This window comes from Anoplopoma fimbria, chromosome 21, assembly GCF_027596085.1.
Source record: "Anoplopoma fimbria isolate UVic2021 breed Golden Eagle Sablefish chromosome 21, Afim_UVic_2022, whole genome shotgun sequence".
Lineage (NCBI taxonomy): Eukaryota > Metazoa > Chordata > Actinopteri > Perciformes > Anoplopomatidae > Anoplopoma > Anoplopoma fimbria.
This window is the reverse complement of record NC_072469.1, coordinates 3,502,426-3,646,604: the sequence shown is the minus strand read 5'-3', so window position 1 is coordinate 3,646,604 and position 144,179 is coordinate 3,502,426. Positions and strand designations below refer to the sequence as shown.

Here is a 144,179-nt window from a genome sequence, read left to right as displayed (position 1 = left end):
TCCTGAGTTCAAAAAGTACAAAGTCCATCCATACAGTATGTGAGCGACTGTCAGAGGCACACACAGAGTGGTGTTTTGTTGTAATCATTTGTCATCCAAGATTGATGAAGAGGAACAGGTTAAGATGCAGGTGCAGCTCTACCAGGAGGGAGGTTTGGCTCCCAGTGGTGCTCAGGCAGCAGTCTCAGGATGACATATGATAGAGTGATAGGGATTAGCTATAGATGGGTTTTTTATTTCATAAAAGGCCCATATGGGATACAGTGTAAATCGTAACAGTCGAAACATTACAGAGTCTTTGCACTGAGTACTGTCAAGAAATGATTTATGTGTATCTCCCTGCAGGACATAATCTCAAATTAGACTCTAGGTATCCAAGATTCTTTGCCAATAGTACAGGACTTTGTCACCATGCTTGCCCTGCAATGCAGTCGGACTGACAAACTTATACTCCTATTAACCTGAACCATAATATCTTCCTAAACCTAATCAGTTGTTGCCTCAACCTAACCAAGTAGCTGAAATGCACCTAATGTAACCCAAACCAAGACCTTTCCCTAAACGTTACCAATTAGTTGTGTTGCCTCAACAACAGATAACAAAGATATCATACGCACTGTTGTATGATGATACATTTAAATGTTTCAGAATATAACACAATGAAGTCCCTACAAGTATATGTATATGCCTTATGTGTTTTAATAAGGTTTTCAAAAAGCTGCTAAAAATGTTGTTGATAGTTATGGTTTTATTGTTGTTCTATATGTATAATTTTAGAGTAACATAATCCTGTAAATCAAATTACAATGGCAGGATAATGCAAATCTAATTTAGAAGCGAAACTGTATATTGGGTTCTCACCCTCAGAGTTGCCTCAAAGTAATAAAATATACAATCCATTAGTGAAAAATGTAAGCTTGGATAAAAGCAGACTATTAACACACGACTCCTACGACAGCTCTGAACCACTTTTAAATTACGTTTGTAACTCAGAAAATGCTGAAAGCATCCATTTCTCTTAAATCACTCGTGCATGCCACGTAAGAATGATCCTGTTCGTACGGGGTTTTTCTTTTTGTGTGACGCTCAAGTTTCTTGGGGAAACATCCTCAGGCTTTGTTTATTTATTATATATTTGGCCAATAGGAATTCACATTTGATTCTGAAAAATACTGCCATATACATGTTTTTTTACTGTAGGATGTTAACTCCCCAGCAGGTTTGCTAAAAGACCAAGACCACAGACATGACTCCAGAGTTCTCAATGGAAGCTGTGGCACTACATGTTTGAGAAAATAACACTTGTTCTTACTTAAGGGTTATATTTGTATTAACTGGTGTCCCTGTATGGATTGTACATAACAAAACCCACTCAGTGAACATAACACTTTCTCATAACAACAACAGGCCCCATATTTATTCAGCAGGGTTATCGGATACAGCTGGAAGTCACACACGCATCTCTTGGCTCCTCGGTTTAAATCCACATTCTGCTTGGATGACATTCCCTGGGATGCGTCTTCAGATTGCTGTGTGACTAGGATGTCCTCTGAAGCAGCCCAATCACACTGCAAATCCATGGCTGTCCACGGAATAGGATAACACCCCAAAGTGAATAATACACCTCTACTAAGCAGCACCTAGTCTATATTTGTTCACCACTGCTATCTGACGCAGTTCAGAGTTCCTGAGGCAGGGTTTCTTGTTCGGTACTGATGAGAAATTCTAAACCTTTCTCGCTGGAAATCCCAGGTATCTATAAGGGTATATGGTATACAGCGGAATTGTGATGAGCTGTGTTTCTACGGTAAGCCTCTCCCAGGAGGGGTCAAAGGTCAGCCTTAGTAAGGGCTCTGCTTGCCATGGGTGTTACTACCCCACTGCCCTTTTGCGTTCCCCCTCAATGACCTTGCCCTCTCATTTAATAACTGACCTCACGGAACCACAGGAGCATCTTTCTGTTTGTATTCTGAGGCCGAATACAGTTGCACAGAAAACATACTGCCACATACAAATTCACTTTCTTTTTTTTCATCCAGAATGATGTGCTTTTTCTTTTGGCACTTGGTCCTGCATCACTTAAATCTTTTTTAAGTGATGCAAAGTTTTCCATGCAAAAAAAAAAAAAAAAAAACCTTATAATCTTTTCATGAAAAGACTCCTCTTTATCATCTGCCATTCAAACCCACGCATTAGTATCGATGAATCTTCTTTTGCATAAATGAATAAGCAAAGAAAATTACAAAAAATAGCCTGAGGATATTCATCAAGGTTGTGCTGAAACAGTGCCAGAGACTGAGGGGGGAGAATTCCCTGACTTAATTGGAGAAAGCAAAGAGAAACAAAGGCTGAGCCTCCAGAGATGACATGTGACATGTGTCATTTGTATTTATTTGAGAGGCTTTTTTTTTTTTTTTTTTGCTAACCAGCTGCAATAAATTAAATATCTTAAAATGCTCCCTGTGTTCATTTTGCAGGTTAATTGAGAGGCAGTCACTCAGAAGATGCTCTATTTGTCCAAACCGCATCTCTCCACTTAAGCAGCTAAACTCACCTCAATGAAACAAGTCCTTTTTATAATTCACCCCTCTATACTGAGTGTGGACTGAACAGACAAGATGTCACGATTCTGATATACACTCACAATATCTATATTTTGCTTTTTTTCTGAAGAGAAAGTAATATGGACTTCTTACTGTCTTGACAATACTAGAATCTGCAACGAGACAAGCACACGATGTCGTTCTGACAGTCACTGTGAAATTAGATCAGGCTCGTGTGAAGGACCATTCCTCTGTTGCCACTTTCCCTTCAGTGAAACAGATGGAATGTACCATGACAAGGATTTGAGGTTTTACACTCTTTAGTCACCCTATGGAACAGCTAGTTCTTTTATTTCATTGTTACCTTCATATTCTGGCAGTACAGTTTGTTACCACAACCACAGTGTCTCTGGAGGGTTTAGTCCCTTTTCATATAGCAGACGGTTGTATGACACAGGTCTGTTGAACATGAACCCGCTGTACACTCATTCATCAACACTACTCCTAAAAATGATGTTTATATAGTACTATATAGTTTTTACAACTGTGTTGTAGTGGAATACACACTGGATGGATTGTGTTCAGAAAAATCATAGATCTCAGAAAGCAGTAAAAATGAACGTGTTCAGTTGTATTTGTTTTATACTATGATTGATCATTTTCTATTTAATTATTTGACAGCAATTAAATTAATAGCAGGTGTTTGGCGACCTTTTTTAATTTCCATCTTTTTAAATATTGTTATCCCATATCAATAATTATGATAATCCCATATGAGAGCACTCGTATATAAGACTGAGTTGAAATCATGAACCCTACCAACCTTTCTACCAATCTTGTTCATCAGCAATAAACTTAAGAAGAAACCAGTAATCAATAACCAATCAGTAGCCAATCAGAAGCAGATTAGGCTGGGTCTTTTGCTGTCCGTGCATCTGCCATTGGCTGTAAAATAAGACATTTTGCATGCAGATGAGTGGTCACCTCAATATTTCCTAAAAAACTGTCTTGCACTGTTATTGCTGGTGCGCTTATCGGTAAAGTATCACTTGACAATGGTGGCACACATGCCTATTGTTGCCGACCCTGATCCATAGATGAAAAATGTTGCATACACGGGAGACAATTGTGAACATTAACTTACAGACATATTTGGGTTGACAAATAATTATGTCATGCGTTTTTTCTGTAAACAACTTACTTAAAATAATTAAAATGATATTAGACTGCAGAGACAGTATAAATGTTTTATCTCTTTTGGGAAAACAATAATGAATGCACATATTTGTCCAAATTAGAAGACATGACTATGAGGGATATTCATTGCCTCTGGAATGGTATCATGTAAATACAAGTGAACAGGGCAATTGTTCACACGTTGAAATACAACTGATGGATCCGTTCTAAATGGAAAGAAATATGCTTTTCTGGTCAGTGCTATGAAGCTATTCTGCACCATAATGCCGCTGGCTAATTAAAACTCCCGCATGACTGTACAAAAGCGTAGCTGCGTTTGTTATTTTCCTCTTTTTGTTTAGCAGGAACACGAAACCAGACCGCAGCCTGCTTTGATTTAACAAACTGAGGTGCATAGAAAGTTCCTTTTTTGAAGGAGAGTAATTTGTTTTGTTTAGACGCCACGCTGCTGCAGGAAAAATGAATCATATGAAAAATGTATGGACCTTGGGTCTCTTAGAATTACCTGCCAAAATGCTTCATGACTCATGATATGCAAACAGCTGAAGGGTATTAGGCTGCTTCTTTGCATATTGTAGCTCAAATAATGCAAGCAAACAAATATATTGTGTTTTGTTAATATCAGTCAGTCAATGAATCACCTAAGTGATGTTCTAGGGAGGTCTTTTCTCTTGAAGTCCTTAACATCCTTAACATCTCCCATCTGTGACTCATCCGCACACTCTGGTGCTCCTCCTGTAGTGCCATCCCATTGGGGGGCTTAGGAACTTCAGCATGAGTGCCTGTGCCCATATGCAACTTCATACAAGGACTGTCCATGAGGCTCCCAGGCCACGTGACTCACCATATTCTGTGGTTATTACTACTTTTCTCCAGAGCAAGCCCTTCTCTACCAGGCAGAAAAAATGAGATTTAAAAAGCAGAGAGCTTCAGGGTCACGGTGCAGTGCTTAAACTCCTCCATCAGAGACTGTCAAAGGGAAAGTAACTGCAGAACCAAAAGAAAAGGAAACTATTTTCAAAATGGAAGAAAAAGAGGAGGGAAAGGAAATATGTTTCTACTTAAATTAAATGAAACCACGTACAGTCACTAAAAGCTTATGGCGCATGAAGAAATCTAAGATTAAAAAAAAAATGTATTGTTCGTTATTAGTGCACATTTCCACGCCATAAGCTCTGCAATCATTTCAGATTCTTCAATTCATGGTGGGCACGGGGGAAAAGGAAATAGCTGTATGAAGTATAAATACCTTATCATCCAGAGATAGATCGCTTCATAGTCATTTGGAAGACAAATCAATATCTAATCTCATGGAGAGTGATCAGGTTTAATTTCACTGTGTGCATTCTGTTTCTTTTTTTTTGCAGTAGTTGAGCAAGCTCTCTCCAACTTTCTATGCAACAGGAGGGGGAACATCATGTGGCCTTTCAGGTAAAAGTAGAAAAACATCTGAGGGGGACATTCTACTTTGATCTGAAGTTGCCTGCTCTGACATTCTTTTTCTTCAAGCTGATTCTTGGGGTGATGCAGCTTGAGACCGATCTGATCTGCTCCCGGAGATCTATCTTATTTCTCCCTCAACTACGGCATGTCAACCTGGCTGATGTTTTTTTTTTTTTTTTTTTTTGATATCTCATTGCAACACCTTGATGTTGCTGAACTTCCATCGCCTTCCCTGCAGATTTTTTGCCGCATCCTTTGGCAGGTCGATAAGAACGGCGAGGCGCGAACAAAACCTTGTTCCGGCTCATTTTTAGGGATGACAGTGATTAGAGTGTGCAGGTTCTGGGCTCCAGTGAATTCCAATTGCAAAGGGGCATTTAGTCCAAGCCACTCTGCAATTTAGGAATAAGCACGGGGAGATTTTGAAACACAAATTCAAAGCAGTGCTTTTTCTAAGCAAGTGAATGATAATCCCTTACATTAATGAAGCGGCTGAATACATATACAGGCCCTCCCCAATTAAAGGGAGACTTGGCCGGGCATCTTTAGCTAGGGGCAAGCTCGGGGAGACTTTCATTAGCCTGTGCCTCGGCGTTAAGGTGCTGCTAAACAAGAATAATAACAGACACAGAGAGCAGATCGAAAAACAATTACCAAGCACGCCTCGCTATAAATGCGAAGCAAGCACACTGTACCTCTCTATTTGCCACCTCCAGCTCAAGTTGAGGATTTTGATTGTTTTTATTGTGGCATTTTCTCGTTTCAAATAACAACCAGTCATTTCTAGCAGGAAGCTTAAGAGTCTGCTTCAAGAATTAAGTCTGACTATCTGAGCAGCAATCTCACATTTGACCCATCGAGCACAAAATGTATGATTTCCACTGTCACCTTTACTTTCTCAAGGGAAGCACAGTGTGCATATGCCCCTTAGCTGTTCTCTGGGAGATTACAAAAGTAAACTGCAGCTTTAAAGGGACAGGAGAGGTCACCCCAGCAGCCCTCTCTCCCTCTCTCCCTATCTCCCTCTCCCCTACATCCTCTCTTGTACCTCCACGTTTCCTTCAGACTTCTCCTTCCCTCGCGCTTCACCACACTATTGCACAAATGCACCCTGCCACTGATGGTCCCACCTGGGACTCGTAGGTGACCTCCCCCTCCTTGTCTCAGTGTCCAAGGACAGAGCCGATACAGTACCCACAACACAACATCTGTCCTACATCAAGAAGACTCAGGAAACACGTCCCTACATATAGTCCTCCTGTTCGATGGGTGTAGATTTCAGTGATCGCACTGAACTGCATGTAGAGTAGTAGTAGAAGTAGTAGAAGTAGCAATTTCATAATTCATCAATAATCCTATTAATTCAAATTCATTCTAATCAGACGAAAACACAATCATTTCTATTTTCAAGAGTTGATTAATACTGATTAATATTGCATTCTATTTCTGCCAATATCCATCAAAATGCAACACACTGTCCCTGTTGTAATTAAAAATAAATCCAAATAGATTAAGGACTCAGCATGCAGCATTGCATTCCTAAAAGTTGTATTGCTTAAAAAATTCAGTTAACTCCAGTCTAACATAATACATATAGATAGAGAATTCACAGTATTGTATAGTGTTTTACTGCTGGTGTCTCTGAAGCAATGTTTAAAGGTTATGAATTACTGGACAGTCTTTTAAGATGATAAAGACGGTCAAGGTTCCCAAGACCACAAACAAGAAATGTATAATATGTATAGTTTGGGGTCCAGGAGGAAGACATTTAATTAACATATCAGTAAGCCTTTTGGTGTTATTGACACCATTAACTGCCTGCATGTGAGGCCCCTTTTTCAATGTTTGGTAACTTCAATATTTCTAACAAGAACAAGTTGGTGAATCATAAAAACCAGCCATCCCTGTCACCCCTATTCAATAAAACACCTAACATATTAATAATAAGAACACCATCAGCGACCTCTGTTCACTGAATTCAATTGATTCTTCTGCAAAACAAATTTGCTCAAGGGGATAGAAATAACCTTTTTAACTACAATATATATTGGGCCTCGTCATAAAAGTGACATTTGCAAAGTAATAACAAAGATGCATTGCTGAATGATCGTCGATAAACCTTATTTCAAAAGAGCTGCTCTGCTTCATCTGAATTCGTGCTGCCTCTACTTGAGATTAAGAATGTTTTGTCATGCTGGGATTTGAATCAGAGTGGGAAATAATGAAATAACGTGAACAGAATGTGTTTGGGGAAACACTCCCACATGTACAAATAAAAAATCAGCAGTGTTTCCTTGAAGCTCTGAGGGATATAAACATCTCCAGGCAAACGGGGATGCTCACAGATGATGTCACACCAAGGTAAAAGTTCAGCCTCAGGCCACTGTCTTCCCTCTTCTATTCTTCATTCTGAAGATGTAATCTTAATGAGCATCGACGGAGCCTTGACTTTAAATGTCTTATGAATGCTTCTGGTGAAGTATGCTCCTTCTGGGCTTCAAATGACGTGGCTACACATTTTCATAATCCTTATATTTAAATGAAATTGGCTTAGAGTCCACAGGAAAGAGAAACCTGGTTCACCTGAGTGATTGACTAATCAGTTATTGAACCTGTTAAGATAATATGAAAGGCTCAGGCTATTGTCTTTGAAGATAAAAACATATTATCAAAATATGCAGCATTTCATATTTGGCCAATTCCCCCTCCCATCTTTCTACTAGGAAAGTTTTCAAGCCTACATTTTAATCTCAATCTTGCTTCTGTGGTAGTTCCAGGTACAGTAGGTTTCTCCAGGACCACATCTTGCCATAATGACACACACACACACACACACACACACACACACACACACACACACACACACACACACACACACACACACACACACACACACACACACACACACACACAAACATTATCTGCCACATGCTGTCGCAGCTGGTAACAAGTTCATTTGTGTGGCCATGGGAAATCTGAGCGTTGTGACCCAGAGGAAAAGGTGCGAGTACAGCGGCTTGTTATATGTAAGATCTGTCAGTAGGGGCGGATGGTTAGGCCTCGAAAGCCTCTGACTTTAACACAGGAGATTAATATCTGCACCTTGTTTCCTACCAATGTGCCATATCGTTTGTTTTAACCGTGACTACAATCTTTTTCAAACTTCAATCAAGGAGGTTTTGCATGGTAGATTTTGTATTGCAGATAACTTCAAACATAGCAGTGGCAGATCAGACAATGGTTGTGTGAATCATTTTTGTAGCAATCAGGGGATCTTTGGAAAGCACTGACAAAGAATGTCATCCCGACCTGACAAAAGGGGTGCGAGTAGAAAGAAAACACAACACACAACAACCTTATTGTCGTATAGTTTTAAAAGGATTTTAGCATCAGAAATTGTAGGAATATATCAAGGCAGACTGGATATTCACAGTCTTTTGCTTAAGTTGTGAGAGCATGCTGTGGAAGGGTGAATGTCTAATAAAAGCTCACTTTAAGGAACAGTGTGTAACATTTAGGGGGATGGTTTCTTTAGTGTTTAATCTTTAGTGTTTTTAACCTGAAAAAAGAGACTCATTGTGATTTTATTCATTGTGCAATCTAAAGCCTCACCAGATGATGTTTCGCCCAAAAACAAAACACTGGCACACTAGATTTATAACAAAAACTTGATCTCTAATCATCTTTTGTTTCCACACAGTAATCATCTCTTAGGCTTCAAGTCAATCTTAAAAAAAAAAATGTATATATATCCTCTTTTTTACTCTCTTTTGATGTTCCTTAACTAACTCCTAACTATGCTTCTTCTACATCACATCTGACATTGCCATCCAAAACAAGCTGATTCTCTGCCAAGGTGTAATGTTGAAAGCATTGAGGGATGGGAGGTTATGAGAGAGGCCGTGGCTATGAGTTAAAGATCCATTAAAACTGAAGCATTTCCCTTGCTACTTTCCAGGGACGGCGCAGTTCGTTAGGCAGACAGCTTGGAGCGGGTCGGCTCATGACTGACTGCGGTACGTGTGCTGTGCATTACCCTGCTTGGTGATCAGAACAGTGCTTTAGCTCCATTGAGCAGTTTGCTAAATAATTAAAAGTGCATTTCATTTCTCAGCCTACCATTTCTATTTCATTAAGCACTTAGGGATTCTTGATTAGCCTATGCAGTTTAAGAAGACGTGATTGTGTAGCTGTTGAAAGGGATTTGAGTAAAATTGTGGATAAAAAAAAAAAAAAAAGCAATGAATATACCAAAGTGTATTTTGCATTTATTCCATTGAACTTTGTAAAAAGAAAACAGTTTGAAAAGCAGTTTAACTTACTCTCTTGGGGGAAGCACAAGCATTTGTCCCCTTCAAAAAGTGCACTTTTTGAATCAGTTCAATCAGAAGCTCAGCCATCTATCACACCGGCAGTAAACTGACATCGCCACAACACCGGCTCATTCCAAGAGGTCTGGAGAAAATCCAGTTAGAGGCCGCTGAATAGGTGGGCTGTGTGGAGCACAAGGTTAGCAATTGGATTGGCTGAGAGTTTGAGGAAAAGTTTATTTTTTTCACACACACCCACGGAAGAGGCTCCATTGGTTTGTTTATTGGACTGGACGGGGTAAGTTCTCAATTATTACAATGCAATCTAGAGCAATGCAGACAGTCTGCCAATGTGACTGAAAAGGTGAACATTTTCATCAAGTTCTGTATTGCCCGTGTGCTTGTTATGGCAGAGCACTACATATCACCCTCACACTGAAACAGGAGGGCAAAAGTCTGGCGTAACAAGCTGACAGTCTTCAGTGTTTTACATTATATGGTAGAGAGGAATGAATAACAATAAATTCATTGCATAGAATCATGCAAAATAAGTCTTTATGAGCCAATTAGCAGGCCCCGTGGGAGTGTGAAAGCGTAAAAATACAAGTTATATAGTACATGAGCTTTCCAAAGAGGAGTTCATTTCACACTCGGCTATTCTGAGAAACTTGCTGCATTCATAGGTATCATATAGAAAAAAATGTATACACTCTTTAGTGCAATCCTCTTCATAATCATCTGAAGATACGTCTGCATGTCATGGACGTATCAGATATTAGCCTCTGTACAATTATAATATAAGAACAGAAATAGGACAAAGGAGACTTGATGAAGGAGCTGAGGAGTCACGTGCAGCACACACGGGTTGCATAATGCACTTGGGTAATCTTGTTTAGACAAAGTGTGAGAACTGACGCGACGAGAGCAACAAGAATGATGTCGCTTTCATCAAAGCGGTCGCTGAATTATTCAATCAAATTAATGAAAGTTCATAAAAAATGTAGGTCTTTGACACAGTGCCGCCTTACTGACAGACGTATCTCAGAGAAATTAACCGTGACGTGCTTCTTTGAAATAGTGAGAGGTCCTTCATAATTAAAGATCTCTAGGCTGTGTCTTTGAAATGAAGAATTACCAAGTCTAAGTGGGGGGACTCATGAAGTCATGTTCTGGACTGGTCCAACAAAAATCTAATTTGTCGTAGGATAGTTTATTGTGATATTTGAAAACAAGCTTCACCAAGAAACTTGAGAAATGCCGCAACACATTTCTGTCTACATGATGCGTTTGAAGTATCATTCAAACTTGTCCTCAAATAATCTTTTTTTATTACAAAGTAAGTTCTATGCGAGTTTGGAGCATCCAAATCAAAAACTTATTCTTACCCCTCCAATCCGTTTTTTCCTGTAAGATGCTCAGGCTGTCAACGCTTCTGACAAATCTTTTTCTTCCCTTTCACCCCCGAAACCTTTAATCATTCAAGTGATTGAGCAAAATGCCTTTACCGAGATACGACTGCTTATGTGATGCCATTAGCCCTCGTGTCAGATCAAAGTAGTCGACAGAATGATAATGTGTGCGAAGACACTTAACAGACAAATGAGGATTTTTTTCTGACTTTTTTGAATATGTTTTCTAACATTTAATGGCCAAGCTAGATTTATTTTTAAGAAACATTGATTACAGTTAATCCTAAGCACAAGGATGCCATTGTTGACATTCTCAGCCTTAGTTTCCCAAATACCTTGTCCTTATTAATAGTTATTTGACAAAATCTTAATTTGACCAAATGTTTAAACTTACTTTTGGGTTTATTTTGACAGTCATGTGGTATTGTTTCCAAGCACAAGATTCCCTTCAGAAAACCTCTCATTTTACTACAGCGGGTCCTGACAGTCCGCTCCGTGCTGTCCGGGTTCTGGTTCTCTAGTGCCTCCTTTTCCTCTAGAGGGCCCAGCATTACAGCCTGGGTCCCAGCAGCGTGGTGACCAGCGGAGCAGTAAGCGGAGGTCTGCTGGTGCCGCTGCTGCCATGGTGATAAGCTCTCCACCTCCAGCGGTAGCGCCAACTTCAGGTGGAAGGCGGCAGCAAAGCCGGATCTGGGTGTTTTGCGGCAGATTGGTCACTGCTAGAGGCCCCATTGGAGTCTGAGGTAAAGGGGTTTCTGATGACCCAGCTTGATTTTGTCGAAATCAGGCTCTGTGGCACTGATGACAAGCACTGAGGGTAACTAGAGAAACAGCCAATCTCCTCGCTGATGGTCTTGTTTCGTAGGTAGAGGCACAGATATTACATTAACCCCTTGTAGACTATTGTCGCGAATTCACTTCAAACCGCTTCCGAATTTGTTTAATTACTATTATACCCAATTATGCCTAATGTCATACCAAAATGTATATATATTGCATGTGCTATATTGAAATTAACAATCTCCACTTAATTTAGCATCTGCATGACAGAAAAAAACAAAAATAAATAAATTCAGGCAGTAAGGGGTATTACCGGTTAAAAACTCCTTATAGTAATTTTTTATTAAAGAATTTATCAAATAAAGGAAGGAGAAACTCACATGCTTCCTTACAGCTGTTTTCCATGATACCATTAGGCATTAACTACTGTATCATGCTCTATTGCATGAATAAAAATGCTGAGTAGACCATCTTCATCCGTAATCAAAGGTACTTTGAAAGAGGGTTCATTTTTAGGGCACTGAAGGCTGGAGCCTCAGTCAAGGACTGCTCAACTTGGTAATGTTTCAATCAGGAATTTCACTCAAGAGACATCTGTATTCATACCATGGGTCAGACTTCAGTTTATTAAGCGATGTGATGGGCGCTCACTGCCATATTGTATGGCTGTAAATACAATGGTGTGGCTAATTAAATATATTGATCTATTTGAGTTTTCCAGTAATCACAAATACTCATATTATGACCCACATCAGTTTAACAAAACTCTGACTTAACTTTAAACTAACTGCCCGCAGGCATGAGGGCTGTTAAATTGGGGAATGAAAAATGATCTGTTGGGGTTGTGTGTTATGAGCTTATGCTTTAAAGATTTATTAAATAAATCTGGTGGGAAAAAAATACATTCCATGATGTTAAATAGTTGAATTTAATGAATCACCTATGCAGGTGAGATATATAAACATATGGTACGGTATATACCAAAGTATATAAAATGATATATACAGTACAGAGATCTGTTTTAATCTCACTTGCTTTGCGGGATGACCTTCCTAGGTAATGAGCATTTTTAAAATTAATTCTGAGAGAAAAAAGATTTATGGACTTAATTTGAATCTGCTTCTGAACCTCCTGGATCCTTCCTGCAACATGCTGCAGCTCCAATTAAAAAAATGTAATTATGATGACCAACATATGGGTTCAACAGTGTGCATATTCACATGTGGTGTGTACAAGTGTGTATGTGTGTACACGCATAATTCGGGGACTCGCAGAGAGTCTCATGGAGCTGCAGACCCTAAGGCAATGCAGGTAGGATCTCATTAGTTGTGTGCACACCACCCCAGACACTAATTCCTTGGTGAGGATATCCACTGCAACTGAAAACACATCAACCAATGTTGTTAAATTACTGCTTAGAAATGTAAATTTCATGCAAGCTTTTATTTTATAGTTTACCATGTTCTCTTTCATAACAGTTAGATCAATAAAAGTTTTGTTTTGATTTTTTTATTCCTTCATTCCAAGATAGAATGTGCATTTCACCGATGCTTTTATTCTGACTTTCACAGCACGTATTTATAAGGATTATGTTGACGGTATGTTGTCAGTTGCCTGAAACCTGGAGTCTGAGCCTTGAACCTTTGACTGTCTTTTTACAGCTAAGTCTCTCCAACAACTGAAATGAGCAGATAATGAGCTAAAAATGTGGTTTGAAAAATATGTGATGTTCACTTCATTTTATCTTGTGTGTCCGGATGTATAAGATGAGTGCACATCGTGTATATGTTCGGTCAAGCGGATGCACAAACTTCAGGCACCGTCTTTAAACAAAAGCTGTCAGTTTTAGTTTTGCTCACATTTCACAAGTTCCTCTGAGATTTACTGTTTGCTAGGCTCATGAAGTGGCCATGTGTTGGCACCTTCTGCACACCTTCCTTCTGGATCCATATGCTCTAGTACAAGCTATTATGTGTGAATGACAATTAAGCCTGGTGACATGTAGATGAAGAGGTCTTTGGAACTCACTCTCTGCTGTGACTCAAGCAGCTGTATGTGTATTGTTTTAGTCTTGGACCAGGCTCCAATGCTCAAGTCACAGGAATTAACTAACCAAGTCCCGATATGTATTATGGATCTCAACCGTTCTCCCTGAGGAGTTCAGTGGGAGGTATGCAGGACTCAGGATCAGCAGCCATGTCCACCTACAGAGCATAGACAAAAACAAGAACATAATGCAATCAAGTAGAGCCACATGTACATGCTATCATGTCCACCCCCCTGCACGTTGGTTTAATGTGCTTAAATGTATTGAAACAAGGCTTTCAGATTGAGAGCACTGAATGTAAAGTCTGTTTTCTTGCTTACAGTAAGATTCCCTTTTGCATATAACTCACAAATGTTCTCGGGAACGGATGTTTCATGTGAATCGACTTGAATTCACAGCGAATGTGCAGGGGCTGGCATTCGGAGAAAACCGCTCAGTGAATAATTATTGTCCTCAGTGAGGAGAATTTTAATTTTGTTCCTTTCGCAGAACAGCCCTATAGGGAGTTTCACTGTTCAATTAGACATTTCACACATCCGAGGGTTCAGGAAACGAGAGACCTAAATTGTAAAAGAAACATTCAAGAATTATGGTGTAATTTCTGAGCTGTAGAAGATATAGTAGGACGTTTCCTTGCCAGAAGCAGAAGAAGAGACCGACTTTATAGAACGTGAGGTTTTTGAACACAGTGATAAGCACCTCATCCTTTTTTCTGACCTAATTCTACATCAATTGTTGTATTACTGCATAGTCATGATGGATTTGACAGCTAGCATCTGTCAGGTATTCAATGTGTTTTTATCCAGTCATGTGATGCACTTCTATGTTATGCTCCGAAACAGCCAAGTAAAAACTGCTATTATGAAAATGTATGTAAACTGTTATTATGACTTATTAGACATTGAATACAGGAAAAGGAAAATGATTTAAATGAAACAAATTAACTTTTAATAAGCATCTATAAATGAATATCCCATGGAGTGTGAAGAGTATCCGTTTTCATTTTGAATATATTCTAAAAGTATGCCAAAGAAGATTTAACAAATAAACAACGACGGATGCAATCTACAGACGCATATATTCCTGTGTGGCATCTGCACAATGTGAGAGTTATATCTGACATACTCTCAATTATTAGAAGAGTTGAGACACCACTTTGTGCTTATATAAATCCAATAACGCTCCTGTTTTATTGACAGTCAGACACAAAAATAGCAATATCTGTCTGTGCAGGACACAAAACGGCTGACAAGTATACTGTACCTTAGCACCCTGCAAAACAGAGGAGCAGAAATCATGAAGGTGCTGCATTTCCTTTGAAGAAACCATAGCTCATCAGGCTATAATGCTCACGGCGAACCAATATCCTGGCTACACCGAAACTGTTGAAGACCCAGCTATTACAGCACCTCCGGGAGAATTTTGGCCCTCTACCAAAATCTCATTAGCTACACCATTGCACGTTGGCAACGCGATGAAATGATGCATAATTTTAATCTTTTATTGTTTGCAATAAAGTTCTCTAGTAAGTCCAGTGAGGTAGACGATAGAGCTTAAATGAGCTTTTCTTTTCTCGCGTCTTGCCAGAATGGGGATTGAAGGGAAAGAACTTTATAGAGCTTAAGTGGTTGCTATTGCCATTTCCTTTAAAGAAAAGATCTGGGTGCAGTGAGGTTGCATGCTGATATAATAGATGGTTTCCCACAGGACTTTCATGAAATTTTAAGTACAGATATTTATGGTCCCCATTGTCTCCCCATGACGCTTCCTTTAGTGCCACAATGAGGTTGAAATTTGAGGTTTAGAGTGACATATCTGAGCAACAATTGAATAGATTGCCATGACATTTCATCCAGTCCTATAATCAGGTAAAAAAATTTATTTTGTCCTGTGACATGCAACACAGATCTCCAGCTGCCATCATCTTGTCTTTATAAAGTGTAATGCTAATTCATATCCATATGAAACCTCACCCTCATTCAATCAATTTCCATTTAAACACAAGAGGTCTCCTTAAACAAAAGTGTCTGTTTAATACACATTTAACTGAAATTAATGCTTTTTTTACACACATAGATCCCTTTCTTTATTACATTTGAAATGAAAAGATGTGATGCTGGAATGCAAATGTAGCCTTGACTGACATACTGTGCACGCTTATACTTTTGATAATTAAATCCCTCTGCCAGTGATAGCCGGTGAATCATCTCCCTTTTACATATCGTTCACGTACCTGCATGCTCTCTCTTGCATCTCTTTAAGGCCTTGCATTTTAAAGGAAATAACACAAAGAGCAACATGGGCAATGTTGGCTGTATTTCAAAGTATCTGAAGGTAAATAACCTGTGATGCCTTGTGATATTCTAAAAAAAATAAACTAAAGAAAAACTCTAAGGATTTTTCTATCTATAATTGTAATGTTTGTATTTAATAAAACAGTGAAAAAACACTGGTGTTAGTTTGATGAGCATCTCATTGGCATATTAAAAGTGTGAAGTCTCAGCAGCTATAGAAAACTGTTGATTAACCGAGTCAACAGACTTATCAACACACTTACAACAAATATTGTACACTGTAACATGATTATTTCCTCCGACGAGACAGCAAATGTTGAACTTTAAATTTAACAGGCTGACATTTAATCACACACATGAAGCAGTTCATGAGGAGAGCCTCTAAAAGGTGTTTCTCATCGGTGAGATTCAGACATGCAGTGAAGGAGTATGGAAAAACTGCATGCGTTGACATGTTCCATTTCCATCAGAAAAACAAATGAATATCTAATATAACAGCTGCATTAACATCTCCATCGTGTCACAGCTGCTGGGTCATCTCAAGCCATTCAATGTCCTTTATTTGGTCGTTAGGGTAGTCTTCACAGTGTTTGTTGTACAATATTGTATTCAAGAAGTACTACCCTGAGCCTTCCACTCAGCACTTATTGTATTCGTATTAGTTTGTTGCACTTATTGTATTCGTATTAGTTTGTTTCTGTACTTTTGCTCTGGTTTATGCTCTTAGATGCTTGTTTAAGAAAGGAGATGCACTTATGACTTCTGGTGACTAGTAGTTCTCTTGAATACCTATGTTGAATACACTTATTGTAAGTCGCTTTGGATAGTAGCGTCTGCTAAATGACTGTAATGTAATGTAATGTAATACTGAGTGTTGAGAAACCACATTGATAAGATGTTCCTTCATTTTGGCCGCAAGCTACCTCGAGCTATACCTTGAGGTATGATATCACTTGAATCCGAGAATTTCATGGGTTAAATAACTATTTAAACAAAATGAAATCATGTGCCTCATATTAAAGTTTAAATTATTGATTTTTTGTGAACAGAAAACTAGTTATCCCTCGATATTGACTACATTTGTCATCTTTCTAAAATAAAGAATATTTCGATATTCATAATGGCTTGGATTGTATCAATCTTCCCCAACCGTCAGCAAGAGAGAAAATAAGTATATATCCAAAAATGTCAAACTATTCCTTAAAAACACCAGTGTGATTATTTTGACTTTAATGATAGAAATAGAAAAGTGAACATATGACATATTTCTGGCACCATAAACGATTTAACAATGTTACAATGACCAGCTCCTGTGGAACATTTCAAATCGCAGAAACACTTTTGTTCAGACTGCCAACAATTTGCTGGATAACTATTAACCAAGATTTATGAAAGATTTATCCCTCATAAAGAAACTAAAATAAGTAGCAGAATCCTTTATTTCAGACTTTCCTACTGTATTGATTGTGTCCCAATATACCACATAACTGCTTTTAGTTTGTGACCTGAAAGGACATGGATTACATTGGAATTACAGTCACAGACAGCTAAAACTAAAATTACAGTGAAACAATGATGAACACCATGCTGTATTGAAGAAGACTTTAAATTAGCGGTTGAGACCATACACACGTGTCCAATGTTTACCGAGGTAATAAATCAATTGTGAAGTAGGGTCATTTTCTCATAGACTTCTATACAATTGGACTTATTTTTGAAACCAGAGGAGTCGCCACCTGCTGGCCATTAGAAATAATGCAAGTTTAAGGCCCTTCCACATTGGCTTCGCTTTTCAGACCGAGAGGTTTCCGCTTGTGTGGAAATGAATATTACTCAAAGGGATTACTAATGTTGCCCTCATGTCTGATAGCTTTGTAATAAGTCAATTCTTTGCTAATACATTCCCAAAATAAACTTTACAGTATAGGGTGATATGTCAGTGTTCTTTAAAAAAGAAACACATAGCAAGTGTAACTAATACATATATGAACATTTGATTTCAAGCAAAGATATATTAGTTTGAGTTCACAGTTCGGGGTTTAATTACTGTACTTCACTTGAAAGACATTGAAAAGCTTAGCCTCTTCAAAATAAAAGAAAATGCTGTCTAAAGGGGTTCTGGCTCTTTCGCTTAATTATGAAACCACTCGAGCACATTGCCTCCATTTTTTATACAATGCATGTGTTGCATAAGAGAGAGAAAGTGAGGTCACAATGCTGTATTGCCCGAGCAGACTTCACAGAGACAGCCTGCTGCCCTTGGCTCACACCTCCGTCGATAATTACTTGGCTCTAAAACTTCCTTTATTTGGAACACGAAGTGACTGGACTGTTGTTAATTTTATCCTGCATGGGGATATTGTCAGCGGGTGGCCTGTGGTGAGTTTCACTGTAATAAGGTGATTTTCAGACAAGACTAATATGGGGTTGAGCAGGGTGAAGGTTTAGGAGAGGACAGTGATGGCACATCAAAAAATGGCTTTGCAGTAGGCTAAGTCTGCTTTGTTTGCTTTCAAATAGCTTCCAAAGTTTCTTTCTCTGTGTATCCCTCACCATGTGGGGCTGTTTGGCAGTCGGACTGAATGATATCGCAGTTTAAGCAGCCACCAATGGAGAGGGATAAGAACCTCACTTTCAAAGATTCTCTTTTGAGTGAGGGGATTCCTACGTCGAAACTTTATTGAAGCTCGGCTTTGTAGCACTGTGAGCGAATCCACTCCCTCACACTCACACCCCACAAAAAAGAGTATTGAGAGTATTGAGAGTGTCTCCACAGCGGATCCTTGTTTTTGAGTAGCTCCCATGGCTGTCTTGTCACTGAAATAGGGCAGAGTCAGTCTGAGTTGCCTTGAACACTCTGACATGATTTCAGGAGGCATCTTAAGGGAACAGAAATAAAAGAAATGATCTCTCAAAGGTGTCGGAACAAAAGCAAAATAAAAAGTGGAGGACTGCTGAAAGTTTATTGCTCCGGAGCCAAAGCATAACTATTTTCAGCTGAACAGCAGTTGACTGTTGTCAATAGTTAACTGAGATACACAGACCTGCCCACAAGCACAAACATGACGTGACGGATGTTTGCAGCATCGGGGAATTTTCCTTTGGTTCTTGTGATTCTATGTTCAGAAGGGTTGGTGTGGACTTTGGGGTTAACAAAACTAGAGTGTGAAACATTGATGTTCTTAATGCCGTATGTGTGGCACACCTACTGAAAGTCACTGTGATTTATTTTAATACAAACCACTAGTTTTCCCGACTGCTATCCATGTGGTTTTGTTGCGTAAGTAAATCTAAAACATCAGAGTTTGAAGCGTCGGGCTGCTGACCAAGCTGCATATCCAATAAATTGGGAATGAGAACGTGTTAAAAATGTGTTGAACAGAATTATTTTGTCAGTTGTTTGATAATAAAACCAGGGAAGCAAAATGCACCATGTATTCATTGTTCCTTTTTTTTTTTTACCTGTTCCATAAAGGTCACATTTATGTTGCTGTGTCATCCCTGGAATCTGGAAGATATGTATATTTGTTATAAAATCTTAACGGTTTTTTTCCACTCTATTCTCATCAATACATTCGTTTTACATTGTACAGTTCTTTAAGTAATTATTATACAGTATGTTTTTCATCCTTACTATTTATGAAAAAGATGCATGCATACAAACTTCGGAGTATCTCTTGTGCACCTATGAGACCTGCACTTGACATAATCTATTAGCCAGAGAATGCATGGAAATATATATCTGTTCCGTTTGAAATGTACAAGTCAGTTGTCAGTGTTGTACTAGAATGGCAATATTGATTTATGCATGTTTCGATGTGCCGGATACAATAGCTTGATCTATATCTATGTAAGAAATATATTGGCTGCAGGGACTTGGAGCGTTGGCCATTAATGATTTTCCAGACATTTCTGATTCACAAAACTCAAACATGACTTAATAATTCTGTTGCAGACAGGTGCTTATTGGTGAAGAGCTACATTCTCATTGGGATTCAAACCATGGTTATAATCCATATTTAATCTTTCCCTTTATTAGGCAAATAACCATGTGTGTATGAATAAAATTACGGTCAGTAATGTTGGAGATAAAGTTTGTGAATGTGTGAATGCTTAGTGTGGGATGCTGTGAAGCCATATCTTGAATTAAGCAGTTCAACCGGAATCGAGAAAAGGTAAGGTGGTGTGTATAGTAAGAGACTTGCAGTCATGGATGACCACGCTGATCTCCATATCTTCCTAACACAGCCTTGTTCTCTGGGGTCACCTTGTCTGACTGCTTTGCTGCAAGGGACTTCATGCATAATCCACCATTTACTTCCATGCTCGAAAAGCACTGGCTTACAGGCACACAAAGCTCGAGTAACGCCAGCAAGTGTTGTTTTCCTGTGCTGATCAACACCTAAAACACCCGGGTGGCAAGCTGAACAAGTGTGTGTGTGGGGGGGACACAGATAAAGCTGGAATTGCTTGAAATGATTTGCATGAAGCATTTGAGAATAGAGAAACTAACAATATGGATTATAATTGTGTTATGTTTTTATTTATTGGTTTACAATGGGGTTTAGCAGGAACTAACACAAATCCTGTGGGTATGAGCTTTGCTGATGCTACTTCTTTACAGGTAAACATGTAACAGAAGCTTAAAACGCTAGTTAGTATGTTTGAGCATGACTAGCAGTACTCAGGAAAAGATTAGGTCGGAAATTACAAATTCTAACTCCGGCACACAAGCAATTTCATTTCAATCAAAACAATTTTAAATGAGAATTATTTATGAGTATGAAGGGCTTTCTTTTTTCTTTTTTTTTTTTTTAACAAAAAAAGATAACAAATAAGTTAATCATCATACATATTTGGTCAAATTAAACAACAAAGATTTTTTTTAGGAATGTTGATCCAGCATAAAAACATTTATCCTTGACAAAGACAGAAAGAAAAACAAAATGAATAAATAACTGAAATAAAGCAGATAACATATTACATATTGGGAAGAAACTTACAATTACAGATGGGAAGGGCTTTTCTTAACCATCTGCACAAAGCATATAGCAATTTGCTTTGTTGTAGCTCTGTTTATGTTGAACAAAGAGTCAAAAACATTGAAATCTATGATTAAAACACAATATTTTTTTACTATTTATAGAGAGGGCATTAGGATTGCCAAGGGAGGTTCTGACGATTAGTAATTATTCTCTTAGGAACAACAGAAACAAACACAAGGATTCTCTCAAGGTTCTCTAAAACAATTACAGCTGTAAGTTCAAACACTATTGTTAGTAATCAAGTTTTGATTTATCCCTTGTTACTGATTGTCCATCCATTGTTATTATCGCTGAAAAGCATGTCTTGTGTTTGTTGCCTATTTTACCGTATCATCTTAATGGGTGTTCAATATGTTTTAGCTCCTGGTGGCAGGGCAGAGCATTAAATAAAATGTGTGAAATCCCATCAAACACGGTGGAAAATTGTTGATCAAGACAATTTAGGCTGTCCACATACCTGTGTGCTAGACTTGAGAATAGTCATCCGTCTGCCACTGTTTGTTTGGTCAAAGTGATCTCAAAGTAAATATGTGAAATGACCACGGCCTCAGGCAGGCTTGGTTTATGAAAGGTAGAATTTAAAGTAAACCTGGCAGAAGAAACAATGGTGAACTCATGAGATAAAGAATGAATAGCTCTCACACACAATACACACTGTATGGTCTCTTGCACAATCAAATCACAGCAGACATTCTTATCCTCTGTCAGTGTTGGAAGACTCAACATTGGCCAAGAAAAACTCCAATGATATCACACAGTGTCCTCAGTGTGGTATCAATCTATTCCTATTTTCCAACTATTATATAAAATTCTCGTGGTTTTAATTAATTAAAGATTCATTTTTCACTTCTGACATTCAGCTATTTCTGTTCATGTCCCGTCTTATACTAACAGTCAACATTAGGTTTTTTTTCCAACCATGAGAGCAATCTTTCACAACCAGGACGACAATCCTTTAAAAAACTAAACAAACAAAAAACACAGGATTAAAGTCAATGCAGCAGAACCAGAGCTATCATATTTTTGATTCCACACATCCTTCTTCTGTCAAAGCCTTACCCACGATGCAACGTGACTGCCAACAATTCAGTGAGATATTTGTGTTATGCTACTAGTGGCTAATGTTACCTCAAGCTGCTATAGCATCAAGCAGAGACGTGTAGGTCTGGAAGGCTCCATTCTTTCTATCTCTGCACCCTTTGTTTTCATTTTAAAGATGTAATCCCCAGGCAAATCTGAGATTGACTCAACTGACATCACTTGAGGACATTTATAAGACACACAACGCTTTATACAACTAGGATGCAGATGTTCTCCCCAAGTAAACAAACTTTGATGAATATGATCTGTGGAGTTCTCCTTTAATAAAAGTATGCACAGCTGCTTAAACATCTTGAGCAAAGGAGTGGGATGAAATGCTCACAATGAGTTGTTTCTGGAACAGTCGTAACCTATTTTGTCTTTTAGTTATGAATGAAAAAAAGGGACTTTTTAAGACACATTTCCCACAGACGTTGCAATGCCTTTGGGAATAGAGCCTTGGGGCCCTCAGGAAGGAGACAATGCAACCTGTCTCTTTTCAAACTCTGTACAATCACTTTTGTTGGCCTCAATATCAAAAACCATGTCAAATATCAAGTTAGAGGAAGATTCAAAACTTATACCTTTTATTTCTGTCTTTTTCAGTTCTTTCACTAGAGCTTGCCCAGCATCCAAGGACAGAGAATCATCTGTGTGTATATGCTGTATTTTCTGAGATATGTGTGTCTTTTTTTTTGGCATTGTTTTTTTTTTTATTGTTTTTTACTGAGCATGTCACTCCGATGACATTCTGTCAATCTTTTTTTCCCCCCCTGCACTGATAAAATCAACTTTCGTTCAGCCCTTTTTCATAGCTGCTTTGTGTAGTTCCTCCAGGGGGTAAAGCACTTCCTGTTTTGCATTTGTTCTTTCATGGCATAATGATGCTCAGAAAATATCACTCTTGCGTATATATATGTGTTTAAGTAGAGTAAACTTCAGAGTTTAATTGGTTCGAGGCACGCATCGCTCATCTCAGCTCGCAGCTCCTGCGTCATACATTTATACTTGCACTAATGACTATCATAATACAGTGTTCAATAAAGCTTTAAAGCTTTTAACACAAGGATCTTCATCTCAGTACAGCTGATTGATTTATCACAGGTTCAGAAGTTTTGACCTTGCTTGTTACCACCGTTAGCCACAGATTATGCATCAGCGATTCAGGGAATGACTTTATTTATGTTGCTTAGAAACAGGGATCGGCTGATCCAACCCACAAACTAAACTCACCCGTGTCTCCCCAAACATAAAAAGGACAATTTTAGTTTTAAGTTGAAGGTACGAACCACTGCCCGCAACAATTTATGCATAGTTCAAACCCATTTTAGCTTTTGAGGCTCCCTGTAGTTCATCTCCTCATTAGACAGGTATTCAGTGCTTGTTGCCTCCAGTCAGAGTTGCCCGAGTCCCTTCATTATCTGGAAAGGTTGAGTAGATCGGTTCCACTTGTTTACTGATATTATGCTGTAGAAACAGTACTCTTTAAATTTAAAAACTCTTGTGCTCATTACAGACTGGATTGCGCTCCCATCTTCACAATCAAACTTCAATAAAACTCCTGCGCTCATTTGCATGATTGTTCTCAACAGAATCATGTCAGAATAATGACTACTGAGAAACAGCTTCTGCCTGCGTTTAGACGTTTAGTTTTGTTCTTTTGGGATATAAATGTTTGCGAGAAATTTGTTTTGATGTTCACACTGCAAACATGTGAGTGTGTTACCACTATTTAAATGTAAATTGTTCTTTTCTACGGCAAGATCCATAAAGGAAGCTCAAATATGAAGGTAACAATACTCCATACATGAAAACATTAAGTTAAACATACATAAATATCGGCATGATCTAGATTTCACACATGAATGTAAAACCTATATTGCATTCCATGTTTAAAAATGTTAATTTAACCAAGATCAAAAAAAAGATTTTACTTGAAAGAATAAATATGCTATATGTATAAAAGAACAGAATGTGACATGGACACAAACAGACCTTGAGAAAGCAAGGAGCGTTAAGTGACGAGCCCAACCTACAACCAAACTGTTACCTTATCATCAGGTGACTCAAAACAAACACACAGTGGCTTATAACGAGCTCATACACTGAAGTCCCTTGAGAAGGACTGTAAAGCCAGATACTGTGATCATTTGAATGAGCTGGGAACAAAATTAAGAACAAAATTGTTTTCATAATTTCTTTCAGGGAAGCATGCAAAGTAATAACAACTGTGCTGAGTATGTCACCTGCATAATGGAAAACTGAAGAATTCATCTTAAACTGCCAAATAAATGAGCACTGTGAGAACAGACAATGAGCAGTCTTCACTCTTAAATTGGGTATTTTTTTCATTTCTGCCATTTTGGATTTAAACCAATAAATGCATTATCAAAAGGTTCACAGAGTCTGAAAAGCAAAGCAAATGCTGAAGTGCCTTACACTTGCGTTTATTCTAATGACCAGCAGGGGGCGACTCCTCTGGTTGTATAGAAGTCTATGAGAAAATGACTCTACTTCTCTCTTGATTTATTCCCTCAGTAAACATTGTAAACATGAGTTTATGGTCTCAATCTCTAGTTTCAAGTCTTCTTCAATACAGCATGATGTTCATTTAGTAAATGATGCTCCATTTAGAGTCAAACAGACCATAAAGCAGGGTATGCTTTAGGGCGGGACTACCTTTTGATTGACAGCTACCTATCACAGCGTTGTCTGGCTTGGAGTTGTCCGTGTTTTTCTTCTTACAGTTTCAACCCTTTCACAATGTGTTTTCAGTTGGTGAAAGTTCATTGTAACCATTGTTGGTGCATAGAAATAGGAATAGAAATGTCTTGTCAATGTTTGGTTGTACTTGGCTCCGCCCTCTAGTGTCACTTCTGGTTGCAAAAACCAAGATGGCGGCGGACAAAAAACGAAATGATGTTGAAGTACTCCTGGACTTGACAGACTTAAAAACAGCTCTGCAATGAGTCCACAGTTACTGCATAAACATTTGCTTTTTCAGTCTAGTGTCTTGAGTCAGGTTGTTTGCAGAGGAAACAATGTTTGCTGGCTTTGATTAGCATCTTAGTTAGGCATCAAGAATAGGTTCCTACCCTTTTCGCTGAAGTGACAATGAGAGTTTTACCATGCAGGACAGAATTACACTGTAAACGTCTGCACTTACACCTGACTGCAGTGGGCAATTTCTGTGTTACTATATTCTTTCTTCTATTCCCTCTTCCCCTCTGGCAGTTGTTGAGTTAGAATAGTACGCTTCTCATCAGTGAATAAAACTGACATGGGTAATGAGTTTCCTCATTTTCTCTTGCTGAGTTTCTATTTCAGCGATGTAGGTGCTTTTGGCAAAGTCATTAGAGTTGAACTTGTGCCATTGTCTGCCGGTGTTTTCTGCACCAGTTTTCAGTAAAGTCTCAAGTAAAAGAGCAATTCACTATTTTTTCGAATATCCCAAGTTAAATGCAAAAACAACATACTCATTAAACTCATTTCTGATTAAACATGATTTATAGACAAATATTTTGCCAAGAAATGTTTCACCTTTCATTTTGAACTTGTGTATCAGCCTTCCTCTGGGAAAAAAACAGATTTAAAGAGATTTAAAACACTCAAGGTATGTGGAAAAAGCTAATGACAGTGCTGCCAGTGACACAGGAAAGCGTTTATCTCTCCTGGCACAGGTGGTGAACTTCCTTTTCATTGAATAGGTGGAAGCTAGGATTGCCACTGGAGGAGTCTCAAGTGTTACAAAGGTGTCAGAAATGTGATGATGCCCAAGAGCCTATTTATGGTAGACAAAGATAATAAGAAGTGTTGAACTGAGAATAAGGTGAGGTGATGAACAAAACATCAAAACACCTAAATCGTGATATTAGACAAAAGACGATTACCAACATGTACAAGGAAAAACAAAAGATGCCTCAAACTACAAGAGAGATTAAATAAATGAATATGCTCGGCTGCAGTAGCCTCCCTCCAAGATATTCCCCATTTGGTGCACTGGATTAGGAGAACTGTGTGGTTGGATTTTGTTATAGTGAACACAGACCGAGGCAACAAGGATCTTAATGCACAAATCTTGAATCTTGTCGGTGGTGTCCATCTTTGACTATGAAGGTCAAATAGTTTTTACATCTGCACAGTATTAAGATGCAGCACTCTCACCCCTAGACTAGCTCATCCCCGGAGTACCGGACAAATCTAAATAAATGTTTAAGTTACCTTTCAGATCTATACACAGGGATTCTAGTATTTCACATCAATACTACATAACTCCTTCGAAACACGGTAGAGGATTCGAGGTGATGAAATCTAGAGTGTGTGATGATTATGGATACTGAAATTGGGCAGAATTACAAAAATCCACAATCCACTTCAAACCACTTCAGAAGTTCCTAAATCAAAAAGAACCAAAGGGAGGGGAAAAAAAATGAAAAGAAATGTGACAGCATCTGTCTGCTAATATCAATACATATTTAATATAGTACATCAAATGATAATACAATACATTTTCTAAGTGTGGAGAAAAAAAATGTAATCTATTCATCAGAACCAGTTTGAATGATGAAGTAATAATGGCTTTCATCAAAGTGTCTAAACAACACAATATTCTCCACCGGCAAGTAAAGCAGCCGTTACATAAAAGCAAACCTGACACGTCTTTGTGTGGATAGAGGGAAAGGCAGCCATTATCGACATAATGTACTGTAACAGGGTGAATTGGCATCTCTTAGTTTCTTTTCATTATATATCTTGATGTTGCTTGAAAAATAAATATAGAGGCACTGATGATGCAGTCAACATGTTATATAGCAAGGGACACAGAGAGATAAAGAAGTGTTAGTCTCACTGTCGCACTAATTATCATGTTGTATGTATATATAGTTAAATGAATGCATAAATATATTTAAGTTGTACACATGCTAAATTATGTGTATTTTACTGAATTGTATTGATCCCTTTAAGAACAGAGGTTTAAAAGAAAAATCCATTATTCGGACCAGCAGATCCTTTTACTTCAACAAAAGGTAGAATACAACAAATTAGAAGTACTCAGTTAACTAAGAAGTACAAAAAAAGTATCATCAAAATGTATAAAAAGTAAAAATATTTGAAGTATTGCCCGTTATCGTTATACACTGCATACTATATATTGGGGTTATGAGCATTACGCTGTGGATTTAATCATTTGTAAGCACCATCTTCATGTAGCTGGTTGATTTTGAGATAAGTTGAACAATTTCATATACAGTTGGTACATCTAAAAACATTACATTTTTTATTACCTGATCATAATTTTTGTAAGCAAAATCTGAATCTTCAAATTATCTAGTAACTAAAGCCTTCAAATAAATGTGAGTAAAAATGATCACATGAATCTCTTAGTGGAGAAGAAAGTAGCAAATATGTAAAATACAAGTTCCACAAAATTTACAAAAGTACCGTACTAGAATGAATAAACTTTTTTTAAGCTCAGATGATGAAAGATTAAAATAAAAGCAAGTATAATGTTTATTTCCTCCTGTTATGTCTTCCCTGCATGCCCCAAAAGAGGCCCATGAGTCATCATGTCATCTGCATCCATCCCAGCTCGTTTGTCATCCCTTGCTGGGTTTGTAAGAATGCATTAGCTCGGAGCTTTAGACTGAATGCCTGTGTTTCACTGCAGAGTTGAATAGAGGTGGCCAAGGTGCCGTTTCACAGAGCACAGGGATCATCACAGGCGTCGTTACACTGTATTATATGGTTGAGATCATATTTGTTGTGTTTTTTTCAATAGAATGTAAAGCTTGAAATGTTATTATCGTGAGAATTTCTTTCTCTTCCCGAAGGTTATCACTATGATAATGATGACAAGTGTTATTTCACTTCGCTGCAACAAATGTCTTTTTATTAGTCTCAGTCTTTCTCTGTCATGTTTTATTCAGCAGCCACACCTACATGTCAGCACCATGTTAAACCTAATTAAGCAGTTATCACTTTAAATCTTTTTATTTTCAATCAGCCAGGGGTGCCGTTTACGCGTTCTCCCATACTTGGTCAAGGTTACGGAATAATCACTTCCATGGTCAAAATAAAGCAGCTGTAGAAAGGAAACAGGAAGTGACAGTGTGGCATCACATGTCCCAGACAGTCTGTCCTCTGTGAGTGTGACAGAGGATTGTGCTGCGTCGGCGATGTAGATGCTGTCTGAGAGCTTTCTTCTGGTGTTAATCAGTAATTTGTTCAATTTCACAGATCTGTGGTCAAATCATTTACTGTACCAGTAGTGCATGTAGAAGAAAGCTTCAGGCACGGATGCTCCGCTATTACTCCTGAATCTCTCACTCTTAGCAGACCCAGATCCAAAGTGGCATGGTACAGTGACAAGGTATATTCAGACACAAGAACCAGACAGTGATAATAAAGCAAACTGGTGTTTACCACAGTTAAAGCTGTTTGTATTCCAAGCATGAGTAAGTGCTGCCTACTGGATATTATCATCCACCTTTGTAATGGCTATAAAACCTTGCTTTTGGGTTTGCTTGCTGTTTTGTCTTCGGATGACTTGTACTAAAATACCACAAGCACCACTGCAGTTGAAGGGAAACTGAGAACTGCAGTTTTAAATCATCTTGGTGTGGTTCTGTTTTCCCCCAAGAGTTACAAATTACAGATTAGTCTAAAACAAACAAACAAAGGACTTTCACCCAGGAGGCCGTTATTCATGTCCTGTGAGAAACCAAAAGCTCTCTCAGGGCGGTTGTTCCTTTATGGTACTAAAGTTATTAGGCTCCGTTACGTTATTACGTAACCCAAACCATGATCTTTTTTAGTAAGTAGTTTTGTTGCCTAAACCCTAACCAATCGTTTCACACTGTTTACCAAGCATCATTGTACAGAGCTGATGTTAAAAGTATTTATAAAACGTTCTTTTGGTTAAGAAACGTCATCATTCAACGTATCCTGTGGTTTGCAGAAACATCCAATGGGAACATTTCTCCTGGCGACTTGGTTGAATAAACTGTTTTAAGCATTAAATGTGTGCATCTTTATTTTGTGGTATTACAGATACAACCAGCTGTGGACCATCCATAAAAAAATTACTGAAAGAAGAAAAAGTCTAGGAGGGAGATGCCAGCGGCCCTGGCAAATAATCATTAAGATAAAACCCATCATTCGTTTGTTCTTTAGTAGCAGGCTTTGTAATAAAATGCACTGTTGTATCTCCCCAGACAGCTCGACCTGTTGCTTTAAAGAAAGCGCACATCCCCTTTGAGGCAGTTAAGTGCGTAGGAAATGGTCTGTGTCGGTTAGTGTTAGTAAAGCACACAAGCAGCCGATTGGATGGGGCGGAATGAGTTTATACGTGGTAAGACTGAACAGAGCACAGAGCATATGGCCCCTTAACTCAGCCAGCGGTGAACAGAGAAGCTGTTTCTCCTTAGTTAATGAACTGGTAAAGACAATGGTTTCTAAAAGATGACTATTTTTGGATTCCTGGTGTTACGATTGTATTTCCTGAATAACAACATGAGGAACATGATAACGTTTCTGGCACTTTTTTCTGTCCATATAAAAATATTGTTTGTTATATATTTTTCTGTATTATTAAAGAACAACTGCAGCAACAGTGTATTTTACATTTTTAGCTATATGACAAGGACTTCTTCGTTCCAGTAGAAATAGAATGAATGACTTTCAAATTCGCATCAATTTCCCTTAATTTGTAAGGATGACTGTATCCGTATGCATATTCAGTGGCACCCTGTGAAACACTTAACTATTATTTGCCATGTCATTATTACTTTTGAGATTTTAAGAGGGCTTAAGTAAAGCTTTTCTGCTATTTGATTCTTAGTTTACCATGCTGATACCCTACATCTTATATTTGTATTTTACTTAGTCAAGCATGAGTAAAGAGGTGGGCGAATTGCTTGTAAGGTGAGTCAAGAGGCATATTTTTAGACTGTGTTGCACAGCATGTTAACCTGCAGTAGAGAAGATGCGATCCTTTTTTTTCTGTTTATATTGTGTGTCATTGCCAAATTAAAGCAGGAGAGAAAGAGTGTGGGCTGGAGTACAGACTGCATGCTGGGTTATTGTAGTATTTAATGTTTAATGCATCTGTTTCCATTCTTGCCATTTATTGCCCCGGGCAGTAATATCCGGGACATTCTGAACTACAGAAGTGTCAGTGAGGATTGAGGTGAAGATCAATATTCAACGTAGAACCTTCTCTACCTCTACATGTTGCTTGGCGAATAAAAAAAAAAAAATGTCACTAAAGCAAAGTTTTGATGTATTGCATTTAGTTTTTATATGGAAGATGTGAGAGTTCTATTTTATTCAATTCTGTCAGAATGTTTTATGGATTTATTTTTCCTTATCTAAAGCACTATTTCTTGCCTCTTGAAAGGTCCTATACAAATTAATTTACCTTGCTCTCTTTATTGAACTGTAGGGCCCCTCTTTGTCTCAGTAAATATTCCTTTTTCTTTTTGCAAAATAAGGACAATCGGCCATGCAATATACAATGCGCTTCCCCAGCTCAGCAAAAAGTGTTATAAGGAAGTGTTGAGGTAGACAACTACAACTACGCTAGGGGATTTCAAAATTAAACTATATATTCTCCTTTTTGTGTCATGACAGTGTTGAGTTTCTCAGTGTTCATCTGAAGTTTGAATGTCAGTGTTGATGTTTTTTCCCCAGCAGTTCTGCCATTCCTGCCGAGTAGGAAAAAAAGATATGCAATACATTGATTCTTTATTTTTTATTTGTCAAGAATCACAGCGTAACAGGAGAACAGTGAACAAGTTGGAAAATAAAGTTGCTACATGAAAGAAGAATTTAGAATTTCACACATCCTTCAGAAGTGTGTGGATGGATTTAAAACCTTCCTTTGCAGCTTAATATTTTCTGTAATACCTTTAGAGGAAAAATACTTTATTCACTGGCTGACTCTTTCACCCTGTTCTTTTCAACCCTGTCTCTAGTGTAATGCCAGAGAAAGGGCTGTGTTTGGTAGCTGAGACTTCTTAAGTGATTAAGTGAATGAGCTGCACATGTACATTACAGTGGCATTGGCGGTGCACCATCAGTTATCACCCCTCCTCATTCAAATGGGGTTTGACACCGATATGTATGTTCCCTTTGTCCTGTGTTCCCACAACACCTATGCTTTTTTTCCCCATACAAAATAGGCCTTATGTCCCCTTAGCACTATGTTACTTCAGCCCTATGTTCCCCTACATACCTATGATTATTTTCCATCCCTTTTTATGTCCTGTGTTCCCTCAGGCCCATGTTCCCTCAGCATTATCCCATGTTCAAATCTGTCCATAACTTCTTGAGATATCACGATAACAAAATCCGACGACAGTCTGCATAGTTCTCGTTGCCTTTGTTGGTTACGTTGGTTAAGATTAGGCATGAGGAGAGAGATTTGTTGGGGTTAGGGCCAGAGTATCAGGGTAAGCCAATCAGATGCAGAGAGAGTCGGGTGATTCGGGTTAACGGACTGCCTGACAAATGGGATTTGGTCCAATGGGACATTGTTGGGGCTATTGGGGTTGGCGGAGGTGCTGATCAGAGGGAAAATGGGGAACAAAGACCCACACCCCCATCAATCAACACTTCTCTGACACACTGTCCACAACAAGTCAGCATTTTAAGCTTTATAAAGACATAATACCTTGTGGGAATTTCCCATTGAATTGCATCAGAATTACTCAAACAAGGTTAACCGAATAAACTGGTAACTTTTGTAAATTGCCCATGCGAGCAACTGGTTTTGTTTCCCCATCAGTTAATGTCCTAATTATTGCTTAACACTCAGCAAACATGTTTCCTAAAGTGTGACTTATGTGTTTACTTACATGCCACTGTCTCAAGGTTAGTCACCGCTGCTGCTGCATAATTAAAAGGGTTAACAAAGGTTAGTGGCGACAAATATATGCACACCAAGATCAGCGCATTTCTGTAAAGCAAACCTGTCAGCTTAGAGTGCACTCAACAGCAGTGGTGACAGCTTTATTTCCATATGCATAAGCACTCTCAGAAAAAACCCCTCAGATGCAGAATAATACAAAGTGACTGGTATTAATTAAAGCACCCATATGCATCAGCACTACAATCCCCAACCGCAGAAGTGTGCAATACAGGGGTTCATTATAAACTGAAGCATATTTCCACAGCAGCCTGAGAAGCAATAACAGACAATGGTCTCGGTGATGTTGTGTATTAATTTCTTCCAGTCTAAGCAAATTGTTCAGTGACTGCAACAATAGAAGAGTTTATTCAAAAGTCGCTGTGACAACGCGTCTTTGTTGAACCCTGACAGCTATGCTCGTACAGACTTGCATGACTCAGATATTAAAATGCTGTAAACACCTTGGTTCCCACTGAACAATGCTCCCATAATTTGAAAGCCCTTTAGACTGCGATGTTTCCCTAAGTCGCAAAGTCAAATGTTTTCCTCAACTGTGGCAGAAAAAGTTTACTGTTGTGATGAAATTGTTAAGAAGAGGATTTGGATAGGATATTTAGATTTTATGGAGCCACTCTACTTATGGTGGAGTGTTGGCGGTTGGGTGGAAACTGAACAATGAGACTGGACAGTGCTGATCACTGGGGCACAGAGGGTTGAACCCGATCCAACACAAACAGTATCAATGCCATCACTTATTTTTGCCTTGGCTCGTGGTAATAGTAGCTCTCCCCTGAGCTATTGTGTGGATGGTGCCAGTTCTCTCATGTTTATGCATAGGATGGCAGCCCCCTCACTCCCACCTCCCCTCCCTCTTATTGCTGATGTCTCTGTTTGGTCTGTCTACACCGCCGAGTACTACTAGACATGGTGAGTCATAGTGTGGAAATGTTGTGTTTTGGGAATGCAAAACAGCAGCGGGATATTGGCCTAGTCTTCAAGGCTCACAACTGCCTGCTGTATCAATTTAAAGTATGTGTTCACCAAACCCTCCACTCACATAGGGGCTGCAACAAGCTATTGTTGTCTTCATTTATACATCCAGCTGTTATTTTTTAATTAAAACATTTTGTTCAAGTTCAACTATTGTCATGTGTTTTGGAAATACAATGGATTGTTGTGCTCTGGCTCTCTCTGCCTTAACACAAGGGACATAAAGAGTCATACACAATGTACGGTACATGATAACACAGCAGTACAGTACACAATAACACAAAATAGAGATGCATATTATTGTGTCAGCTGTTGGGCAACATGACTACATGTGTAAAGAAACTGTTACTGAGATTTTTTTCATGGAATGACCAAGGAGAGAACGTGAGCGGGTTGGCTAGTGTCCATAGTTAAGTTTTTGGCTTTGCTTTTGCAGCAAGTGGTGTTCATGTTTGGAAGTTGGTGGCAGTTCTGTGCCAATGATACTGGCTGCTGTCTTTACAGTCCTTGGAAGCGGTCTATAGTCCCGAGCTGTCAGGTTGCAGAACCGCACTTGTAATGCAGCCTGTCAGGATACTCTCTATGGTACTGGATGATACAAGGGTTTTGGTGCTCATACTGGAACTCTTGAGAAATCTTAGAACATACAGTCTCAGTCATCAATACTGTTAAAAAAAACATACAAAACTCAAGTGCCACAAGTCCAGAGACCAAGGTGCTGCCTTGCAATTGCTACCTTACTATGAGTCCCTGCAAGCAGCCCTGTGAGGCTGTACACATTGGTTCTTTGAGCTGAGTGTTAACATTGGTATGCTAATATGCTCACAGTGAAGCACAAGCCATGTTCATGTTCATAGTTTAGCATGGTAGAATGCCAACATTTCTAATTAGCACTTGATACCAATAACAGCTGAGAAAGATGGGAATGTAATTACTTTGAGAGATATTTGGTCATTCAATTTTGGAAAGGTTTGGACCTGATTAGGGGCGATTGAGGAAATCTAAAGGGATTACAATCTTTCCTGAGGAGGACATGGCATCCCAAATTGTATGGCAATCCATCTGATATGTATCAAGACATTCCACTCAAACCACTAATGTCAACCTCATGAAAACTCTAGAGGAATAGTCAGGAGATCTCTGAAGTCATTTGGATAGATTGCCTGAAATCCATTAATGCCTGTACCAAATTTGGAGCCAATTAATCATGTAGATGTTGAGATGTTGTATCATGATATCAGCTGGTCTCCTCAATCCAATAGCACAATTAAAATCGTTAACTAACCTATCATCTTGCTGCTGTCTCTTTTAAATATGACTGTCTCTCTACCTTCAGTACGTTCATGCTGCTGCTGGGCGCCCCTCCGCCTCCCCATCTGCGCCTCCACCTTCATCAACTCATCATTCTATCAGCCTCATCAGCCACCACCACCACCACCAGTGTCTGGACTCCACGGGGGGGTGGGGTTTATCTTGCTGATGCTCAGGGCAGACACCCCTCGATAAGAAATCTCCCCGTAGAGTCCAAGCGCCAAAGACTCTGTCAAGACTTTATCGTCACATATCATCTGTTAATAATAAACAGTTTTATTGAGCTAAATTCTTTGTTATGAAGCCACAAAAAGTCAAATACAGAGCAGCACTGTCATATCTCTGTGGTGAGGGTTAGGGAAAGATTGTAGTCAGGGCTAAAAGAAACCCTCCTCAACCATCCCCACCAAAAGGAGGTTTTATGGTGCTACAGCCTCACACTGCTTCCACCTTTGCATGACCACAAGGGGAAAACATACATATTGGTATTTTAAGTTAGCTCTGGTCAATGCTTTTTTTTGATATGGGCAGTTTCCATCATCTCTGTAGTTTGTTTTATGTTGATATATCTGTTGGATTTCTGCTTTAATTAGCTCTAAATCACTAATTTCTCCTTTGAAAATGAGTCTACATTGTTGGTGTCAGTTTCAGACCACCATAACTCAAAAGGATGGTATGGGTGTAGAAGGTCAGTTATGTCACTGTTGTTGTAATTCCTGCTGTCTTCAAGGGTCATAGATTGCTTAATGTCAATTCAAACACTTCATTGCACATTTGCTGAAGCTCGGCCTTGAGGGATACCTATTGGATGTGATAGAGAGAGACAGAAAGGGGAATCACCTCGCATCCATTGGTAGATGCTATGCATTATATGTCACTGACTGCTTTGGCTTTCATCCAGACCTTCCATTACGTCGTCACCAGACCATGGAAGGAAAGGTCTGAGCTACTCCATTCAATGACTGGGGAAATTGGCCCATTTTAAAACTTACCGAAGCTTCGGTGTGACTTGTAATTCTTGCAACTTGATTGCCTTTCCTTGGCATGGGGACTTTTAGCCAAATCCGGAAACACTCACTTTGAAAGCATGTGTTTGTCGATTTGTCTGGAGAAAACCAGTCAACTGTAAAGTAATTTATCTCTTCCAGGAAGGTTGGGCTGTCTTGATGGTGGGATTTGGTACAGAAGTTCACATGCAATGCAGACGGTGCAATTTAAACATATATATATAAAATCAAAGGAATATAAAAGGTAGGGATTGAAGAGATCATTTCTGCAGCCAGGTTAGTGGCTCTGTTATGCTGTACTTTGAGCTACTATGAGTTAAAATAGCTACTATGAGCTAAATGCTAGCAACGATATATTAACAATCACAATGACTTTGTTAAAATGCTGATATGCAGGACATGTTAACCTTGGTCATCATTGTAGCTGAGCATTTATGATTGATACACATGTGAGCAAAATAAGTAAACACAGAAAGGGATTTTGTCCAAGTGCAATTTATTTAAGAAAACTGTGTTTATTACATGACTGAACTGCAGTATTTAGCCCTAATCTTTTTTTTTTACAACTCTAGTACAAGTCTATTCACAGGACCCACCTTACAGAAACATACATTTTCATGTGGGCCTTTTTAATTACAAAATTCCTCGAGTGTCTCCAAAAATAAAAAAATTACAGAGTGATGACTGAGAGATAAATAGATAAATACACAAAATCTAATCAAACTCAATCAGCCAATAAATAAATAGAACAATAAATAACATTCAAAACATCTTTGGCCAAACTCGGGCCACTTCATTGTCCCCACAGAGTTGACAGTGGTCATGGTAGATGCTTCAGACAGAGCACAGAGAGCTGACTGAATCAGCTTAACCTATGGGGTTTGAAAGAACAACACTGGATATGTGGCATGAAATAGCAAGTGAAAGAACAATAATATTGAGGCACTTTTAAGGATGTTCTAGGAAATGACAACATTTCCGTATGTATGCGTATTCCCCAACAGGTATCAAAATATAAGACAAGAACATTCAATTGTAAGGTAATTGATTGGCTGCTTGGCTCATCTAATCATGTTACCATATATTCCCTCTTTTTCTTTTTTTTTTTTTTTTTTTTACAATTTTGGGACTGAGCATGGTAAAGTACCAAATAAAATAGAAAACGGTGAGCTGGAAAAGATGAAAACTGACAACGTGGGAGGAAAACAATGGGAAAATGTGTGTGTGTGTGTGTGTGTGTGTGTGTGTGTGTGTGTGTGTGTGTGACATCAACTTAAAGAACATTGTTACATATTTGCTTTTCAAGTCTGTGAATAACATCAATGTGTATTTTCCGTGGTGGTTGAGTCCGACTGAGTTTCTGACTGATCCCCAAATATCCCTGCCAGCGTCTTAAAGCGGGGCCCCCAGTCATTGAGGTAATCATAGTCCACCTCGAGGTCTACGGCAAGAGAGTCGATGGAGCTGAGCGACTCTGCCACAGAGCCGTCGCCCTCGTAAGCGTACGTGGCCAGGGAGTCGTAGGGCGGTGCTGCGTTGTCCACGTCGTGCTCTTTCAGACGCTGGTTGATGAAATCTCGCATGTCGGCGCTGTCCTGAGACACCGGCGCCCTGGGACCTCTCTTCATCTCAGGTTTGACGTCCCTGCGGAACAGATTCTCTTTGACAACCTTGGGGTTGCGAAGTGTCCCCATGTCAAACGCGTGCGTGTCCTCCTCACCGCCTCCTTCATCGTCATAGTGGATCACATTATCCCGGATGTCCTCTTTGGATGACATGAGGGTTTCCTTTTTCTTCTGTCGCCTCAAGCCCACATAGAGGACTACGATTACTGAGGGAACAAATCGAGAAAATTACATGTTAGTCCACTGTTATTACACACCCACATAACTGAGCCTTAAACATATTTGCTGTCAGAAAAAAGCGATTGTGCGGTACAAATTATGCTCTTTAGTTTAAAACTGGGCTAAATTCGGTTGATGTTTTTTATTTGTTAAGCCATCACTTCTGGATGGCCGGGTCTTTCGCTTCACCGCTTTGGTCCAGACTCAAATATTTAAACAGCTTTTGGATGGAATGCCATGGATTTGTGTGCAGACGTTGCAGGTCCCCAGAGGATGGACCCTAATGGCTTTGGTGAATTGTCACATGGCACCATCGTGTGCTGAGCTTTTTTATTTTTTAGGTAAAAAGTCCAGACAACTTTTGGATGGATTGCCATAAAATCTGTCACATACTCATAACCCTACTCAGCATACATTGTTATGACTTCTGTAATCCCCTGACATTGTAGCTAGTGCCACCAGGCCTAAACGTTATTTTCATTGTTGTTTATGGCCCCATACATGCATGTGAAAAACTAGTGACCTTCTCATCAGCAGCCTCAGCTTTACTTTGTCTATCTTTTGCATGCTTACAAACTAAGATAAGAATATAAAGAGCAGCATGCGAGCATTGTCATCGTTAGCATGTTAGCATTCAGGTGTTGACAGTAAGCTCAAAGCACCACTGTGCCCAAGTACAGCCTCACAGGGACGCTACCACGGCGGTGGAGCATTTTAGATGTCTGGTTGACATGTTACCTATGCTTCAGCTGGATTATTATTATTATTTAGTCAAACCCTGCAACACACTGAGATACAGTAAATGCAATCCCACTGAAACTATGGTTGTAAGTAACCTAGACATCTAAAACCGTGTTTTCATCCCAGTTTGACCTGCAATTCAATGCCTTCAGGGAGTTCTGCTTTTGTGGCTGAAGGCAAATGAAGCGTGCTGGCAGCATTATATGCTTTTAATAGATAGCACGGGAACTGTAAGCACTGTTGGGTGATATTGTACCTCTGAGAATATACCCAAAGCACACAGTTTACTCTTTTTTCACACAACACTTCAGAGGTTGCCAGAGGTTCTGCATATTGTAGACACTGTAGTGCCACAGTGGGATTTTTCAACACATAATGTTACATTGCATTTCCTTCTCTTCCTTTCTCCTGTCAGGGCAATCTGTCTCCCCCTGTGTCCCTCTCTCTGTCTGCTGGGTGGAATACGCAGTAAAATATATAGTTTTCCTTTGGGTTTTTAATATACTGTCGCATCTAGGCACAAGAGCAATGGCCGGGATGAAACCGAAATCTTTCACGTGAATGAGTCCAATAAATACATTCACACTGGAAAAAAAGGGTTTAAGTAGGTCTCTTCCTTTCATCCTCGCTGAATCTCACTTCCTCTCTGCCTCCCTGTACTGCCATCTGATTTTATCTACCTATGTATAGTGTGCCAGCTCCCCCCAGTGGCACCAACGTAGACTTCAACAACAGCCAGTTATTGGAGGACACACTGGTTGAACACAGCTTGTCACCATGTGCAGCCAATCCACATGGGTTTGGGTAGAAACAGCAATGCAGATGAAAGTCCCATGCGCTGATCTGTTTCATTTACCTCATCGTTTCCCCTCACAGGACAACTGGGTCAACCTGACAAATCCTGCACAGGAACTAAGTGGCTCTGTGGAAATGTTCTCAGCGTGAGTTCGGATTTTCCCCGCCACTATCCTTCACAGGGACAGCGTGACAGTTTGGAGCGAGTTGACTTGAAGCTTTGAAGACATTCCTCTGAGATGAAGCGAACACACCGTCACAGCTCTACAGCACACCACAACAATCAGCCCTCCGCTTTTATGTTCGCTCGCATATAAAACAATGCAATTTAAGCAGTTATTTCACATGAATACATGCATAAAGATAACGAAAGTGGATTTATGATGAGACGTAGCTGGAATCAAACAGTGGATACTTTGCTGGAGTAAATTTTAGAGAGAAATAGGGAAAAGTAAATACAGCTTAATTCAGAGGTCATGGCTACCCTTGACTAACACTGTAAAACAGGAGCTTCCGTAACAACCTACCATCTCATATTCATATTTCAGAAAATGATCCCATAAAGCTACATTTACGTCCTTTCGGCTATGTAAATGAGTTTGGACATTAATAGTGGAGAATGAAGGAGGAGTTTTACAACCATGACCTTGATAAATGTAAAAGCTGTAGCCTGGGAAGCAGCCACAGAGCAGCAAGATTGGATTTAGTTTATAGAGCCAAGCGTCCCTCCCTCCAATCTTGAATGTCTCATTGAATGACTAAATTCATATGGGTTCTATAATTAACTGCGGACACTCCTGGAGAGACGCCAGACCAAGACGGTCAGCTCAGCATGTTTGGATTGGTGTAAAATCATTTTATAGATCTGGCTGTTTGATATTGTATTTCAGGTGTCAAGTTCAGTGTCTTACATTGAAGTGAAACTTTTACATCACAAGCCAATCAAAAATCTAAAAACTACTCCAGGGCAGAGTTTAAAGGTACAAATTCCCCTTACATGTCAATTGAAATTATGATATGTATTTGCTGAGACACCACATATTTGCTTGTTTGGAAAAAGTATTTGTATGGACCCTTTCTGAAGGTAATTGCAGTTAATATAGTGTCTAAATATTCTTTTTTTCATAAATGAAACTCCAAAGAAAAAACAAATCACTGGCAAAGGTTAAAACAATTGTTATATTCTCCACCAATACCACCAACACAGAATAATGCATTAAGGTCAGAAGAGAACACAGCTTACTGAGACAAATGATAACAATAATCATTTCTGAAAAAAGGTTAGTGTTAAAGATCAGGGCTGTAGCACTGAGGTAATACACATAACAACTCCATGTTACCTTTATGATCACAAATGACCCTGTGCTTCAACGAACAATGTTTACAAGCCAGAAAGTCTCACCTAACAGGATGATGATACACAGAAGGATGGCGACCAGAGCTCCCGTGCTGAGACCCACGGGGAGAAAGATGGCCTCGGCGCTGCAGGTGAGCAGGGAGCCATTTGATTCGCAGCCACATACTCGGATGGTCAGGGTGCCGGTGCTGCTCTTAGGAGGGTAGCCATTATCGTCAATCACCACGGGAAGGAAGTAGATCTCCTGAAGACGCCGTCTGAAGCCATTCCGCTTTGTCACAATTCCAGCTGTGTTGTCTAGATGATGGGGGGTGGGGTGGGGGAATCAAAAAGAAATCTTAAAAGCAGGCGTTTTTTTATCTTTTTTTTCAAAGGGCATGTGGTCTTAGATTAAAGGAATCTTCCAAATTTGCATGGGGAGGCCTGAAGTGGTGCAGCAAGAGCTTAGTCCTTGATCTACACAGGTTAGAGAGTTTTCTGACCAAAGCAGAAGAAAATACCCCCCCCCCCGAGTATAACCTCACATCAATCGGAACAATCCTCCTGAGCTCCATTACAAGTCTGGAGGTCCAAGTATGAGGGAGATAAAACTTTTCAATGTCTGATAACTCTTTATGTTTGATATCAAATCCTCTTCCAAATGTGCCTCCCTGAATGTGATGAGAAACGTATCAAAGAGAGGTCTCATCAAAGCTCTCCCCGTTTTACGCCGCTTTCTTTAAAAGCCCGTACAGCCTAACCACACCCAGTGCATCATTCCCCCCCGAAACACTGCAAAGCGTTTTGCTTCCACGTTGCCGCGTCGGGGTCGAACTGTTGGGATCGGTTGTTATTTTGTTATCTCTGAGCGCAGGCAGCATCACTCCAGAGAAACAGCAGATTAGCAATGAGAGATGATAGATAGAGCAAATAAATAAAAACACACAAAAGGGGAAGACAGCCGGAGGTGTGAGGGTGGGCGAGCTGAACAGAGGTCGACAGTGCGTATGAAGGAGAGGGAACGTGTCAGGTCGGACCTGCCCGGGTCTGTCTGCTACAGCTAGAGCGTCTGACCCCTGTCAGGCCGGGTTTCTGTTCCACCGACGGAGCCTGGGACTTTTTCCTGACAGGTCAGGCCTTTTAGCACACCTTGCATGTTGTGCTCTCTCTCTCTCTCTCCCTCTCTTGTCCTGCGGTGCCTGTGGTGTTTGTGCTTCCTGTCCCTGCCCATCAGATCTCCCTCTGTATCTGGAGAGTGTGCTCGCAGACGCCTCTGGCAGTTCAGGAAACTGCAAGACGGTGTGTCCAAAAGGTAAAACTGGATCAGAGGTTCGGACCTGGTGTTGTCGAGGATGGTGAATGCATTCGTTTTCCCTGGCCTCATCCTGCCATGTCCCATTTTTTCATTACCCGTCTTCCTGGTTAGACTTCAAAGGGCTCGGCCAGAGCGCACTGCAGAGTGTCATATATGCCCTTATCATAAGACAACGTCTGACTGCATATGTTTGACTTATTTTTAGCAGTGGGAGGTGTCACTCCATGAGCTATGAGCAACAGCCTTTTCAAATAGCAAATGGTTGAGCTAATTCCACACTAACTAGCTTGATGAGGAGATACAGATGTCATTAATAATGGTTCTATTTGTTGGATTATTTGCCCCCGAATTAAGCTGCTGTTAACAATAAACAATAAGTAGGTTATTCTATCACAATCAAGGACACTTTCCATATCATTCCCATATATTTTAAAGCTGTGTTGTAGTAAGCTGTGTCTTTTATAAAAAAAATGTTTCTTTTTACCATTTGATTTCTTTCTGAGAAACCAGAATTGACTGCAGGCACAGTTTCTTTATCATTCATACTGCTAAATTGGAATTTCTCAAGAGTCACGCTGTGAGTGATGTGGTCTCCATACTTAAGAAAATGAAGATGCATAAAGTGTTAAAATAAGTGTTACGTAATTTGCTGTTTGCTTTTAAGGTTATCTATGTGATATTCAGAGCTTTGATACATTACATTACATTACAGTCATTTAGCAGACGCTTTTATCCAAAGCGACTTACAGGAAGTGTATTCAACATAGGTATTCAAGAGAACTACTAGTCACCAGAAGTCATAAGTGCATCTCCTTTCTTAAACAAGCATCTTAAAGCATAAACCAGAGCAAAAGTATAGTGCAGAGGCAAATTACTACGAAAACAATAATTGCAACAGACTAATACGAATACAGTAAGTGCTACAAACTACTACGAATAGGATAAGTGCAGTAAACAAATACGAATTCAATAAGTGCAGCGAACTGATACGAATACAGTAAGTGCAACAACTAGTATGAATGCAATAAGTGCTACGAGGAAGGCTCAGGGTAGTACTTCTTGAAGAGGTGAGGTTAAAGATGGGCAGCGACTCTGCTGTCCTGACGTCAGTGGGGAGTTCATTCCACCACTGAGGGGCCAGGACAGAAAGAAGCTGTGACCGGGTGGATCGGCCGCATGATACAGAGGCAAACAGCTATTTCCTTTATGTGGAAATAGCTCTTGTTTCTTCTAAATGAGATTCCTTTTTTTTTTTTTTACTTGTTTGTATTGAAACTGTATATGCTTCTGTTTTGGACAGAACCCCCTTGAAATAGAGATTTGAAATCTCAATGGGAATATCCTGGTCAAATAACCCCTACATGAATAGAAATAAAAATAGATTATATATTCATAAATCAATCTGCTGTTTCCCACTGTACTGTGCTGATGTGCCATGTCACCAAAATACAGGAGCACTTACTTCCAAAGTCCCGGATGGTGAAATTCTTGTTTTTCATGTCCTCCTTTGGTGACTTGAAGGAGAACTGTTGTCCAGCAGTCGATAGATCCTGGTCTTTTGCACTGAAAGTCTGAATGACCTGTTAAAAATAAAAATAAAAAGCATGTTCTTTGATCATAAAAAGGAAGGCGTTCTTCTCTCACTTGCCTCTCACCGGTAGACGGAAAACTAGGCTGTCTAGATTTGTACAGTTGGAAGGTTTGTTTTTAACCAGTGTAAAATGTTTCTCTTTAATGGGAAATGAAACTCCTACAGGTCAAAATGTTCTGGCAGAAAATGTGAAATTATTCAACATTGAACAGAAGCGTCAACGAGTCCTGAACTGACTGCATGTCAGACCTGTCAGCGCTGAAACAAGGCAGTGAATGTCTCTCGGATACAGTTGCTGAGCAATTTCTAGATCACCTCGGCACATAGTGTGATGGATACAGTTAATTCAAAACTGCTGGAGCTTGTTCATGGGTCATGAACAGAAACCAGGTATTGTATCTATTGTACTACAGAACATCCTCTCAGAGCACAGGGCCAACTCCAGCTGACATCCCAAAATAACCCACAGAAAAGAGACACAATTGGATAAATCCAACAGCTACAGCACGTCAACAAACAGGATGACTTGTATTTGAAAATGCGTGAGTGCATTTAGTGAACCAACATCAGATTCTTCCACTCTGCCAGACACACGCTGCTGATTCAGCCGCCTCTGTACCAGACTGCTGACGTCTCACAGCTTCACATGCAACCGGCTGTGCTACCAGTCCGCTCCCCCCGCTCATCGGGCTTGACCTGCTGCAGACCTGATGCCTCGGCCCTGGTGCAGCAGCCACCAATCAGCCCTCCTGCTTTGTTACATCACCCCCGACTGTGTCGCTCTCCGCTCTCAGCGTTTGAATACAATTCCCTCCAGAGGAGTTAACGTGACACCAGGTGTGATGAGCGCTCTGTTGTTTTCCCCACAGCAGATGCACACTTTGCACTATTGATTTTCTAGCCACCAAATTAGCTTGGTGATGAATAAACTACAAATAGCAATTACTTTCACTTGCATTTAATCCATCAGTCTTTTGTCTAATGTCCATCAAAATTGACCACAAAGTGATGTTTTGAAATTGCATGTTGTGAGGGGAGTCAAGAGGACAAGCAGTTGCATCCCATAAAGCTGATGTGTACTTGATTTGATTCTAACTGATCAGGGACCTGTGATGTATGTAACACACATGTCTCTCTCCCATCCTTTCCTGTCCAACTATACTATTGTCTGTCCAAAGAAAAAACCCAAATGTATTTAATTCACATAACAGGAAAAAGACAAAAGCAGCATATCATTGACAATTTAGAAGATTGCATTTACAAATAACAACCGACTAATCAAAATATGATAATAATGTCAATAATGAATTATCTTTCAACTGCCCAACTGATTCATCAACTATAAACCTTACACACTACCACAATTATTTCAATATTGTTTTCATTTTTAGAATTGTTTTGTGATGTTTCTATTTAACATTATCATTATTTGTTGAAGGATCCCTTAAAGTCATATTTTGCAAATATTTTGAAATATATGAAAAAACAAATGTTTTTGTATCTTTATATCAAAATCCAATCATTTCTTCTTCCTGTAAAACGAAATATGAAGTGTTTACATAGAATTATAAAGAAAATGTTAAACAATAATCCAGCAATCAATCTGCAAGTTAGCGACAAGGGAGATTTGTGTGGAGCCACAGTCCTCTGCAGCTCCGTATCACACTACATTTTAGGCCCAACCACTTTTATAACAAAATCAAATACAAATGATTTGACTAAAATCCTTCTTTCATCTGTGCACTGCTCAAAGATTCAGGTTCACTGGGGAAAATGTCACAGTACAGAACCCAAAGATGCTCTAACTTCCCCCTTGTGTAAACACTGTTAGCTCTATCAGCACTGTTAGATCCGTGATCAATGTTAGCCCCTAGCTGCCGGCTTAGCTGTCGCCATGGTGAGAGCCATGTGGAGGCAATAGATATCCTCTGAATTTCATATTAGGCACCTTTTTAAATGCTAAGTATATGGAAATATGTGTAGAGAATGACACGGTCTATCAGCTTCAGTGCTAAAAAAAGAAGAAAGCAGGCATACTTTATTAATCCCTCTGAGGGGAATTCATCATCAGCATTTGGCATTAGCCTTTGAAAGCCATAAGGTGTGTTTGATTTTCTAATTACACTATTATTTATTATCTATAGTAAGGAAAATGCTCCTTTTCTTGGACTAAAGTGCTTCCCACCTCTTCTCGATCATAAGTGGAACGGTGGACGCTGTAACTGCTGGGTTCTATTGTATACGTTTAATAGCTGTGAGTGTATTTTGCTTTTGCACTAGATTAGGAGTGCCAGCTAAATGCTGTAAATGTAAATGTAATTATGCCAGCATAAAAGACTGATTCGGTGGGTTAGCATTTCAATGTGGCATTATAAAACGCCTGTGAAATGAAATACATTACAGAGCGAGGAACACATAATAGCACTGTCTGTCCTTAGTATATCTAATACGAAGAACCTAACAGCAGTAAATATTCTTGTTTTACTGTTTCCATTGTGGTTGCCTTTTCTCATTTCACACTTGACCAGTTGACCAGTCATGACTCTGAGTGCAATAAATAAGGAAATAAGGAAACATTCTGCTGTATTACTTTTCCACAGCCATTTGAATAAGCAAATCTCAGTTTTAAGGTCTCAGGCCACTCTCCCTTCTGATTGTCCCACACATTTACATGAAAATAGTCAGTTGCTTCTCTTGATTGGCTGTGTCCTGGTTACAGATTTATTTTCAATGGGAGGTTGTGGCACAGTGGGAGACTCTCCAAATCAAGCGGTTTGTATGTTTCTCAGCAGCGTGAGTGCAGATTATCATCTAGAGACACGTGTGATGGATTTTACAAGAGATGTTCTGCAATTCTTTATCACCCAGCAGATGTGCGCAGCATCTGGTGGAATAACGCTGTGGAAGCCCTGGAAGAAAGTGTATGTTCTGAACTGGAAGGCAAGGGAGGAGGAGGAGAGAGGTGATGTCTTTGGAATACAGAGAACATATTGCACGATGATTGCAGCTGATCTGTAAACAAGTTTGCCGTTGTGTACTCTTGCATTTGTTTTCTGCCTTTTTATGACTTGTACTCGTCTTTTTGTATACTTTGTTGTACTTCTGCAACACGTTAAGGTTACTTTGTCAGCATCCCATCGTAGCGAGCAGCTGATTGAAGGTAAAAGTTTTCGGATAGGTAACTTATTTTTGCATTTGGAATTTGATTTGTTTAGAATCCAGCATCAAATTAGCCTCAAACCACATTTCCAAGTGTCCTAAATCAATCTTAAAGACTGAAAACATGACAAAAAATCACAGCCAACTTCATGTTAGGAAGACAGTGATGCCCTAGCATGCAGGGCACAGCCGCTGTTTTGATTGCGACAGGCCCGAGGACCAACACAAACATCCTCCATGTGATGAGGAGTCTACAGCAATTTGATAGACTGCCAAGGAAGGAACGCTAACTGCATATAGATGCTGGTTAATGGGCTAATTTACAGGCACAGGTGGTTTACAATGCGCACTGGCAAATTCTCCACTGCATCTCAAATATATCATCTGAAATGTACTCTGGGATGCTGATATGCAAAGTACTGCTGTGCTTTATGATTGCTTCTTCTGCTGAATCGAACTCTACGCCACAATCCGCTCAAGATTTTGATTCATAGTCTGCGCTGAAGGGTTCTCTGTGAACTCCCTTGAAATAAAAGGTTTTATTATAAGTGACCTTGAGTAGAAAACTGGAAATCCACCTTCTGCTAGGTGTCAAAGTGAGAGCTGAATATGTGTATACATTACAGCAATGTGGTGCTATAAACAAGCTGAAAAAAATATCTCCACACACCTCAAGATCAGATTTATTTCTGCCTAAGTATAAATATAGACTCTTTGCAAGCATTTATTTATAAATCCACACCTTTCGAACACTTTTTAATAACGGCCTGGAAGCCGCATCACCTTTAACGGAAGGAAAAACAACACTCCAATCAACAGTTGTCAACTCACTGCTTAATCAACACTTATTAACACGAAAAAAAGTGCTGCGGCAAATGCCACGATCGCATGACATGTGCACAGAATGAGGCAGAGAAGGGAGTTAATATGAAAGTACCTGTCCCACTTTGGCATTTTCACAAACAAAGGTCTCATGAGGACTGGCGAGTTCAGGCGGGAACTCGTTGATGTCCAACACGTTGACGGTGACGGCCACCCGACTGGTCAGAACTGGACTATCTGGAGAAGAAAACACAACAGAAAGGTGTTTAAATAAAGTGTGCACACTGTTACATGAATGCAGAAAACATATATTTTTTTCACAGCACTGACATCATGTGGATACAGAAAGTACTACCATCACAAGATGAGCCTGAGCATGAAAGGTTTATCACTGTTGAAGAACGATGGCCAAGTGGTTAAGGAGGCTGTCATGCCCTAGTGTCCAGTCGGAGTGTCCTTGAGAGGGTGCTAAACCGCCAAACTGCTCTCCCACTGTAGCTCGCTCTGCTTAGATGTGTCTGCTAGGAAACCTTTGATGTGTCTGGAACATGATGGTGCATGAATTGCACCCAGACGCCGCTGTTTTATGGAGCTTTTGATTGACGGTGTGAAGGAGAATTAAATAAAAACACACACTAAATGCATCCCGTGCGCTGACTTCTAATAAAGCATGCCTCTCATTATTGAATTTGGCTCTTTAGAGAAAATATTTTCTTTACAAGCTTTTTTTCCTCAGGATGTGTTAGGGGTTTTAGCCATGAGATGTGCAGCCCATATTAATTATAGTGTGAAAGCCCCCTTGAGAGGGACCCACTTGAATCCAGGGTTGTTTGTTACGATGTTTCCTCACTGCAGGGCCACAACGGGGAAATGTTCTTTTTGTGTGCGAAAGCCCAAGTAAGGTAAACTTTATGGATTTGGTGTGGGAATAGGCTTTGCACTGCAGTGAGGGGGCTTAGTGTGCACTTGTTTGTGTGAGTGCCAGTGCATGGGCGCGTAGGTTAGGTGGGTGGTTTAGAAGAATGCAGGAGGGGGGGGGGATCTGTGGAGTCGCCTCAAAGGGATTGGAGACGCAGCCACAGCTCAGTTAGTAACCTGTGTCCGACCTTGATGGAAAAAGACACTGAGCATGGGATTTGCTGCTTTGCACTGATTGAACTACTAACATTGATGCTCAGCCAGCAAAAAATACTGTCGAGGTCCTGAGTTCTTTGGCCTCTACAAAGTTTGAACGGCTTCAAATCTCGATCAATGAATTCTTAAAAAAATAAAAAAAGAAAGTCTTTAAAATCCTGGGCTTCTGGATACAAGATTGTATGATTTCCCCCTCATCTCATCTCAAAAACTCATCTCCATAACTGTTGACTGCCTCTCAGTGTCATCTGTGATACATCTATCAGCCCACTAGATGGAGCAACGGTATAGCCATTATATTCAAATCTGACTGGAGTCAGCATTTCAGCTCCATAGCAAATGCTCTATTTATTTTTAATTTGACTGAATTCTGTCTTGCTACAGAATGCTTTATAAGTCAGCCGTGAGGTTGCCTGCTTTTTACTGCTTCTACTGGATATTAATTCCTTTGATTAAGCTCATTTTAATACGAACCTAATCAAGCGAGCAAGCAATCAACCACAAATCTATAAAATGTGCTGCAAAACACAGATAAAAACATTCCGTATGCTCAGCAATCTGTTGAAAGTGCAACGTTGGGTAGAATAAGTAAGCAAACTCACAACACAAACTCCATCTTCGGTGTGAAACTCGACTCAATTGCTGTAGATAGATAGAGAGCGTGCTTCCTCATTGCCTCCTGCCAAGGTTATTATTGCATTTAATAGCCCTTCCCCTCTGTTTGACTCCTAAAAATTGCCACTGGGCTAAAATGCCAAAACGGTTAATTTAACCCCGGCTCTTATTTAGCGCGGCTTCTGCTGTGCACTGTGTCTCGGGAGAGCAGCAGAGACTGCTCTCATTTTGCTGCATGACTGCAGTGTCTAGCAATGACCGGACTAATCTCTGAGGCTTTTTTGAAGTGAAGAGTCTCCGACTCAGGTGTCGTACTAATCATAACAGTGTACACACGCCTTTTATTCGAGGCAAATGTCATCCAACAACTCATATTGTTGAATATATATGTTCCTGAGTCACTGTAATGGGCAATAAAAGGTGTGGGTGTTTGAAAAGCATTAGCAGCAAGGACACACAGTCGGCGCAGAAACGGGTCAAATGTGGAGCTCTGCATGAATTTACTATTTATTGAAAACCAACTGAGGGTGCTCGAGAGAGAGAGAGTAAAAATGTCAGTTTTTTTTTTTTTTGGTCAGTGCATGACCTCTCCTCATACAATGCATTATTGCATTATATTACTGTGGGTTTTCAAGGTGTCGTCCTTCAGCATTTATTGCTGTTCTTCATGGTTTTAAATCTGAATAACAGGCAGGCAACATCCTAAAGATGATAATAGAATGCACCTCAGAGGAGCAGTGAGAGCTCTCCAACACTCAGAGCACAAAGTTCTGCCAAATCTCACGCAAGGTCAAAAACAGATATGAACTCAAAAGTTGGGATTCAAATTCAAGGTTGCTGGGTTTTATCTCCATCCCTATTTCACCAGTTCAACCATTATTTTCTTTAACACTGGCTTTGGATGTGAATCCTGTTCATTTCTCTCACGGTGAAATTAGTCTCTAGAGGTGAACCAGAGAGGGCAGAGTTCTGGATCAGAGGCTGACTTGGGGGAGGTGATAAGAAGTTGGGCGAAGGGCAAGATGTGCAGAAATACAAATACAAAATTCCTGCATCAAGTATGATAAACCAGCTCGGCCTCACCAAATGTCGATAAGTTGAACAAACATTCTTCAGTCATTTGGCGTGCAATAACAGCGCCTTTCTTTCTATCTGTGTGGCATTTAAAGCCATCTAGTCTGCACTGACTGCCATGCAAACACAGACATACAAAATACAGAATATGCTACGCTCAGAGCAAGTGACGTTGTATAAAAAGTGAGAAAAACAACTTTCTGGTGGGAACAAACACAGGACTTTCAAAAAGGAGACCGCTGTTTAGGTTGCTGTGTTATGTTAGTGATGTTTGTGACGTGTTTTCCGTACTAATGTTGTGCTTTTTAAGTTTAACTTAGTATTTAATTATTTTAAGCACAACCAAAGTCTAACTTAGTTGTTTTTGCTGCCTAAACCTTAACTGCTACTGTTTCACGGTAACAACATGCCGTAAAATAACATGCTATGAACCTAAAAAGATTCATCATGACACGTGGAATGCCATTAAAATGTCTTGCTATTTATACACCAATCTCGGAGCCAATCACCTGTCGGTCAGATGAAAGATAACCCTCTGAGAGCGATGGGCTATGTTTCTGGACTTCCGTTTTAGCCACTAGATATCCGGACCAAGACTTCCTTTTTGGTAGTTTAGCCAATAAAACAATTAGGAACTTGAGATGTGAGACTTGAGTTGGAGTTGAGAGATGACGTGTTTGACCGGATTGCCTCACAAGTAGCCAGTTTACTAGCTAATTCATCCTCAGACGATAGCCAGTGGGTTTTCCCAGATTGCATTTTTTATCCAATGAGTTCCGCCTCTTCTTTTTCTCTAAATGGACTTTTTAAACTGCATTCAACCAGAGCCGGCTCAAATGTGTTTGGTTAATACAAAACAGAAACCAGACCAACGCTTCCAATATCAAAATCTTCTTCCCATATGCTACAGGTTGTCAATATGAATGTAGTATCTGTTTATGGGTGAGATTAAGTTTGATAAACTAAACATGTAACTCATTTGTATTGAAAAACCTCCGACTCCCTCCATCCATAACCCCACATCCTTTCAGTCTACCTCATCCTCCAGTTCCTGACATTTATGCACAAAGGCCAAACAAAGCTATACATACACACATCACACACACACACACACACACACACACACACACACACACACACACAGAATTAGCATGTCACTACCATGACCTTGAAGGGAAGTGAGTAATATCAGTTTCCAAGGCAACAATGACTCTAGTTTTAACGGCTCATATTTCACAGTCTGTCCTAATGAATATACAGCGCGTGTAATTTTGATTGAGCACCAGCCAGCCTCTGGGATAATGACTTTGACGGTTCTTAGCAGATTTGATGACTTGATGACGATGGATTTGCTTATTTATCCGGAAATTTGCTCCACTTCCTTCATAAAAACATAATTAGCTTGATGACACGTCTTAAAAACCGCAGCTCCGCGTCTGCTCCTTCTTTCACAACATGCTGTGACGCCACCGCATCTGCTCGCTGTAAAGCTCTAGAAGGTTCACATTTTACTGCGGTGTAAGTAAAAGTTGACTCTGGCAAGACAAGCTTCCTTCCAATGCCAATGTCATCAAATGTGTTAAAAATAAAGATGGTAAAAAAAAAATGATAACAGAGTTGAAGAGAGTATACTAGAGGAGACAATGTCCTGGAGATACATCCCTCCGGGAGAGCCATCATGGTTTATAGTCACCTATAAAACTTTCCAGCAAAATGGGATTGACTATTGACTTGAGTAAAAGTGTGTTAAATCCTTCACACAGATTATGGCAGGGGAAGGACGACGACACCTGCATGAATCACAATCGATCTTGATGTCATACTCACTAAGTTTGGTCGCCACGATGGAGATATTGTGCCGGGCGATGCTCTCCCTGTCAAGGAGTTCGTTGGTAGAAATGGTTCCCTCCACTGGATCAATGTCAAAGTAGCTGTCCAAGTCACTCTTCCAGTCAATGGAATACCTGAAAGAAAATGTTTGTTTAATGGCGTCCATTTCCAGCATAAACCAGAGAATTAAACCCCAGTGATTTCCCCTCAGGGCTCATGTATATGAGTTAGGTGTAATGTAATGTTGGCGGAGCCTTCATTACTCATTCTGAATGGTCATTTCCAGAAAATGTGCTGAGGAACGCATATGCATTCCAATCTTATAATGGGGCGCATGTACTTTGGCCATGCTGAGCAAACGGATTTCTCGGGGAACGTAAATTAATTTTAGAAACCGTCGGAATCGTATCAATCTCGCACACGCCACGTACGACACAGGCATGAAATGTTGGTTTGGTGTCTGAGAACAGAGGGTGCAATGTCCTCTCTCAGAAATGCATCTTTGGTCTCGCCCAGTCGCTCTGAATGCGAACCATGACATACAAAAGAGATCTGAAACCAAACAGCATGCCACTGACAGCGCCATTCATCATGCCATGCTATTTGATCTTAAAAGGCTATTTTCCATTAATAATTTTGTGATCGTCAGTGGAGTTCCCGGAGGAGAAAACATGTTGTTGTGCTTTATTCTTCTTCACAAGGAGGTCAGAGGTTGGGGGTCCAATGCCTTGCTCGTGGGGACTTCCACAGGACAGATGCTTAATTGCTCAGGGGCTTGAGCCTGGACCTTTCCATAATAAGGACAGCCTCTCTATGCCATAATTCTGCCTGATCTTTCTCGTGGCAAGCTATTTGATCTTTAAAGGGGATTTCCTATTAGTATTCATCATGCTTGTTTTTTTACACCATAAAGACTCAAACTGGACTTGAGTCATTAATAGAAAGAGGCCTAGAGTACATTAAAACCCCTAAGTCATGAATGAAAATAATAAAACAAAAAAAAAACTTCAGTAGATTTTTTTTACAAGCTTTGGTTCCTTCAAATTCTGCTTTTAATTCTGATTCGTCCACGTCCTCTCTTAAACTCTGTGTGGCGCTCAGCCTTGAAGTGAACATGATCGTGTCCAAACTAGTTTGGTGTGAGTCTCTTTGATAAATATTACGGCCAAACTCCCATCAAGGGTTCAAAAGATCAATGGTTCACAATTTATCCTCAGGGCACAAGCGCTTTTTTGGGCGGTTGGTATTATGGGAGTCGAGCTGCTGCTGAAGGGTAAGTTTCAGCGTCAGTGTGGCCCAGCAGTTAGACAGGCCGCCTCACACCCAGGATACTACAGATTAGATCACACAGTATGAATGTTTTGAAATTTCCTTGAGCAAGAAAACAAACCCAAACCACCGCACTTGCAATCTGTAAAGATAAATGGCAAAGGAATTTTACAGAAACTGCATTTTTTTCATATTCATGTGAGATAGAAAGCATCGAAACTGTTTTACTTGTAATTGGATCAATCTCCCAGTTATCTTGAAGGAGAATAGCGCTCATCAACGGTTGTGAGAAAGAAATCATAGATCTAAAGAGTCTACTTAAGCTCAACTGAGTACTGAGAACTGCAGATATGAAAATTAATTACGGCCTTATCACCTACTTTGAACTGATGCACTGTTAATTCAGCCCAGAGAAGATTACGCACAATACAAAAGGTGATTCAAGAAAAAGTAAAGGCACAATTTGTGTTCATTTTCCACAGCCATCAATTTTTAGAGCTTCCTGTCTTCGGTGTGATACCACCATTTTAGAGGCCAAAAGCTCAGTCTTTGAAAGTCATTCAAACTTCAGGAAGCTCCTGAGAAGCGGCCAACGATGCAGAATTCATGCGGCCCCTTTGTTTCCTCGGCTAGAGTTAACTCGGCTCTATACTGCTAAATAGCAGAATCAGTCGAGACTCAAGTCTAAAAGCATAATTCCCTATGCATGATGGGTCATTGGTCCTATCATTTTGAAGTGAGTAATGCAAGGCTGCTCTCCGAATGCACACAAATGAACAATGTCAGATGTACTTTTGATGAATATTTAAAGTGCTGGACACAAATCCGCTTCCTTTTTGTACAGATTGCTACTTCTTCTATTCTTTTGTTTTCTGTGGAATAAAATATTCATAATAAAACAACTTCTGTGCATGCAACAGGTATCTTTGCTGTATCTGTGCTACGCTTGAGCGATACATCTTCAATGAACCATTACTACAATGTGCCTGAGCAAAAGTAGCGGCTGTGAGAGTAGGTCAAAAACAAAAGGGTTTCTCATCCATTTTTTAAGAATGCACTTCTTTTGTCTTTGCCAATGACGGTCTATTGTTATCTGCCACTCAAGTCTTATGCTAGAACACAGGAAAGTGTCTGAGTACTTATGTGGTCACATGTACATAGCAAGAGAGGGAGAGGGAGTATGAATCCGGATTGAGTCCAGCATGTCATATCTAATAAATATTATCGGGATGTCCCACCTGATATTACCCAGGAGAGAGTAGCGGTCTACAGCACAGTGCTTTTTAAAAGGACTTAGGACCCTGGGGACATTTTGTTAGGCTATGAATTCTGTGAGATGAGGATTAATGTTTGAGTTTTATGAAAACCACTCAAAATGTATGAAATAAATTTTAGTGTTTATGAAAAATACTTATAATTGCATTGCATCCTTCTGTATCTTTGCTTCTGCAGGGCTGTACCGACATACCAAACTGATTATCTGTATGAAATGTTACTCAACAGTGTTTTTAATGTGTTATGTGCATTAACTTGCAGTAAATTATTCAGAATGAAAGAAAACTCTGACAAAAAACATAACACATCCATTTCACTTTACAGCTACACAGACAATGTGCTCAGAGTTATGTATATACAGTACCAGTCAAACGTTTGGACACAGCTTCTCATTCAATGGTTTTTCTTCATTTTAATTTTAATTTTTTTCTACATTGTAGATTAATATTGAAGACATCCAAACTATGAAGGAACACATATGGAATTATGTGGTAAACAAACAAATGCTCTACAAACCAGAATATGTTTTATATTTTAGATTCTTCAAAGTAGTTGAATGAGAAGGTGTGTCCAAACTTTTGACTGGTACTGTATATATCACCAAAATATCTAATCTTATAGTAGCGTTATTGAACTGCATGGAAAGTTGGACCCCCTGTTAAACAAAACTTTTCAAAATGACAGACAATTATCTGTTAGCCAAAGGGTAAATCCTACAGTATATGTAAGCTTCTTCAACTAATAAGATCATGACGTCTATCAATCAATCAATCTGCATCTGTTAGCGTCAAGGAAAGTGAGCGTGGACCCACAGTCCTCTGTAGCTCACACAACATTCATGGACCGCCCTTCTTAACCCGTTTCAAATGCAAAGGATCAGATTTAAATCCCTCTCGTTACTGTGCAAGGCTCAAATATTCAATTTCACTGAGGAATATGTCACAATAATGAAGCTCAAGGCACACTAACTTCTGTTAACTGGGACTTTAGAATGGTATAAAGTTTAATTTTTCAAAATACAAAACAACAGGTGCTCTGTATCCAACAATTAACTGTTGCGTGGCTGGTTAAGAGTAAGTTAGGGACGCTGTTAGCCAAAGTTGAGTTGTTCTATATAACAATAAGTCATAGGGAAAATTGTATGTATTAATTCAATACTTTGTAGTGAGTAAACATACAAACCATTTGAACTGAATATATGGATTCATTTTCAAACTAAAGTGAACTCTAAAAAATCTATTTTCTATCATTTTAAGAGTACAGATATCTGGTTAAGATATGCAAATATGGGACCACTAATAAAGTTATTATATTATCTCTGTAACATAACGTCGCCGACACATCCTGAGCTGCCAAGAGATGACGCGAGCAGGATTTAACACGACAATGTCAAACGTTCTACATAGATTGATTAGTCCGCTGATGAGTAAAGCTGACAATACTCTCAAGATTAAAGCCATGATGACATTGATGAATGGAGACTGGAGACATTGACGAATGGGTTAGAGTTCCTAAACCTTCAATCACTGGCTGCAGTATCACAGTACTTCTCCCTTTAGCTCCTTTATCCTCGCGGGAGTAACGAGGGAGATTTGGTTCAATAGTAAAGCCTCTCAAGATGAAGATGTGGAGTCAGAGCCACTTCATTCACTATCAGCATTTACCCCGGAGAAAGAGCTACTCCTTCTGGATGACATAAGAATACGTGACGCTTCTTTAAACGATCTTTCTCTATTTTTATTCATCTATCTCCAGCAATGTAAAAATGTATTTTTCAAACTAATTTCTATAAGAAATTTAAAATATTCACAAATAAACCCAATACTGCCCTTTCTGCATTCTGATGCCCCTTTTACTCCTATTCATTTCTGGCACAGAATGGAAAAATTGGACTGTTTGCTAGTGACAAATAAAAAAAAAAAACATGTTCACGAATAAACACAATTTAAATAAGTCATGAGTAGCATAAAATAATCATGACCAAAGGTTTGCAAATGTGGCATTTAAGCCCTAGCGGCACATTATTTTATGGAGCCCATAACAGAGCTATACCCAGTACAGCCTAAGGAATTGGCTTTAAAAATCCAACACATTGTTGGTAAATATATATATCTGTCTAATGGTGTGTGTGTTATTGTGTTTCTTAACTTGTAGCTAGCGTGCACTTCATAATAGCCTGCTGTGGGGCCCGTCTTAACTACCTGAAGACACTTCACAGTGTAAATGTTTCAGACTTTTTATTGTATATATAACAACACAGTTGTTACTAAAACTCATGTGTGAAGTGTATAGAGTGTAAGACTGAAGAGTTTAACTTTACCTGACTGGACTGCTGCCGGCATCTAAATCCTGTGCCGTCACCGCTCCAATAATGGTGCCCGCGGGTGTGTCCTCGTACACATCCATCACATAGGAGGGCTTATTGAACACCGGGGGCTCATCCACATCCAAAACGTTAATCTTCACTGTTGCTGTGTCTTTGAAGGCCCCAAAGCTTTGGAACCGTGGATCCAGATGGGCATTAGAGGCATCTACCTTAAATGTGTACGCCTTCTTGCTTTCATAGTCCAGGGGCTGAAAAAAGGAAACAGAAAAGAATCCAGTTACTCTTGCTTTTACTGCTCATTTTGAAATCCTAATCTTGTCTGGTGGTAAAGCACGTGTCAGCACTCCTGCTGTAATTTACTTTCTCGGTAGCATTCATCCTGTAAGAGCACTTGAAGAAATGCAGTAAGTGAACAAGAGCATCAGTGTTGACAGCAAGATTGCCCTCTGCTTATATTTGTCAGCACTTTCAAGGATGAGTAACTGCAATCAATTGTAAACATCAGCCTCCTCATATCCAATAAATGTCAGTGTTTGGAAGATTCCCAATGTTTATGTTGTCACTCAGAATACATTGAAATAGCATTGTTCTCAACCCGCCTAGAGAGCGGAAATTAAGGAGTAAAAACACAGATATGTGGATATGGGATTTGGCGGCATCTAGGGGTGAGGTTGCAGATCGCAGCCGAGCAGAAAGATGGCCGACGCCAGAAACGTGAATGGGCATATCTAGAGCCAGTGTTTGGTTTGTGGGTTCTAGGTGACTGTAGTAACATGGAGGCCAGCTCCGTGAAAAGAACCCTCCACGTATGTAAATACAGGTGATTAAACACTTAAGTAAAACATACTTGATAATATAATATTCCATTTCTGACAATAGATCCCCCTAGATGCTACACACTGGCCTTTTTAAATGGCAGCTCAAATGGCAGTCAATAGCAGGGCGGGACCTACTGTACAGTCTTTCATGTGAGACACACACTAGGTCCTGACCAGATCTCACCCCCACCCCATCCCCACCTCTTAGTGTGAGTAAGTCAAGCTGCACTTTCTTGGTTCAGCAAGAAACTACGCCCCTTTACAAGAGTTCTCCCAACAAGAACTCAGGGGTTCATATGTTCTACCTCCTGACATATCAGCTCAGGGTGAATTAGTCAGAGGCGAGGGGTGGAATCAGAATCCTTCGGCATGTCTGCAGCAGAGTTGTAAACATCCGACGGCAGTGACACCTGCTCTCGTGCTCTTGCCCGTCTCCTGCCCGCTCATGTATGACCGACCTTACTTGGCGGGCTTGCAGTCGGCCACGCTCTGCTGGCCCGCAGTCACATGAGAGACATTCCTTTTCTGTGTATTTCGAAATCGACTAACATGTAACCACTATGGCAGCAATGCTATCTACCCGCCCCAGGACTTGGGCTCCTCTGGCATGTTGTTTCAAAAAGACACCGACTGAAAACAGCTGGTAATGACGCAGCGAAATGTCCTTTATGTTAAGTGACAGTAATTGTGAGAGGGGAGGTGCACTGGAGGATGAGCTTTTTCTTTTTGAGGCAAGATAAATATGACCAGTCGTCCATCCAAATGAAATGCACATGAATTAGCGATCTAATTAGAGTCCATCCACTAGAAATGATCAGAGGCTGTGCAGTCGTGATTTCACAGTGGTAGCAGATGCTTCTCGAGCCCTCTGTCTCCTTTCCATCTCCAAGGTTTCGCAGTCTTGCTGCTACAGCAGGTGTCCGTAAAAAAAAAGAAGTGAGAGCTATGTGAAGGCAAGCCAATCTGAAAGCAATCATTGACCATCAACCAGCGTGATTGGTTTGATTACAGTGCGCCAGATGCAACTGGCTAGGCACAGCTATAAGATCCTTCTACAGGAAATACACTCTGTCCCTTTCAATCTCTTTCAAGAAGTGACAACACAGTGAGAAGACCGAAGCAACAGTCACGTAAAAAAATGGAATTCATTGCGGGTGTCATCCAAATGCTGATCCCCACAATCAAACTAAAAGACAACTTACACCTCCAAAGTAGCCTAAAATGTACTGCAGTCATTATTTCAGTTTACTGAGCTCCCTGCTGGTTGATGGGAATTGTTGGAAATCAGCATCAAAAGGAACTCAAAGTACTTTGCTTCTCAGAGAGTGATGATCTTTAGACACAGAAAGAAAAGCATCAATAATTACATTAAGACGTTTTTACTATTTGGAATGTATATGATTCTAAAGCACAAAAAAAAATATGATATGAATGAAAGAGTATGTAATAAGAGGTCCTCTTGTACTGTACATCATAATGTGCTTCAAACACCACAAAGACAGCCATGCATAGCTCAGCAGAAATATACACACAGGTGGAGGAGGAGGAGGAGGAGGAGAGAAGGCGATGCTGGGGAGGGTGGACAGCAGGAGGTGTACATGACGCAGGCCTCATTAGCCAGAGTCTCATGGGGACGAGGAGACGCATTGCTATCCGTCCAAACATGCTGCATCATTCACCACAGTTAGGATACAGGCCCAAACTCTCAACCTTTATAACTGTCTCATTTGTATGTAATCGTCTGCTCTACCGGAGGACATTGTGTTGTGGAGTGTGATGAGGAAGTGCTCTTTTCACACACACACACTGCAGTTTTTTGACACAAATCTCTCTCTGAGCTAGCACAACTTGCATCTAAGAGTAACATCTGACTAATTACTGCATATAAATAACACCTTAAATTTAAAAGAGATGAACATTAAAATACTATTTAGATGCAGATGGTGTTCAGCAATTCATAGAGCTAACACGTTTCCAGCCTTGTCACTCCCTACTACCTCAGTGTCATGCGGTGATTTTGCTATAACTATAATAGCTGGCAGGCTAACCCAGCATTACAAAAGCCGAAACACAACTTAACATTTGTTTAAAACTCAGTTAACAGTGGTTTAGTGTACTCCTGGCTCTAGAGCTTGCCATATTGCTTCTAGCACTCTCTGTCACAGAGGGACAAGCAACTAGGCAGCCAGAACGAGAGAGCTAGCAACAAAAAGCTAGCTGGTAAGACAGCAGCAGCCAGCCGGCACTCACAGATTATTATTATTATTTGATGCTAATTAACCGTGGACTGGAAATATTCAAAATACGGTTCATTTTCTCAAATATACTACTTATAATGGACGAGAAAACTAAAATACATAAAATGGAAGACAGTCTTTTACAATCTGTCACACAGTTTGCCGGCCGACCTTACATACAAAATCTCTTTGGTCGGTTAATTCTGTTTGTTTCATTGTTTAGTAAGGTTTGTTTGGACCGGTGTTAACGCTGTCAATCAAACAGCTGAATCGAGACTGCCTGAAAAGGAGGGTCTTGGTTGACTTCCAAGTGGACCCTGGTGCGGTTTGTTTGTGATGTGAAAGCAAATAAATCAATATTGCAGGATGATATTGCAGCAGATATTTGACATCATCATTTTCCTGGACCACATGAGCCCAGCTACATAGCACCCTTAACTGCACTGCTTCTGTTGTCACTGCCATCTGCCAGAAATGACCAAAGTTCATGATCGTAATGTTAACATGCAACAGCAGGCCGCTAATAACTTTTATGAGATGCTCTCAGTGCTGTGCAAAAAAGATACTCTGACAAAAGTTTCATTTCAAAGTCAAATCAAGTCGAGCAAACACCTTGACTAGGTGTAGCTAATGAGCTAACCGTTTCTACAAACTCAGACTGATTAGTTTCTCTATTTGCCAAAGAGTTGAGTGCCTCCATCACGGCCACCAGAGGGCAGGTTACGTGAATTTAAAAGTCTCCTCACTGAATGACATCACACATCTAAACTATGTCAGACAATTTTGTACACTCAGTTATCACATCACCAAACAAAAATGAGTTACTTTGATATATTTATCCAATGTATGTCACACTCGAAAGGTTTTTTGCTCTTAAAGGTACTTATTTAGTTGAAGCAAAGAAAAGAGATGATGACAGAGGAACAAATTGCAGCTCATTTCCTCAGCAGATGGAGGAGAGAGCGGCCTTGCTTACAGCCATGGAACCATGCACGGACAGCCATATGATAAACCGTCAAGCACATATCTCAGATTAATTCACATATCCTGGTTTGGCTGGAGAGCAGCAATGTTGAGAACTTCACTGCCTTTTTAATGTGTCTGAGACTCACGAGTGTCCAAGTATGTCTGGGATATCTGTTGTTAACTAGGAATAAAATGGGGCCAGGAAGGGGTAATGAGAAACTCAGAGTTAATGAGAAGACGTGCTAATGTGTCAACGCTTGACTTGGGGAGAATCAAATCAGATCTGGAGGCCATAAGGGAAATTTCTCAGAAAGAAAAAAAAAAAAAAAAAAAGCCGTTCATTCTCTGACTGCATGTATCATTTCTCGTTTTTTTCCCCCCTTCCTGGAAGATGACCTACTTATGCGCTCAGAACCAGTGCTGTATGAGTAAGTATTACCCATTTCCACACATATATTACCCTCAAACAAGTTGCACACACCTATGTGTGTTCAATTACACGTTTGAAGTGTCTCATTACCGCTCCAGTTGTATGTTGCACCTTTTTATGGGTTACTGCGGACACAACAAGGAAGTGTATCAACGGAAGAATTTGTAAGGAGGACAGACCGAGTTCCTCCCATGTCAGTGCTGCTGCTCTTCAACATCACAACAGAACACACTTGAAATTCTAGACATGGTGCAGCACCCTTTGATATGTAAATGTGCACCTTCATTGCACTGGCAGTGATACTGAATGAAGGAACTTTTTTTTCTATTTTTTTCCCTGCCAGTTGAACCTGTTATGTTCCAAGGGAATTTGTTAATTCAGAACGAGGGACTAATCAGGGCATCACAGTCTCGCAGGTACAGTATTACGCTTCAAACACAATAAAAAAGAAAGTCCTTACATTGTCGGATTCACACTTGTGAATACAGAACAATGGATGTGCCCGTTGATGATGATATGCTAAGAGGAAATCCATGAAGTGAAATCTGTTTCTGACTTGATTCTAAAGTCTGTTTCTGGTCCCTTCCCCCACAGCGTGCTCCCTGAGCGATACAAAGTGTTAGTTGCAGCTGTTTTTTCTCAGCTTGCTGGTTATTTTGGGGACGGGAGAAGCAGGGTGATATATGCATATTGAATAGCTTCTCCGATTCGTTGTGTGTTCAGTTCAGTATTACGATAGCAGAGTTCAATACTCTTCTCAAATCTCAGCCAAAGCTCGTCCAGCAATACGGGTGATAGTGTGCTGCCAACAGCATGGGGTGAAGCGAGCCTTTCCCCTTGAAGGATCATGATCACACCCAAGCGAGTCATTAGCAGGCTGATTTCATTTGTTTGTGCTGAACACAGGTATTACCTACGGAGGATAAATAGGGTGGAAAAATAATGCAAGTTAATCTGTGATATGCAGAGTAGTCTTAAATCCATTCACAAAAGTATTATATATTTACAATACCAAGTATGAATCATTAACACCCACTCACACGACTTATCCTCTGGGAGTAAACTAAAGCTGAGCCAGACATGCCGAGAATATCACGCATTTCTAATTGCAAATGTGTGAGCCAACACATTTCTCCGAACCGCCACATTGGGGCCGTGTCTGGACGCTTAATTCCGCCGAGGCCAAAGACCTCCTGATCCCACACGACACCACCCATCATCTGGAAGCTAATAATTTGCCTGTTGGCTTGCAGCAAGCGCTAATAGTCCCAACGAAGCCCCGATAAGATAAACAACTTATTTCTGGGATGCAAAGCAGCTTCAAGGTGAAATAAATTCCGCTGAGATTTTGAGATAGGCTATCGTGACTCAGTGGCTCGAGCACTTTCCCTGTTGCGTATGAGTGCCGTCTTTATAAGGTCACTGCAGTCGTTGACTGACAGTGCAGCGAGATCCTTCCATGCAGAAAAATGCTAAAGACCTCTGGCCATCATTGCGCCATAAGCAGTCAACTGACCACAAAGCACAATGAGCGTTTCAGCAGCAGAGAAAAGCTTACATGCCCCAGAGAGCGATTTGTTGTCCCTCTGAATACTGAGACCGGAGCGGGGGGGTCTTAGCACCGAGGAGAGGAGATGCTCACTTTATTGTGCTGCCATCAGTCACATGGCTTTGTGTCCTTGGCTGCCTCGAAGCATCTCCACCACACCCCCACCCCCCTCCTCAGCGTATACTCACAACAGTGGAGTGCCATCTGAGAGCCTTGCCAGCAGCCCCGTCCACACTGCGGTGGAGTGGAGTGACTGTGAAAGACTCGCGCTGCCACTCTTAATAGGACGGGGGGTTTTAGCCGTGGGATGAGCCCCGAGACACCGGTTTAATCTATTACACCCACGCCTCCCCAGGACGCCAGAGAGAAGCCACTCCGTCGACTCCGAGCACCACCTCAGACGCCTCTTTTTCCCCTCTTTGTACTTATTCACTCACTCACTCACACACACACACACAGACGCATAACCACATACACGTAAAGCCACGCACACACACGCATTGCTCCCTGCTTGGTCGCTCGGCGCGGTGTCATTCATCCGTGGTGGGCACCTAGACGTCCTGTTGTTCACAGGTATTGTTCTCTTCTCTTCTCCTTATTTCGACTCCCTTTCACACCAGGGCCTAAAATAACTCATTTGGCCTCCCACTGGAACATTCAGCACGATAATCAATAGATTAGATTCAACCCCGTCTGTGAGCAAGGCTCGGTTGGTATCGTGCCGCCGGATGAGCTCTTAATGCTATCAGTTTTAAGCTACTATATATTGCATTCACCCTGTGGCAATTTAGAGATTATACAGCGGACACTTTCACAAGGTAAGGACATTTTGTAATTTAACAATGCATGGATGTGTCCTTGTGTAAGCTGTGAACTGTATCACACCACAGATCACTGTGTTCTTTTGTATTCAACCAACATTCCTCACTGTTTTCTGGCCTTCAGTCAAGGTAGCTCATAGTTTGTTCATTACTTTAGTCACTTGAACATTACTTTTGACGAAAAGGCATTTAGTCTTCCGTTCTCTGAAATGATTTATTGTTCAAACAGCCCAGTAATGACATTTCTGATAGAGAAATTAGACTGCAGTCACTGTCTGACTTTAGTGAAATTAATTCCTTAATAGATGGCAGGAAGGATGAAAAGGGCGTCTTGCACCAGAACCGCCAATGACTATGACTTCAGGGAAGTCTAAGTAGGGCCACGTTTGAGCTTCGGCAATCTAGGCAATTAGTGGCATTTTGTTTTGGATGAAAATGTTTATCAGTTTTGCTCGCTGTCGGTGACAAGCTCTTTTCTTAAATGCCATGCAACGCTACAACATTAATCACCAGGATGTGCTCGGTTAGGAATCGGGAAAAAAATGTGACCTCGTTCAAGCTGGATGAATCATTGGCCACTTTTCGAAGTGTGTCACCTGATGAGAACAAAATATTAAATTCCCATTTAGTTTATGGATATGTTACTGTTAAAAAAAACAAAATGAAATGCTAGCTAATAATGTGTACTTATTATTGGTAATGCTATAATTAAAAGTTATTTTAAAGGCTTAATTCATGAAAATATTTCCCCTCCTAACTGTAGTGCTATTCATCAATCTACATTGTTTTGGTGCATTGAGATATCGACCTCCTCTCCAATATAATGGGACTATATGGAACTCAGATTTTGATGCCAAAAGCTGTGAGCAGTTTTATGTAGGAACTATTTTCTTTCTTGTTGCAGACATTGTAACATTTTATCTACTGTATTAACACTTTTATAATGATTGCCAAATTATTTGTAAACCTCTAAGACATTGTTAAACATCTATAAGCATAGAAACATGGACCAGATATTTCGGTTTTGTGAACTTTAATGAACATTATCTGGATGGCTATTAACTTAATTTTAATTAACTATCAATTTACAATTCATTATTGATGGTTGTTTTAAGTTTTCTTTTTTATTTGCTTTAACCTGTCTCCTTCCATTGTTCTGAACCCTTCAGACGGTGTCTTTCTGTCTCTGTCCATGGTGCTGAAACATGTTAATGTAGTTTCTGGTTGAGTCAGACATCACTCCTTTGTCTCTTGTCTCATTCACTGTTTGTTATATTACAGACACTCTATTTCTATGACTTCTATTAAATATTTCACGATCAAATGCTAGGTTAACCCAGTGGTTAAGGTGTTTGTGCAGCATTTTGCACTACACAAGTCACCTGCACTCCTCTGAAATGTTTTTTCTGAACCCCTCTGGCGCTCTGGGGCAGTGGATTTGGAGGCAGTGCCAGAGGTCTGCAGCAGATGCTCTTCATTCAATGCCCTGTGGCCGCTGGGGGCATCCGGTTTGTACAGTGAGGAGATAGTCCCGTTTTAAAATGGATTCCCTGAATGTTAGGCAGCAAATATTATGCCACACATGCTGCCATTAAACAAAGCTGTTCCTCTAGGCCTAGAACAGCACATTTCAATTACGCATATCTGCCATCTTCTCTTCTTCCAGGAGGAGGTGAATAAACATGCAAATGGACAAATGACATTTAATCGGAATGAGAATTATTTTACCAACACAACCCAAGGTTATCGGGCCGACGCTGCCGACATGTAGGTGTGCTATTGAAGTCTGTAAGCTGTATGTATTGCAGTGTTCCATGTATAGCGTGTAGCTCGGTGTGCACACATTTGTCTGCACGTTTTCCTGGGAATTCACTGTTGGGTTTACCTATTGTCTCCCATAATCCTGTGTTTTGCAGATGGGATGTGCAAACCTCCCTCCATGCCTCGGTGACTCTTTTTTCTCCTCTCCCCCCTGTATCGTCGAACTGGGAAACAGATGATCATCCTTTGAACCCATTACTCAGCCTGATCCTCTTATCATAACCAACATTCCGGAGTCTCTAATTTGGGGTCTGCCAAACTGTGCTTTGTGTACAATGTGGCTTTCGTCGCCGTCCCGCTGTGGGTTTTATTTTATTTATTTAATTTCTTCTTCGGTGCAAGGGAGGTAAGTCAAAAGAGAGACACCGAGAGAGGGAGAGAGATGGATTGTCTGCACACATTTGCACACCTGTCTCTGGGGATCTTCCACCAATCTGAAATAAGACGAGTCTGTGGGCGGGTCAGTATTCTGGGAACGCGGTGAACAACTCATAAAGGCTTCATCTCCAGCTACCTACTCCCCACACCTTTCCAAGGCACAGCTCATCCTTTCTCCCCTCGATATCTCACACTGTCCGTGTCCTGCTAATATCACAATCCCACACGCGTAGAGGCACATGGTGTTTAGCAAATTACACTGGGGGGGGGGGGAGGCTTGGTCAGTTGAGGGGGCTGAGAGTATCCCCCATAGACGATGCCTTTGTGCAGCAGCTTACCACTGCAGGGAATATATCATGCTGCCTGGTTGTTATATGGCAGTATATCAAACACTGCGAGTAGAACAATGGGAGGAAAAATGCATCCTCGCCATCCATTGAGGGTACACATGATGTAAACAAATAACTGTCCTCATTAACATCATAATTGCTTAGTGTCTCATTCTGTTATTCCATAAGTGTCAATGAGAAGGTCACTATACGATGATCTATAGCCGTGCTTATGAGCACATTAAGTACATACAATATATGTACGCACGAATACGTGATTTACACACATACTTGGCCATATGTTCAAACACATGCACGGAGCATCCCGAGGCAGCTCTTACACTGAGCAGGGAATCAATTACTCACTCAGCTGAATATTTTTGGGGATCAAAGGATCACACACCTTTGTGTGCTGGGGCATGTACTAAAAATGAACCAGTTAACGAATACCTCGGTCTGTTACATTTGAAAAAAAAAAGAAAAACATGCAGATTTGCACTCTCCCAAAAAGAATATTTTCGACACTTACATCAGAAACACCCTGAAAGGCACAGGAACAGATAAAATTGGCTACTTTTGCAATCAGAGGAAATATACGCTGTATCCCCGAAATGAAACAAAAGTGACAAAAAAGATGTATTACCACTCCTTAAAAGTATTTTGTCGAGGTGAATTTGCATGAAAGAGACAGGATTTAATGAAAAAAAAAACCCACTTTTTTAATCTTCCAGAAGTGAATTTGCGTTTAAAAGCTGCAACGTCTGAAGGACTCTCTTTTTAAGTTTGGTGAGGAATAAAATTGATACAGTTATTTTGTTACATACAACTCATGGTGACTTAAACTTAGATGATTTAACTAATTAAAATGATATATCAACTTTGTTAAATAATAATGGTCGCTCTTACATAATCAAGGCTAACATGACAGTAAAACAGAATGAGTGGTTCGTAAAGTTTTCTTACAAGATATTTCAATGTATGTATTCATTGAAAGTGTTTCAGGTGCCAAAATGTACCCGAAAACTTAAACAGCATTTTGGGAGAAAGAGAAGATAAGTAATTCCAGAAAAGAAATCCATTTCATCCAAAGCAACAGAGCATTTCTTACAAAAATCTTCACTTTCTGACATTAACATTTTTCTCCTTTCCCCATATCGGAGAGACATTTTGTGACTTTTGCATTTTGCAAACTCGGCATTGCTCCGCAGTTTTTTGTTTTGTCCCCCTCTTGAAGCTCAATAGCACTGACAACAAATGGCATATAAACTCGCCACGGGGTCGACCTCATCCTGCCAAAAGGAAGATGCAGAGCACAATGCGAAGGAATCGTCAGACTGTGCATCAAACGCTGGGGGGTTGTGTATGTGTGCACCTGTGTAGTCTGATGTGTGGGCGAGACCTACTAACTTCAACACATTCATATGATTATGCTTCTTAACTGTTACGTGGCGCGTTCGGAGACACTGAGCCAAACATTTGCCAGCTGTTCTACAGATTCTGACTGGATGTAATTGAATAGCATGCTGGCAGAAGTGTGGAAGCGTGAGTAGCTATTTAGTAGTGTCTCCAAATGGCAGAGAGAAATAACAGCTTGAGAAACTGCTCATTGCAGCCTTTTTCACCAACCTTGCTAACCCTGCAATGCTTTAAAACCAGACTGATTCAAAAGGCAAAGAAACCAGCAACAATGAGTTCCTCTGTACAGAGCACTGAGGAGTCAGTCTAATGGTGATTTCATTAAAGCAAATGATCTTATTCATGCCCTCTGTGTCGCATTGATGCTCATCATAATCGTAAAAGTAGGTGTGCCTTTTAAAAGTAGTCTCCTGGAACCCTAATGAGAGAATACAGTGACTCTCTATCACAAAGGCATATTATTACCCACCGTCCGCCAGCCGAATGCTTTCCATGTCCAAAGAGAAATAATACCGTGCTCTGGCTCTCTACAGTCAAGCCTGTGGGTAGAGTAATAATAATGTTTCTATTTAGTGTGTTTGGATATTATGGATTTTTGGCGTCTTTAACTAGGCACACCCCGAGGAGAGCTCAGTATAAACATAAATGAGGGAAGGCGGTTGGGAGATGGAGAGATTTTCACTTCATAAACCAAAACAACATGACGCAACGACATTTTTCAAAAGCTGGCGCAGTTGTAACGGTCTTACTTTATAACTATATGTCCCAAAATCCACAGTTTAAAATTTGTATAGTTTATGAATGGAATTGTTTTATAATCTGCACAGTGGTAGATTTAAAAAGAAATATCCCTGCATGGTTAAATCTCTCCTAAGGTGTGAAGGACATCATAAGGTCAGGATATTATTATAGGTATAAATTGACTGAACCATGGAACAGAGCTTTTAATTTTGTCTCATACATATAGGCTGATGTTAATAATTGATTGCATAATAAGTTTTAATAAAGCCTAGCAATTTAGGAGATGAGCACTCATTGCTCTATTTCTCCCTCTCATTTTAGTCCGCGGCTGTAATGTCCTTTTCCTTTCACCTCTGGCAGTTGTGGGTCCTCCTACAAAATGAAATGGTGGATCTCAAAGGGTTCCTGCTAGGAATAATACATGTCTCTAATATCACCGGTGCTTTTGTGCCACATTGGCCATTATGTGACGATACATCACGGCCCTGCAAATGTTATATGTGGTGAAAGTTGGATATCAAATGAGGTACCGATGCTGTGTGATTCACAGAGAGTGCAACCAAAGGCCGGGATCTCTTGCTGTGGGTCATCATGCACTTGATGCATTAATCCATTTAGCGCAAAAAGAACATATGGCATAGTAAATGGGCCCTGACTTGCTGAGTGAATGCTTTATATAGCACAGGCACTCGCAGAGAGCTACGCCGGTGCTCTGAGCTGAGCTCTGAGGCACGGACAGCAAGGACACCAGCAACATCACATATCTGAGAGATCACAGGTTCAACCCTGGCATCTGCCAAGTGTCCTGCTGGTACAGCATTATGTAACACAACGAGAGACCACATACACACTCCTATATATAATATATTTGATCATATAGGCTTCTCATTAAATGTATCCCACTATCTATTTTCCAGAGTTACTCCCTCGTATTGTTTTGTCCTATGATGTTACTGTTGATGCTCTATGTTGGTGTCAAGATGTGATGTGATTTATTTATGTTTCATGGAGCCCATACTGCACTGTTTTGCATATGTATTTTGCAGTAAGCTTGAATATAAAACAGGCATGTGTTTTATGTTAAAGCTATGAAAAAAACACCCCCTCCTCAATCTCCCATGGATATGTGAAATGACATTGGTGACATGCTACATCCTGAATATTAAGTTAGGAGACACTTTCTATGAATCCCATGTCTGTAATGCATCATAAACATACTTATGATGCATTATGAGCTGCTTATAAGATTGTTTAATCATAGTTTTCAGCACTTATAGATACTCATAATGCTTAATAACAATAGTCAACACATATTATAGACGTTTTTTTTAAAGATTTATAAGGTGAAGTACCAAAATATTGCCCTCACTAACATATTTTTACAAGGATCAAAGTGTATCATTGTTGTAATACATTATAATCTCTTCATAATGTCGTGATCTTCTGAAATTTTGAAATTGACTCTCCTCACGTGTCATGTATGGTTTTATTTCCTGCCATTGTCCTTTCCCGCCTGTTTTCTACCACACCTGTGTTTCATTAGTTGATGACCCTCTTGTGTATTCAGTCCTTGTGTTTCAGCGTCAGGTTGTCAGCTTTAGTTGCTGGTGTCTATGTTCCTGCCTTGTACTCTGTGGTGTTTCGCATTTTGATTTTATCCTACTACCCGCCTGTTTTTGGACATCCAGATATGAGTTACCTTTTTCATTAAATCATTGTACTCTACCTACTGCTTCCAACTGATTCCAGACCTGCAATTTTTTAATATCCCCTGATTTGTGCACCGGGAATGAAACTCAACATTTCCAGCAGATTTTTGACATTAAAAGTATTCAGGCTTTCTCCCTCACTGGTGGGCTTTTAGTGTGAAAATGTAAAAGTGGAAGAAGTGGAACTAAAAGATGGAGGAAACTGCTATCCATGTTAAAAACAGAAACCCAGAGCCTGACCGCTGTTGTTCGCTACATGATGATTTCACAGTCTTTTACATTGAATGCAGGCTTTTATGTGAGAATTCACAGTGTATGTTTAACGTGTTTGTCTTAGTTTCTGAGACTCCGTACCCTTTTGAGAATGATGATCCCCTCCTGGTTGTGATCATTGGTGGTGATGTCAAACATGGCGCCTCCGTCACCGGGCACAATGGTGTACTCTACTTCGGCATTTCTCCCGATGTCCAGGTCATGGGCTTTGATTCTACCCACAGCTGACCCCACCGATGAAGACTCGGGAACACGTAGGTGGAAGAAACCTGTCAACAAACAAACATCAGACTGGACTTATTTATTCTCATCACTAGACATTGGATAGGAATACTGAGCTCCTCACATCCTCTGTCCTTTACGCAGTCTCACACACACCCGTGTCTTTATCAGCCACAGGCAAGCAGCTCGTATGCTCTGTCGGCCCCGTGGCTATGGGCATGACATTATTCAAAGCTGACGTGCTTGGACATCAAGGCTGCTCGGCTCCTTGTAATTGGCCGACTCAACCTGTACCACATACGCAAGAGCCTCGGGGCTCTGATGCTAACAACAGCAGAAATAACTGTTGGGGACATAGGGAAGAAATCTATAAGCAAACACACTATGGAGTGATTGATTAACACTTACACCAAACAATGGGTGGGAATTCATCTTTGTTTCCCTGTGCTTCACTCTCAGAGATGGCTGGCTGTTTGAACAGTAGCATCTGCTCATGCCAGATATGTGAAAACTTTTTGCACTAACAAATCCAGTGAGAACACCTGGTGGCATCGCAGTGATGCCGTTGGCAATTCAGTAAAAAACTTTGATAGTGTTGAAATTATTCTGACGATTTAGAATGTTTAACACATCTCATTATATCACAAACAATCTTGTCAGTTCAGGAAATGTTTACGGACTTTAACGTGACAATCATTCTGAACATTTATTCTGGAGCTGGAGCTAAGTCAAAGGTTACAAACATTTATTTGGGACTATTCTTTGTGAATGAAATTCCTCCACTCCTTATACTCACAGGCTAGCACCTGTGATCGGCGTCACTGTATTGTTAAACTTAATTTAACACATTCTCAACAACCTCCATTTGATGAAACTTGACACATTGCTCTGCTGCAGCAACAAAGAACAACAGTCCTAGAAAAAAAACATGATTTGTTCTTGGGAATTGATTTATTTGGCCCTTATGTGACAAACAAACCCTATAAATGGGGAGGGCTGTGTGCAGGAGAGAAAAGTCTGTACGAGTGTCTGAGAAGCTCTGTCTTAGGATAGTGCTGCTTGACATAAAAAATGGCATCAAACTTGGAGATGGATGAACTTGAACATACATGTCTACAATAAGAGTGTCGAAGGCACCCGTAGTGTGACAGGGGAAGCTGCCTGGCAGAGACATTTCTTATTTTTGTTAGAGGACCAAAATAAAGGTACTGAATCAAGACCAAAATAGCAGCCTATAATATATTGCAAAACATGCTGTTTCTAATGAGAACTATACTTGAGGTTGTGCTACATTACTTCTGTGTATATGCTACTGTACTCCCTCTCATTTGTTATTCCTCAATTTTACTATGGATCTCAGCTCTTTCCTCAGTGTTGATCCCCTGAGGCACATGGATGAATTTGGCTACTGTGATTTCAATAAATAATCAAGTACTTTCAAGGACAGGCATTCATTTAAAAAGTGGTTTAAGGTTCATGTCCTTTTGAAAGACAGGACATAGTGCCAGTGCCAAAACGGGGAGCTGCTGTTGAAGAGAAATTAACAAACAGCTGTTAAGGGCAGACAGCCCGAGATGATTAGGGTAAAATATATAAATATACATACCTCTATGAAAATTCCCCACTTTATTACTTACATTAAGGCAATTATTATTCAAGTTTTCTCAAACTGTATGTTTAGATATGCAAATGAGCCATTACCTTATTATATATGTGCTAAATGGCATACATTTCCAAAACATAAATCTGAACATTGGATGTAAACAAGCCTTAACATTTCTTGTTTTATTTTGTTGACGTATAAGAGTCAAAGGTTGTTACAGAGGGGATGTTTGATATGTCTCACTCCATTAATCAGAAATTACAGTCAGCAATGTGCCATGTTTTCAGATATAAAATGTGGTAGAAATCAGGTTATGAATGATATATGAACAATCCCCTCGGGAAAAACCCCCAGAGTATAAATATTAACTGAAAGTGCTGCTGAAGTGGAGATTTTTGGCTCAGAATCTGAAAAAAACGGCTGTTTTGTAAAATGCCATACATACAGGTGAGTATGGTAAATATTCTAACCAATAGTTATCATCATGACACTTACCCAGTTGATTACTTATGTTTAAATATGCAGATTAGGCATTATCTAATGGCAACTCTAGGTGAATTTATGAGAAAACTACAGACAGAAATATACAAAGCGGTAAAAAAAATTTTGGATTATGTCTCTCCACTAGCCTGAAAGAAGACATGTTATGGAAGCAAAATAGTTCAAAATCTCAAAATTGATCAATGCATTTAAAACCATGTTTTTGCCTGGGTTGTCCCTTAGATGGGTCTGTCAGTGGGTTCACTAGCTCTTATGATAACTTATGATAATGTATACACCCCTATTAGTCATGACCATTACAGGCATTGCATTTGCACCCACATCTGGTGCAATCAGAGGATTGATGGTTTACAAATACTTAATCTATAATACCTTGAGGGGGGGAAAGGATTTATGGAAAAGACAGATGTGGGATGGATCCATGCAGCTATATAATAAGTCAACAGAATCATCTGATGTGGTCCTCCGATATGGCAACCACACATTTATTTTGTTGTTATTTTTTAACCTGCAAGCCCTCTATAGATAGAAGAGAGAAGGCGACAAAGAGAGGATTTGGGACAGGGCAGAGGAGCCGCCATACTTGGCCCACACCTCTCTGCTGTGACAGCATTATGGAAATATCATCTTTTCCCCGCAGCCAGAGGAGCTTGACCGTCAGACTGCTTGTATTTAAATTCAGAGGAGACCACTCGGTGTCGCTTCACAATACCTGAAGAGAGTGCATCCATATACAGAGCAGTATTTTCTGCTCTCCTGTTGTACACTCGCTCATTTGGAATAGAATACATTTTTGCACACAATTTAATAGTTATGCTTAGTATAAGCAAAGAAGGTTTTATAGATCAACGTATTTACAGTATTTTTTTTCTCCCCAGCTTGGTTTTTAACATGACCTGGTGAACGCTACAATCGAATTAATCTGGTTTAGCAGCTTATTCAAAATACCGGATGAAATGCAGTGTTTAAATACACTGACTGCAGCACCATCCCGCTCAAACCTGATCTAAATATAGAAGGATGCCCCATGAGCGAAATAACACCAATCCCGGTTTATTTGACAGCAGTATGTAGATGCAATCATGCTAAATAAACAGCATTTGCTTACGACAGCACATAATGACAAATAATGAAAACCAATTACAGTGAGTAGACATGATGAACACCCCCTGCCCTGTTGTAATTGCACAGTGTTTATTTCCCAATCATAAAATGTGTTAACCTGCGTAAGGTCATCTGCATTATTATTGTCTTACAAAAATAAAAGTCGGTGTTGATATTTCTTCAATTATCTACAAAAGGGCACTCACTTTTAGAGAACCTGGGTGGATTATCGTTGACATCGCTGAGGGTGATGTTGATGGTGGTGGTCCCGGCCAGACCCCCCAGCTGGCCCCCCATGTCCTTGGCCTGGATTAATACTTGGTACTGTTCCTTAACTTCTCTGTCCATATTGGGCAAGGCTGTCTTTATAACACCTGGTGTACAGCGAGAGAAGAAGAGAGTGAGCGATAGAGATAGTGGGTTAAACAAAAAGACAAAAGGCAAGACATAGTAAATATAAAATCCTTTGAAATATGTTTGATGCCAATTGCACAATTTTCCTCCAAATGCAGGATATATTTCCACCTGAGGAGAAGAAGATGCTTGTGCGGCTCTCACCAAGGCCCAGATAGAGGTCATTTCACAAACTGGAGACACTTGACATTCAATGGGGAACTCGGGAGAAGCCATATAATGATTCACTTGAGGATCAGAGACCCTGAGATCAGAGAGCGTTTGTACTGCAGATTAATAGCTAGGTCAGTGGGAGGTTGGCAGGCTAAAAGGAAGAGGGAGGCTAGGTGGGTCTGCACTTTTTCCCTCCACTTTTCCTTTAATACAGTGAGGATGTGAGGATGTACCATTTGATCTGCAGACCCCTAACACATGTGGATACAAAATCAAAGACTGTGTTTACTGTATTTCAATTCATCTTTTCTTTTGGAGAAGGGTGGTGTCTTGTGGGAGATTTGAGCATGTTGTTGTCAGCCCCTCTCTCTTGTTCACCTTTGCCTTGCGGTGTTTATTCCCGTTGTTGATGTGCGTTTGGAGATATATGCGGACCCAGCAGGGCAAACATGTACTTTATCACTTTGATTTAGATTTTTCCAGCATCAGTTTGAAATACAGTCAGAACACTAGTGGTACGAAGGTGTATGCCTCACCCCGCCTTTTCACTGGCACTTTCCTCCTACGACACCAACCGCCTACACCAGCAAAGTGCAGTGGTAATGTGCAAATGACTAACTAATGCTACAGCATCAGATGTCATTGTATTATTTGGCTTTTCAATTGAAGCTACCAGCTATAGCGGTTTGCTGGCTTACTGCTGAAATGCTTGATATTAATGCTGAATAGTTTCATTTTGTACCATCTTTGCTGGAGACAGTGTGTTCTTTTATCGCCCACTGATTTTGTGGAGTCACCCTGGGGTCAATTCTGGGGCCACTTTTATTGTCTTGATATATGCTTGCACTGGTCTACACCACATTGTGTAATATTGTGTTCCCTAAACTTTTTTTCCTGCGGTCCCATTTTAAACAAATGATAAACCATCACAAACCAATACACAATAGGCCTTTTCTTTAAATCGTGAAAAGAGCCAATTTATAGGTAACTGAACGTTCCTAAGAATTCTTCCTATTGCTTCCACATCAATTCATATCATCTTGATTAGGTAAACCACATTTTGAAGAGATATACAGTTTGTAATTGCTAACATATTTAATGGTAAATACTAATAAATAAGACCAAATGAATGCATCTTATTCTTTCCATTTTCTCTCGTTAAAAAATATACACTCATGCAGAGTTAACAGGCTCTGTTTTTTTTTTTATCTCATTAGTATAACAAACACGATGTTAGATACGCTTCTTATTTATATATGGCCTACTTATATCATTATATCAATGATATAAGTAGGCCGTATTTATCAGAACAATACAAACATCGAGGCTCCCTTATGTTGCTCAAGATGTAGTGCAGATATTAATAATAAATAAAAGATTATAGAAGAAATAATGTTAATTTATTTGGCGTCCCTAACGCGATCTCCTGCGACCCACCGGAGGGTCCAGACCCAGTCTTTGGGAATGACCGGTTTAGAAGACACTTAATCATACATATATTTCAAGAGTAAGGGCCTAAATAAGTTATGTCATGAAAAAAAAAAAATGGTAGTTATTGTTGACTTTCATATTAAATGTAAATGTCTAGATCTTTGTGAACTTCAAATTGACTGAATCACTGTTATGTCACATAAATCAGCAAGGAAAATGTCCTTTACCTGTTTTAGGGTCGACAGAGAAGTACGGCTGGCCATGCAGGATGCTGTACACCACTCTAGCGCTGTTTCCATACGTAGGATCATCTGCGTCTGTGGCTGTCACTTGCGTCACATACGTCCCTGGGGAAAGGAGTGGGAAGACATATTGGCTATGACTTCATTTGTTTCCTCATGAGACTGCAATCCAAAGTCTTTGAAGTTCATCCGTTTACCCAACGATCTCACCTGACACTAATGAATGATGAATCACGACTGAGTGAGCTGCAGCTAATAACCGACGGTCAAAGTCGCTGATAGAGTGCAGTGAGGAGGAGTGTGAAGGAGAAAGGATGTGGCAGGGTGTTGTTAGATTATCCTGATGTATGTTTTGAGTTGCACATTTGTAGAATTACTGAGTGGGCTTTATTTAAAAAAATAAATAAAGCAAGGGTGAAAAACAAAGGGCTCTTGTGCGACTATTCATAAAACAATGCTACCATTAAGAATACAAAGGGGCCATGGCAAGAATAGCATTAGGATGGCAGTGTTCCAAACTGCTGGGGTAAGAGGACAGAATAATTACTTGTTGGATGTTTGGCTCATCCTCATTAACTAGCTGGCATTGAACTCGCTGCTTGTTTACAGTGTATTTAAATACAGCAGACTCAATCCAAAGTTTCCAGTTTAATGGGAAGGGTAACCAATACAAAAATGCCTCATCAGTCTGACTATTTTATAACTCTACAAGTCTGGTGTTCCTTTAGAAAGACTAGTTGCAGACAAGTTGACATGGATGACTTCACGGGCAGACATGTATCAATCACAAACATGTTGCGTGAAGATATTTTTCAACCGCAGGATTTGTGTAACACTCATGTGAACGGGAGACACTGACCGGTGGGAGGACATTTACACGGTCAGTTCTGAATTCCGGTAAGCTCCTAGTCGTCTGTAAAGAACTTGCTGTATATTAAATAGGCTTTGCAGTCTGAACAGACGGCAACAATGGCATTAAAAAATTAGGTGAGAGAGATTAGTGTCTCAATCCCTCCCAGCCACACATGCCTGATTAGACATATGATACATTAACATGTTTTTCAGTACAGCGGGCTCAGATGCAGTGAAACTTTAAAAGCCTCGGAGCGTCGCAGACACCTAAGCGTTTCCAGGCAACAAAGAAGAGAGCCTCTCCCCTCGGTGTGAGGCAATAAAGACGATTCAATTCTATTCACGCAATTGTGAAAATTCAGGTGTGTGAGTGAGAGCCGGCTGTAGGAAATGGTTTGAAAGGTCATTGTTGATAAAAACAGGAGGAGAATACAGAGTTTAGCAAACTATAGATTATCTATCTGAATTAATTGAATACTGTTTATATCACAATATTCAACAAATCACTGAAATGTAACGCAGAGGAAACCAATCAACGTGGCACAATACACACAATGCATACAGATGTTGTATTCAAATAAGAGGATAAAGAGAGAAGAAGCACAATAGAAATACTGATCCAATGTGGGAAGGACTTCTGTGGAATAACACGCACAAATCTGATATTAACTAATTGAAATGTTTGGAGACAAGGAGTGAAATTAACAAATTAATTAAGGCCGAGACATTTTGTGGTAATACAAATTTTTCAGGAAACTCACTGAAGTCCTTTTTTTTAATTTGTCGCTTTCTTTGTGATTCAGGGATAAACTAATTGCACACCACTCTAAGGGATTGTTGCTATGACTGATTTCATAATATCTGTTCATAATCTTCATTACCAACCATTATTGAAAATGTCTGTTCAGCATCTCTCCCTTTTAATTTTTGTTTCTCACTGCTAACATTAAAAAACATCCAAAGGGGGATTCTAGCCAAAGACATCAAGAGGGACGTAACAGTTGATGAACCCATTGATCAGCCTTGCTGCTGCTACAAATATTGATAGAGACTTTAGTTGGTTTGATGTTTCTTCTGCGTAAAAAGAATATCTCAGAAAAGTTTGTGTGTGTGTGGGTTCAGACTCACAGTTATATTATCAGCTTAGATATTTCTGATAGTGGTGTCACGCTGCATAACTTGGCAATGCTTATGTTCCAACTTGTGAATTTTATGTCTTCAACTGTAATGACAAAAACAGGTTATTTTTAAACCTACAGTCTTTTCATTCTTTTATTCTAATAATTTATAATCTCCAGTTCCAGCACACAAAAGCACTGATGGATTTTTGCAGTTAGACTGATATTGAAGCCACGTTCTTGATCACATTTATGCTTCATGCGTCCGGAATCGTATGCTATGCACTACATGAGGCAGGAGGCATCAAATGAAACGCTATCTTGTTGTATTATGGGAAATGTAGGATCCAGAGTTTTGGGGACATGTGCATTAACAGGGAGTAGAACTTAGTCCTGAACCTTTTTGAATCTGTCTCTCACAAGTTCAACAACTATATGGAGATGACACACTTAATCAATGGAGTACCCTTTTAAAGTTAATTGCAGTAAACTATTTATACAAACAACACATCAGAGTGGTGATTTAAAATGACTTTTGCAGACTGCCGAGCATCAAATTAGATCATAATAATGATACATAAAGTATGTATCCTATAATTACAGGAAAGAAACATTTAGAAAATGTTTGGTAAATTCACATGAAATGTCATAGCAACATTTAGGTGATTATCTTGTCAAATAAAAGGTCCTCTTTCTTTATTCTCTAGTCAGTGAAACACACAGATGTCTGCCGGCTTTTTATATGAGATTAAATGTTATAAATAGGCTAAAATTATCAGATAAACATAAATATTCAAGCTCTGTCATTACGCTTAAAGATGTACTTAAATAAAAGACTATGGGATAAATTGTACTTGATTTATTCGGTGGGTGTTTTTTTATTTCAAGCTGAGCCCTGGACTCTGCTGCCATGGTCACACCAGATGTCCATCCGTCCATCCATCCATCCGTTCATCTGTTCATCCATTATCTGTAAACGCTCAGCGGGGGCTGGAGCCGATCCCAGGTGACAAAAGGATCACCCTGAAAATGTTGCTGGACTGTCACAGGGTTGACACAAAGAGACAGGCAACCATTCACACTCCCACTCACACCTACGGGCAATTTAGAGTCATCTAAAGCTGGAGAAACCAGGACAAAACATGTGCAAACACGGGGAGAACATGAAAACTTCACACCGAAGGTCCTTCCAGCGAGTTTGAAGCCAGTGCCAACCGCTACACCACCGTGACGCCCCACTAGATGTGTTTATGATCAACTTGAAAGCGTCTCTGATTCTACGGTAAACTGTTGCGCAGCTTATGATGAGTGTTTACTGGCTTGTTTTTTTCTTTTCATACCCATAAATACTCTAGGGGCGTCTGACTTTTTGAGTTTTGAGGGCTTCATTGCTATTCAGATCTAGAGGAACCGTTCTCGCGGCAAATTACCTTGATCTGTTCTCCCTTTAGGGGAGAATGTATAAAGACAAAGCTGTGAAATATAGGGCACACCAAGAATAACTGGATCTGTGAAATGTCAAAATCTGAGGGGAGCAGCATTGCCCCTCTGGTTGTACCTGTGATGCTCCTGAAACTTTCTTATTCTGTAGTTCAGGAGGAGAAAACAAAGTGAAAATGATTCTTGTCAATTAAGTACCGGCTCTTCAAACCCCTATATGGTCACTGACCTACTGGGGACATCTCGGGGACACTGGCCGTGTACGGTCCCTCCAGGAATTTTGGCTCATTGTCGTTGATGTCTTGAACCTTGATGACAAATTCTGATTCAGGCTCCAGGGGCCTATTGGTGTCGATGTCGACGGCCTGGGCGCGTAGGGTGTAGTAAGGCTTCTCCTCTCTGTCAAGACTCCTTAAGGCATGGATGTCCCCAGTTGTTTGGTCAATTGTGAAAATGGAGCCAGCGCCGTCTCCCGAGAGAGTGTACTTCACCCCATTGTCCCCACTATCGAGGTCAGTGTGTAGCTGCAAGACAAAAGGGAGAAAAAAAAGACAGGTTGAGTGCAAACATTGGCACGGATAATGATTCATTGAAAGCGCTGGGGAAGAGCTGTCAAAGAACACTATTTCACCAAGACAGTCAAGGAAACTGGCTGCGCATCAAAGAGCAAATTCAAGTCTCTGCAAAGATCTGCAAAACACTAAGTCATGAGAAAAAAAATAAAATGATCGTACTTCCAGAACGTTTCACAGATTAATGAGGCTAAATCTCTCATAAATAATGTATCCTTCTCTGTGCAATTACGCTGCAGTGATAACTCTTCAACATCATGGGCCCATTTCTATTCAGGGACGTCTCAAAAATCTTCAGTGAGATTTTTCCTCAAAGTGGCATAGATCTGGGCTGTAAAAACTAGAGGTAAATACTCGACTAGACCAATATCTAATACCGTCGCCTGACAGCAGAGGTCTGTGACCAGATGACTCTCCGCACAGTTGCCAAATCTCACTACTGCAGCCAGAGAACATCTTTGTTAATATAGATCCAGGGCCACGGCAGCTCTCTTTGTACAAGACAAACACACTCTGGGCCGGTGGCAGAGAGCTTATTGACAGAGTTATGTTTACCTCCGCAGGGAGATCAGTCATACAATACAAAGCCTTTTAAATATTTAAGGGCTCTAATATTACGTGACCATCACCATACATGGATAAGGATTGTTTAGCCTTATTAACAATGGCATGGAGTTTCCACCGACACCATTGAACAGCAGTTTTATCCGGGAGACAAGATATTTTAAGCACTGATGTAACGGCATGTCGCCAGCCAGTACCTGCTGGCTTTGAGTAACATTGTTTAATATAGGGAATGTTATTTTGCTGCAGCAATAATATAAGTTCAGCAAAGCCTTTTCTTTCCGGTAATCACATTCAGATTTATTAGCCTTGGAATTACATCCATAGATATATATCCATATATATATATATATATATATATATATATATATATATATTATATTATAATTCACAATTCATGCCCAATGTTCAGTGCCAAAGTAAGAAAAATGTCATAGTTGTGAGTTTTCCTCCTGTCCCACAGTTTTCCTCCTGTCCTGTGAACTTTCGCTAACCTTTACCATGGTGCAGCTTCTATGCACTAGCTAATGAATGTCTATTTTTTTTTTGGCAGTTATTCAGTCTCTTTCTCTCCACCCCACAGGTGAACAAGCCATCATTTCCACATGGCCAATTATCCAGTGAATCTCCATGATAATTGCAGCAATGGAGAGGAGAGGATATTTGGGATGCAACTATAAATTCTCTGTAGGTTACGGTAGAAAACAAACCAAGACACGCAGACGGGAGCTCAAACATACAGGGAGCATTATTCATCCGTATTCAAATTCAAATTATTTCTAGTACATGACCCTTGTTGCATGAGAACTCGGTCCCACTCCATTTTATGCAGCGAGAACAAAATCTGAAATGTAGATTATGTAGCCTATTGTCTATATAAATACTGTGGACAATATAATACTCCTCTAAAAACATAAAAACAAAAGAAAGTTTGCAAAGTAGATCGCAAACTTAAATCACTATTAATCCATACGTATCTACTATTGATAACAATAAAACAACTTACTCATATTAATTAGGCTGTATGCAATATGAAATATAACACCCCTACTCCTATTAAGAATCTGGATTATCTACAATTTGATCATGGGCTCTAAAGCTGAGGGTTACCATGATTATTAGCATTAGTGTTATACCAGAGTTTAATGGGTTGCTTCCCTTCAACACATGATTGACAAGTGGCAAATTATAGCAGCTTAATGGTAAATATTCCCATATATAGCACACAAAGATAGTGTAGAGTTGACACCAGGCTATTTATCTTATCATTAATTCTATTTTACACTTTATACCCCTTGCTAAGAGGAGAAAAAACGATGGAACGTTCAAAATAACTGGAACCGAGCAAGGAAGCAATCGTTTCCTCTGACAATTTTGGGGTTTCCCCCCCCCCTCATTTCCAGGGGTAGCTGTGTACCTCCAGGTGGACTCATTAGAGTCAAACGCACCCACTCAGCGGGTTACCACAGCCAAGACAACCCGCATGGACACGTGTGTTTTCAAGCTAAAGAAGTCTGGACAAGATAAAGTGAACCTGTGCAGGTGCAGGAGTAGAAAAAGGAGGAAAGTTAGCTGAAAGAAAATGGCAACCCTCATGAGAATAATAAAAAAAAAAAAAATGGCTGAAAAGTTCAAGATGCAACCTGGATACAATGTAATGTTTTAGAAACACATTTGGAAGTGACGTTACTGAAATACCGACATTAATGGCTTTCTGTGACATAGAAGGCCACTATGTTAGAAGCCACGCAGGTAAATGTCTTTATGATATGATGTTATATATAATAACCTTATGTCACCTTGGAAGCTCAATGCTTAATGTTACATTGTCGAGCTGCTCAGTTGGACAAGTGAAACTAATACTGGAATAAATTGACAGGAACAATACATGGAGAACAAAGGGTTCTTGTTCTCCACCTGAACCTCAGAGGACAAAACTCTGGAGGGTGAACCAGGTGTCCCTGGTGTCAACATGGAAAAAGATTCCATGGTCTTTTTTTTTTTTTTTTTTTTATTACATTTTGTGCTGCTTGGTGAAAAGCCACCGTTCTCACCATTATTCTGCTGCTGGCTACTGTTACCTTTGCTGTACTGTATGTGTGTGTGGGGCGATAATTCATAACAATGTATTGTATAACAGGATCCAAGTCATATTATGTTGTTAAAGTATCTTGTCAAAACTCTGAAGCTAACAACATTACTTATTGATGTTGTTCTGATGTAATGCAGTGCAACTCAGTTTAATGCATCCATCATCAAAGTTCGTAACCTATTTTATTTACGTGACCTCAAATTCATTCATCATGATATGGATTGTAAAAAAATATATATATATATATATATATATATATATATATATATATTGGGGTATTTATGTCCAACAGGCTGCCCAGTCTGATGTGCTTGTGTGGGTGGGTGCATATACACAGGCATGTGTTTGGTAGTGACATTCTATTCTATTATTCTATTCCATTCTTCTGTATTCTATGCTCCATGCTATGCGGTGTGCTTGCAGGGCCGCCGTGCCACTCTGCTTTTGTTGGCTGCTGTTACACTCATCTGCCTGTAATGTGAATTGTTTGCTGATGACAAATCCTGCATCGCCATGAATGATTGTATGATGTGCCTTTCTTTAGTACACATAATAGGGCCCACACCTCTGACTACAAAAAGGTAAGATATTATATTTCTATTCTATTCTGTGCTGTTTGGCCGCCGTGCCACATAGTTTATATATTTGCATGTATGTCATGGATTTGTCCCACCTGCTGTGGGGGTTTGCTTTTGTGTATTTGTTGACCTGTGAAATGTAGTTGCACTAGTTCAGGAGTGTTTTATTCCAGTGAAGAATCGTGGATGGCAAGTTGGAAATGGATGCTGTGATGGATTGAACAGCACAAGCACACCAAGCCTTCATCATGTCTTCTGTGCACACATGTATTCTTCTTTTCTTTTTCTACTCTGATCTTTTTGTGTGTGTGTGTGTGTGTGTGTGTTCGTGTTCGTGTTCGTGTGTGTGTGCGTGTGCGTGTGAGAGATTGCCAACTGTTTCTTCGTATCTGACTTTGCTGGGAAATGGTTACACAGTCTACTGTAAAATTGGGCCGAGAGCCCCCTCTCTAATTAAAGTGCTCCCATCAGAAGTACTTATTGGAGCAGTAATGATCGTAGTAGTCTATCACTGTGTGCTTGTGTGAAATGATGCGTCTGGCACGTCTGTAGGTGAGGCTGCAGAGGAATAATTACTCGCACAAAACCCACTGAGATTTCAGCTTTATGCGTGTGAATCCTTGACAAACAGAAGTGAGAGAGAGGTATGAGTGTTTTTTTTATTTGAAACATTTATAAGCTTTAACTTGTAAAGTGTTGATACACCAGGGGAATGGATTGTTTTGGCGTTTTTTTGTAGTCGTAGATAGATACAGACGAAACACAATCATCCGGAAATTGCATTTTCAGTTGAGCCAAATGAAAGCGAACCGTGTCTTGTGGGCCTTTTGTCAGCAGTCTGGTTAGAGTGTTGTTGCCCTAAGGTGCTCCCCAGGAACTTGTGCTTCCAAGTTTGCCCTTGTATTTAATAAAACACGCTGCTTTCCCGTGCCTTACGCTTACATCAGACGGTAACACCGGGATCCTGTAACAAGAGTAGCTGTTTGGTGTCTCCGTTTTTTGTTTTTTATCCCGCTTATTTCCTATTGTTTTGTAATCCAGTAATCTTTCTTCCAATCCATTCACATGAATCCACAGCGATCATTCAGTCTGGTTTATGTCGAATTTGGAAGATGACATGACATAAAAACCTCTTTTTCCACTTGTGGCGTAGCAGAAGAGATCAGAGCGGCAGATGGACGGTTGCAACAATGGAGTCATAATGGGGCTCGCAATCTTTTTGCTTGTTAGACCGGGCCATGACGCACACATGGCTGACAGAAGACATAGCACTCAAATACACATTGCGACAAATACTGTTGTGAAAATGTGTTCCATTTTTTGGTTGACAATTTTTGATACGGTGTCATAGAGATTGCATTGTATCACAAGATGTAATCTGTCACCCACTCCCAATAAACACAAATAATAAACATCATATAATGAAGTTTAGACCTTGTAGGGCTTAATCAAAATCTTTCTGAAGCCTTGCAAGCTTCACTTAAGTATCTGTTGCAGGTCGGTTTTGGATTGCATGATACTGTTTAGGTGTCCATGATAGTTTCCATCATATGTTACCATTACCATGTCAATAATAATTACTGTTGTATATTGATAACTCCTCAATCTGTTCAGTTGAACGGGCTTTTCAGTCCAAATATTACAAAAATACTTGTATTAACTGTACCTGGATGACTATGGGGGAGGCTCATATTTGTGTCTACTATTGAATGAATTATCACTTTGTAATCATGATTAATGGGGTGTTTGTATCTGGCTGTACTTTGACTGACACGAAGAAAACAAACAAACAAACAAACATATTTTTCCCGTTTGCAGTTTATTCAACACCAGTACCCAGGAGAGGCACCTGCAAATGATTCAGCAGTGCACGATTAAAGATGAAAAAGAAATGCAAATCTTAAAAAGCATAGGCACATTGCCTCGTTCATTATAGGCCAAGTGAAAGTTGACTGATATTAATTAAAAATCCCATTACTCTTAACAATGGTAATTAATTATATAAGAAAGATTCATTAATAGGGAGGCAGACAAGGGCTTCTTTAAAACCATAAAACACCCAGTGGGCTCAGTAGACAAGAGGCACAATCACAGCCACAGCCGACTTTAATAGTTCGTCAAAAGAAAAAGAGTGATTTTACTAGAGAGAGAAAAAAAAAAAGAAATGTTCCATTCCTTTCCCGTAACAGTTGTTCCCAATTTATAACAATTGAATCAACAAAGCGAGAGTCTCTGCGTTTGGAATTCAAATGATGGCTTCAGTGATAACCTTATGTCAATCCAAAAAGCAAATTTGGTTAACACAAAGCCCGCGTGGAATGACTGAACGAGAGCTGGCTCGTAGAGACACTATGATCATATTCACCCACATAACGGAGGCAATGTCTTTACACTCCATTTTTCATGATAAGCATAATTAGCACGACGCTTCGCTCTGGGTACCAGTTGACATGGCAGCTATAAAAAGAAACAGGTAGCGCGAGGAAATGAAATAAGATTCTTGTTACCAGCCAAACTCGCACCATCTGTTTGAGTAATTTTGTTTGCATTCATGATGTTTTTTTTTTTTTCTTTTTTGTCTTTCTCAGTGTTCACAATTTTTTTTTTTTTTACACCGTCAAACGTTTTTCATTTTTGGACGGTTAGTTAATGCTTTTGTGAAACAGATGTTCCAGTGAACACGTAGCTGTTGTTGTTCACAGTCTTGCCTCACCTCATTTTTCCAGTATTCATAGCTTTTTACACGCAATGCATTAGACATTTTAGGCTTCAAAGCCGTGACCTATTCTTTTCCACAGCGTTCTCTCCAGCCATTAGGCCATCTCGACCTGTCTGGAGTATTTGAGGCACTGCAGATGGCCAGCCAGCCCAGTTACTCAGCAGTGTTGTCAAAACAAATATCGGCGGGCCCATTACTCATCTCCTATTAGGGAAAATACTTCTATTGACCTAAGCTGCTCAACGACGGGGAAGAATGATGGCTAATCTCTCCTGGCTGTGAAATAGTCACACACTTGTAGGTTAGTGATTGTGCTATACGGGGGGGGACTCTTGGCTCCGAGAGAGGTTTGGCGTTCCCCGTTTTCCTTTTCAGGATTTGCAGCACATGGTCCCTCATTTGCTATGCAGTAAACCCCGCATATTGATTAAACTGAGTGATTTCGGAGGAGAATGTAACCAACCTCTGTAGAAAATGCTGTAATTGGATTTCTGCAGCCGGGATTATGCGCAGCTCCTCTCAGGAATGCATATGGAAGCCACGTCGCCAGCCAACGTTGTCATACTTGAACGGGCCAGCAACCTCGTACACCAGCAATTATATTTACGTATCAGTAAAAGGGGTTGAGCATACTTGTTCTAATCATCTTTAGATGCAGTTGGCCTGAATATCTGTGTGGATTAGGTCATGTAAAGTTCAACTGGAATCAAATAGCAACACTATCTAAAGCACTATGCTCTGTAAAGCATCTTTCCTTTGTTCTCCTTCTGTGAAGGAATCCAAAAGGGAGAATTCTCTATTTTTTGGGGTTTGATGTCGCGACCTACTTTTATGTTAATAAGACATAGATACATAGCTTGATACCTTAGTTTGACACAGTCAATCAGGTATTGAATAAAGCATCAATGCCAGCAATCTATCAGATGGTCACAGTGAGCGAGGCAGCAGTCTGCTCCACAGCACAAGAGCCAAAGACCCACATTACTGTGAAAAACTGCTATTTAGGCAAGATATCTTATTGAAGTCATCATTTTGTTAATGTGACGACACTAACCTCCATTAACTTTCCTGCTAAAGTTCCCATCTTAACTCATCTACAAAACACAAACACACGTCTTGTCCTGCACTTTTTGTTGAAGGAGTGATATATGTTCTGGTATGCAGTATAAATATGTAAACCCTATGTATGTATATTTATAGAACCGTGTGAATAAATTGATTCAAATCCATACCTATATAACACTTTACGCAAAAAAAAACCTTCATGTCTCCCATCAGGATTCATCCTACATGCCGTTAATCAGTGTAAATCATTCTGGATCCGTCTGGGCTTTGCATTCATCCCTGGCCCTTCCGCTGTCATGAATTTATTTTTATGCTGCTATTCATTATTGGGTCTGAAGCTACCCTTCAATCCAGCAACCGCTCAACCCTCCAACCCAGTGATGACAGCGTGTCACTATTGGTTCCCAGTTTGTACATTGTCTTGCCAGTGCCTTGTCATACCACATCATGAGTGCTTGCGCGGTAAGTTTTTTGTCGGGTAGTCGGTGCACCGGTGAGCCGCTGATAGAATGAAAACAGCGTGTCAAAACGCTGCGGGGCTTATTAGAGCTGGTCGATATTGACTCGCCAGCCATTTCTTTGCCGCTGACAGCTTGGATTTTTGCTATGTGGGTTGTGTCACGCCTCAGTCAGGTGATGTGGAGCGGAGGGAAAAATACATGTATACACAAACAGGAGGTTGATATGCAACATAAGAGAACATGTAGGGATGTGTGTGTTTGTGTACGGGTGTAAGGGAGGGAGAGGGAGAATGGGAGAGTGGACCAAATTTGATAGATTGACAAATAAATAGTCGAGGTTGAAGCTCTTGAGCTGTTTCTACTTCTGAAACTATATTACAGCAATTCCAATTCAGCGATCCGCGCGTCTCAGTTGTTGACAGGCGTTCATCATAACCCATAAACATGGTCGTTGATATAACTGCTACCTGTGGCAACAATCTGAGGAACTGATAGGATTCAATAAGAAAACCGCTTTAACACACATCACAAAACATTTCCAAAATTCTGTGTTTTTATGTGAGGTTATCTTTTGCATAGATAAAAACATGGGGTAAGGATGTTTTTTGACGTATCACATTAATGTACATGATTGTTATTGATCTCAGAGGCCGCGGTTAAGGCTTGATTCCCTTTTTTCATATCACACTTGATTAAACAACACAGTGATATTGATACAACATACAGAATGCAATTTTCTAGCCAGAATCACGACAATATTGCCCATCAATGTCAAGGACCAAATGGAAAATGTTGACCACGGTAGTAAGTGATACTGATTGGGGGCATTAGCACACCGTTTGGAAATATGATCCAGGCAATTCAGGAGGAAAGACCATTATCCAGGACAAAATATGTGAAATAAAATATGTGAAATATATTACTTTGGCAGGACAGATGAATGGCGCCATTAGCTTTTATTTCAGGTGTTCTTTTCAGAATGTTCCCGAAACATTCATCATCAACACGCATTACATTTGTAAATGCCCTCGACCTCTTAATATGTTCTAACGAGCAGCTGAATCACTTGCGCACCTCATGCAAAACCTGTAGGAGAGCGATCCTTTCACATTACTTTGCATTTGACAGTGAATCACTTAGGAAGCACATTTCAAGATGAATTTAGGGATGAGATCATGTCATTTTACAGTGTTTCATATACATAAAAATATATATTCTTTTTTTACTGTCATTCAAACCAATAGTCTGTGTATAATTACCAGTAAATCACTGTATTGACAATCGAGATACGGGTCAATTTATGCTGATATACGTAGTGTGTATTTATGTTCCCCGCCTCAATGACTGCAGTATTTATATGTCAGAAAATCAGCTACTACTTCAGACACGCTTCACAAATGTGGTGGATAGATCAACAGGATTATTGTTTGCCACTTTGCTCAGACTCTGCACGTCGTCGACTCCGTTAGCTGTATGTCACTGAATAGACTTCTGCACGGGACGGTGCAAAGCAGTCAAGTTATGAAGCCTATGATTTTGCCGTCGACGTTAATTACCTGCCGGCTTTGCAGTCAGTCCCGCTGAAGTATTTTACAAATCGCCGGCTATCTTCATCATCGCAGCGTGTAAACAGGTTTGTTGCTTTTATACAGGCCTCTTCGGGTTTTCGTGCATTTTACAGTTAAATTCCAAAGCATTTGAACTGAACCATATTTAACAACGTGTAACACGGTGTCACCAGCAAGGCCGGTAAATTTCATACGGTCAGATGATGGAATCTGTCTTTGTTGGGCTCGGTGCATACGTCTTGTTGAAACGTCGTTTATGTCCTTCTTATAGGTCCTCATTGAAAGATTAAATTGCGGGCTCCACATCAGTAATAAATCTCAGCCAGGTGTGGGGTGGGACTCAGAGGAAGAGCCATCAATAAAAAGAAGGATAGTCTTTCCTTGTCAGCCATGGAAGCAGAGGAATAAACAAGTTGTGGGGCTGCCCTTTCTAGCAAAAGTGGTTTATTGACTTGTATTTAAATGAGCGACCTTTTGTCTGCAAGTGTGTGAAACGGGGGCACTGGAGCATGCCACTGCAGGCCATCACATGCTCCGTATCCAGTGAAAGGGTACCGAGACTTATCCCCCTTTCTTTTTATAGGTCCTAAGTGTGACTATCTAAACTGATTGGATTTGTCTTTAACCTTCAGTGCATGTGCTTTTATGGGTATGATTTTTGATTCCTGAACTTAATGGCTGCGGAGTTTAATAACAGAACTGCATTTTCTTGCCAAGTGTTTAATCTGTAGGGATGGATATTACCTCTCTACCTCTCTCATCAACGCTCCTTTTAATTACGCCTCTTTATCAATGCACGTGTCGGTTCTTTTGTATTACCATATTGCTTTTTAATATATTAATTAAAGAAATAATGTCTTTATTATGATGACTTTATTTATACTAGATGTTAGATGTTTCAAGAGCAGCAACAGTAATGTTTACAACATCAAAGCCACTTTATAGACTTAATGAAAAGTAAAGTTAAAGTATTTTTTTTTTTTTCTACTGGCAAATATTTTATTGCATTCCCAGTAAGTACGAAGTGTAGTCATTTAATTTGAGTAATTATCTTCAAGTCAACTGGTTAACATCACCTTCTCCACTGCTGCCTCTCTTGTTTGCTGACTTCACTATGTGTTTGTGTGTGGGGAGCTCAGCTCAGCCCCAGCACAGAGAGCAGAGAAGATGTTGCAGTGTGATAATTAACAACGTTAAACAGTGGAAACAATATTAAAAAGTACTGATTAAAAAAAACTAAACGATAACGTCGGATCTTAACAATATATCAGTCTGATTTCAACACAGATTTGTTGTTCACAATGTAGCACTATAAGGGCGCTGAAGCATGAGTTATTATCTACATTATCTAGTTATTTCTGCCTCCTTTTTTATCCATTTATGGCAATGAAATCACAGCAAAATCTGTTTTATTTTGGCTTCACTCTGTAGTAGACCTAGTGATGACATATGGCTTGCTAGATAGCCTACAGTGAGAAGCTAGGCGCCTGCTTTTCCAACATATCTTGGACTTCTACAACGTGCAAAAAAGCAAGAATAGTGGTTATGTCGTCCATGGCTGATGAAACCTGATTGACAGTGAATAAACGTGAATAGTCCCGTAGTAAAAGTCGTATGATCAACGCGAGGAAAATTCATTTTTAGAGATGGCAAGCTTGAGCAATGTGTTTTTGATTGAACCCCCACCGGTAGTAACTGGTCATTATATTTGTCATTCTCAGAAATTACAAACACAGTTCCTTAAGTGGATTCGGAATTACCCACTTTACTGTAATTCTAGAGGCAATATGTCAATCAACAATTTATGACCAGTATGTTCAAATGGAGAGGCTACACGGTGGTGTAGTGGTTAGCACTGTCGCCTCACAGCAAGAGGGGCCCGGGTTCAATTCCCGGGCTGGACAACCTTCTGTGTGGAGTTTGCATGTTCTCCCCGTGTCAGCGTGGGTTCTCTCCGGGTTCTCCGGCTTCCTCCCACAGTCCAAAGACATGCAGCTTAGGTGCATTGAAGACTCTTAATTGCCCGTAGGTGTGAATGTGAGTGTGAATGGTTGTTTGTCTCTATATGTCTGCCCTGCGACAGACTGGCGACCTGTCCAGGGTGAACCCTACCTTCGCCCATTGACAGCTGAGGTCGGCTCCAGCACCCCTGCGACCCTTAACTGGATAAGCAGGTTACGGAAGATGGATGGATGGATGGATGTTCAAATGGAGAGTGCCATGATGCTAGAAATAAATGCTGTAAAATAGCTGCTGAACTCAGCAGAGAGTTAAATGGAGAGGGAGATGAGGCAGCTTGGCTTGATGTACAGCCACACCACTAATGGCAGATTTTTCTTGGAGATAATCACTGCTCAGCATAGGAAAGGCCTCAGCATCATCTAATTGTGAGCGCACAGGGTTGGTACATTTACCCCCTTAAGCCTTCTGGGCTTTAATTGCTAATCTGCAATAATGTGGTTGTTGTCAACAGGAGATTGTCAGAAGTTTCTCGGCGTGTGGGCTTGTATTGAAAGTGAAACGAGTTAAATGAAGAAGTTTAATGATGAATTAAAAATGAAGTAACCACCTTTCTTAACAACTGCAGTTCTGTTGCCCTTGTGCAAGGCCTCGGGGCAGTTGCTCCCTTATTAATGCATGCAGGAGGGACTAATAGTGCTAAACACCCTGCTGAATCTTGTCATGACCTTATTTGCACCTCAGGGAGCAAAGAGGGTAATTAAGTAAGCAGTGCAATTGGAGCTCTCGGCTGTAGCCTGACTCTAGATTTTCTAACAGTCTCCTCATGTTTAGTCTCCGCCACTTCAATTTAACTGACCAAGAAGACTATTTATATTCTGGCATGAATATTAAGATTAAGCATTGTTTGTGTAAAATGAATATATTACTGCTACTTGTTGTTTTTATGCAGTTTTATTTCTCAAATTGGGTCGCATTCATTAAATGGTGTAAAAGCCTGAGTCTAAATTCATTCTCTTTATTTTGTAGTCATACCAGACCACCAAAACAAGTGGAAATGCAGTTCTGGCATATTTTTCTATTGGTGTCGCAGAAGAAAATAAATGTTGCTTCGCTTGCACTCATTAATCTGAAATAGACCACAGTCTGGAAAGATGGATGTTTTTAAGTCATTCCCTGCTCAGGACTAATCTTTACCTCTGCCTCATATGATTGCAACATGAGAATGTAAACATGGGGAAAGCAAATAGTGTTAGTGCTGTGGGATGTATGTTTTAATAATGTGCAATAATAAGAATGTAATGTAAAGTTAAGAGATTAAGTCAGACATGCAATAAATCAGTATTTGCTGGTTATAGCCTATTTCAGATTTATCAATATTGTTGTATGTCATCCAAAAGAAAATCAGTACAGAAATGCCAAACTAGGCTTGAGGTTATTGAACAACATGGAAATGGCTGGCTGTGATGTGACTGACTGTTTCCTTGACCGCAGTCAAGATACTCGGCTTTCTTTTAATTAAGGTTACCTCAATACGGTAACAATACCTGTCCATCACAGAGTGTCCATGCAGCTTTAGCCATGTCTGGCTCTGCTTTTCAGGGTTTCCTTATTTTACTTTTTTCAACACACTTTAGAATATAAATCAGTTTTCTGCCCTCTCACTTCCACTTTGTTTTTTTCTTGAGACTGATAAGACGTCCCCTTGCTCAACGATTGTTATGGTAAAAGCGCAACTGAATTCGGTGTGTTCAAGTGGAGTATATTTAGATAATATTTTTTTTATGTTGCGTATGGTGATGTCAATGCACAAAATGTGCCTGAATACGTCCTGCTGTTGACAGGTTCAGTGCAGTCTCAGACTCGGATGAGTCTGTTCATGAAATGTTAATGAAAAGAAAACAATTAGGCATTCACAAGGACAACCAAATGTTATCATGTCGTCTCCAAACATCTGCCGTCACTACAAGCAACCACTGACGCATTCAGGCGCCAGTTAATAGGCAAACTGTTTGATCCGTGACACTGGTACTCTGAGGGCTCCACTCAACACTGGTACTCTGAGGCTCCACTCATCAGTGGTTGTCCCCCCCCACCACCAGTGGTTGTCTTGCATTCTGTATGATGTCAGCATTGACATCATACAGAATGCAAGTGTCTTGCAAGTGTGTTGCTCTTCGAACAATGGTGCTGCTGAAAAAAGTGCAATATTTAACTGATAAAATGCGACTAGAGAGCCACCTGTGGAGCTAACGTTGGCAGAGTACGTACGTTAGCAAATCAATGCTGCGCCAGCCACTGAAAGTAGACTGAATGTATACACATGCTGCTTTTGCTTTTTATGAACACAGCAGTGAATAAAGACCTACTCGGCCCTACAGGAAGAGTGCATCGATCGCCAGGTGGATACAGCCTTCAAAGGATTATTGTAGACCCTTCTGTCTGCGTCTCTCTGAAATCGCCTTTTGTTTTTCAAAAAACTAGACCTTGTTAATATGTATTCAGTGATAGGCTTAGGAAATGGTCGATTAACAGCAAGGCTCCATACTAACTTCCAAGAGAGTCCCGGAAAATAATTTCAACCATCCTGAAGTCAGTATAAACTGTCAACAATTGTTAATGTTATCGTTTTACTTTGTTAAAGTCATCTATAGTGGATATTTTTATAAAATGCATAAAAACACACTATTCAAATAAAAAATCAATGATTGCATTTTTATTTAAATATTTGCTTTGATAATAAAATTAGTTTTTTAATTATACATTATTAGCAGCTAAGAACTAGTGTTATCTTAGGAAGATGAACAGGTCATAATTCTCTCTCTATCTTTTTTTTATTGCTGTGAAAACATCTTCACACAACTGTATTTATTTGAGTTTCTCGCCAAAAATGACATTTTACATGATTACATTTGAACGCATCAGGATAGCGATATAACTTACCTTCGTTTTAATACTCATATTTACTGAGCAGAGCTTGTACGCATCATAATTCAAGTCAATGCAACCTCCATTAATATGAGCTGTCAGCTCAGTGGGAGCAGGACTGTGCTAGGGAGAACACCGTGCATTCGACATGAATTACAATATCATAATTGTATGAATAACAAGTGTGTTCTTAAGGTTGTTGCTCCACGATTTATTTTAGGCTTGCAGTTGTGACAAAGTGCAAGTTTTATGTCTCCTTCTCTTGCACTGAAACACTATTAAATACTGTGCTATTGTTATAAAATTAGCAATGATTTTAATGGACATCATACATAATATATACTGCACCAAAAAGTTACCCTTATGTTAATACATATTTAAAGAGTTTAAGAGAGCATAAGGCCCGACAGCAGCCATGTGGTGTACTTATTAACTGATGAAGAAGAACCAAAGAGTAAAACAATCGTATCCCTTTCATTTTAAGCAAACATGCAAACCAACGATAACTTCTCAGCAAATCACATACATGATTGGAGAGTACTGACAATATTTTCATTAATGCTTAAAGAAAGAAAGGTGAAGTGGGGAAAAGTGAGTTCTTCCTAAATTCAAGTCACTGAAAGAAATGAATGCTGACACCTGAGAAGTAATCCTAGATCCTCTACATCAAGTCAGTCAGCAGTCACTTCAGCCACTATAGCGCCAACTCTCTGCAGGTCATTGAATGGAAATCATGTTTACACTCTAGAGTGAATACATTATCACAATAAGGCAGTGATGTATTATCGGACAAGCATTCGCTGCACGGAGACTCCTGGTCCATTAGAGTTACTTTATGTGCCTTGGAAACCAAACTGTTACCCTCACAAGCCTCTGTGACAGAACTTGATAACTCCTTGGAAGACGTATCACTACCGGCCCGCTCCCCCGGTCTCCAGGCGTTTCTCTGTTTAACTTGTATCCAGTTAAAGCTCCATTCATTTCGGAGCAAAAACCCTTTCCCTTAAGATGGTCCTGACAAAGGTCCGATGATCTCATCTACAAATGCTTTTCATATGGCAAAGAATCAGTCAATTATTTTTGAAGCAGTGCAGCAGCCTGGGATTAAGTGATTTAGGAGGGCAGCAGACAGCCTCCCCCCCCCTGCTCTTAGCCTGAGAGACTTCCACAAACAGCATGGCTTGTCAGGGCTGATTGCAGCAGCACTGGGGCAGATAAGTCAGTCTTACTATTATCCTATGTAAGCCAGGAGTGCCAAATTACAACTTTAGCCTTAAACCCCAACAGAGTTTACTTATGAATGTCTTAAGCCACAGCAGAGAGTCCAAAAAAAAAAGAAGAAGAAATCACTAAAAACAGAGATGGCAAAGGTTTGAGGGGGGACAGAATAAGAGTGTCTGACAGGACGTATATCTCAGACTCCGTTCAGGCTATCGGCCCTCTCTGCTGTCTTTTTATTGCTGTCAGCATATCCCCAGGCTCATAACTGTGATGTCCTGACAGCTTTACAAGGACCGTAATTTAAATTTATTTCTACCATGCCATCGATTCTCTCACCACTTCAATGTCATGTTTAGTCCAACATAGAAATGCACGAAGAGCTCCATTAGCATGTATAGATTTTTCTTCCAAAGCCGGAGGCCATTCATGTCTTAAAACACTAACAAACTGGGACAGCTTTACAACAAGGGCATTATTAAATAAAAAAAGGTGAGGCTTAGTTCCAGGGGCCAAATGAAAATGGGTCACTTTTCCACAGTTGCCATCAGAGTTGGTGCAGTGTCAACGTATTAGTATGTTATTTTGTTTCAAAAGGACAGCCTTGGCCAAAAGATTGTGACAGTCCATGTATACATAACGTATAAAGTATATATAAACATATTGTGTGTAGTTGATATTGCCCCTCTGAAGCCAAAGGAGTTGAAACACCATATATTAGAGTGCTTCTCTGTTCCTTCTCTTCTATTTTATCTCCTTCACATTCTATCGCTCCCTCCATTTACCACCAATTCAATTTCACCCGAGCTCCTTACTATGTGATTTATGACTTCTCCTGCACCATAAAAAGCTGGGAAAAATAAGGCTTTTTTTACCTTGCCCACGTACTGCGGGTCTGACCCCATGTACTCCTCCAGTACAAAGAACTGGTTCCACACCCAGCCCCTTTTGACCCGTTGAAATCCAGCCGCCCCATTCCTCATCGGGCCCAGCAAGCCTCTGGCGTGCTCCCGCGCCGCCCTGCTCCGTCCCAGTGCCGGCGAAGGTGGACGTAAAGAGGAGACTGAGCCTTCGTTGACGAGAATCCAAAGGAACAGCAGCAGGCAGTTCCTTGTTAGCATTGGCGATCTGTGAGGTTCAGGTCCCCAAGTTAAAGTCCAGTGATGAGAGCTGAGCCACGCTGAAACGACTTGTGGAGGTGGGTATGGGGAAGGGGTGAGCCGGTGCCCAAAGAGCAGTTTTCTCGGGTCTGTCAGGATCCCCGCTCAGAGATACATGGAGCTCATCACCTGAAGGACACAGAACAAATACATTGTTAAAAAGTTAGCTTTTTGCCCTTTACCTCCATTGCCTACTGTATACTAATGATTCAACGTGATTACTATGATTACAAGGTTAAAGGTGATAAACCAAAGTTGGTAAAGTGACCAACTGCATATGGATCAAAAAGCTTGGGACAGAATCATTCCTATACAAATGCTGGTGATATATTTTGCTAATAGTAATAGTCCGCTTATAGTGTTCAGTTTGGGTGTTTTCATACGTGACAACATTTCAAAAACTGCAGTATTACAATGTTAGTTTCTTTTTTTTTTACTTCACTCCCTTGGTACTTTGCCTGGCAATAACCCGTCTGCTTCCTGCCCATTTCATGGCTGGCAAGCTGAGGCTGGTGCTATGTGGACACTGAAATCATGACGGTAAAAAGAGTAATTTTCTCTCGCTGTTAAAACCAATGTGCACAGGGAAAGCACCTTTTGGTCCAATTCACCCTCGTCCAGTGGATTGATGATGCCTGGTCACATTATGCCCCCTAAAGTAAAACTCTGCAGCCATCAACCAGGTCCGAGCCGCCGTGGGACGGGTAACATGCTGACGAACGGCGCCCGCCTCCCTCCGAGCCACTAACCAGGTGAGCGAGCGAGGTGCCCCGACTAAAGGGCTTGCCATCCATCTGTATGCACCACCCAAGCTGCAGTGACACAGAGCCAGCCCCCCCAAAAAAACCAGCAAAGCCTCACCCCAAGTGAGCCCTTGGTAAAGGGGACAAGGCACAAGAACGGGCAGATAAAACAGCCAATAAATAGCCAGGCTTTCCATTTCATTATTTTGTATTCATGTAATGAATATAGTAATGTCAATTAGATGGTTATCTGCACGAGAAAAAAGGCCCAAAGGCAAACACCAATAAAAATAAATAATTATACTAATTTTCTGCTTAAAGTGATTCATTTGACTCGATCACTATAAGTGGTTTCCACTGTACTGGAATTTTCTATCATAAACACAAGTGTACTAGACAGTTCTCTGGGATTTATTCTCTAATTAGCTAGATTACTTGTCTCCGCAGTGGTGACTTTATTTTTGCCGTCAATTACAGGCCACCACACACTGTGCTGCAGACCTGTCAGTGTTACTGCAGATCCCTGATTGCCCAGAGAGGTCGAAAGTCATATATTATTTAATGACACTTTGATGAGAGGGTGCTGAGGAGCTTTTAAGTTTTTGCTTCACAAACCTCGCCCTAATGCTTTTAATCAAAGCCAACAGAAAGCCCCTGTGAATAAAGATCAACCCTTTCTCAAAGAAAACTCCACACAAAGGTGCAGTTGTTTCCATCAGAAGATATAGAATGATGCATTGGCAGTTCATATATCAAACTGACGCGTGTACTGTACGAGATGTCAGCGCAAAGCGGCATGCTCGCAGTGATTTCTTTAAGGTGCTCTGCTTTCTCTCAGACATCACTCCGGCGAGCAGCACAACAGATTTGACAGCCAGCGGCCACAGGAGATTGTCCTGGTTGCGGCGGCGTGTCATTTGACAGACACACGCTCCATGAAAGAGGCAACTCGTACAGAAGATTACTAATATATAATCCAGCTCACAGACAAGCATATTTAATTTGTTTTCTCCCAATGTGCTTTGTTCAAGTCCCCACATAGCTCAGTGGAAGTACCAATGAGCAGCGAGTTGGATGTCGCATGAGATGCCGCTGAGTCCGATTTGGCATGCATGAGTGAAGAAGAACTGAGCCGGGGACAAAAAATGAATATATTCTGACAGTTTTAAAACAACTCAATCACTTGTTTATGCTGTAGATTTCCATTTTAGAACAATAAAAGTAGATGAAGTTGATCTCGGATCAGTCTTAAAACAGACCATTTGTGGTTTACTTCAGAGTACTGAAATAAAACAGTGCATCCGTTGTTCTTAATTACAAACAAATAGGATTTACAGGTACTATATAACTTGTCAAAAGCACATTTATTTATTTCAACAGCAATTAGATAAATAAACAGGATTACAAAAGTCGATCTCGGTTGATTACGTTACTCTACACATTGCGACCTTTGAAAGCTGTGCGTGTAGATTGTCTAAGATAATGAAGTTGTTTACCTGTATTTGCCGATGTCAGAGTTCTGCTAGGACAGGCAGCACATTTATCATTAAAAAGCCTGAAGTGTGATCTCTTAATTAACAATCATTCATTACACAGACTAATGCGCGAAGACATATTACAGAACGACAAAGACGTATTACAGAAATAACCTAATTTGTGAAGCCTCATTCATTATTGAGCCAACAACTACTGCACCGTTGTTGTTCACACCTTGTTTTCAAGCCAGACTAGCATATCAACACCCAGGCAAACAGCCCTGGTCTTGTCAGAAAACACTTAATTGCGCTGAAAACAAGAGAGGGGGAACCCACAAACGCTTGGAATGAAGAATGGACCTAATGGTTTCCACACCTGGTTTATTGTTCCTCTCTCCCTCCTAATGCACTTATAAGCTGTACAGTAATGGAAGACAGCGTGCCTCTAATTTCATAACCGGGCCCCCTCATTGACATCATTGTCTTTGATTAATTATACTGACTTAGAACATCGTCTTCAGAGGGAGATTACTCCAACAAGGTTAGCCGCGCACCTAGATCCATTTATTCTCTCCGTCACCGCACTATCTTAAAAGTCAAAACTGATCTGCAAAGTTCCCCATGCGAAATTGGCAGGAACTGTCTTGACACGGGTCAGACATGCCTCTCCCTGCAGGTCACTCCTCATTTAGCATCGACATAATGGAAAATGACTGTTCCCATAATTCCTGCAAAATCACGCCTCTGCCGCCGCCCGGCCTCGAGAGGACTCGATGCATATTTTATGAGATAAGTTCATTAGCATGTGTCGGGCCTTCGGTTGCGAGCCTTGACCCGCGTGTCTACTTCAGACAACGCGGCGCAGCGGGCTGACAGCGTTTCTCACACATCACCTTCAATAATCAAAGAGCATATGGCCAGCCGATCTGCTGGAGCAGATCACCACCCACCAGAGACTCCCACGGAAAGTTATTAGTCGTCAAGGCTGCCATAAACATGACAAACAAATAAGTGTGCATTGACTCCTGGAATGGAGGGGAGAAATGAGTCACCTGGATCAAGTTCTGGTTTTGCATACTCTTTAATTTCCTTGATAGATATGTGGGCAGGGATTTTACTTTTTTTTCCACAACTGCAGTGTTGAGCATTGTGGACAGACATGTCAGTCAGAGATTTAAAAAAAAAAGATTGATGAGCTGCCAGCTCTTCATTCAGGGCAGGAATAAATGTTTAATCAAGAAGTTTTCTAAAAAACTTTTTGAATTGTAAAAATAAAATGGTGTGATTCAACTTTGGAGTAGAAGCATTTTAATAGATTTTGTTAATGTAGAACTTCAATATTTAATTTGATGAAAAATCTTTAGTGCAAATGGGGAGCAGTCCGCATTTTTATTTTGCATCTGTTTGAAGAGGTATATTTCATGTTGATTTAATCGACAGATCTTTAAATCTGAGTTTCTTCCACAAAGAATCACACAAAAGCAGCACGTTAAATTTTGTGTTTACCAGAAATAAGACGGGACAGCTCTAGATAATGTGCCTCAAATATTTGCACACAAAACCACCTTTAGATCACACTTAAACTCTATAAAACGTTTTTAAACACTGTTATCTACTGTTTATTGGGTTGTTTTTTTTTGGTCTACAAAAGTGGTTAAAACATTAAAAGTAACACACTGAGAATAGCAAGCTGTGGTACTATGATTAGCAGATTAAAAGGTGATCAAATAAGGCAAATATAAGCATTGGATCAATATTGATAAATTAAAATCATTTTGAACACAACAATTATGAAATTAGACCATGGGAAATATTCATAATTGTTCTTTCTGATCTTTTAACAGCAAATGTTGGGGTTTCTTCTGAAATTAAATGATTCCAGATGAAATGCAAAAATCTAGAAGTATCTGTTCTATGGTAAATCTTTAATCTTTGTGGAGTCAATTATCTGAGTCATAAACACTAGATATGCTAATAATTTATTTAGGTTAATAGACAGTAAATAGAAACCGACTGGAAAGAGACTAGGTATCTGTGTCATGCATCAAAGGAGCTGCAGCATGTTTTCTTATCATACTCCTATCATAATAACAGATGTGTCAAAGTCAGAGCTGTCAACGCAATCATCAAAACAGTGACCGGAATTGAACTCCGCTCTTGAATGATGAGAAGATACGTACTCTGAGGCTGATGAGACGAAGGAAATAGGTGTTAGTCAATCAGGGAAATCAATGTGAAGGCATTGTTTTTGCACGGCTCAGGCCAAAGCAGACTGTAATATCATTTTGGAGCCCGTCGGGGGGGGGAAGAGTGGGAGGAGAGAAGTGTAGGTGGAAGCAATGTAATGAAAATGGGAGTAACAACACAGCTGGCCAGTCAAGCTAAATTATCAGAGAAGTCCTCATGCGTAGCTTATAGCGCAACCAAAGTAATAGCGAATAAAATGGCTCCGTTAGTTACTCGGATACATTTACGATGCCGCTTGGCCTCAGCCCTTCTGTTGGCTTGGCAAAAAAAATAACAAGGCGTTTTATCTCCCGTCCAGGCGTGAGGCAATGACGCTGGTAGATGCGAAGCACTGCAGTCGACGCTCGGCTGTTGTTTGACTTTCTTTATGGTATTCATCGGAGAGCTGCTCGGATGCAAGGCTTGTGCGCAGAGCTGTGAGAGCAGCACACACGGCTTGGTTCCCTGAACAATGGAAACATTAATATGATGTGATGAGTTGTCTTCCATACTTTTTCTTGCATCCCACGCACATTATGTTTGGGGAGAGCCGAATGAGGCCTTCCACTCACATTATGTCTGGCCAGTTGTTTAACCTGGTGGTGGATATGACATGCTGTGGTCACTCATACCAGCAACAATAGGAGGTCTTGCTGAGGTAAAGTCGCTGTTCAGTGTATCAGTGATGCATTTCCAATTAAAATAGGCTAATAATGTTCCCACTCGAACCATAAAAAAGTTGTTTTGTATTCCATTCCATCCATCTATTATCCGTAACCGCTTATCCTGTTCAGGGATTGCCTTTTTTTGTCCACACCTTGTGCATCGTAGTTTACAAACTATGTGGGGTTTGAACAACCAGCATAACACAGAAGCTGATTCAGCCATAAACACAAATCTTTTAAAAAGATGAAACCACTATTGAATGCCAGTATAAAGTTTTTATAAAATAAAGATTTGTCCTGTTGAAGAGCACCTCTATATTTCATTGAGTTCATTAGAACAACACATTCTTTTAATAGTGACAAATGGCTACTGGTCCTGTTGCCAAGGCTATTTATGTGATAGATGTGCCTTTTTCGAAATTGCTGTGTCGGCAGAATCGAGACTGGAAGGAGGCTTTGCAGAGGGTTTCGGTCGTGTTTGGGGAAGCTGCTTTGGAGGTGTAGTTTTACACATTCAACATTGGAATATGTTGGATTACCGGTATGTTAGCTTTTAAGTTAGTTTTGTAAAAAAATAAATGTTGCTTAAGGTTTTTCAGTAGCAAATTGTATCTACATTGATTTGAATAGACAAATATTCACTCACCACTCATTGGATTTTGAAGAGCAGTAAAGAAATACATAAAAACAAACAACAAATTCACAGGAAAAAAATCTGTTACGTAAAAAAAACACAAAAGAAGAAACATTACAAATAATTGATCATATAAGTTGATTGAATCAATTTTCAATGACAGGTTGCCAGGTCTTCTGAAAAGTCCTATGTTTGATCTTATTTCCTCTAGATTTAATATATCTTTCCTACAATTTGGGCATATTTTAGAGGATCAGTATCAACGAAGGATACTCGGGCATAATACCCAGGAAGAGCTGGAGAGTGTTGAGGGGAGACGGATGTCTGGCGTCCCCTTCTAAGCCTGCTGCCCCCGAGACCCAGACCGCGGATCTGGATAGACGGATGGAGTAGCGACTAAAGTAAAGCTGTGTTTTATCTACTAGTGATGTAGCACTGCTGATCTTCACTACATCCAGGCTCTCCAGTGTATAATTTCAGGTGCATGCCAGTGAAGATTAGTGTGTGAATGTGGATGTTTTGTGGATTTGCGCACACCAGTATAAGTGACTCTGATTCCTGGCAAATGCTACACTGAATCACTTAGATCTGACTTAAACTCTCTCTAGGTCATTAGCAAAGAGCACTGCACAAACCATTTAGGTGGCAGCTTCTCTTTCTTAGCCTGCGGCGATTTATCCCTTTTGATGATTTTTAACCGGCTGTGCCATCTTCCAACACCCTTTGCCAAGACTTTGACGCTTCCTAGGGTCCAGAACTTATTGCTCGCTACGTCCTCTCTATCTGCAGGTAGCAAAGTAGCCTCTTGTTAATGGGGGATGGAGGGCCTCAGTCCAGGTGCTGTTGACAACCCAGTTCACTAGAATTGGGACATTGGTGAAAAAAATAAAGAATAGTGTGGAGGCTTGTATACCAGCTACTATAACCATACTAATGTTGAAAAGGTAATTTGCTCCTTTTTGGGGTTTTTCTGATCTGATTGGTGGAACAGGTGGAACATAAGCTATGCTAAATGAAGTAATCTACAGATGTTCCAATGCGTAAAGTGTATATTTTACCAACGTTTAGGTGAAGTATCGGGTCAGACTCGGAATCGATAGGTACTGGATGATGCGGATCTGGATTTGTCCTAAAGAAATTCCAGAACATCCCCAGTTTCACGAGTTACTAGTGCTGCAGGGCCCACTCAAAAGTCCCAGTTCGGAACAGGTTGATTGCTTGGCCTATTGTATTTTTGCTTAAAGCTTTCTAGGGAACCGCTCATCTTAAAAAATCGACCCGCTAGACACAACACTTCCTTGGTCCTGAACAGTACCGTCACCTGCCATGACATCAGTCGCCTGCCCCAGCGGTGCTTAAGTATATGTGTCATTTGGGTGCAAAAGCTTACATGAACATCGAACACAAAGTGTGAAGTGGAACGGATCAAAGGCTGTCTAGAGAACCGAAGGACAGACAGAGACCCAGAGACATTTGAGTTCGATGTGCACTGTGTTCACATCGAGTGACTGGCAGGAGTCTGACAATGAAAGCAAACGGGACAAGGTTACAACAGGTGTCAACTTGACTTAAATATTTATTTTGTATGAAATGTCTGTCACTCAATCCCCACTATATTTTCACTTTGACACCTTTATGCAGGAGACAATAGGGTCTACCTAAACACAAACCATTGGAGTCCATATTCTGCATCAGCAGAAATTAACGGGCGTGGGAAGGTGGGATATTAACTTTTGATTAAACTATTAAAGAAAATCCACCACCTTCTTCTTTACAAATAAACTGCTGGTTTATTCAGTCCAGATCATTTTCTACACAGTCCAAGCAGAGCTTACATTATTTAAACCCACAAACTGTAAAGAAACAAAATAACAAGTCTTTGGGGCCGCTGTGGATTAGAGGTAGAGCCGGTTGTACACTAAACGGAAAATCAGCAGTTTGATCCCCGTGTGGATGAACGATTGGGCCAACCTCGACATGTAGCGTAAAGCGCTTTGAATGGTCGGAAGACAGGAAAAGCACTCTATAAATGCAAGTCCATTTACCTTTTTTTTTTTTTTTTTTTTCTTTATTCTGATAATCCAGTGCTCAGCTATCTTTTATCATGTCTTTGACATCTGAAGTTTTGACAGATACAACTATTCAGAGTCGGGAGGCATGCCTGATCTCGTTCCGGAGCGGTGAAAGACAGGCAGCCTCAGAGATGAAATGAAGCAGCCCTGTTTGCCTCAAGGCACCCGTGGAGCACCACCGGTGCACAGGCAACCGCTGTCATCCGGGCAGACAGTTCTCAAGCATGTAGGGCTAACACTAGTTTCTGACCTGTGACTTCTGCTGCTTAAACACTGTTCTGTGGAGGCTCTTCACTCAATGAGGGACTGCCAGTTACCTCCTATCTCACTTGGTACACTTTGTTCAATGTCCAACATGTTTAGACCAGATGCTGCTTAGTGAAAGAACAACTGAAGCAGACATGCAGCAGTGTCAGTCCTCCGTGTCTACACTGGATGCATTCAGTCACAGTCATTTTGCTATGTGGTCATCTAGCGGTGCTCAGAGCTCAAAAAGACGAGGCTCAGACGTGTCCTGTGTTAACAGCCTGTTGGACACACCGTGCCAGAGCAGTTGATGGACAAATCCGTTGTTTCAAAAATCCAACTTGTGATCTGAAAAGTCAGTTTCATTCTCACAAATCGATTGGCTACTGATAAGCCACTTTTGAGAGGTTTTTGAAGCCAACATGACAAAATGTCTGCCATGTTGGCTTTTTCTTTCGAAGGTTTTTCCTCAAAGGGAAGAAAAAGTCCTCTCTTGGCTGTTGTTGCAAGTCTGCATTGCCTCTTGTAACAATATTTCTATCAAACCCTGATTCTGACTAGATTGTCTGACTAGAGAAGAACTGGCTTCCTCAGTTCAGTTTTGTTAGGAAGCCTTCATATCAATGAGCACACGCGCTCCCAGAGATGGTATATTACTTTGAATATATTACAGTGATGATGAAAAATGAATTGGCTGCATGTCCTACTGAACGAAGGTTGCCTCTCTGTTCATCGCTGAACTTTTCCCCCCTGAAGATATAGAAGGCTTAGCTGTAGAGACAAAACTGGCCCGAGGCAATAAAGAAGCACCACACTGACTCAGCTCTCCCCAGCGTGAACACGTCTGGATCCCCTGCCAACAAACTCTATGATGCAACAGATATGGCTCCAATGAAAGGTTAGGATTAAAAAAAGGAAACATAAACTTCAGATGGGCACCCAGGATCTGAATTATGGATTTTTCTCCGTTAGATGCTGTGGATAATCTGACTTATTGTAGATGCGTGCACACTTCCGAAAAGATAAGAAACAAAAAAAAAGCCTGAAGGTAGAACGGCTCCAAAGTGATGCCTGCTTCCTGTTGTTTGACTCCGAGCTGCTGCTGTTCTCTGATCTGAACTTAATGAACATACATTACAATAAAAGCTGTGAATGTGGAGAGCCTGTCAGGACTCAGCTTGACTGTGAACCCACAAGCCAAATTGACAGTAGGGGGAATCGTGATTTACCTGCTACTACAGGGTGAGCAGTGCAGACTCACATAGTACTCTCGCTCCCCCCGCTGCTTTAGTTTGAACTAAGAAAAGACTAACTCCGAGGCTGAATGTCGAACCCCGTTGAGTGTGTCATTAAGTTTTGCTGACGGCGATGCCAAATATTGACAGAGGAGGGGATAGGAGGACAAGCAGATTATAACAAGATGGATAGCATCGGGCAAGGGTTTAAGCACCTGTTCTTTTCTGGGTGGAAAAGGACAATTAAACTTAAGAGTCAATCAAAACCATGTGTAATCAGCACACATGGTCTCTGCAAAGCAAACAAAACAGTAATGGTCGCAAAGAAAAGTTTTTCCATCATTTTTAACGTTGTTTAATGGAGTTTTCACACAGTTTTGGGGACTCCCTCTGAGGAACCCCCCACTACAAGCTCTCTTAGCTATTTAAGGAATATAAGAATACATAAGCAGCATTGTTAAATGCCACAATCATTAAACAAGGGCCAAATAGCCTTCACGAAAGTACGTTTTGTGATTTCATTTGGACTCGGCTTCTTCTGCTCAGTGGGTGTGCTTGGTGCTAATGAGTTAGCCTTTGAGCTAGCATTAATGGGTTCATTTGGCAACATACAAAGAATGTCTAAAAAAATTAAGAGTTTTGGAAACACTTCCTGGTATTTGCTCACAACTATATTATAACAAGGATAAAACAAAAACTATAAGTTGGCAAATTTGGACTGGTTTATGGATAATGGACTCTTTTTTTCAGAGTTTCACATTTCTTTAAATTCAATTTCATGCTTTAGTAAAGTGAAGGTCCTGTGGGTGGGAGGGGGAGATGGATGGGCCCAACAAACAGCGATTACGGTGATCCTTAAGCTCCATGACTTAACAAGAAGACAATGTTGATGTTTTTGTCACGATCTTTTCCTAAACTGAACTAAGTAGGTTTGTTGCATAAACCTAAGTAAGTATTTCAAAATCTTTTACCTGAAAACTTAGTTTGTTAACTGCAAAGACAGAAGTTTATTTTGAAAAGACCGCACGCATGTAACGAGCAGGAATTGACAAGCGTTGCAGACCTTTTGTAGGAAAACGCACGGAAATTGAAGAGTGACTTTTCCCAAGATGTCATTCGAAACCGATGTATGAGGATGCATAAACTATGTAATGCTCTTATTTCGCAGACAATGTTGTTTTATTTGCAACACAAACATCTTGTGTCACAGACAGAAATGTTGAGTCAGCAAGCATACAGTTCACAGCAAATAAATGTACCCTGTCCATTCATTTCTGTTGGGATTGCAAGTAATGCGTGTAGTTAAGAGCTCAGCTGTTTTGCTGGCTGTCCATGGATGAACCATCACAATAAAGCCTTGTAATGGAGCCAACGTAGTGGTGATTCAGTGTAGTGGAGCTGATCCAGCACAGTTAATCACTGTTGTCTTTATCAGATTATCCCCCAAAAGCATTTCCTCTATTTGTCATTTTTCATCAAGTCTTAATTGTGTGTTGTCATGGAGACTTTTTTTAGGTCTTTTTTTTTCTTTCGTGACCTTCATCAGTCATTTGCACAGCTGAGTCCTTTTTTTATGAGAAGAAAATTGATGTACTGCGAGTCGGCCTCTTTAATCACAGCTCAATCCACGTTTGCCTATTACAGCTGTTGTCTTCTTCTAATTACCCTGATCTAATAAGTGCATTTGCTTGCTGTGACAGACATACATCCCAAACTATTATGACTGCCATTATCCGGCCGCAGCATTTCTCAGCCAACGCATTTCCCATTTTCGCTTAATTAGACATTGCTAAATGTTAACAGATAAAGCTTGGGCGAGCAAGTCAGCCTGCGTTCAGATTAACACCCAGGCTGAGCAGATGGCAATAAATTAGATATGAGAGAGAGACAGAGAGAGAGAGAGAGAGAGAATGGGCAGTGGCCTAAGCAATTACTGAATTCCTGTTTAATGGTAGCAGAAAAAGAACCTGCCATGTTTGCTCTTGTGACATGTTTTGAAGGTGCCAGGCACCATTTGAATCAACAATTATTGGTTTTATGAGCCCTTCCACCTTTCCCCATCCCCCTCCTGCTGTTATTTTATTTCTCAATCGGTGCTCCTGTTAGGCACTTGAAAGCAGAGCTATTATCCATGGCTTTTTTTTTTGATTTTCCACCTCATATTCAACATTTAGATCAAAAGGTTTTTTTATCTACACGGCCTCTGTGATAACTCAACATTTCACACCGAACCAGATGACACTCTCTCCTGAGGTCGGTGAAGTGAATAAAATAAAAAGAATCTTTGCAAGTAGGTATTGAAAAGAATCGCTAAACTGTTCATTTTAAGCTCTCACAAATAAATGAATGGTGAGCTGCTCAACATGGTCATTAACTGAAGCTGACATCCTCACCTCTGCAGTCGACTGAATGCCAATGGAATGAGAAAGTACAGGGTTTTCCATTTTTGAGACTTCTGTTGTCACATTACAACATATTAAACTTCTTACTTCTACTTGTGTCGCCACCAGACAATAGTGCAGTACGGAGTAACAGCCGGCTTGCAGCCTCGCTCTGCTGCCTTATACCTGAAACAGTGAAGGTTGAAAACATTTTCACCCAACTTCAACTCTGTTACTTTCCTATTGTTTACATTTTCCACCCCGAGGTATTGACTGCAGGGGAAGGAGGGAATTCTCAGCCAATGAACGCCTTTATTATTTGAATATGTGAGACAGATCTTATGTGTAGAAGCTGGCTGATGCTTATTTAAGTGGCTCTGATGCTGCGGAACAGTCACTTTTGCGATTGGATGACGGGGGAGGACTGAAAAACAAATGAAGCCCTTTTGGAATGAACTATTGACAAACAATGTGGCACTCATGAATATGAAAATCATGAAAATCAGCTCTTGAAGTGGTGTGTGGCAAATGTTTGACTGAAAAACAGTACATTTATCATTTCCAATGTCTCTTAGTTATATGGTTTAAATATGGTACTCTTGTTCCTTCTGTGGAAATGATACGTCGAGGGTAAGGTAGCAGAAATAATGATGGAGATGACCTGACATCACAACCTGGTTGGTATTCCACCTTTTGAAGAATCAGTTTAAACTTCACCTGAAATAGACCTTACTTCAAATGACACCATTTTCAAATAGTGGCAGTGACATGATACTTGACTGACGACATAATACGAAGTCATCTACAAATATGCAGGCGCGTGTTGGCAATGACAGTGTTGATATTCCAACAGCCGACGGATGTTCTGCAGAATTCTGACTGGGATAAGGACAGTTTTCAACCTGTTCTCACTCCAAATATGTCAAGTTATGCAGCTTTGTTGCTGCTTTTTCAAGGTCACCAACGGGAAATTTATTTTGAAAAGACGCTACGCAAAAGAACGCACTAATGAGTGTTGGTGTTTCAACACCTTGGCTATAATCTACAATGGATGTATTCCTCTGAGAGTTCACCACTTAACACAGACACTTGTTTAACTGAAACACTGATGGTGTCTGTCAGTGTTCTTGACGTTTTCTACATAAATGGAGCTGTAAGAATCTAGTAACTTGTATGCTCATTATTTTTTGCTCTTGTAACATTTCTCCACTAAATACATTCCTTTATCTGGCTACTAAATATTGGGCCATTTGCCAATACCTTCTCTTCACTCACTAATAGCACACATATCTGCAAAGTTATTTTGTCGAGGTTGCATTTCTGATCTTTGGTGGTGAATGCTCTTGCATAGCTAATTCCAAACAACGTACGCCATCATTGTTTACAAACTGTAAATGGTCTTTATACAGTAGTCTCTGTACACCATAAATACTGTGCACAGTTACATTCATATTCATCAGTGGTCATGTTTTCTGCATGTTAAATGACTATGATTTAGCTGCTGTTGTTAATTTGGTTGTGATAGATTGATTATGACGATTCCATGACATATATGTTTATACAAATTCACACTGTTTAACTTTACAGTTTCATTCAAAATACAACATTAGTCTCTTTTTCAGAACAAGATTCATCATCATGGTTTTTTTTCTATTACCACAGTAATCTAAATGCAAATTCTGACTGTCCCCTTTTCCACCAGGATGATGCTTCTGGCACAGCATATGCACTCCAATAGAGATGTGATTTTCCCCTCTTTTATTCCACCTCTACATGGAAATTTAATCTTGAATGAAGACTGCCTATCATGTTGACATATTGGAACAGAAGAGATGCCACTAATTGAACAAAAATAATGCCTCGCAGTTAAAGCCTGACAATGTGTGTCTGCATATACAGAGCTCGACACTCAGTCAGCTGTGTAAAAACTGACGGCTTTCTGTAAGGAGAACATCTTTGAACCACACGGATGACTAAAGAGGGAAATATTTTAGTAAGATAACTCTAACGGAACAATCAGTAGCTGAGTTATGGATCCATTTTGGTTGTCATCTTCAACAATCCAGATTTTGAATGTAATCAAATTATAGTTTGAACATATAATCCAAGTTAAATAAAATGTTTAAATGTAATCCTTTGTGGATTTGCTGCATTTACCATCTGTACCTGAATGGAAGCTTTGCAGAGTTTTACTCACTGATGGTGTCAGCTTAGTTATTTCATTGCACTGGGAATGCGGCAATGTACCCTATACACACTGTACACACAGTGTGATGCCACAGCTACCCTGGATGCACTGATAAGGATTGGTGGCAGTGGAAGGCTTCATCATTCCTGCCTTCCTTCTCGGCCCCGCCATCAATTTTTTTCCCTGCATGGATATCGTCCTCAGTGACACCCGGTGAGTTTCCTCCTCCTATCTGAGCGATTCCTCGCTACTGTAAATACAGCCATGGAGCAGGAGCCGAACGTGCCTGTCCTCGTGTAACTTGAAACCCACGTGTTGGTGGTCTGATACCAATAATCTTCCTCTGCACGTTGCTGCTTCGCCATTGCCCATCAATTGTACTCCATCACTGTGGTCAGGGACGCCTGCTGTGACCTTCTTTATCATCTTCTATTCATTAGAGGAGGGAAAGCTGTCCAATATCTTGATCCACATCATTCATTTATTCACTCTCTAGGCCACATTTATATGGATGCACCGATACCAGTATTGCATATCTGGTCAAAAACTGAGCTCATGTAGACATACTCCTAAAAATACTCCAAAACCTCATCTTTTTGATTTTTTTTTGTATCTTTTAACTAATAGCTCGGTTAACAGTTAACTATTAACATCACTTCTGCAAACTAAGCTCCGTTTGTATCACGAAACACAAAGTGAAATGTTATAATGTCAGCAACAGGTACACATGTTTTTATTTACATCCAATGTTCCTTACTTTCTAAGTCATTGGTAGAACTGCAATTGTATAACTAGGTACTCATATCAGTACTTTGAATTGGTAAGTAAGTAAGTAGCCAAATGTAAGTACTTATACTTTGTCTAAGGAAAAGTAGTATCATTGCATCCCTAAGCATTTGTCTGAAATTGAATTCATGAGCTTAAATAACAATGTAGGCCTGTAATTTAGAAATGGTGTACAATGCCTACTAATTAATACATCATAGCTTTCCCTGTCTCTACAAATACATTTCAAGAATGTGATCACAGCACAGGAAGGGTTGCAGTATATTCATAGTTGACGACTGAATGCCAAATATTGGCCTGAGCCTGGCATAACAAAACTCTTCTATGAAGGCCAAACCTGCAAATTATATATCTGGTAAATACAAGGACATGACATCCGCTTGCCTGGTGCAGATTTCAAATGTTAAGGCTTTTAAAACAAGACTGCAACCTACATTCTTTTCCACACTCTAGAGGGCTTTTCAAACAGGATCTTTAAAATGAATTCCATCCACGTCTTCCAAAACTTTCCCAATGCATTGGTTCATAAAACATTATCAATTTCCCTCTTTGTGTTTTACCTTCCAGTGGGAACAATGTCTGCTCAACATTTTATGCTCAATTCTGTTTACTTCCCCACCAAAGGAACGGAACACTATTTCAGATGTCTGCTTGCCAGTGTGTTTTTTTTCTTCTTTATGTGCGTCGTCAGCAGGAATGTAAACTGTCCTGGGAAGGAATAATACATGAAGTTACATAGTATGCGGCAGAAAGAAAATAATCTTTTGTAGAGGTATGGTACATTTGGATATATTGTGATAATCCAAATCTTTTTTAATCTCCTCTAGGGATGTTTGGATAGGACAGCCATCAAAACATTCGTCTTTTTCATTTAAACCGAGACGGGAATCAAAAGGCCTGAGTAATGCCAACGCTGTGGATGCTATCGATGCTGGCAGAAGTACCTGATAAGAGACTGATTAGTGCAAGACGGCGCTCTCAATTAACGCTAATTATACATTTTCCGGTCTCTGCTGACAAACTGTGCCGTCTGTGTGTGTCTGTTGTTGGAACATAAAGGTGGATGTAATGTTTCAATTAATATCTTGGCATTCAGTGGATATTTAGAACGGTGTTGGAGTAACCGAGGAGTAGATGGTACAACAAGAGGGAGATGTACAGTAACAAGAACTTAAGTACTACTACATAATGCATGCAGGACTACTATCTTTATTGAATCAAACAAAATAAAATAGATTGGCATTTTAGAGCCTGCCTACTGTCAGTGCATATGGGTGCACATCAGTGACTTGAGGGTATGTAGGATATAGCAGCAGGTATGCAAGGGTTTGAATTGAATTTCCTTGAAAACACAATTACTAATGATTGGACCCAATTGCACCCCAGCAATAGTTTAACACGCTTAAAGGTGAATTAGCAATTACCCTTAGCCACAGCCTAATGAACTCCAGATTATTCTGAGGCAGGCTGGAGGGACTCTTGTCTCAAACGTGTGTTGTTGAATGGAGAATTGGCAGCACTAATAGAGGCATTGGCCAACATCTTGTCCATTTTTAGTGTTTTTTGAGGATACAAAAAAGCAATTAAAAGTCTTTCTTCCCCGCTCACATAGACACAGCATAATCATGAAGTGCAGCACACTGACATTGACAAGGTGAATGATGTTGACTATATAACTGCCTCACTAGTTAACCCCTTGGTAGTCAAGTAACAACGCAAATAATTACACAATACGTACATAATTAAATGATGTTAGTTCTGTCAAACAAAGCAACATATAGAGACATCACTTCTAAAACGGCTTGTTGTCTATGTAGTTACTGAACCTTTCTAACAGCAAACTTATGATTTTTTTTGTCAGCATATGACAATATTCCAATAATCTATATTGGCATTCACATGTTGAGCTTCTTTTCAGAAAATGAAATTAGTTCATACAAACACTGCAATCATTTCAGCTGATAAGTATGTTTGCTGGCATATCTGCTGGAGCACAATAAGCATTAAGAATTAATAATGAGAATTTTTCTTTTTACTCAAAAAGGTCTGCTTAATTATTTATTGCTTCAAATGGATTCAGTAGTCGACATCAAATGGGTGAACATCAAAAGGAGGATAAGGAGATCACAATTATTCCACCACAGAACTTCCCATCCAATCTACATGAAACTGAATCGGCTTCATTTTGCAGGTAGAGAACACATTTCTTTGACTCGCGTGTAATGAATCACACGTAAAAAGATAAGGCTTCTGCCCACTGTTTTTAGTATTTGTTGTCAATTATGTATTTTGTTTTGAATACCCGCCTGCATAAAAGCACATTTCTGGGAGCACAGAATTTAGTTTGATAATGAAATGCAGAACTTCATGCAGCGTTTTCCAATATTTACACATGACAATGAAAGTTGCGACTGCAAAGAGTAATGAAATCATTTTTATTACACCTGCTGATTAGCAGAAACACAAAGGTACACATGCAAAACCAACAAAGGCAAGCTGTGCTAAGCTCTGATTATGTTTGAGTCTCCAGATTTTGAGAAATTCAAGGTAAGCAAACTCCACAGGTCTTTTTGTTATTGGGCTTTATCTGCTGCGGCAAATAATGAAAAAGATGCAGCGTAACAGCAGGGAGTCCGCTGTGATCCTGGCACCGAGAGCTGCACATTAACATCAAGCTTTATTATACAGAGTCGCTAATCAGTGTGTAGGTAGGTTCAGAGTGTCTCTTAATGACCCTGTACTACAGAGGACTAAGCTATCGATCGGTGTTGTATGGATAAAATGTTCAATATTTTATAATGGGGACACCAAGAAAGCCTGCAGCAAATATAAAGGAGAGCCTGACCCCATAATGCAATGCAAAGATTTGATCCATGCTCATCTTTAATGCCAGTAATCCATCTTGGCAAATGTGTGTAAAGCTGTCTGGCATGATGTTCTATGATCAGGATCTTCTCTTATTGCACACCTGTCCTATTGATTCATGATGTTTGACCCAGAGGGCAACGCATCTACGGTTCAACCTATCAAGTTTGTTTGCGCTGGACTATATCTGCCAATTATTGGGGGTATTTATACCATTGCATTTTCCGATCTAAAAAAACCAAAAACTAAACAGATTGGCTGTGAAAAAAGGCGAGCATGACGACAGATCTTTGCTCAACTTTATCGCTCTACCTAGAGTCGTTGTACATTCAAGCTCCCACGCGATGAATAGATATTTTGTATTAGGCATTTTGATTCATTCAATTTAGCCCTCTTAACCCAAAGCAGTTTCAGGGCGAATCTTTCCTCCTGTTCCATTTTCCTCTCTGTGGCCTTGATTTTTACTTCAATTTATAGGTCCTGTATCTCTATGGAAACGGCACAATCATGGCTAAAAGATTAGGTGTAACTCAAAATTTATTTTGTGCAGTATAACACAGTTACAATGTTATAAATCCCAAAAAAAGGAAGAAATAAAAACTTAAGTTGAATTTCTTTGATAATTTATTTTACAAAAAATGGAAAATAATGGACTCTAGTCCACAAGTGTTGGAAGAAAGAAATGGAGGCTCCAAGGCTCCATATATCCATATATTAACATGTTTACACCTCTACTTACAGCCTCTTCTGTCCTCTCCCTAATGCTCTGTGTTCAGCAGCCTCCAGTTTAGTCGATGTTTCATGGAATTTTTGTCATATGGCTGCTGGTCTCAGAAGAATCAATCATGGCTTCCTAGTTGCACTAAGGAGCTCAGTATTTAATGTATTTTACAGGATCTGGTTAAAGCAAAAGGTTTATCTGGGGCCATATCTTAAATGAGACTTTTTCTGACAGAAGCGTTCATTGCACTTGATGTGTTCAAGGACCATTGTAAAGACGAAAATCTGACAATAATGTTGGTTTAAAGAAAACATGCTTTTCAATCCCAATTGGCGAGTTTGGGGGTTAAGAGGTTTAAGTCTCCCCTCCAAATACGGGTCTTTAGATAATTGTGTTTAACTACGGGTTTCCTCCAGACATATCATGTTATCTGAGCGCTCAGTTTCTTGCCCTAAGTGACGCTAATTAATACAATCATCAAACTAAGAACACAGGCCCATAGTACTGTACATGAAAAGAAAAAATCCTTCAAGGCAGAGGGGGCACAAAGCACCTCGTCCATGGTGCAGAGAGCTCTGGGATACATTACGTGCATTAATGAACAGTTCATAAAAATAAACCTCAAAGGCCAGTTTAATGAAAATGTTGTGCACAGGTTTAACAGGCAATTTTTATAAAGCTCTAGCCAGAGTGAAGGTCCCTTTTTGAATCTGAGGTGGATGACAAGATCGGCTGATGAGCATTAATGTGCCAGCATGAGGCCGAAATATGCAGCTTTGCTGGTCTTGCTCTAATTATGACTGAGATATAGATTGTCTACGAACTAAATTTAGTAGTAATAGATTTTGGATTATGTGCAGAGGTTGGACTGTGGAAAGTTAAATAAATGCCCCTTGAGTCTGCAACTCAATATTTCCCCCCGGCTTAAAGTGTCAGAATGTCAGCACAACAGATTTGTGTCGGAGAGGAATCAAATGAAATCAACTGCAGAACTGTGTGTCACAGCGATTTCGTTATTCCACATGTAACAAGTCCTTTTGTACCAGTTTCAACATGTTCTTTCATCCCCCTAGCCTTCCAACAGAGCGGCCTTCTCATTTGTAATCTGTTGTTGAAGGTATAAAGTGTAGAGAGCAGTGTGATCACAACGGACAGAAATAAGGGAATGCATTGCTTTAGGTCAGTAACATTAACACCTGTCTGCCTACTCAATGAAAAAGGCTTTGCAGATGACTTTATTAGGGAAATTAAGGGAGTGCAAAGAGTGTGATTGTGCCCTGAAACAACTTATCTGTTGTGTGGATAAACAGGAAAACACACTGGAATGAGTGCACTGCACATTAAAGTGTTAGCATCATACACCATTAACCGCATCTGTGTTTTAGTGTCAGTATCGGATGGAGTACAGATGCCGACTGCTCGCTTCTAATTGTGATACCTTAACGAGCATTAGAGCCTAAATGAAGTCTGATACGTAAACAATAACAACTTCAAAATTGATTTTAATGCAATGCCATTACTTTTGTGGGCTAAGGATCGTATCAGCAACATCCCCCATGTACTGCAAGGGGCATATTTGAAAGTGTACAATGTCACATTCATGCAGTAAACAGTGCTATTTACAGGTAATAGAATTAGAGTTCCAGACGATGAAGGCTTTTGAAAGCCTACGGACTGTTCATCCATTGTTTCATCATCACGCATTTTCTCTAACCTACAGCATACTGAGTACTCAATGAGAGGCATCCAGACATCTGTTAATGATCGCCAGAGAAAACAGGTGTGGTTGCTTTATCACAAAAAAGTAATAATTGGAGTTATAATAGCCCTCTGCAGTGCCAATGTTTCGGCAATGAGAAAGTTGTGTTTAGTAGTTAAAAAATAATATGCTATACTTCTTCCTTTTCCTTTCTCTCTTTTTGTTGCAGAAACACTCCACCACAACACCAAACTGTGTTCTTAAATTTAACACTTTAAGGTTGAATCAAAGTTTCCGTTAATATTTGCCAGTTGCTTTTCCAAATAGTTATCAGTGACTTTTCGAATTCCACATGAAGCACTCTTCAAATTGTCATAAATTAGATTCTCCGCACGACAGTTATTTAAGTTTAACTTCTTCCCCACGACTGGGCCTAAGACCTACTACTGCATCATTTTGAAAAATGCCCCAAAAAAGTGAGCAAGGGGCCGGGAGGGGGTGTTGGGAGGGGCTAAAGAGGGGCTAAAGAGGGGCTAAAGAGGGGCTAAAGAGGGGACGTGGAGGAAGTAGTTGCTCAGCAACATCCCCTCTAGTGGGCTTTATCATTATATAAGTCCCAACCTGTCGGTTTTTTTTATATATTTTGTAAGAAATGTCAATATTAACAGCAGCATTGTCGTGTTTCATCACAGTGCAGTAATATGATTTAGTACACAGCTCAGAAAAGCACATTTACGTGTGCAATACTTCTTTAATAAGAAAATATATCACTTTTAAAGTTGGCTTGGCTGTCTTCCGAAGCGGTGGAGAAGAACAAAAGTAGTAAATGCCAGCAGTTGAGTTTTCATTAAAACAACATTTTGACTGGTGGGTTAACCACATGCCAAATTCATTAGAGCACACAAGGCCAAATAGCCTCCAAAGTCACATTTGACCAAGCTGCTGTCAAGCAATGTAGCATTTAGATAAGGGGCCGATATTGCATCGCTTTCAGGAAACTTCTTAGAGAACATTGACAGAAAAACCGCATCACAGATCTGTTTTTAACCAAATATTCTCTTGATTAGCTCAGCTAAAAACACAAAAACAGCCTCTTTGTTAGCTCCGCTGACAACTTTATCTTAACTACCCGTCTCTCTCAGCGGTACGCGCTGCAGAATGAATATAGGGAAACGCTGGGTGTCTACTGTGAATGCAGCTGCTGTATTTCTCTTTGCTTTGTTGTGTTTTTTTTTCTTTAGCTGTCTGCTCCTATTAATCAGCCCTACTTTACCTTTCAAGTTTGTACTTCTGTTGTCTTATTTGGCTCTCACATTATCAGAAAAGGCTGTCATCTTCATTGTCTAGCTGGAAGATTCCCCTGACGGCAATACATTTCACATAGGCTATTCTTTATCCTGGGAACATTTGCATTTACTTGGTCAATATTTTGAGCTTCTGTTCTTTTCTGTTTTAAATACTTCACATCTATTTTCAGTCTAAAAATAGTGATGTTTTGGTATAATTTTTCTCATTTTCTTACCAGTCAAGAAAACAAGACTTTGTTGTTTTCTTCTTGGGAGTCTCTGTGCTTCATCATGGCAAAAAAGTGGCCCTGGATAGGGTGTAACTGGACATGTAATCATATAGAACCATGACACATACTCAATCATGAATTCTGTACACCGTTACACCTCTACTCCTGAAGACCCCTACCGTAGCGGGATCTACCACTGAAGTGGTTTTGAGTACTTTGCCAGGTGTTTATAGATCAGACAAATTTAGTCACCGTTTAACCGTGCATGATGCATCAAGTTACTTTACAGGATGGATGTGGTGTGAACAAGGGCGCCAGAAATAGTGGGGCAAGACATGGTCAAGGGGCTAAAGGCAACCCCACCTAATGACCCTGGCCGATTTGGTGTTCATGTGATGTTAATATGGTCTCTAGGATGTTGCTATTTTCAGTGATGAATTTATGATTCTTAACTTCTGCAGTACTTGTTTTTTTTTCCTTTTCCTTTCCTCTAACTACGCTTTATTGTGAGTGATAAGTCCCTTTTTTTATCTCGCTCAACTGGGCAGCTGTTACTGTTGAACCACGGCCTTAGTGTTGTGTAACAATCTCATGTTAAGCTCTGTGGTTGAAAAAAAAAATAAAAAAAAAAAAATACTACAAATGTCACAACAGATGGTAGAATGGATAAGAAGCACAGCTAAAACATGCTGTGTTAATGTACTCCTCTCTAGGCCCCTATGCTGACTTAAAGAGCACAATTCTGATCTACGTTGATCTGTCCATCTACTTACTAATATACACTCAGATGGTATATGTCTCATCTGGATGAATAGAACCTTTCAACAAACAATAGAAAAATAAATGCAAAACATTTAAAAGTGGAAGCCTGAACAAGGACATCCCATCAGTGATAGAACCGGATGATTTCTCCTTTATTTGAGTTATGTCCTTGAAATGAAAACCCTCAAGAAGAAGCGCTCTTGCCCTAATTTCATTAAAACGGTAGATTTTTGCCAAGTCAGTGAACCTAAAATGATGCAGTTGAACTCCCTGGTCTCCAGTCCCTGTCAGGAGGGGGAGGGGGAGGGGCCGGGGAGCGAATCAACCTCAGACCGGTCGCCATGCCGTGGCCTCCAATCCAACCTCAACAACTCCTCATCTTACTCCATCCCAGCCTCGCTTTTCTTTTTTTTTTTTTTTTTTTTAACCACCTCCTTCATTTTCGTCCTGCGTGTTATCCATTTTCTGCTCAACTGTGCTGCAAAATCAAACTAGAAAAGATAGAGAAAGAGAAAGCAAATATTTTTCATGGCGTTCTGGGTTATTAGGCACACAGAGTCACATTAAGCCGAGCCTCATTATCGGGGCAGAGATAAACTCAAAAAGCATTAGGGTTCGGAACTCGCTGATGTATGGCTGTGAGCGTCACATTGCTTATGTTAATGGCTGTCTGTTTGTGTGTGTGCTCCACCATAATGGTCTTGTTCATCAACGTGTGCGTCCGTGAACACGTGCGTGCATATCTGCGTGAGAGTTTTCAGTGTCAGAGTGTCAATGCACACGACTGACGAACAAAGACGTAAACATTTCCTCGTAGCGCTTCATCGACTTGGCCTTTTTATATAAAGTCAGTGGTCCGATCATATCATCTCAAACTAATGGGCCATTATGCACACAGCACACACTGGAAATTTAGTGTAATAAGTATCTAATTAATAAATGCAGTTCAAAAGAAGAGAATGCGCTCTGGGTTTTGCCTCCAGGCAGCACTTTGTGACCACAGTATGGTGCTACAAACGATACGCCTCATGGAATCCCATCTTCCTCTCCTTTCGCAAACGGCACTGCACACTATTGATGTTATGCACTCCGTAATATCCAGAGATACTACTATCAGATAAGTGGCAGCTAAAAAAAAAAGAAAAAAGAAGCTAACCTGTGATACCTTTCGGGAGTCTGTGACTTTGAGCTGGATGTTCTAAGGGATTATGGTTTTGAAACGGTCGTGATCTCATTTATTCGCCACTTCCAGCGCCTGCTGTCATCCGGCATGTGATTACTGAAAACAATTGGAAACGTGAAGCTTTCTGAGAGCATAAGGACAGGCGAGGGTGATGCGCTTTCAATTAAAAGGGAAGTATTTTTATATATTTATTCAGCGCACTGGAGTGTGCACGAGCCTGACACTTGTCGGAAATTTTGAAGCGTTTTATAAAGTAAATAACAAGTAACTGCAGTCGCCTTTTTTATTCTGTGATAACCTATCCCTTTGAGAGTTTTCCCGTCTCTGAACGCGGTTGGACTCTCCTCCTTCCTGAGACTCCTTTTCAGGCTGTCAAGCCCCCATCTCAAATCACAGTTAATCTCATGGACCCTCAACTGAGCGTCACTATTGAAGTGGACCGGTCTGACCTCAAACGCATTCAGAAAGCCGCTCTAAGCACAGTGTTTTTCGGCACTTAATTAAAGTGACACGAGCCGTTTTGCCAGAGAGTTTAATCAAAGCATCCTTGAAGCTATGATAGTCTCTTTATTTCAATGAAGTGGACTGCTACTTTTCAGGTACTTCACATTCAACGCTTCACTGCAGACGCATGATGCAATGTGTGACTTGGAGTTTTGAAAAGGCAGCAGCAATAATATCTCTTGCACTCGGGCTGCAGCTGATACTTATTTGGATTAATATGGCGATTATTTTCTCCATTAATCGATTGGTTGTTTGGTTTAAAATGTCACACAACTCGTCGATAATCAGTTTATTGTCATGAAGCAATAAAGAAACTATATAAAATATATTCACATTTAAGACGCCTATATAAGAGTCAGACTTTTTTTTTCATAAAAAAATGACTTAAAACGAATTAATCAATTATTGAAATAGCCATAATTAGTCATTGCAGCTCTTTCTCTTTCTTTTATACGGTGATGCCTACATAGCTTGTAGGAGCAGGTAGATGGGCAAAGTCCATCTTAGCGGTCACCATTAATGATGTATTGGCTGTGGGATCCAGTCTGCGTTGTGTTGCAAAATGTATTAGCATTGTTTATTGATTCCTATTTGTGAATTCTGAAGGCCGCGTTGTCACAAAGGGGCCCGTCAGCATTCCTAATCAAGCATCACAGTTCAACATTATTAGCCTCAAGCAGCTCATGCCATAATCAGTCAGCCAGGTAATATTAAAAGGTGGGCTCTCTCAGGCTCCCGAGCGACATAACTGCCTTAATCAAACAGTTATCACGCAAGTGGCCGGAGGGAGAAAGGCCATAATGAGAAAGCAATATCCTAGATTAAGAATTAGTCTTTTCTGCAATGGCTCTGTCTCACCGGGTCAATGGTGTAGCATACCAAATCAGGAAAAAAAGGGGATGAGCATGGGCACGAGGGGTTTCATGACTCACTCCGATTGGGAACAAAACCTAAACGTCTCATGCACCAAGTGGAAAAGTCAAGAGAACACGAGTTCCTGTTTTGCCATGCTCATGAATGCAACGGCTTCATTTGGCTGATGGCCTGTCCGTACCACTTTGGTTCCCTAAGTGGTAAAAAGCTTTTTTATGTAGTGTGTTTGTGTGTTTCACTGTTAAGTTAAGAAAAAGTGACACCCACTGTAAAAAAAAAAAAAAAAAAATAAATAAAAATCATTGTCTGACAATAGAAACTCCTGTTTTTAACAATCCAAAATATTGACTTCAGTATTTGAGATAGCAAAATACTTTTAGAAATGCCTTTTATTGTTTTTATGGATGGAAACACCTCTTTCATAACGCACTGGCTGACTTTTAAAAAGGCTTATTCTGTATTCTAGATAGTACGCAACAATCTTTGGTCGGTGTGGCAACAATACTGGCCCTAAAAGTCCCACTGAGAGGAGCTTCCTCACTCGCTCTTCTTCCATTTGTACTTTATTCATTGCAAGCTGTATTGAAATATTGAATAGATGGAGTCTAATGCTGACAATGGCTATGAAAGGCTTATGAATAACTTCACACACTGCATCTTTTTTTTCCTCCTCTACATTATTCAGTTCCAGTTTGCAAGTAAACTCTGAAAAAAGCGATTGCCATGTATTTAAACGGGAGCAGGCTTACGCGGATTCCTTGAAAAGAGGGAAATCATCTCCAGGAAATAAATAGAAGTTGTTTATCCATAATTCTGTGAGCTGAATTGAATATAAAGTCTAGTCTATAAAGTTTTAGTTTTTTTCAAAATCCTTCCCTTTACTGTACAATATGCAAAGGTGCTGTGATGAAATGGGGAAAAGCCCTTTTCATCTTTTGTTTCAAGGCGGATCATATTGATTGCATTACTCTGACTTCAATCCCTGTAGATGAGGGATAAATAATATTTGATGTTAGTCATATTTATAATCTAGTATTTCAAACGCATTACATTGGACACACTGTGGAATAGTGTATTAATAAATTCCTCCCAAATGTACAAGGTTGGAACTGTGGTATGTTATTAAAGACTAGAAATTGCATCCATATAATACTGGAAAACAAATCAAGTAAAACAGTCTGTGTGAGCTCACCAAATGTTCATGTTGAAATGGTAATGAAGTATTGAATGTTAAATCTTTCCCCTCTCAGTAAGAGCCCGCTGATGAGTGGAAAAAAAATGAATCTATATGAGGATTTTTCTAAAGTGAGAGGGGCAAAAATTGATTAAGGCTTGATGAGCAGCTGCTGTGAGACATCATCTGTCTGTGACGACACATCGCTGCCTCCTTTTTCTTCCAGCAGCTTCAAGCCTCAAACCATGATTTCCCCAGAGCAACTGTTAATTATGTAATTCACGCTCACATGATAAGATAACAGACCATCCATGTGTTTCTGGAGTGAGTCACATGTCCCAGTTATTTGCCTTTTTTTTTTAAATTCTGTTTTATGTAGTTGTCACGCTTGATTTGTATATCTAAATGTACAAAAGCCATGCTGTCACATGCATTACCATGTGGAGAAGTAATCACCGCTCGCCCAAAAACATCTGCAGTGTTTTTTAATTCTCTAAACTTGATTACTTGATCTCTAAACAGCAGAGTTTTTGTGTATTTACAGTGAATGTTTTATTGATTAAGAGTAAATGTGCCACATGGCAGAATACATATTGATGGCTAATGCAGAATGCACACGCCATCAGAACAGTTCTGCATAATGAAGGGGATAGGGGTGGGCAACATCATATTTACTAACTGGCCAGCGATTTTGCAACATTATGTAGTGTTTTACTGTAGTCACGTGTTGCCTGTAAAATGATCAGGATATCCGTCAACTGTCAAGATGTGCAGTATCTCTATTGTATAGCCCATTTCCCAAAGTGAACCAATGCTATATTTTTTTATCCAATTGTCTCTCAAGAGATAAGAAAAAGTTTCTTAAAAGTTACTGCGAGGAACTTTCTTTTCGTATTGATTTTGGCGGTCCCTGTGGACAAAAGTGGGTCCCTTTTTAGAAAACCTCTCATTTCACTTCAGCAGGGTCTGATAGTCTGCCCTGATCGGCCTTGGTTCTGGTTCTCCCGTGCCTCCCTTCTGCGGCGCACAAGGGGTTGGGAGAGTCGGTAAAAATCACAAGACCCCCCATCTGCCAATAGCCGATGTATTCTACCAACCCTAAAATAGGAAATGCTTTCTTTCAGAAACAAAAAAACAGGCCAAACTATTTTCTTTTAGGGGAGGGTGCTACGATCGCACGTGGTTGACACAATACATATCACTGACGATATCTACGAACTCTTCCACTGATCACAGGTGGCTGTACTTTACAAAGAAACGCATTAATGTTCCAACAAGAGCAAGAGAAGAAGATCTGTTGCAACATATTCCTCCTCCTAAGTGGAACTGAAAACTTCCTGTAGCTGAAGTTGACAGAAAAAGCCGTTTTTACTTTTCTAATCACCACAGCAACGTAGAGCAGGTTTGTTAACTTTTCAACAAAATTAGAACATGGTTCTAATACCAGGAGATCTGAAGTCTGCCACCTTACTTTTGTTAGTGCTTACTCAGGTGCATGTAACCGCGGGTGCTCAGTCCATTTTGGATCAAACCTCCCACACAAAGCGGTAATTAAAGTTAGGAATGGCCCCTTTATACATTTTTAATAACACCACACAGGTTATGTCACAGAAAGTTATTAAATCCCAAACTTATCCAATTTCAAGTTAAGATGTTTGCCAAGACATTCCCCGAGTGATTTATGGCTCCATATAAGAAATGTGATAGATGTGTCAGTCCAGTGGATTGTGTAGACTTTCAGATACCGGGCCGGCGGAGGCCTTGCTTGCACAAGGGTGACCGGGCACATTGTTGTTTATGCTCTGCACAATGAAGTCAAAGGACCCGTGCTCATCAGTAAAACTCAGCAGGCTAGGTCACAGCTGTCAAATACAGAGCCACAAGCCTTTGGGGTTTTGTCTTGTATTTTGCTTCCGCTGACTCATGGTTCTGCTCACATGAACAACAGTCAAACAGAACAATGGCCACTCCTGTGATCCTGTGTCCACTTTCATAGTATTAAGAACTGAGAAAGAAAACATAAATGTGTACGACGAGGACAACATCCAGCTGCCATCTCCACTTACGAACGATGTTTTATAGGGTCAATACATGGACATCCCATTTACTTTTTACAAACTGTCCACGGGATTTGCACATAAAGTTATACAGACTGACAGGTAACTCATCGATTGGACAGTGTTGCTGATTGTCATCCTTCATCATCAGCGCTACATCTGGACCCACATGGGGAAGGCAAATTACAGTGACTGACAGAACAAGAAAGCACTTTAACACTTCTGATGTGTATGTTTATATTATTTATTAATAACTAGTTATAAGCGTTAGTAGAAGGGGGGGCAAAATTTCGATTAAAAAATGAATAAAAATCGAACCTTTGGCCTCTGTATTTTTTTTACGCCCCACCCCTGCCACTTTAAAGACAAAAGCAGTATAGCTAACCGGTAGACTGCAGCAGCACTTTTATATAATTGCTTCCTGAACAGATTTAACATTCAGCAGATGTATTTATTGGTAGTTTAGCTTTTGAAATCAATGCTAAAACTCACACAGCTTATTCCATAAATTCCTCTGGTAGGTTGGTTTGCTTTCACACCACAAATAAACTATGCTAGAGGCAGCTTGGAGGCGGACAGAGACACCTTTTTTCATGCTGTCTTGGTTTGGTGTTTATTCCACACCAGGATTCGATAAAACACTTTTCACACCGGCCCAAACAAACCAAACTCCAAGCTCAAAGGTCGTATGATACTGCATCAAATAAAATACTAGCGGATTCAAGGGTAGCTTCTTAAAGTGAAAAACAATGTCAACCTTGAATGGATTTTTAAAAATTGTTGGTGAATCCGGAAAATACATCAATACTACGCTGGCACAACTCTGTTATATAGTTTAACACGTCAACCACAAGTTTCATATCTAACATTCATTACTACTATGGTGTTATGGCCACCAAAAAAAAAAAAAAAAAGATTAAAAGGTGTTACGCCATAGACTCAAACTGATTCGTAGCATCTTTTTTACTGTCCGTTTTTTGGTCTGCAACCAGTTACGCCAGCCAGTTTTCTTTTTGTACAAGGCAAGAAAGACTGTTTGATACTGTTGCCACATTTCCATCTGTCTGTTGCACTGACCAAAGCATTTGATTGTCAAAATCCAGACTCAAAACCAATCCTCCTCCTTTTCAAATGCCGTCCTCTCCTTTTTTATTTTCTTTGAACCACACTAGAAACACATTTGTGCCCTCCGTAGTAAGTCTGCCCTCTCGTAATGTGTTATATTTTGGCAATACTTTATATTGGATTGCCCAGTGTTGGTTCTCAGCTTACTTTCAAGTGAGGAAAAAATAGACTCTCAAGGTAACACTTAAAACAGCACTGAAAAAAATAACCATAGCCAGTGTGAATCTATATCCACCATGTAAACATGATCTTCCTTTGCCCATTTCCATGAGCTGAATATGCTATGCGTGGATTGCATTTCACCCCGTCGTATGACTAGGCATGCCGATTGGCCAATATTCAGTAATAAATTAATGCTTATCATGATGTGTTCAAATGTAATCACCTCAAATGTAGTTTTTGGAAAGAAACTTGAATAAATCCAATTGTTTAAAGGATATATTTCCACAGCAATATGAAATATATATTAGAGAGGGAATGGTGAATTGTTTTAATTTAGCTCTTAGTGGCTAGTAATATATAATTAAAACTACTAATTCCCCCAAAAATGGAAATTAAAGCAAATATAAAAAAAATGTTCCTCATCTGGGAAATTGTGTTTTCTTTTACAAATAACCATTATAGGTGACAATGCGAAATTAAAAGGATAACATTAAGATTTTTTGACGGTGGTGGAAAAAAAGTTAGTTAGCCTTATGTCTCAGCTGCTATAAAACAAACAAACATCATCAACAATTATAAAAACGATGTATCTTCTGATATTACTAATCAACTTTCTCATTGGTGGCAAAAACATGATGGGGGCATCTCTACCTATGACCATATCAAACCCAGTAGACTTTCTGTTGGAACGGTGTGTTTGGTGATTAACTGTCCTGATTTTGTCACCATTATAAAGTCTAAAGTTCCCAATGTGTACCTTGTACAGTAGGTCCCCTTGATGTGACACTTTTTTGAACTTGAAGCTTTTATGTAACTTTCATTTTGAAAGTTTCTTCAATAATAAGTGAAGCGTCAACCTGAGCCAACCCTGGGCTTGAATGAAGTTGACTGACCTGTGTGGCCTTGTTTGATGTCTGCTGGGGATTATCCACAGATGAATGTCTTCCTCTGAAACTTTGTGACATTAACAATTGAAGAGGCAGTCGGCTCTTGTTGGCTCTTTAATCTTAGTCACCACCGAGGAACACGGCCTCTCCTTACAGGTAAACACAATATATTAACCCCCCTAAATCTTCACCACACCCCCTTACCTTCCATCCCCTCCTTTCCTCTTGGCCCTCACTTCCTCCCCCCCCATTACACTGTGTTCTATTCATCACAGGCTCTGCACACAGTGGGGAAAGTACGATCGCGGTGACCTTGAGGAAGTCTCGCTCATAAGAAGACTCACCCAGGCCAAGATCTAGGGTCTGTCAAGATGATTTCTTATTCTATTTAATGGTGGGACTGTAATGCTTTATCACTCCCCCGGTTCATGGTTTCTATAAGGCGCTGGAAATGGTAAGCTGTTGAGGAAAAAAGGCCTGTACACAAAAAAAGATGTCCTTAAGAGTCACAATGATTTAGGTGCACAGGGGGGGTAATTTCATGTTAAATCGGCACTCTTCTGAATAGTGAACTAAGAAACAGATGACAATGTCCGCCCCTATCTCCTCAATGACATTTTCCACAAAGGCATTTGTTGGATGATAAGCATGAACGGATACAGAGGGAAGTGTTTCTTTGTCCTTACGCTCTCATCTAAGACCACAGAGTCACAGTTCAGATTGTTTCGCTGCGACGGAAGGTTTTGATTGGTGTTCAAAAGTCTTGCTTCTTCTTTGCAGATTAACGTTAAATCACATTACGTTACCACATGTCAGCGGGTCTATTGCTCCAATCCGTCATCTGTCACCAGGTGCATTAGCAAATTTTCACTTCTGAAAAAAGGTGTTAAATCCATCTCCCCTATCATTAAAAAAACAACAACATTGGTCTATAGCTAACATCATCATCAATCTCTTTGCTGTCCCAAGCTTAAAGATGTTAGTGTTACATTATGTTTTTTTCTAAAGAAAAAAAAAACATAGTTCAGTCGGGTTTCCTCTATCAATCAATCAAACAAGACAAAGTGGTATGGCATGTTAAACAGACTTTAAAGTCGCTGTGGTCACAGAGGGGGGGACCTCCATCATATCAGCAATATTTAACACGACTCGCAGGCTAACCATATACTCAGAACATTATATTAATGATACAAATCATCAGGCTGATAGTTCGTGGTTAAGTGCAATTGAGTTTTTTGCAGTTGGCTGCCATCCTCCGACATCAAACCGCTGCCTGCTGCTGTGCTAGCTCAGCCTCTATTCTACTCCAGTAAGTTATGATGTCATTTTCCTCTCTGCCACGATAACGATTAGAGGAGGAGATACCAGAGGGAGCGACTTCCACGGGTAAGTATTTTAAATTAAACTTCAGCAAGCCGTTCAATGCGCACAGACTTGGAATTCCAACTCCAGATATTGTGAATCGTACGGAGCAGTTTTCTATTGTGTGTATTATATTTGTTCTGTTGGTTGTGTTGTCACAACTGTAGTTTTGTGGAGTTTTCCGTCCTCTTAAAATGACTTTATAGAAAAGGTTACCTTCTACAGTATGCGGCACAGTAGCAACAACTGAAATGATTCATGGATTTTGAACAGATGGTAAATAAACAATAAATATAATGCACCGGTTGCAGTAATCTATATGCTGGGGAGGGTAACTTGCTCAAGTGTGTTAAGCAAACTGTGAAATGTTGTACTTTGTGAGAGGTACTTCACAGGCAGGTGGTGTCTGCTGCACAGCAAAATGATGTGATTTAAAGAGCACATTTTCTTTTAATGAAATGAAGATGAGTTCTGACATGGACATATAAAAGTGAAAATTTAATGTGGCATAGGAGAGAATTAATATCAGAGGCTTCTTGAAGGAAGGGGAAAAGAGGGAAAAGCTGTTGGTACATATGGGTACTAGCTTGAGGTTTCTTACATGGGCTCAGCACAACAGATTGCTTATTACTTCAGATGTCTTAGATCAGACTATGGTAGCAACTGTTTGAGATTTGTCAAGGTATGATAAGCACCGCAAAAATATATTTATTATTTTACTTTATATTATTATTATTATTCTAATTAACTGTATGTAAAATTATTGCACAACTAATTAATAATATCACATATACAGTATAATACAACTATGTGAATGAACATAAATATAAACGTATATGTGGTATGACTGAAGCATGCTAGTTTACATGTTAGCAACACAAATGTAAAATAACATCAACTGGGAATAATACAGTTAAAATATACTGTAGGTGTGTGACAGCACAGCCATACTGCTGCTGTCTGTACTGATGTCATTTTTTTTCCTGTCCTGTAGAGAAGCAAATGTACATTTATGATATCCATCAATTTTAATATCTGGGTACATCGTGATACAGGTGTATCGTTAAGACATCGTTAAGACATTTTTCAGAAGCAAACATTGTAACTTTGAGTTATTTGCTGTTGGTCACCATGGTTTCTTAGAGACTAAGCAGATGAACTGACAATCAAAGTAGTCGGTGCAGCCTTAAAGCCCACATCCATAAATAGCACTGCATCTAAGTGGTCATCTTATAACAAAGGAAAACAGACGGATATGAACAAAGGACTTGCAGTACTTTTTTTTGTTTTTTTCATGCCAACTCAAGGGGAAATAAACATGTATGAAATGTATTGATGCCTCGAAGCCATTATCTTTAAAATAAAAGAAAAAGGTATGCCGATAGCTTTGGAGTCCTCCGTGCAAGATTTAATCAATTCACCAGAATGGTGTATTCCATATCTATTTCTACCTCACGCTTTACTGCAGGACTGCTACAGCGCTGCTCAGTCCCTATAATGAAAGGGCCCCTAGCACCCACTCCAGAAATCATTACAATCTCCCTCTACCTCTAGGGTCAGTAAACTAATAGTCATTCACCTGTGTGACAGGAAATCTTTCCCAAGTTGCCATTGGGGGCCGATGAGGTTGTGTTTAAGGTTCTTGAGTCGAGGCCGGGCCGGGTTGACTGTTTATTGTTTGGATGGATCCTGATGATTTAAAGGCGTCCGATAGAAAGCATTTCATTACAAATGCAAAGGGGAGGGGGATTACATATAGATAACCCGCTAATTGCTTTGTCTTCCTGCCGCTGGCAAGCGATGAAAGACCTGTTATTCAGCGCTCGCAAATATGGAGACGCAACAAAGAACAACTTTTTGAATAGTAGAGCAAAGGCATTTGCAAAGAAGCCCTCTTCATCATCCACCTGTGTCTCCAGAGATTTTTCATGACCAGAACCGTTCCTGCCCGCCGTTGGCTGGGAATCTGTGGTGGATTTCTCAAAGATGTGGCACAAATGTATTCAAAAGGCACAAAAGGGCCCGAGCGTCTGGTTTGGGCTATTTAAAGACATCGCTGCGCTGTCTTCAAAACGCGTATGAGAGCAAGATTCATAAATAAAGTATTCTAACAAAGGGAGACACAATGAACTGACCTCACTTTTAACTTCCCCTCCAAATATCTTCAAAGGAGTTGGTTGTCTCTGATAATGCATTCACGTGGGATGGCTAAGCAAAGCAGCTTAATTATATCATTGGAGTTTCTATTTTCCCTTGACCTCTCCAAATGTGGCCGTTCTCGGATAAGCCACAGCGGTGCTCGGCTCCGAGGGAGAATCGATGTTCAAACTCACAGGCTGTAGCACACCGCACCCGAGCTCCCGGTTTCATACCATCACAGGGCAAAGCAGATGTGTCCTCGAAAACGGTGCCTTCAGGTAACTGCATCCTTCCCACTTCTATTTTCGCCACTACTTCAAACAACACGCGTATACCACAGGGAAGAGGTGTATTTGTTTGCTTTCCAGAAGAAGAAAAAAAGCATCAGTAGGCTGCAGAAATCTGTGAGGTTTTACCTCCGCAGAGCATTTTCTTTTTTTTTTTTTTTTTTTTTTTTTTTTTTTTTACCAAGGAGAGGAAGAACCGACATGTCCAAAAAAGCTGCCAAACGAACAGAGACAAATCTATATAAATAATTGCGAGGCAGGAGTGAAGAGGAGTTGCCCATCACTCCGAGCAGAAGCCTGCACAATATCTCCTGGAGACCGAGAGTCATTCATCACTGTACGACTTTAATTTGAGATGTTTAGAACCCTTGCTGATGATTGTCTGAGAGCCAGGGAGATCCCCCCACCACCACCACCCCCACCCCACACACTCGTCTTAGAGGTCTGCGGGGGTCTCTGCAGAGTGTTTGCCCGCTGTGGGAGAAATCGCTGCCTGACACACAAGCACGTTCATACAAGTACAATAATTCCATCTGAGATTGGCCTTGAGAGTGCAGACGGAACAAACCAAATCCACTTTCTGATTAGCATTCAGATGCTTTAAACTGTGCAGGCCACTTTCTGACAGTTGGCTTATTGCATTTTATCGCGCTACAGAAATGCACACAGACGGACTCACTTTAATGCTGAAACGAACACACACACACACACACACGCAGACGCATAGATACACATATGCACACTCGGACACACCTGATTTATAGCGGAATGATGTTAAAATGGTTCCACCGAGTGCGGGGGGGCGGAGAGCGAAGAGCCAAAGGTAAAGAGAGTCTGGAGACTCCAAATAATCTCAAGTATTGATTCCCTTTAGAGCCCAAGGTTGTTGAAATGCGGAGATAGGTGGCACATCTGGATGACTGATAGCTGTGGTTCTGCTTATACGCTAAAGGCTGCAGACCATCCATAAATAACAGCGCGCCCCAATCAAACAGCGCAGTGGACGCAAAGGTATGATGACAGTTTAGTGGACGCGTGCTCTGATTTAGCGCAGAGCACTCAGTCTTTCTGTGGAATTTGCATGGACACAGTCGGAGTGGAGGGAGGCATACGGAGACGTTACAGTCATCCTGACAAGTGGTCTCGCTGTCTCTCGCTGAGGCAGATGAATATCTCTCAGGCCACACGGGTGATTTATAACAACACGTTCTGCTTGAGCTGTCGGTCTTACATGAGCATTTACAACACAAATATGAAGCAATAACTCATATGATGGTTAACAGTCCTTTGCCATACAATACAGAATAATGTAAAAGCTTCTACGAGAAAATCGTAGCATTGTGTGGCACCACAGTGGTGATATCTGCTTTCGGCTCCAGGTGTTTTGGAATGAAATGCATCATAAATCCCAAATATACTAATCAATCTTGATTGCAGAGTGATTATAGTTAATGTGTTTGTTTAAAACTGCACATGCTCAAATCATTTTCATAGGTGAAGCAAGGCGATCTGATGTCTCAATGTGATAAACGTGATACAGGCGCAGCGTTCTGTTCTTGTACGGACGTTTTCACCTTTCAAGGGCAGCCGTGAAAGTGTCTAACAATTGCTTACAACACACTAAGCAAATAACAGAAAAGCTGACATTATTTCCAAAATAAAACAGCGAGTCAACCTGTTTTTCTTCCACTTCACTCCGTCCCTGAATATTTATTTCAGCCTGGTAGTGTCACCACCGTCACTTAATATACCACAAGTATATTGCGTGTCTCTTCATTTATCCCCTCAAATGCCGCTCTAATACCTGAGTGGTCGGTGGCGGCGTGCCCCGAATGCTCATTTCCTGCACAGTGGCCTCTGTGTACTCAGAGGGTCCAGCTCCTCTTTTCTCTGTTGAAGTGGACTCCTCGCAGCGTAATTTGATTATTCCAAAAGCAGGTGTTTTTCAGCTGAATGCTGATAAGAAGACTCGGTGCCTCTGACACTAAAGTGAGTTACATTAGATGTGCTTAAGGTAGTGGAAGGCTAGAGCTTTTTCTCTTTTTTTATTTTTTTCATCTAATCTGTAAGTGAAGATTGCATTTGCTTTGAAAACCTGTGCTAGAATTCACAGGGCAATCTGTTCACTCAGGCTGAAATGCTGTCACACGCACACCGAGAATGGCGAGCGAGTGATCTCCATTATTTCTGATGTAACGGCAGCAATGCAAATGGGTTCAGAAGACTTTAAAGTGACGGCAGCCACTAGGAATGCTGTCCGTCTCTGTCCGTGTGTCTGCCGGGTTGCTCAGACTCCACATGGGCTTTGTCGCACGGCACTCCAGATAACTGAGCCTCGCATCGCTTGGAGAGATGCAAAGTTGATGTTTTAACAACTTCCAGTGGGACTTGCTGATGTAACAATCAAATGTGTGAGTTTCGCAGCAGATGTAGCTCAGCATTGCTCCTGGGGGCAGGGGGGGGGGGGGAGGTTGCATTTCTATATTTTGTTTTTGTCTTTATATTTTGCCTCATCCCAAACGAGCATCTGCCACTGTGGAATGGGGGCAATGTTTTGCATCTGTGATCCCATGTTTCTCAGCGAAAACCAGACTCAGAGGAGCCTCTTTGAGAGCCTGTGCTCTCTCTAATCCCTTTCCTCACCACTAGAATGGCACAAACAGAAATGCTGCTGATAAACACTGTGTGCTAACAAAAAGGCATAATCTCCAGCCTGTGATTGAGCCATCGGATCCTGGGTGTTCTTACTCTCGACTGGAAGCAGTTTCAGGAGCACTGCACTGTGTAAACACTTCTAAAACCAAATGCACATGGGTGTCTTTGAGTCATTTCCAAGTAGACAACTACACACTAAGATACATCACATTTGCCATTAGAATCGCATATGAACGGACACTGAATTCTTGTGGTTTGGTGTGTTATTTACGCACAGCTCAACACTCTCCAAACACAGAGTTCAGGAGCTGCTCAGCCTTTCATATGCAAACCAGCTCAAATAAAACTCCTGCAGAAATGGGGTCAGCAAAAAAAAAACCAAAACAATCCGCTTTAATTGCCAATTGCTGAGATTCTCGTGACAGGACGCACGGCTCCTCTGGGGAGCGCGCTGCTCGCTCCTGTTTCCTCACAACTCCTCTCGGTCCAAACACAGTCAAGGGCACAAGCTGAGCCACATCTCATCCGACTCCAGTGCCTCCACTGTGGTGATGGAGGAGGAGGAGGAGGAGGAGGAGGAGAGGATGCTATCGGTGACATGATGGACCGGAGCGGATCACCTGCGCACACCAAGTCACAGAGGAGTCTCTGGGAATGAGGAGTGGGAGAACTGGGGGAGAAAGAGAAGACACGCTTACCTTCCAGTGGGACACTTCAGAGCAGAGACACAGCCAGTTTAATCCAAGTGATCACTGAGTCAACCTGTCCTCCCACCTCCTCTCTTTCTTTATTTCTCGCAAGCGCAGACTCTCTCTCTCCTTTGCTGCTTTCTACTCCTCTCTTAATTCCCTCTCTCTCCCTGCTTTCCTCTTTGGTGCCTTCCTCTCATCATCTCTTGTACAGTCGGAGCCCACGCTGGAACGGAACGGAACGGAACGGAACGGAATAGCTGGCAAAATGCACAGGAGCCGTCACCAAAGTGGAGCGAGTCAGTGCGGCTACAGAATGACGACTGAGAGAGAGAGAGAGGAGGGAGAGGGAGATAGGGAGTGAGTGAGGGAGTGAGTGGTGAAGTGAGAGAAAGAAGCTTGTGTGTGTGTGTGTGTGCATCGGAGAGTGAGAGAGGAAGTGTGTGTGAAGGGGAGAGAGAGAGAGAGAGAGTGTTGCAGGCTCAGTGGCGAGTCGTGATTGCATTGGTGTAAGGCTGCAGAGACACACACACACACACACACACACACACACACACACACACACACACACACACACACACACACACACACACACACACACACACACACACACACACACACACTACACACACACACACACACACACACACACACACACACACACACACACACACACACACACACACACACACACACACACACACACACACACACACACACACACCGTCTTAGGTCCCGTGAGCACAGGGGGGATCTTCATCATCAAGGAGATTAGAGCCAACTAGCAAGCACCCCACCCCACCCCACCCCCCCCACATAACCCCCCCTAAGTCCCTAAGTGACACACACAGAGTCAGTGGGGTGTGCGGTGGTCACCGGGGATGATTCTAATTGGAGAGACACTCGGAGCTGCTTCTTTTGTCCAGAGCTCATGTGCTTGCAGATCCTTTTTTTTAATGTCCCAACTGACATGGGACAACTGCTCGCTCTGTGCAGTCAGAAGTGAGTTAATTAATCTGTTTTTAGGAAAAAGTGTGTGTGTGTGTGTGTGTGTGTGTGTGTGTGTGTGTGTGTGTGTGTGTGTGTGTGTGTGTGTGTAATCTTTTAGGATAAATCCAGTAATGGCCCCGTTGAAGGTCAGGGGTGATGGGACGGGACGGGATGGGATGGGGCGATTGGGGTGAAAGGTGTGCTGGTGTGGGGTCCGGTTGTTCTTGTTTGATTGACAGCTGACCCAGCAAGTGGAAGAGGACGACATGTAAACAGACTTGTTCCGTTTAAACCAAATCCCGTGCGTTACCGTCACGCCGCTAAAAGTAACTGACAACTCCTGCTTTAGGCTAATACAATTTGAAATCAAATGTTTTTATCGGCCACTGTTGATGCAAATGTGGTTCTGCATTTACATAAGTAGAAACCCAATGGCAATCCTAGTGGCATATACTCACAGGAGGTGTGTGTGTGTGTGTGGGAGGGGCTGGTGAAGACCAACCAAATTAGAATTTTCTGCACATCGGTACCTATTTTGTTTCATTTGTTTGTCTCTAAAGAGGCCTCAAGGCATGTCATTTACAAACAACATACATTGAAGTGGCAGATAAACCCATTTTTATATTCAGCGCAATTTAAACGGGAGCACAATGGCAGGGCGAAGATGTGTGGGTGCATTCATGCATTTTATTATTCTATGTGAGTCACATTCCAGGAAAACCATTCATGGGTACCACATGCGCTCACATCTGTAAGTGGTAGTAAAAAAACAAGTTACAGTTTGGGGTAACGGGAGGGTTTACAAGAGATTTTTCAAGGTTATGTTTGGGAACATAGCACCAACAAAATAAATCAGTCAATACCCAGGGAACAAGTCCACAAGTCAAGATACATTTTAGTTACATTTAATTGAATATATACTATTCTATTGATATTCATGGGGAGTTGTTACGGCATATGTTTAAGTTTAACACTAGTTTTTGGTCAGTGTTGGTTTTAGTATTAAGTCTAAAGAAGTTTTATTCGGCTTTAGTTTGGATTAGGAGCATGGCTGAGGTTAGCCGGTGGTTTACATTAGGTAATGGCTGGTTGATATATAATTCCAGGCTGCAGTGATATCCAATGGTTACATTGTAGGGGTTGTGACACATCTGCTTGATATAAAATAGACAACAAAGCACTCGGGTTAGGGGAATAGTCTGGGAAGGGGTTTGTGGGTTCCGGTTGGAAAAGGAGGCATCAGCTGGTTCCCGCTAATACCCATAACCTCTCAAAGAGAAAGAGCTACTAAAGAAACCCAACATCTCCCCCCCGCTATTCCCCACAGAGATCACCACAGAGAAAGAATTACATCAGCAAAACATCAAAACTTTACGGGTCTCTCTGAAGTCTGGCAGTTGTCACTGACGGTGACCTAAATTCTCTTATTTTCATGTTTTGCAGGATTTTAAAGCACTCCTACTCGCCTTACTTGGTCATGCAGAACACAGGTGTAATCCTGCATCTCCCTGGCGTATTGAGGAGAAACCACCAGTCTTAACCTTTAAAATTAGATCTTGATATGGGGGGGGCGGGATCAAAGGTGGCACGCATCACTCTATGGAAAAGGTTATTGAGGCATTAGCATTTAGTCTTCTCTATATTTCATTTTCATTGTCTTGAAGATGGACAGGGCCCACAGTGAAAACCAAAAAAATCTCCTTTTTTTTCCTTCCCTTCGCTTAAAATGACGTGAAAAGTGAAAACCCCTGTTTTTATTCTCAATCTTCATTGAACTGAAATTAAAGCAATTTCCCACAATCACCTGTAAGAAGACATTATTATCTTTCTTCTTTAAATCTCTGGACAGGTGACCATTCAAATTCAAAAATAATAGCGCAGTGTTTGACAGCAGGAGCCACTTTATCTGAAGATGGGAAACGACACATTTGAAAATCACGGTGGAATTTTACACTCCCAAGACTCCTACTTTTACATTTCCATTGTCAGCAGAAAGTAAAAGAAAAAAAAAAATCAAATGAATACAAATAATCTCAGAGGAAGCGGTGTCAAGAGAACGCAATGTGGGGAAAAAAAGCAACACTAAATTGTGTGCAAATGACACTTTTAAAAAGCTGAAAAAAAAAGCTGAAAGCTGTATTTGATGTAGTTATGCAGCATTTTATACACTCAGCATTCCTGGCTGACAACCCGGCTCCCAGATCAACCCTGTCCAGATGGCATGGCGTGGCCCTAGAGGACTCCATTTTTAATCCTCTTGGCACGGGCTCAGCTAAGCAAGAGGTGGAACGGATGCTCAGAGTCAGGCGTCAATCAGGGCATTTCAGACCGGCCAACTGCTGAGCGGGACACAGAAGTGTCCCACACAAGTACTCCTGCAGGACATAGAGAGACAAAAAAACAAAAAAAGGCATTGGCTTCAGTCCATACAAAGGATTGAATGACATTTAATTGAAGGTCGTGATACGTTACAGGGTGCTGCCGATAGGATGGAGGCTCCAGCTGTGAAAACATGACCTCCTGGAACAGATACAGAAAATATCGGCTTCAGGCCTAAACAACTCATTTGTTGTAGTAGTAAAAAAACTGTGTAGCACACAGCATATGTTGCCTAACTGACAAATAAACATTACATAATGGCTGATGAGTTATGCTGTTGTAGTTCAGGGTTATGTTGATAGTAGCATTCCATGCAAATGCAGTTCAGAGCACTTTAAATGACATTACAACACAAAAACAAGGAATTAAAGAAGGAGAAAGACTGCTTACCTCCATAAAAGTTCAGCAAATCTCAGAAATTCCTCCCATCTAATGTATTGACATGTCTCATAGTTACAGATGAGTTTGAAAACATTGACAGGGATTTGAGCGAGAATTATTGGATTTTTTTAAGATAAATAATGAAAATAAAGTAGTTTTATGGTAGAAATATAGGACACTTTTAAAGTAAACTTAACTACAACTGTGTTTCACATCCACCTATTTGATTTAACTATTGAAATATTGAATGAATCGTTGATGAGCTCAGGGAGTATTTACACTGTAAACTAAAGCACGGTAATAATTTAAAATTAATTGCATCTGGTTTTGTCAGTTCACTTTAATTGGCCACCAGAGGAGAATGATGGTTTATTTTTCTTTTATTTAAAATGTATTTGGTTTACTCATTCTATAGTTCTTATGATACAAGATAAAAGGTTCTCCAAAGTTGATCTTTAACCCCTCGGCAGATAATTCAGCTTAAATCATTTATTTATACCTCTTGTGTTTAAACCACAAGATATGTCGTTTTAGGACATGTCTCCATGTTAAAGGATTTAATTGTGCATGTTATATGCATGCTATGATGATGATTTTCAACACTTAACATTTATCATATTCTGTTTGGCGTAACTTTTCCATTGTTGTTTAAAAGCGTGTGGACCAGCGGTCTAGTACATCAGGCCTGATGGAGAAGAGCAATTTATATTGCTAAATTATTCACGTCTTACTCTAATAATTGATTTATTTTCCCCTTTTCCACTCGTTATTTTTCTGGAGCATGACTGGGGATGAAGGGGGGCAGGAGGGGGCGGATGGATGGAGAAGTGTTGCAGGACAACAAGGACCCAGGTGGAGTTCTTATTAGCGGGCTAAGCTAATGGAATCACCAGTCCGCCTCTCGCCCGGCTGAGGCAGCTCAAGACGAGACCATCGTGTCCTGAGGGAGGTCTGGCCCAGAAGAGGGCATCTGGAGCCCCGGTCTGCCGCCTCCTCTCTGACGTACTGCAATTACCAGCAGCAGCAGTGACACGGGGCGTTATCCTGCAACACATGCACCAAATCTGTGGATCACGATTCCCTGGTTGTGATGTCTGTTAGATCACACGTATCTTGGTTTTTGAAAGAGATAATGAATCAAAATGCATCACACCTTTTAAGTTTTTAATTTTAATATGGTTTGTGATTGAATGTCGCACCTAACCTCATCATTTTACTATTGACACAATATAACATTGCTGGTGGTACCAGAGCATCTTCATATATTTCCCCTCTAATGAAGAAATAATGGCATTTAAAATGTATTTTTTAATGCATTACACAGTTATTGATGTCATTAATGCATTATATGGATGGCAGAGATTTCTATAGGGAACATTTCATATCAACATAATCAGTCATACAACACGTGTGCTTGGACAAACCAATCCCAGCATCAGGGAACCAGTCAGAAACAACATTTAAGTTTCCGACAACGCTTTTGTGAGCGGCGCTTTTCCTTGTGAACGCAGTCCCATTTGATTCTGAGAACTCATTCAAATCTAAAGTGTTAAATCAGAGCCAAAGAATCTTTGATTAAGCCCGCTCACATAAACAGGCTCTTCACAATCAAGGCCCGAGCGGGAGTGTTCTTTTAAGGGGAAAAACTCATATACTGCCTACTGATCGCGGTACCAGTGGCGCATTGATCTGAATGGAGCGGCAATTAAAAAGCGCCACGTCTTTCCGGGAGAGTTGCTTGAACGGAGCGAGAGCCAAACACTCGGTCTGACAATGCCCCCGCAATACAGGTTGCCATTAACAACAATCAGCGCAGGCACTAGGAATGAGACGTCTAATCAGTTTCTCCGAGCTGTAATGCCAAGCTAATGAAAGAGATTAAAACCGCTTATTTGAGAGAGGCCGGCCGCGTGTCCTCCTGATGATGTTTTTCTTCGGCATGCTGAAGATAAATAGCACGCTAACAATGAGTACAAGGATTACTCTCTACCAGGATTTGCGATACGGAACATTGAATTTATTTTCATGGGTGGAAAATATTGGTTTTACGGGAAAAAAATAAAAAATCCACAAGCAATTTGATTTCCAGTGATCAGGCTTTGTCCCCCAAAGAATGTGGATGACACAGAATATCACCCGCAAAATCAAATAGGGTCACATATTCTGCAGGTTGGAGCGAAAAAAAATCGGTTTCAAACTTTGGGTGATTTGACAATTTGATCAGCAATCTACACAAGTAATCACTTCTGGCAGACACAGGCCCACTGCTGTCAGTGCCACGGGGGCTGCTGCGAAAATGAGCCCATATTACTTGTCTGCTGCAAAGGCTGAGGGATGTGTTGTCAAGCGAGCGTTTGGCCAACGTTTTTTTTTGGAGTGGGAGTGGGTGAAGGAAGAATCGTATTAAATACTGTGGAGAGATGTAGCGGGCCGGTATATGGGCTCTAGCCTGCAGAGGTGGAGGTATATTGAACGGGAGAATGAGGACGTGCCGTACAGCCAGGAGGGCTGTGGTGCAGAAAAAGCCTCGGCTCGCCGCTGGCTCTGAATTGTGCTCTGCAGCTACAGTATATTACCTTTTCATGCTGTCCACCTGACTGCAGCCCACGGCAACCACACTTGATCCTATTGAGAGTATTTTACCGCTGCATAATAGTACTATACCATCCTCCTGTTGTAATAATAATAATAAAAGAAAAAGGATCATATGCTGTTAACTCATTTGAATATATTCAAAAGTGCTTGAACTAATTTGTTTGCAAAGACCCAATGGTGTGTGGATGACAGAGCCGCTCCGCTGTGGTCTGTTTTTTCTGGCCGCTGCAATGTGACGGGATAAGTACTGAGGTCTGTCCTGTTAGCGGCGGCGAGCCAACTTGGATGTTATGATGAAAACGTTAGACGTGTAATCTCTGAGGGAGAGAGTGATGCCAGAGAAACGGCTTTCCTGTTTGTCCACGGCACGGATTTAGATCCCTTCATCCCCCCCCTGCTCTCTCCACCCCCGCCTCCTCCATCCCCACTGCATTCACGGGGTTATTATTCTCTGAATTCCCACGGTGTGGCCAATCAACAGATGTGTTTAAACAGAATCTGTCCTCCCTCCCGACAAGCCTCCCCCACAGCCAGTGATATTCTATCATGAAACTAAACATGGCGAATTCATCAGGACTGCCAAGGTATTGTTTGCAAATGTGTTTGCATAGAACTGACATTGAGCGAATGCTCAGTCGCTCAGCTAAAATACGACATTTAGCTCTAGGCTTAGGTCCAGTCTCAGTGTTGTAGTAATATGAATAAAGCATACCACATTTGTGAACATAGCATTTGTTCTGTTTTAATAGTACATAATGCATATAAGGAAATATTCCAAAAAATATATATGCAGTGTTCAGACATGATGTTTCATCTGGTAGTAACAATATTTAAAACATTTTTACGAGAATAAATCGTTTCAGGTTTTTGAAATGTTAATACATTGATACCCGAAAAGTTCTGAGAAATCATTCAAACACATCTTGCCAAGTCTAGAAAATCAACAATTAACTGACTGTAGCTTTTCTGATTTTGAACATTTAATGTTAAGATGCAGCCTTACACTAAGAAAAAATGATTTAGGAATATTCCTTCTAAAAACTCACCTTCGTTTGAAGTATTTAAAAATCAATTTTGCGCATTATGTCCACCACATTGCATCCTAAATGGCCATGAGGGACGCCCTGTTTCAATAAAGTACTTTTTCTTGAAAAGAACGTAATGACTGCTCAATCGTTAAGTTGAAATGAGGAGTTATCTCTAAGGTACCTGCTTGATCCTCCAGAAGACACGTAGATAGGTGGCTGTTGGCCATATGGTATTCAATGACTAGAAAATGGGTTTTCTGTTGAGAAAGTTCAAACGTCAGAAAATAGCAAGTATATTCCCCCAAGTGGTTAAGGGCCTTAAACCTGCTTTCTCTTTAATGGCCATCAAAGAGTTGTCAGATTGTATAGAAGTCTATGAGAAAATGACTTCTCACTTGATTCATTACCTCAGTAAACATTGTAAACATGAGTTTATCGTGTCAATTCAAAGTTTTTTTCCAATACAGTGTGACACAAATTATAGTTCCTATAGAGAAAAATAGACCATAAATGCTTTTGGGCGTGGCTCCCTTATGATTGACAGGTGGCTAACACAATGTTGTGCATCGGAATTGTCAATGTTTTTGTCATAGAACATTTCACTTTCAGTGCGTTTTCACATTCATTTTCCAATCAATTAAATTGTCCTCGTCTGCTTTTCATGCACTCGAGGAAGCCAGCCATGGCTTAGCTATTTCACTTTTTTTTTTTTAAATGTTTTTTTTAAGTAGCCCCCCCACCCCCCAAAGAAAACTAAATAAACAACAACGTGATGAGCCTGCACATTATCCATGAGTAGCTTGGCTATTACAGACACACAGAGGTAGCTCTGCAGCAGTTACCATCCAGAGCCCAATTTGTTACTGAAGATGATTCCAGCAATTCTGTTTTCAAAATTGGGTCAATAAATTGCTGTCAGTCTAATTCATTTGGCACCGAGTCATTAAAGCCAGAATGATGCTGTTGTAACACTGCTACATCCGCTAAAACTTGGCAAGCAGGGCGTGAATTAATATTCAGCTGGATTGGTTTGCATACACATGGAGAGGAACAGATAACGAGAGCGGGAGACACAGACGTTTTTTTAAATGATGATACCAGTACAAGCAGATGACCGCCCTCACCTTCTCATTCAGCTGCTCTCACCAGAAATAACAAGGGACCCTAAAGTTTTGGGAATAAACACTGAGCTTCATAAACTTGTATCGCCTGCTATATTTCATCAGTACAACTCATAAACACATCAGAGAACATGCAGCTAGTTCTTTCACTGGCTGAATCTGCCAGCTGTTTCTTGGCGTTTTATACTGAGCCACATCTGTCTCACCATAAAAACCTTGTGGTTGTTACGTCCCAAAATACATTTCCCTCCGAATTCATCAAAAACCAAGTTATCATGTAGGCTAAATGAGTTGTCCAATCCATTAGGCATACATTGTTTATCAGTGGTCAACATGTGTGGCAAATAATAAAAAAAGAGGGATGTTTCTCGTTTATATCATTTCTGCAGGGAAATCTTAAAAATATATATAAAAGAAAATGCCACAGCTGGAGCGGGTGCTTTGCTAGAAATGCCACCCCATTTCTTTCTGTAATCCCCACCAGGGGCTACTGGGACTTTCTGTAGCCTCTGAGTGTGTAAGCTAATAGTGCAATATCATTTAATATGGTCCTTGGCTGTGAACATAATTCATATAGTATTCATTTTTTTTTTCCACTGACACACATTTGTGTATCATAGTAAGAACGAAACAAGCTCTGGATATTCAAGCTCTTTGAGGAAATACAGTGTGTGATCTTCTTACATGCAAGGGCATTTTCAATTTTCTTTCTTTTTCTTTTTTCTTTTACCAAAGGAAATCAGGTTTTTTTGATGTTCTGCATTCATGCATCTGTTGGCAAGGGAAATCACAGGCATTCTTCTGTAACATCAACAGGCTTGTGCAGGACAAACAGTGCCGTTCCTGCTTGAATGCTCATTGCGACGAGGAGATTTGAATCTGCGTATGTTTTCCCATTTAGACAAATCTGAAAAAAACAAACACGGATACAGAGTAGAACTGAAGTAGGCAGAATAAATGTGTTGTGCTGTAAATGTTCGTAGCCTCTGCTGGGGGCCCATTATGTGCAACCGCACATCCACAACCCCAACACCTTGGTACGGGTTAAAGTAAGGTTGTCACTTTACAGTATTTCAACTTATACTTTTATATGACCTGCCATGAACAGGTCCAGCCTTCCCAATAAGGGGTCTGGTGATTATAGGACTGAGCTCGTGGTGATGTTGAATGTGGGATCATTATCAAATGGTTTCCTCCAACAGGCACTAAATAGCAGTGTTGGCAGCCTTAGGACTCAAGCTGTTCAGCCTTACGCTCACTAATTGGTCTCTGTCAGGGAGGCCAGAATGTGTCAGTTCAAAAGTGTTAAAGGCTCAGGGAGGAACCGCGGTAATGAAACAATTTAAGAAAGAAAGGGAGGAAAGAGGAAGTTTAAGAAGGGAAGAGATGCAATACGGAATATTAACCATCTTTAGTTTGGGCAAAAACAACCTAAAATTCATTTTTAAAAAACGAATGGCGCCACGTTTAATGATTACCACTACAAAAAATATATATATATGCTTGATCCATTAATCAGCTAACTATTTCCTCAATTAAACAATGAATCATTTTTTAATAAATGTTGTCACACACAAATGTGTGTCAGTGGGGCAAAAAGGTAGTTCTCCAATCAGAGGGTCGGTGGTTCGATATTCAGCAGTCGATGTGTCCTTGGGCAAGACACTTAACCCCAAGTTGCTCCCGAATTGCCATCGGTGTGGACTGGATGATGAATGTTAGTTAGAGTCTGATGGTGGCACCTTGCATGGTAGCCTGTCATCAGTGTGTGAATGGGTGAATGATATGTAATATACTACTGACTGTTTTAAAAGCGTAAATGACTGTAATGTAAATGTAATGTAATGTTGTCCAAAACACAACTATACAAAGTTTACAATCCTAGAAAACATTAAGAACCAGCATCCAAATCCATATCCACAAAGCTGGAACCAGTGATTTGTCATTCATGCCTAAAAAAATACTTGTCTGTTAGTAGTAGGGAATGACACTCTTGATGATGTTGGTAATGTAACCAAAGCACTTGAAAATGTACCATCTACCTTTCATTACCTTAAAGAAACTCGAAAAAGGAGATGAATATAAAAGTTTGAGGATATTTGATTGGATTAGTTTGTCAAAGTAGTAGAATAAGTATACACAGTACTGTAAAAGAAAGGAGGGAAAAAATGTGTTTTGGTCTCTGCATTACAAAGCAAACACCTCCACCTGTTGTTGTTTTTTTTTTTTTTTTCCTGAAAAGCTCAACATGATGCTGATTTGTTCTGTTCTGTTAGTGGAGGCAAGAGGTTCCCAGACCTTTTGTCTGATCCGGAGAGCACGTCACCTCTTTTGTAATCTGCTGCTAACAGTGTGTACTGTAGTTCAACCTCCGGTGACTTTTTTTGCGCAGCTGATAGCTATTTATTCTCGGCTGATTGTGTTGCGCCT

At 40.3% G+C, this 144,179-nt stretch overlaps 1 protein-coding gene across 1 annotated transcript; it reads right to left on the bottom strand.

Annotated features, from left to right (window-relative positions):
- Window positions 1–36,685: 36,685 nt before the first annotated feature.
- On the bottom strand, window positions 36,686–95,905 carry LOC129110522 (cadherin-12-like). Its single transcript, XM_054622605.1, has 11 exons — window positions 95,660–95,905; window positions 79,290–79,584; window positions 75,636–75,755; window positions 73,617–73,784; window positions 70,062–70,249; window positions 56,487–56,740; window positions 51,620–51,756; window positions 47,085–47,206; window positions 42,860–42,977; window positions 40,149–40,400; window positions 36,686–37,197 (listed from the first exon to the last, which is right to left on the bottom strand). The coding sequence occupies exons 1-11, from the start codon at window positions 95,903–95,905 to the stop codon at window positions 36,686–36,688; spliced, it is 2,412 nt and encodes an 803-aa protein (XP_054478580.1).
- Between the last annotated feature and the right edge of the window lie 48,274 nt (window positions 95,906–144,179).

Bases quoted from the DNA above. Each gene is read 5' to 3' on its own strand.
- LOC129110522 (XM_054622605.1), bottom strand. From the start codon at position 95,905: ATGCTAACAAGGAACTGCCTGCTGCTGTTCCTTTGGATTCTCGTCAAC. The intron at 51,757-56,486 runs GTAAAGTTAAAC...ATTTTCTTTCAG, and splicing joins GCCGGCAGCAGTCCAGTCAG to GTATTCCATTGACTGGAAGA. The intron at 40,401-42,859 runs GTAAGTGCTCCT...CCCATCATCTAG, and splicing joins CACCATCCGGGACTTTGGAA to ACAACACAGCTGGAATTGTG.